Raw genomic sequence first — 140,463 nt, forward strand, 5'->3', positions numbered from 1 at the left:
AGGGGTGCAATGTACAGAGTTTGGAAGTGGGCAAGAGCATCCTGGCAGGCCTTTCCTCCCTCCTCATTCATCCATGAAGGGTCTTGCAGCAAAGAGCTGGTCCAGCCACTTTCAGTCAGGATAGGCAGCATTAATTCAGGCATGATTAGTGCCTAGTGCTGGCTCCCGCCCAGCGGCAGCCTACCTCTGCCGTCAAAGCAGTTACGTCATCACCTGTCGCCAGGCGCCTTTCCATCATCAGCTACGTAAATGTGCACCCCTTAAAAGTGCCCACCCTCTTGCCCCTTGCTCCCCTCTTGCCTCTCTTCTTCTCATCTCTTCCCTGTTCCCTCCATTTATCTGTCTGCCTGTCTGCTTCTCTCTTGTCCCCACTGTAACGTGGCCTTTCACCTCCCCATCCCCCATAAACCCCATAAACCTCTTGCTCTATTAAACGTGTGTTTGCTTAGTGGCATACCTTGGCAGGGCCCGCCAAAAGGTACCCACTTCACCTTTCTTTTCTTTTCTTTACTTTTTCTTTTTTTTTTTTTTTTTTTTTTTTTTTTTTTTTTTTTTTTTTTTTTTTTTTTTTTTGGTTCTTTTGGTTTTTTTGAGACAGGGTTTCTGCGTAGCTTTTGGTGCCTGTCCTGGAACTAGCTCTTGTTCCTCAAACTCACAGAGATCCTCCTGCCTCTGCCTCCTAAGTACTGGGATTAAAGCCACCACCTCCCGGCTTTCGCCTTTCTTTTTTTTTTTTTTTTTCGCCTTTCTTTTTTATCCTTACACCTAGGCCAATCATGTATCCATGAAGTCCTGGATTCCAAGGTGAGCTCCGCCAGCAACAACTCTAAGCAGGCTGTCTAAAGTTGTAGAACTTGAGGACAGGGCCCCAGGCCTGGTTTCAAGGACTGGGCTCGGAGAAGCCTTAGGTCTACACAGAGGAACTGGCAGAGATTGGCAGGCGAGGATTGGAAATAGTGTGTGTATGGGAGGATTGTGGTGGGAATGGAGAAAGCCGCAGTGAAGTAGACCAAGCATCTGCCCTGGGTTGACAAAGGGACAAAATTCCGGGGGGGGGGGGCAGAGAGGGGGACGACATGGATGTAGTCAAGCAGGAATTAGCCAAGCAAGGATTAAAAAGGGCGAATAATAAAGACCTAGGTACTGGAAACTGGGGAGTGGTGTGCTGGAGGCATGGAGGGACTGAGAATTGCCTGGGCAAAGCTCAGGGTAATGGAGGCACAAGCCGAAGTTCTGCCTCACCTGACTTAATCGAAACGCTTTTGGGGAGAATCAAAGCCAGGTCTCAGGTCTAGGGCACTTTACCGAGTGCTCTGTCCTGTGTCTCTGTCCTTTTCTTCCTCAGAGGTCCCCAAGACCGCTCCTAGTTTGCAGCTGGGTTCAGGGCTCTATGGATACATGATTGGCCTAGGTGTAAGGATAAAAAGAAAGGGCAAAGTGGGTACCTTTCGGGGCCTGGCCAAGCTATGCCACCAAGCAAACACACAACAGGCAGTAGAGAAAGAGGTTTATTGCAGGAGGGGGGAGAGCTAACGGCCCTGTTGGAGTGGGGCCAGAGAGGGGCAGACAGTCAGACAGATAATTCCACACATTTGGGAGCGTGGAAGTGCCAGTGTCGCCCAATCTCAGGCCTTTGGGACCTTTAGAACAGAAAGGAAATGGTGGCTGATTCCAAGGACCGCATGTGAGGAAGAGGCTGTTGGGAAAGTCGTCATAGTCTATCATTCCTCTTTCAGTTACTGCTACTCCATGAATCGCAAGCACCCCCAGCCTCCCAACTTGGTTGTACCCCGAAATAACACTGCAAACAGAGCCCTTTGCACAGTATCCCTTTTTAAAACTCCCTTAAAAACACATAGATAGCGTCCGCGCCTCAAGGACGCCCCCTGGACGCCGGGACAGAACCGGAGATGAGCGTGTCTTCTCCCAGGTGTTTAGCTGCAACAGCATCAGGTTTTTACAGCGTGGCGTGGTGCTGTCCGGGGTCACCATAGACACTGGAACGCCGTGGGGTGGGGGGTGGGGGGACTAATCCAGCTGCACAGATCAGGCTGTGTGGGAGGGCGCCGGCGCCAGCTCCGACTGCGCAGTCCCTTCACCCTGCCTTCTCTCAGGTCTCAATCTGGGCATGCCCCTGCCTTTGCTCACTGTTTCTCGGTGGGATGAATCGACACCAGCAGCACAGGCAGCCACAGATGGTGTCACGGAGCTCGGAGTTTGATTGGGCTCAGCAAAGTTCAGATCACCTTCCATTCTGCAAACTCGACCCTGAGTCCCAGCCCCACAGATTCTGGTAAGGACAGGCTGGGCAGCTGGAGACAATAACAAAGGCCCTTCGGGGAAGAACCACACAGTTAGGCCATTTTCTCCTAGGCCCAGGTTCTCTTAGAACTGCCTTCCAGTGTTCGTTAAGGAAATCTAAGCTTCCTGATCGATGAAATGGCGATGAAATTTGTCTAAGCTCTGTGCTTGTTTCCAGAGGTTCTCGGTTTTTCTTTTTTTAAGTCCTGCGGTGCGGGCACCCTTGATGACTTTAAAAAAAAAGAAAAAAAAAAATTTGTTCCCCTGTACCCTGGTAGACGGACTGGAAAGTGTGGGTGTGTTGACTGAGACCTGCCTTCTTTTCCCACACATTTAAGCTTTGGGTAGAGGAAAATCCCTCGGTCCACCTTAAAAGCAAACAGCGGTTATAGCTGACGCCCCTCCCCCTCAACAGCTGGAAATCCTGCCCTTGGCCACCTCCAGAAATCAGTTCTGGCTGTGTGGGTCCTGAAGAACTCCAGCCCTTGACTCCAACTTTTTCATTAAGTGTGAATTGTCCACACCATGAGCTGAGTTATGTTTCTGATAGAGGGACCCAAGAGGAAGGACCCTGTGCTCAGTCTAGCAAGAAGACATGCTTCAGTTGGTAACTACAATAGGAAACTCAACTGATTTGCTAGAGGAGTCAACCATTCATCCATGCACCTACTTTTAATATTTTTTATATTTATTTTATGTTCATGAGTGTTTCACTGGAATGTGTGTCTGGGCACCACATGTGTGCCTGGTGACCACAGAGGGGGTAATGGATCCCCTGGAACTGGAGTTATGAGATTGTGAGCCACCAGGTGGGTGCTGGGAATTGAACCTGGGTCCTGTGCAAAAGTGACAGGTGCTCTGAGCCACTGAACCATCCCTTTTTCTATCTCCCTCTCAATACTTTTTGAATTCTTACTGATATCTTTGTGATGCTAAGTCTAGATAACAAGGATAATAGTAAAACACACAAGGGACTGGCTCTTCCAGAGGTCCCAAGTTCAATTCCCAGCAACCACAGGGTGGCTCACAAACATCTGTGATTCTTTTTTTTTCTTTTTTTTTTTTTTTTGGTTTTTCGAGACAGGGTTTCTCTGCGGCTTTAGAGCCTGACCTGGAGCTAGCTCTTGTAGACCAGGCTGGTCTCGAACTCACAGAGATTCCCCCTGCCTCTGCCTCCCGAGTGCTGGGATTAAAGGAGTGAGCCACCACCTCCCGGCTGCTCACAAACATCTGTAATGAGATTTAGTGCCCTCTTGTGGCATGTATGCATGCCAGAACACTGTATACATAATAGATAAATAAATAAATAAATAAATAAATAAGCAAAAAACCAACCAAATAAATCTTTAAAAAATAATAATGGAACTTACAAAACCATCCAATGAATCTGCCTGCCTCTGCCTCCCAAGTGATGGGATTAAAGGCCCACCACCACCCTGTGACTGCCTGGAGTTCTAAGTCAGCAGATCAGGGAGACATCTGCACTTCCATGCCTCATCACACAACACACATAATTGTCAGGGCCAAAAGAAATGGCTAACTAGCTGGGCGGTGGTGGCGCACGCCTTTAATCCCAGCTTTCGGGAGGCAGAGGCAGGCGGATCTCTGGGAGTTTGAGGCAAGCCTGGTCTAGGAGAGCTAGTTCCAGGACAGGCACCAAAGCTACAGAGAAACCTTGTCTTGAAAACACCAAAAAAAAAAAAAAAAAGAAAAAATAAAAAAAGAAAAAAAAAAAGACTAACTGTGGTACCAATTAGCATACCAAAATGCAGGCTGGCCCCCAGGCTCTGTAGGCATAGACAATGACAATACCTGTAACAGAGTCCATGCTGACATCCTGGCTCCCCCTTGACTTTTCTCACCTCAACGCTTACCTTAAACTGTTGGACTCTAGTGTCCAAACACCGAGGAGGAGTTGCCCCCAGAGACCACCTCTCACACCACAGCCGATGCAAAAGCATGAGAATTTTTATTAATTCTGTCATGACAGGGTCCCTCAGCATTCGGGAAGCCGAGAGACCCCAGACTAGCTGGTACTGGCTACTTTTAAAGGAGAAGGCCATAGAAGCAAAGGGGGTTGTGATTGGCTTGTTTGAAAGGGCTATTACCAATAATTGGCTGGAGAGCTGTTGCCAGATCAGATGATGTAAGAGGTCATTTTGACCCCGTTTCTCAGGGGACTGAATCAAAACATACTTATATGGGTTCAGGAACTGAGTACGTGCATGTGTAGCTTTTAGGTCCTTGGTTCCCAGGGGAGGAGGGGAAGCATTATGGCACAGAGGCTGAGAGGATTCAGAATTGTCAGAAATGGCTTCAGAATTGTCTTAAAGTCTTACAAAACTTCTCCAGTTCATGGGTTCCCTTCCTCCAGCTTCTCATTCCTTCATAACCCTGCCATTCAGTGACTTATTCCTTTGGTCCTCCTCTCTCTTCTCCCCTCCCCCATCATGGCCCCAGTCCATTCTGCTGACCATGGTCAGTTCACTATTTCTTCTCCCTGCTCTGGATTCTTCCCGATGCCTCTGGCGGTCTCTCCCTGGTATCCACACTAACCACATTTCCCTCGAGCATACCTTGGAGCGGCCATATGTCCACACTTTATATAATGTTTAGTGTTGCATTTGTCAGTGTGGTCAAGGTATGGAAACACCCTAGAGGTTCATCTACAGACAGCAAGCAGCAGAAGAAAGCACAGCAAATACACCTAGCAGGATTTCCATTTAGTTGTAAGGAGAACGGAGTTACAATGTTTTCAGCAAAATGGACGGAACTGGGGATCGTTTTGTTAAGTGGAATGGACCACACTGACACAAATGTTGCTTGTTTTCTCTGTCTGAGGGATCTAGCTCTAAACTCATACACAGACATAGGCTGTGACAGTGGAAAGGGGCCTGTAAGAAGGAAAACAAAGAGTAAATGGGGGCAGGGAACAACATCAGAGAGAGTAACCGGAGGGCGGGGTGTCGGCTCAGGGCTCAGGTGCTCACTCTGGACTATAAACACAAAGCTGGAGTCTCTGAAAGCAGCCAAACGTGAAACGGTACAAAGAGCAGCTGGGTGTGTTGTCTCACACCTGCATGCCCAACATTTCGGAAGCTTCCAGAGCTTGAGGCCAGCCTTGGCTGCACACAGAGACCCAGTGGAAACCAAAACCCAAAACAGAACAGGCTATGAAATTACAGACCTGCAAAAGCTTCAAGGCTGGGGCTTTGACAGACATGCAGATTAGCCCCACCCCATACACTCAGACTGAAATCTGAAACCGGGGAAGGGGAAGCCACTTGTTTTAGCACACGATTTTCCCCCAGGTGATTCTGACAAGCCAGAGCTGGAGGAGCACTGGAAAGTCTATAAAATGGCAAAATCCATTCATGTTGTCAGCAATGAAAGTGGGGCTGGGTGCCCAGTACAACCTTCCCCAGCAGGCACAACTGGGTGAGTGGGGAAAGACACAGAAGAGGGCATGGCAGTTCACGAATGAAATTCTAGTATTTAGAGGCAGAGGCAGGAGGATGCCTGTGAATTGGAAGTCAGTTTGTGCTACAGAGTCAGTTCCAGGTCAGTTTAGGCTGAGATCCTGCTTTAAAAAAGAAAAACTACAACGCAAAAGTTATATATATACTATCCGGCTATGGAGACTTAATCCTAACCTGGGGAGGCAAGACAGGCGGATATCTGAGAGTTTGGGGGTCAGCCTGGTCTACAGAGTGAGTTCCAGGACAGCCAGGAAGTACAAATAGAAACCCTGTCTCAAAAAAACAAAACAAAACAAACGAACAAACAAACAAAAAACGAAACCGCAAAACAAAAAAAAGTGTGTGAACAGAAACGTATCCCTTGGAGAGGGAATGTGAGCAACGCTGAGCCAGGAAGGGTCCCAGTGTGATCAGCATCATTTGACCTAGGTGCTGCTTCGTTGCTTATTTTGGGAGAATTTACCAAAGTTACGTCTTTATTATTTAAATTTTTTTCAAGACAGGGTTTCTCTGTGTAGCCCTGGCTTTCTTGTAACTCTGTAGACCAAGCTGGCCTCAACTCACAGAGGATCCGCCTCCAGTGCTGGGATTAAAGGCGTGCGCCACCAACCGCCCGGCTGTTTTTTGTTTTTTTTTTGTTTGTTGTTTTGTTTGTTTGTTTTTCCGAGACAGGGTTTTCTCTGTAGCTTTTTTAGAGCCTGTCCTGGAAACTAGCTTTTGTAGACCAGGCTGGCCTCGAACTCACAGAGATCCGCCTGCCTCTGCCTCCCGATGTGCTGGTATTAAAGCTGCTGCAGCCAACCGCCACCCACGGCTCTTTTTGGTTTTTTGGAGACAGGGTTTCCACGTGTACCTTTGAGCCTGTCCTGGAACTAGCTCTTTAGACTAAGTTGGCCTTGAACTCACAGAGATCCACCTACCTCTGCCACCCGAGTGCGGGATTAAAGGCGTGCACCACCACCTGACTCCTAGTCTCCATGCTTTGTTTTATTTTTGAGTAATGATCTCGTGTATTCCAGGCTGACTTCAAATTCACCAATTAGCTGAGAATGAATTTCTGACTTTACCTCCCAAGTGCTGGGAGTTAGGGCATGACCACTACACGCGTTTTCTTTTAGATTTTCAGTTGGTTGGTTTTTGTCCTCCCGTAAGAATATACAGGAGAACCAGAGAACATACAAACTGGCAAAATCCACTTATGCTCGCACCATGGCTGGCACCACTTCCATTTCTCTTCGCCCTTCCCTTTTTTCTTTTCCTCTCTTCCTCTTTTTCCCTCCCCCTCCTTCCTCCTTCCCTCTCTCTCTCTAATTGCTGGGACAAAACCCAGAGCCTTGAGCATCCAGGAAGGCTTTCACTGAGCCGAACCCCAGTCCTGCTCTCATTGATGGGTAATACAGAGACTTCACGAAAACTGGGAAGCCCTGTGGCAGCAGCCGGTGGTGGCCCATACCTTGGTCTCAGCATTTGGGAGGCAGAGGCAGGCAAAGTTCTGTGATTTGAAGGCCAGCCTGGTCTATATAGTGAGTTCCTAGGCTAGCCATGGCTACATTTGAGATAAGAGAGAGAGAGCGGGAGAGAGAGTGATCAAAGCCAACCCTGTGAATGCCAGGGGATGCCAAGGGTTAGAATTAGTGCCCTTCAGCTATGCGTAGCTCCTTCAGCTGCCGAAGCTTTCAGTGATCGCCAACAGAACCTAGGGTTCCTTAGAGTAAAGCTTGGAACCATGGAACCTGTCCCAACAGAGACTCAGAGAATTCAGTGAGCTATCCAAAATCCCCATCAAGTAACAGCAGAGTCCAGCGCTCCCAAACTCCCAGGCATCTTGACCCAATTCTCTTGCTTGAAGAGCTAGCACCACAAGAGGACAGGGAGCTAGCCAGCCTTCCTCTTGACTTCCTTGACTCGGGGTCTTGGGAGGAGGGCCAAAGTCGGCTGTGGATGATGCTTTTCTTATCCTGGCTGGCAGCATTCCTTTCTGGGAACCAGGAACCTGATTCTGGGCAAAGACAATAAAATTCATCCAAAGGGCTCCTGCCTGCCCCAGCCGGATGGGCATCACGTGGCCCCTAGTTAGCAGACGCAGGAAAATTCCATCCCTTGCACACTTAGCCTCATACACCCATCTGCTCACTCACCCTGGCACACTTAGCCTCGGCTCACCCACCATCTGCACTCGTCACCGGGCACACACCTGGCACAACTTTCTCACCCACCGCTTCTTCATTCCACCTCTCCTAAAGTGTTCCCTTGCGGCCCCCATTGACAACCCTAGACTTACCAATGTCCCTGAGCCACTGAAGTTCCAGGCGTAGGGGGAGGATGAGGGAGGATGATGAGGATGAGAGCTTAGACTCTGTGAAGGCACTGACAGCCAAGCTTCAGCTGCAGAACCCGAAGACCCTCATATCTGGAGTGGACTGCCAGAGTCCAGAGACCGGGCCTGGTGCAGAGCCCAACCCAGACCTGAGCCAGAAAGACCTGGAGCCATCTGTGGCTTCGACTCCATGGATTCTGCACTTGAGTGGCTCAGAAGGGAACTGGTGAGTCCATTGGGCTAGACAGATTGGCACAGGGGTCCTGAGTCAAGTCCTCTTGGGGTGTTGGGAGGAGGTGAGAATGGACCACTCTCCAAAGCAATTCCTCACTGCTGTGCCCCATCGGACAGAGGAGCCAGGAATTCCAGTCATATTTTGTGGAGCCAACCCTGGATTAATAGAACCCAGAGCAAAGGTTCTCAACCTGTTGGGTCCGCGACCCCTATTTGTGGGGGGTCAAGTGGCCCTTTCACAATTTGCGTATCAGATATCCGCATATCAGATATTTATATTAATTCATAACAGCAGCAAAGTTACAGTTCTGAAGTAGCAACGAAAAATCATTTATGGTTGGGTCACCACAACTCTAAGGGTCTCAGCATTAGGGAAGGTTGAGAACAGCTGCCATAAAGAGACAGCCCAGGAGAAAAATCGACCCTGACTGGGCTGTCGTTTAGAATCTTAGGAGGCGAGAGTTAAATATCAGCTGTCATCCCAACATATGCAAACATACAAGGCTGTCCATGCAGCTCAGTGAGTCTCTTAGTTGATCTGTGATGACGTCGTACCAGACAGCTGTATTTGCATTCTTATGGTTCCGCGGCTTGCTTTGGGAACCACCAATCCGGAACAAGCTCTGAGTGCTGGGGGAAATACGAGGTAGGTGAGAAGGGGCTTCGGATCATGTTCTATGCTTAAAGTGTTCACAAAAAGGGAACGGTGGCGGGTGAGGCTGGAGGCTGGCCCAGCAACACTCATGCCCCCTTTCGGTCACAGCAGGGAGTATTCGTGCTCAGTGACCGGCAGCTGGCGGGGCAGCTGCTGAAGCTGCGGGCCCAGCTTGCCACCGACTGAAAGTGGACCAAGCCTGTCACCATGCACATGAGGCTGCTGGAGAGGCGGAGCTGGAGCTGGAGCTCGAGTCTGGGAATGGCCTGGCTCTGGCCCCACCACTGCGGCATCTCGGGACTCACGCGCATGAACATCACTGCCAGGCGCTTCACCCTCTGTTGAGAACCCTTGGGTGTCTATCTGGGAAGAAGGAAGGAAGAGGTGGCCCTGTGGCTCCGGCATCTGCTGGGGAAGAGGGCACACTTAGGTTTCTGAAATTTGAATTCAGAGAGCACAAAGCCCCAGGGCGAGGAAAAGAGAGGGAGCTCAGACCCTAGATGTCTTAATAAAAACCCACTGCATACCATCAAAGCTTCTGCAGTTCTTCACTGACTTTTTGGATTTTTGTTTGTTTTCTGTTTTTGTTTTTTTTTTTTTTTTTTGAGACAACAAAAATCCAAAAATAAATGGAAATGAGCTGCTAATTCTTCTTACCCCGCAGGCAGCTAGATATGTCTTGCTTTGGCCATCCTTGCTACCATTCCCCAGTCAGGGTAGCTGGTCCTGCATCAGGTCTGGGGGACACATCTGCCAGCTCTGTCACTCAAAAGCTTTTTTTTTTTTTCCTGTGTCTCTCAGTCTTTGTTTCTGTGTTACTCTCTTTGTCTGACTTTCCAACTCAGGCTTCCTCCCCCCCCACACACAACCCATTTCCTGTTCCCCCCCTTCCCTCTGCAGCGGAGGTGCATACAGCTTCAGCTTCCACCTCGCAAACCCCAACAATACTCTGTGGGCTCCCCTCCCCCACCTGCTCACTCAGCGTGTGGCTCAGGACGTGACACATTTACACTTTCCTTCCAGTGAGGTCAGGACCCATTCTTGGGACTGAGAGGGGCCCTTCCGGGCTCCTCATGTCACCAATGGCCTGGCCCCTCTGCCTGTGATGGGCAACCATCCTCAGTTTGACCTGCCTGGTGCTCACTGCAGTGCTCTTTTGCCTCCTGCTGAGATCAGAATGTCTGCTGCCTGCCCCAGCTGCCTGGGCAATAGCCTGCCCTTCTACCTGTGGCAAGCTGTGCCTCCCATTAGGGGTGTGGCCTTGCCTCTACTTGAATTATCATCTTCACCCATGTTGTCTGGCCTATGCCTGTTACTATATTCTTCAATTAATCTTCTATCTATCTATCTATCTATCTATCTGTCTGTCTGTCTGTCTGTCTGTCTGTCTGTCTGTCTATCTATCTATCTAGATATTGAGACAGGGTTTCTTTATGTAGCCCCGGTTATCCTGGAACTCACTGTGTAGACCAGTCTGGCCTGGAATTCACAGAGATCTGCCTGCCTGTGCCTCTCAAATGCTGGGATTAAGCTGTGTGCCTCCACACCCTAGCCTGTCACTATATTCTTAAGGGCCTGGGGTTTACCTGCATCCCTCCTGAAACAGGCTGTCGACACTTGACTGGAAGAGACCTGCCCCATGACTCTAACACACGGTTGTCCTGTGTCCCAAGACAACACGGATCGTGGTTGCTGTTTTTTACTGTACTATATGCAACCTTGTCACCAACTATTGAACAGAGCTGTTGCCCGGGCTTCAGGTCTGACCAGAGATGCCTTCTGCTGTCCGACTGAATTAGAGGCCACTAAGCTAAAGGCACTAGCTCTCATCTGGTGTGACTGTAGCACCTTTTCCCTTCCCTGGAAGGGAGCTTGTGGCTGCCGTCCTCTGTTCATGGGGACAAAGGCGCCTTTTGGATCTCTTACCCAGGTGTATCTTGGGTTGCAGGAGGGCAGGGGAGGGGGGGACTCCATCAAACATCCTTTCTTGCCAGGTATCATGACCTACTCCTTTGCACAGGGGAAGCAGACGCAGGCAGAGCTCTGTGAATTCAAGGCCACAATAGTTTGGTCTACATAATAAGTTCCAGGCCAATCAGGGTTACACAGTGAAACCCTGCATTTAAAAAAAAAACTCCTCTCCTTGGTTTATTATTATTATTATTATTATTACTGGCTTTTTGAGACAAGGACTTTTGTGATTCAGGCTGCCTGAAATTCCTTATGCAACCACATCCTGCCCCCCACCTCCAGGTGCTGGGATTATAGACCCTTGCCATCACACATGGGACCTCGGCTCAACTGTCCCCCATCTAGGAGCCACTCTCAGTATGAGTAGGGGCTAGCCTAGTGATGTCTGGGACCTCAAGAGGCTGAAGGGTCTAGGGCTATGGCGGCAGGAAGCTTGGGCTTGTGGTTGGGTTGCTGGGGCTGGGTTGGCTGTTGAGTCCTCAGAAGGAGGCAGGAAGTCAGGGTGGAACGTGGGCGCGAGGAGACAGGTGGTGGCTGCGAAGGCAAGAGGAGCTGAGACTGGGTCCAGGCAGCCAGGCCAGGCCAGGAGCATCATGTGAACGGGCCAGACGGCTCCCAGGCTGGGCAGGTAAGGGGCATTGGGAATAACAGGCAGGGGTTACCGTGGGAACTGGACAATAGAGGACTGCCTTTGTGTGGAGGGTCTGGCTCCATAGCTGGACTGCGGCCTTTCAGGGACACCTTGCTAGAGGCTGGCTAGGTGGGTGAATCTCGCCTCTGCTGCTCTGTTGGCCATCATTCCTCACCTCACTAGGAGTATACTCCTTGGAGATCCAGGGTGCGATGTCAAGTATTGAGGCGGCCACCTGCCATCAGCCTTCCAGTTCCTCATCCTCATAGGATGAGGTTTCTGAGGTCCAAAGGTGGCCATGCGTCTCCTTCACCCATATTCCCTCAAGCTGGACAGTGGTAGCGCAGGACCTAGTGAGAGAGGGATGGCTGGGGCTGGGCTCCTCCTACTCCTGTGATAGACAGAGGGATGAGATGGACCGTCTTGAGTGCAGGCCCTAGGAGTCAATCCTCTCATCCGTGGGGCAGACCCGAGTGGCAGAAACTCCCCCAAAGAGTCACCCATCGCATCCTGATGGACACACGAGAATTGACTTGAGCCTTCGTTACCGGCATCCCACAACATGGAGTCATCTCCAGGGAAACGGACAGATATGAGAGGATGGAAGTGTCTTCCCTGGGGAGGTTGGTGGTGAATGAGGATGATGGGAGAGGGACAGAGGAAGGGTTATTTATATCCCAGAGGGGGTACAGCGGGCTCATGGCAAGGACTTCTGAGCTTCCATCCGGAAAGTCACCGTTCCTGTCCTGCCAAGTGTCAGGACAGGATGTCCTGGCCTTCACCCTTGTCCCCTCCTGCCTCAGCCCAGCTGTATTTGTGTGCACATGTTGGCCTTGTGATTCTTGCTTCCGACTCTAAGGGGTAGAGGCCCAGAAACTTGCCCCCGACACCTTCTGTCTCCTCACATTCTAACTCTAAACTTTGGGGGACAGTTTCTACTTTGGCTGACTTTCCAGGTTTCCTGTGCCTTGCTGGAGATGTCCAGTAACACATTTTCTTTTTTTTCTTTTTTTTTTGTTTTTTTCGAGACAGGGTTTCTCTGTAGCTTTGGAGCCTGTCCTGGAACTAGCTCTTGTAGACCAGGCTGGTCTCGAACTCACAGAAATCCGCCTGCCTCTGCCTCCCGAGTGCTGGGATTAAAGGCGTGCGCCACCACCGCCCGGCCCAGTAACACATTTTCTATCTTGTCGGCATATGCCAGACTTCTCCAAGATCTCTCAGCTCCTACAGGGCGGGAAACACACGGGCTCATCCTGGATCTCCTCTGTTCTTGAACAGGCACCACACAACAGCAGTCCCCTGGGCCAGCCCTGTGCCGACTGACAGAGGAATCCCACAGAGTCCCCAGTCCTTGGAGCTCAGGATAGTGGCTCTTCTCAAAAGAGCTCAGAATACAAAGGCAGCGAAAGGGTTGAGACTTCAGATGGGGGGGCTGGGAGAGCTTCCTTCATGGGGATCCGGAAGCTTCCTGAACAAGGCAGTCCTGGGAAGAGCAGAGGCTCATTTTGGAGAGAGCTTAAGACACAAACCCGAGGTCCCTATCTGGTGGTGCTGCTTTCTGGGACCATGGAGGCAGAGACCTCAGAATAAATTCAAAGCTGCAAGAACCTAAGGGTGTGGTGCAGAGCTAAAAAAAACAAAACAAAACAAAACAAAACAAAAAAACCCAATCTTCTCCAGGTGGTGGTAGCGCATGCCTTTAATCCCAGCACTTGGGAGGCAAAGGCAGGTGGATCTCTGTGAGTTCGAGGCCAGCCTTGTCTACAAGAGCTAGTTCTAGGACAGGCTCCAAAGCTACAGAGAAATCTCGTCTTGAAAAACCAAAACAAACAAACAAACAAACCAAAAAACCAAAAAACAGTCTTCAGGGTCAGGGAGAGAGATCCAGGAACAATTCTGCGTCGGCCGGTCATTTGCTTGCTTGAGTGAGTGGTTTATCACTCCAAACTCCAGTTTATTTACAAAGTCACAGTAACAAAGCTGTGTCCAGAGTGCCTGGCGAAAGCAAAGGGAGAAGGATGACAATGGGCCCTAGTGATGCTGACACACAGTAGGTGCTTAAGGGAGGCTAGGCACTTCCTCTCCCTGCAGAGTGTTTGTTCACACCCAGAATTACACCTACTCAGGGCTTTGGCAAGACAGTAAACCGTCCAATCCCTCATGCTTGTGGTGCGGCTTTGCAAATGAGCTTGTTTCCTGTATAAAGTCCAGTGTGAAAACTCAGATTCTGGTCTGAGAGAAGGGATCCGTCGTAGGAGAGGGTTTCTCAGCCAGGCGCCATTTTGCTCTGTCTATAATCCTAGCACTCAGAATGTTGAAGCAGGAATGCTGAGAGGTTAAGCCCAGCATGGGCTACATAGCTAGACCTTGTCTTTAAAAAAAAAATGCATGCACCCTCACACACATGCCTTCCCTGTTCAGAGCTTCTCGTGCATCACACGAAAATATACGTGCGCAGGTTCAGTCAGAGGTAGGATCCTGCAAACCCCTACACACACCCACAGGCTGATGGCAAAGGTAGGCCCAAGATAGCATCCAGTGAAGTGGGAGCCTTCCCCTCCCCCATCTTTAAAAAACGCAGGATCTCAGGCATGCTAAGTGAACGAAGCTGCGCCCGGAGTCTAGAAACATGACTTTAAAAAAAGATATTTATTTTTATTTTATGTGCATTAGTGTTTGGCCTGTATGGGTATCTGTGTGAGTGTGTCACATCCCCTAGAACTGGAGTTACAGACAGTAGTGAGTGGCCATGCAGGCACTGGGTCCTCTAGTAAGAGCAGCCAGTGCTCTTCACCACTAACCCATCTCTCCAGCCCCTAAAAATGTGATCTTTCACAGCCGGCCTCACTGTGGGTCTGGAACATGGCGAGCTGCACTGTCTGTCAGTGCCTGCACTGAAGAAAACAAAAAACACCACCCTCCCCGTGCGCAAAAAAAAAAAAAAAAAAAAGTTGGTTAGAGCCAACTACATGGTCTCAGTGACCAACTGTCCCATGGGAGTTTCACGGTTGACACTGACTTGCTAAATCTCTGCAGGTCTCCCCCAGAGAAGAAGCCTGATTCAGTGTTTCCTAAAGTTCTTGGACACAAAACCATCTTTCCTTTTTTCCCCTGCCATCTATTTCAGGCCTGGGACGAAAGGGCAGGAGAACTATACAGTTGGTATGTTCTCAAAGGACTGCCACTCACAGGGTATGGTGGCACACACCTGTTACCCTAACAGTCAGGAGATGGAGACGGGGAGAAATGAGAGCAGCTTGGGCTTCATAGCCGACTGCTGTCTGAAGGAAGGAAAAAGGGGGCTTATGTTTTTCAAGGCGCTTTTGCGTTGGTGGTGATGTTGTTTTTAACTCTGCTGTTAGAAATTAGCACACGACCGGCTTTGTTTGTTTTTAAATTCAAAACAGCACAGAGGCATCTAAAGATACCAGAATGCCAGGCTCCTACGTCCCACTTCTGGGCTGTGTCCCTGGGAGCCATCTGGTGTGTGTCCTGATAGATTGTCCCCGAGGCCTCACTAAGAGGTGGAGGAGCTGAAGCCTGGGCCAGGCCAAGATTAGGCTTGTACTTTCCCCCCACCTTTGTTTGGAGGAGGCTTCAGGCAAATTGCTTTCTTCAGTTTCAGTCTCGGTTTTGCATCTGTAAAATGGGGCTGATAGTGACATGTGTCTCATAGGATTACCAGCAGAGTCACCTGAAGTCATTCAAATCATGCCAAAAAGAATGACTGCCACCCAGCCGAGCCTCTAGATACATGTAAATGCGGGTTAATGCACTGGTCACAGTCTGGGCTTGGCGTGATGCATCTTGGAGTCTCCCCCGTCCAAACATAGCTCTGATGTCAGGTTGGTGACTGGGTAATGGCGGTGATTTTCATGCGACTTCCTGGAAAGTGTTGTTGGGAGCTGTGGGCAATGCTGATCAGAGAGCAGACAGCAGGCTGCACAGCCTCGAGTCAAAATGAAATGACCTGCGGAGGGGCACCCTCTCTGTCCCAGAGGGCAGGCTGTGTGATGGGAAACTTCCTTGGTCTGCTCATCTCCGTTCCTTGGCAGGGCCCACTTAATTTTGGCCTGTAGATTTAGAAAGTTGCACTACGGAGGGGGGCTGGGAGACAGTTCAGTCGTTAAGGTGCTTGCTGCAGCACAGGCCTGAAAACCTAAGTAGATCCCCAGCACCGATGCATAAAAACCAGGGGCAGCAGGAGATGCCTGCAACCCCAGTGCCAAGGAGCCAGCGGCAGGGATCCCTGATGCTCTCTAGCCAGCCAGCCTACCTAAATGAAAAAGCTCCAGGTTCAGAGAGAGACCTGCCTCAAAAAAAGGTGGGAGGAGCTGGTTGGTGGTGGTGCACAACTTTAATCCCAGCACTCAGGGCAGAGGAAGGGGGATCTCTGTGAGTTCGAGACCAGCCTGGTTTACAGAGTGAGTTCCAGGACAGCCAGGGTTACCCAGAGAAACCCTATCTCAAAAAACAGCACAACAAAAAAAAGTGAGAGGAAAGCAACTGAGGAAGACACCTACCTACCATCAACCCCTCCACACTCAAGCACACGCACATACACAGAAACACACATACACAGAATTGCAAAATTGCAGTTAGGGCTGAGGGCATAGCTCAGTGGGAGGTTCTGGGTTCAATCACTAGTACCACAAAAAGGAGGAGAAAAAGAAAAGAAGAAAGGAGGGAGGGAGGAAGAAGGAAGGAAGGAAGGAAGGAAGGAAGGAAGGAAGGAAGGAAGGAAGGAAAGAAGGAAGGAAGGAAGGAGCCTAAGTTCCAAGTTCTCTTTCACAGGGCAGCATCTCCCACACTGCGGCCTTTAAGATGCTGGCTATGGAGTAATTTTGGAGGCTGATGGATGAGCATGTGCAATTGCTAATTTATATATTCTAATGTGCGCTGACGTGCATCTGCTATTTATGACTGGCGACGCCGATTTTCCATTTATGGTAGTAAAGCTTCTATTTCAGGTAAATGCATTAGAGAAGAAAAAGTGCAAGTGCCTGAAATCATGAGGAAGAATGAAATGTCTGGCCGTTCCAGCCTGGAGGCCGTAGAATGAAACACACGTACTAACCTCGAGCAGAAATTGTTCCCATCTATTTAGTGACTTACTGTGACTGGCTGGTGGCACAAGCCTATTATCCTGACTGCTTGAGAGATGGGGCAGGGGAATCAGAAGTTTAAGACCTGGCACCTGGCTACAGAGCAAGTTCAAGGCCAGCTGGGGCAATTTAGTGAGTCGTCAGTCCTGCTCTGTGCCCTATCTGCCCCGCCCCAACAAAAGCAGTCACTATGGATCAAGTACTGTATGAAGCATTTTACTCCACAGGGTCTTCCACGTGTCATATGTAATGTTCATAACTGTCCGAGATGCAGGACCCGTTTTTCTTCCTAGTTTGCAGATACAGGAATTAGGAGAGGGTCTGAGAGTTCAGAAATTTAAACTGGGTGTGGTAGCTCAAACCTATAATCCCAGGATTTGGGAGGCTGTCACGGGGGGGGGGGGGGGGTGGATTGTTGTTAGTTTGAGGTCAGTTTGGCCGACATAGCAGGGTCTTGTCTCAAAAAAGCCAAGTGCGTGCTCGGGGGCGTGAGGGATGAGATTGCTCCCGAGGTAAAGGCTCTCACTGGAAACTGACAATGGGGACTAGATCCCCAGGATCCGCGCGGTGGAGAGACTGCACCAGCTGACCTCCGCACATAAAATGTCTGCCCACACACATATACACACAATCAATAAATTACCGTAATAATTGGTTTTTTAAAAGCCATGTGTGTGGAGAGGAAGGTTTAGTCATCCTTCCAAAGACCTTTCGTCACTGAGTGACTGAGCCATCATGGAATCAAAACTGAGTCACCATGTCATGGACACAGCGAGCGGAGCCTCGATAACACTTAGACAGTCAGTGAGTTTCCCTCATTTCGAAACTCCCGTAATTCAAAGTGGACCCAGAGTTAACCAGCGCGGAGACCACTACTAAAGATCAGAATCCACTAACCACTGTGTAACCCTTACTGATAACAGTGATTACCAAGCAGAGTCAGCTCTGTGCTTAAGCCAGTCCCAGTTTTGAGAGAATAAATCCATCTTGTAGCTCAGGGGAAGAGCATGTATTCAGCGTGGGTAAGGTCCTGGGCACAGGACAGTAAGCACAGTTACTCGGCCGGCTAAGGCAAGAGCTCACCTGGGCACTGAGACCTGTTTCCAACAAACAAACCATTTGAAGTACTGGGAAAGCCAGGAGTGCTGGCACACACCTTCAACCGCAGTGCTCTGGAGGCAGGGCCAGGTAGGCTTCTGTGACTTTGAGGGTAGCGTGGCTTATTTAGTGTACTCTAAGCCAGGACAAATGGCTAGTCTAACTGGCTAGTCATCATTTATTTTGCCTGCCAAGACTAAGTTTTTAGTATCACGATAAGGTTAGTGTGGGTATATCTTCACAGAACGTGTGTGAGATTGGCAATGTTCAAATCTCAGCTGCTAAAGAAGAAAAGGCAAGAAACTGTTTGTTTGAGGCAGGGCTCCACTGTTTAGCTCTGCTTGACCTGGAACTCACTTTGTAGACCAGGCTGGCCTCAAACTCACAGAGATCCGCCTGTCTCTGCCTCTCTAGTGCTGGGATTCAAGGTGTGCGCCAACAACACCAGGCCTCAGGAAACTGTTTTAAATGAAGTCTGGCAGGTTTTGCCTTACAGCGGCCCAGCATGTTTCAGCAGCCCACCACAGAATGGCGGGTTTCTCTGTGTAGCCCTGGCTGTCCTGGAACTCACACCGTAAACCAGGCTGGCCTTGAATTCAGAGACCCGCCTGTCTCTGCCTCGAGTGCAGGGGTTAAAGGCTTGCACCCACAACCACCTGGCCAGCCTATATTCTATGTAAAGCAGTGGTCTGAAAATCCAAAGCAGTAGTTTATAAATTAATAGGTCTGTTGCTGGAGATGGAAAAGGTGTTGCCTCTGTTTTATTAGATAAAGAGATAAAAGAAGCACACTAGGCTCGGCTTTGTGAGGTGATGGCTATGAAGCTGGCAACTGTGACCAAGTGACAAGAATCAGAACTCATTTTGATGTGTTTGACTCCTAAACAGAGTTCTGAGAGCAGCAAATCTAGTCCAGGAACCCACACAGTGAAAGGAGAGAATTGACCCCTGACCTTTGTCCTCTGACCTCCATGTGCATGCCATAGCATGCACACGTTTGTGGGTGCATGCACATGCACACACACAACAAATTTTAATTTATTGCCTGGCAGTGGTGGCACACACCTTTAATCTCAGGACTTGGGAGACAGAGGCAGGTATATCTCTGAGTTTGAGGACAGTCTGGTCTACAAAGTGAGTTTCAGGTCAGCCAGGACTGTTACACAGAGAAATCCTGTCTTGAAAAAATTAATTTATTATTACTATTATTTGAGATGGGTTGTAGACCTGGCTGGCCTGGAACACAATATGTACACTGGCTTTAAACAGACAGAGATCAACCAACTTCTGGCTTCTAAGTGCTGGAATGAAAGGCCTGGGTTACCAAGCCCAGCAACAATAAAAACTAGATGGGCTGGAGAGATGGCTCAGAGGTTAAGAGCACTGACTGCTCTTCCAGAGGACCTGAGTTCAATTCCCTGCAGCCACATAGTGGCTCACAACCTTCTATAATAAGATCAGATGCCTTCTTCTGGTGTGCAGGCATACATGCAGATAGAACACTGTATATATAGAACACTGTATTCATAATAAATAAATAAATCTGGCTGGACAGTCGTGGTTGCACACCTTTAATCCCAGCACTCGGGAGGCAGAGGAAGGCAGATCTCTGTGAGTTCAAGGCCAGCCTGGTCTACAAAGTGAGTTCCAGGACAGTCAGAGCTGTTATACAGTGAAACATTATCTCTCAAAGCACAAAAATCAAATAAAATAAAATCAAAACCAAACCAAACAAAAACACCTAGAGAAATTAAGAGGATGGACTCACTTCTGACAGCATGATTTGTTATATGTTAAATCCCACATGAACAAGGCCACTGTGTCTGCTGGCTGCAAGGCATTGTGTTGAAGAAGTAAGGTGGGAACTAAGATCCAGCTATGACCCCACTCTCTAAGTTAGAAGCATTGGCTTGGCTCAGCCCTTTAGTAATGGGCGCCCAGTGCCTTGAGGACTGTACACTGCCTTGAACTGACCAAGAGCATCGCAGGTCCTAGCCAGAGATGCTAGAATCCATGCAACTCTCACCCCTGAGCACAGTGAAGAAGGGGAGGTTCCTCACTTGCACCAGAATCTGCCCTCTGTGATCCTAAGAGCCCTGAGGACTGCATTTTCTTTCTTCTTTCTTTCTCCATTTCAGACAATGAGAAGTTTACATTGTTTTAATGTTGGGATCCTCACTTTTTTAAAAAAATATTAGCCAGGCATTGTTGCTCCCTGTTTTTAATCCCATCGCTCGGGAGGCAGGATAGTCAGGACTACACAGAGAAACCCTGTCTCAAAAAAAAAACTGTTTAAAAAATTATATATACGAGTACCTGAATGTACATGTGTTTTAGAATTCACAGAGACCCTGCTGCCTCTGCCCCCAGTGCTGGAACTAATGTGAAGATGTGCTCACCACACCAAGCAATGGTCACGCTTCCTTTATGATGGCCATGACCACACTGCTTGGTATAAACAGACACACACGGGAGTAAGAGAATACTTCATTAAGGATGGAGGTTTTGTTTTGTTTTGTTTTGTTTTGTTTTGTTTGTTTTTTGTTTTTTTTCCTTTTTCTGAGACAGGGTTTCTCTGTAGCTTTGGAGCCTGTCCCCTACCACCACTAGTTTAGGACGGAGGGTTCTGCCTGTAATTTTTTCCCCCACAGGGTCTCTCTGTGCTGTTCTGGTTATTCTGTATCTTGCTAGGTAGTAAGGCTTTGTCTCATACTTACAGAGATCTGTCTGCTTTTGTTTCTTGAGTGCTGGTATTAAAGAGGTGGGTGACCATCCCCAGCTGTAATTGGTTTTGCTTTCGCCTTCCCCGCAAAAAGCAGTGTGTTGTTGAGGTCACTCAGCCCCTGTGGTTTCACGGATCCCCCATTCTTATTGGTTATTGGCTGGTGTGTATGTAGCTTTTAAAATTGTGTGTGTGGAGCCGGGCGGTGGTGGCACACACCTTTAATCCCAGCACTTGGGAGGCAGAGGCAGGCGGATCTCTGTGAGTTCAAGGCCAGCCTGGTCTACAAGAGCTAGTTCCAGGACAGGCTTCAAAGCCACAGAGAAACTTTGTCTCAAAAAACCAAAAAATAAAAGATAAAATTGTGTGTGTGCACATGGGTGCAGGTGTCCATCAAAGGTGACAGAAGAGGGCATCAAATACCTTAGAGGCAGACTCACAGGTGGTTGTGAGTCACCCACAGTGGAATTTGGGAACTGAATTTGGGTCCTCTGCAAAATCGATGTGAGCTCCTATGTGCTGAGCCATATCTCCAGCCCTGTGTATGTGAGCTCACATGTTGTATACACATGTGTATGTAGAAGCTTCTGCACACATGTCGGTGAGGATGCCAGAGGTTAGCTGTCATTTGTTTCTTTTATTTTGTTGAAATGGGATCTCACTTTGTAGCTCTAGCTGTCCTGGAACTCACTTTGTAGACCAGGCTGGCATCAAACTCATGAGATTCGCCTGCCTCTGCCTCCTGAGTGCTGGGGTTAAAGGCGTGCGCCATTGCTCAGTTTATTATTATTTATTATTATTACTACTATTGGTTTTTCAAGACAGGGTTTCTCTGTGTTGCCCTTGCTGTCCTGGAACTTGCTCTGTAGACCAGGCTGGCCTCAAACTTAGAGATCCACCTGCCTCTGCCTCCTGAGTGCTGGAACTAAAGGCATTCACTATCATGTCCAGCAGTATAGATCAATATTTTTTTCAATTTTTTGGTTTTTCAAGACAGGGTTTCGCTATAACTTTGGAGCTTGTCCCGGAATTAGCTCTTGTAGACCAGGCTGGCCTTGAACTCACAGAGATCTGCCTGCCTCTACCTCCTGAGTGCTGGGATTAAAGGCATGTGCCACCACCGCCTGGCTATAGATAAAAAATTTAAAAGAAGTTTTGTGTGTGTGTGTGTGTGTGTGTGTGTGTGAGTCTGGGTGAGTTTATACATACCCCAAGCTTACAGAGACCAGAAGAGGGCATCAGATTCCTTGGGACAGGAATTTCAGGTAGTTGTGAGCTGCCATAGGGGTGCTGAGAATTGAGCTGGGGTCCTCTGCAGATACAGTAAGTACTGTAAACTGTAGAGCCATCTCTCAAGCACTCCAATCTATAGTTTCAAATTTAATCAGAGACTTAAATGGGAATACATGGAAGAAACAATATAATTTGTCAAACTGATAATTTCTCTCAGACTTTTTTTCTGGTGATGCTGTTTGTTAAACCCCAAACCACATGAATGGTAAACAGGTGTTTTACTGCTGAACTGTACCCCTAACCTTCTTTTTTTCCCTTTTTTCCTTGAGACGGTCTCTTTTTATGTAACCCTTGCTTTCCTAAAACTTACACTGTAGACCAAGATGGCCTAGAACGCACAGTGATCTGCTTGCCTCTGCTCCCCAAGTGCTAGGTCTGTGCACTTTTTCAAGACAGGGTTTCGCTATAACTTTGGAGCTTGTCCTGGAATTAGCTCTTGTAGACCAGGCTGGCCTCAAACCATAGAGATCCACCTGTCTCTGCCTCCAGAGAGCCACCCGAGTGCTGGGATTAAAGGCGTATACCACCAACTCCCTAAGTTGTTTTATTTTATGTGTCTGTGTGTCTTTTATGTGTGTGTGTGTCACTTGTGTGCCTGTGCACACATGTGCACATCTTCTACCCATAGAGGGTAGAAGATGATAGGACATTAGATCCTTTGGAACTGAAGTTAAATGGTTGTGAGCCGGTCTGCCATGTGGGTGCTGGGATTTACTCTTAACCACTGAGTCATCTCTCTAGGCCCTGCATCCTCCTCCTCCTCCTCCTCTTCCTCCTCCTCCTCCTCCTCCTTCTTTTGTTTGTTTGTTTCTGTTTTTGTTTTTTGAGACAGGGTTTCTCTATAGCTTTGGCACCTATCCTGGAACTTGCTCTGTAGACCAGGCTGACCTCGAACTCACAGAGATCTGCCTGCCTCTGCCTCCCGAGTGCTGGGATTAATGGCATGAGCCACCACTGCCTGGCTCTTTTTTTTTCTCTTTAATGATTTATTTACTTTTATTTTATGTACATTGGCGTTCTGCCTGCATGTATATCTGTATGAGGGTGTCAGATTCCTTGCAACTGGAATTTGCAGACAATTGTCAGCTGCCAAGGGGGTGCTGGGAATTGAACCCAGGTCCTTTGGAAGTGCAGCTAGTGCTCTTAACCACTGAGCCATCTCTCCAGCCCCCTACATCAGTCCTCTCAACCCCAATCTTTTCTCTTGCTTTCTTCCCCCTTTGACACAGTTGTTACATCTCACTATGTAGACCAGGTTGATCTCAGCCTAGTAGAAGCCTGCTTGCATCTGCCACCCAGTGCTGAGCTGGGATCAAAGGCAGGCACCATCACATCTGGACTCTCTTGCCTTTCCCCAAAGCCTCCAAAAACACCAAGCCTGAGAGCCACCTTATGTTCCAAGTGCACAGTCCTTCTGACGCGATTGCTTTCCCAGGCCTGTGTGAATCACAAGCAGGGTGCTTACTCACTGCCCACGCTTTTCCTGGGAGTTCCTGCTGCCTTTCTGACCATGAGATAACTGAGCTGACAAGACACCGCTTGTAGCCATGATGAGTCGACTCTGTCAGAGCAAAGGTTTGTCTGCCACGTGAACTCCCAAGAGTGGGGTTGAAGGAAGAGTGGGCATGCTTGTGTACTCGCTTCTTGAGTCTCTGTCTCGTTTCTGAGGCAGGGTCTCTTGTACCCCAAGCTAACCTTAAACACCTGACCCTCCTGCCTCCACCCCAGTGCTGGAAACACAGGTGTGTCCCACTTCATTATTTAGTGCTGGTAACTGAGCTTCAGGGTGTAGGCAAAGCACTGCTCACTGAACTACATCCGCAAGCCGTTTGGAGTCTCTTGGTTTAGCTTGATGTTCCATGGGTGCTATGTTTCCTCTATAATGGGTACATGTTGTTTAAAGTCAAATACACAGGGAGATGACTGTGAGTCCCAGCACCTGTGGGAGCCTAGGAGTCGCTCAGCAGAGGAAACAAGAGCCTGACAGCCTGATTCCCCAGTCCCATCTTCCCACACTCCCAGGCAGGGGTGGATGAAGCTGAAGGGATGCTGTGGGGTGCCCTTCCCAGCTCCAGTAAACTAAGTTAACACTATGTATGACGAGCCTCTGTAGCAGATGAGGAAAAGCAAGTCTCCCAAGAATGCTTTCAATAAAGTCATGCAGACCAGTATTATCTTTTTGTTTTGTTTCTGAGATAGGATTTTATGGAACCCAGGCTGGTTCTCGAACTCTTTATTTAGTGAGGAACCACCTTGAACTTCTGATCGTCCTGCCTGTACCTTCCAAGTGCCAGGATCGTAGGCCTGCGTGACCGTGTCTAGAACACAGCTAATATTGGAACATAGGCCTTTCAGAATTTCGAGCCTTTCTTCTGAGTTCTGCTAACCAGAAACCCCCCCTCCCCACCTCCCCGTTCCCACATCCACTTGGACACAGCATAAATTAGCAAGTCTTGTTTTGCTCAACCGCAGCAGATGTGTGGCTTTAGGCAGGCCTCTCTGGGGCTTGCTTTGATCTTCAAAATCAGAAGTCAAAGCTATGTTTGACAGTGTGTGCCCAAATGCTCAAGATGCTCAGCAGAAGGGCCAATTGAAGCCAAGAGTTTGAGGCCAGCCTGGGCAGTACAGTGAGACCTTATCGGAAAACAAACACATACAAATAAACACATAAAATCAGAGGTTAAGTGTGATGGTTTGGAAGACCTCTGCAGGTAGGAGAATCTGTGCCTAGCCCCCACATTCCCGCTGATAGGTTCGGTAGGCTTTCAGGCAGGTGACGCACAGTTTCTGTTCCTGAGGCACTACTGTCCGTCAAGGGGGCAGGAGAGGAGCTGCAGAGGTGGCTCTGCCGTGGTTAAATGCTTGCTGCTCTTCCACTGGACGTAAAAGCTCTGAGCTCGAGTCAAGCGGCTCAACCTGCTGTCACTTCAGTTCTAGGGGATCCAAAGGCCTCTATGGGCACCCGCAGTTATGTGTGCATGTCCTCATGGAGGGACATCCAGATATAAATAAAAATAAGCCCTCTTTGAGAACGGGGATGAGAGAAGCATTAGTCTCTACACGCAGATCATAACAATGGCACTCATGATTATGGCTGATCACTGTAGCCTGAGTAAATGCTGTAGGAGCCCGAGGGGCAGGCACAGAGTGTGATGTGACATTGAGCGGAACTTTGAAGGTGGATAAGAGCGTCACAAACATAGAGTAGGCAACACCTTGCATCTGATCAAGGTGCTTGCTCCCACCTAACATTTGGAGTTCAATCCCCAAAATCCAACATTGTGGAAGGAGAGAACCTACTCCCTAAAACTGTCCTTTCACCTCCACACCCAAGCACAGGCTTACACACTACACCCACACAGAGGGAGATACACACATACACACAGGGAAAAAAAGAGAGAAAGAGAAAGCGAGAGAGAGTCATAAATACAAAGGTGTGGTCTAAGAAAATAATGGTGGGTGTTTGGAGAAAGCAAAGTAGCTCAGAGTACAAGTTATATGAGTATTGGGGTACCTGTGTGTGCGCCTGTGTATGTATGCATGCCTATAAATTTTTTTTTTGTGTGTGTGTGTGTGTGTGTAGCACAATATTAAAAAATTGAGCCGGGTGTTGGTGGCTCTTAGCACTCAGGAGGCAGAGACAGTGAATCTCTGTGAGTTCAAGGCCAGCCTGGTCTACAAAGGGAGTTCCACAACAGCCAGAGCTCTTACACAGAAAAACCCTGTCTCAAAAAAAAAAAAAGAAAGAGCCAGGCAGTGGTGGCGCACGCCTTTAATCCCAGCACTAGTGAGGCAGAGGCAGACTGATCTCTGTGAGTTCAAGGCCAGCCTGGTCTACAAGAGCTAGAGCTAGTTCCAGGACAGCTAGGGCTGTTATACAGAGAAACACTGTCTCAAAAAGCCAAAAAAAAAGCCAAAAAAAAGGAAAGAAAGAAAGAAAGAAAGAAAGAAAGAAAGGAAGAAAGAAAGGAAGAAAGAAAGAAAGAGCGAGCGCTGGAGAGAGGCTCAGAGGTTAAGAGCAATGTTGCTCTTCCATAGGACCCTGGTTTGATTCCAGCACCCACATGGCAGCTCACAACTGTAACTCAGGGATCTGATGCCTTCTTCTGGGTTCTGCAGGCACATGTTTCACAGACATACATGCAGGCAAAACAGCCACACACATGAAATAATTACACACACATAAAATAAATAATAATTAACAAAACAAAAAAGCTGGGCAGTGGTAACACACACCTTTAATCCCAGCGCTTGGGAGGCAGGGACAGGTAAAGCCCTGGGAGTTTGAGGCCAGCCTGGTCTACAGAGCTCCAGGACAGGCTCCAAAGCTACAGAGAAACCTTGTCTCGAAAAAACAAAATAAATAAATATAAAAGACTGAGAGATGGAGTAGGTCTTCCTGAACATCAAAGTGGCCAAAAGCATGATATTGTACACTTTTATTAATTCCCAGCACTCAGAGGTCAGAGGCAGGCAGGTCTCTGCAAGTCCCAGGCCAACGTTGTCTACACTGGCCTATACAGTGAGAGTTCCAGGCCTTTAGGCCAGCCAAGGCTACATAGAAAGATCTTATCTTTAAAAAAAAAAAAAAAAAAAAAAACCGGGCGGCGGTGGCGCACGCCTTTAATCCCAGCACTCGGGAGGCAGAGGCAGGCGGATCTCTGAGTTCGAGACCAGCCTGGTCTACAAGAGCTAGTTCCAGGACAGGCTCCAAAGCCACAGAGAAACCCTGTCTCGAAAAACCAAAAAAAAAAAAATATTTCTCCTGCCGGGCGGTGGTGGCGCACGCCTTTAATCCCAGCACTCGGGAGGCAGAGGCAGGCGGATCTCTGTGAGTTCGAGACCAGCCTGGTCTACAAGAGCTAGTTCCAGGACAGGCTCCAAAGCCGCAGAGAAACCCTGTCTTGAAAAACCAAAAAAAAAAAAAAAGAGCTAGTTCCAGGACAGGCTCTAGAAACTACATGGAAACCCTGTATCGAAAAACCAAAAAAAAAAAAAAAAAAAAAAAAAAAAAAAAAAAAAGAAGAAAGAAACATGTAAATCTCCTCCACGGTAAATCATCCTTTGAGAACCAATGCTTTCCTTGCAATTCTGAGGGGGAGGTGCACAGGGATTCCGGGGGCTGCAGAGGACCCCACTCTGGCTTGATTAAGAACAGCTCTACTATGAAGTTCTGCTTGATTTCATTTGACAAAAAGTTTCCACAGCTCAGACAGACAGGCAAGCAAAAGCAGTTATAAGCAACAGGGCCACTGAAGGCTTTCTGTTGGTGAGAAGCAAAAGAATGTTAAAAGAAACTCTCTGAAGAACCTGTACTGTGAGTGGGGGAGGGGAGTGGGACGGGCAGAGGTCAAAGGTCGACTCTCAGCTTAAGTATCTAGGCAGGGGCCATGTAATTAGAAGAGACCTGTACCCTTTTTGGTGGTGGAGGTGGAATCAAAATTTAGGTTTCCTCCAGGGCTTGGCAAAGTGTTTGTGATGTCTCCCAGGTAATCCCCCAGAGTAGGGGACTAGAGGGGGCTGAGGGGGCTGAGGGGGGCAGGAAGTGGGTAACTACACTAACAAAGGTGCCTGTGGCGGTTTGCCCATGCCATGTGGGAGGGTGGGGACTAGCCTTGGGCCTAGGCCTCCTGTGAACTTACTTGTTGCTTGAGGTTTCCGAGTGAACCAAGTCAGGAGCTAGCATCCCACGTTTCAGCTCTTCTGTGTGTAGCCAATGGAAGCCCCAGAGAAGACAATCTTAGGCGCTCCGTAAATTCCAGAGCGGTACTTTAGGATGTCTGATGCTGGGGAAACTGACTTAGGGGCGCTCCTTCAGGCCTCTCTATGTTCCTTCAGGGACCATGGGCTGTGGCTGCAGCTCAAACCCTGAAGATGACTGGATCGAGAACATCGACGTATGTGAAAACTGCCACTATCCCATAGTCCCGCTGGACAGCAAGACCACGGTAAGAGGAAGATGGAATGGTGAAGGGATTGGGAAGGGAGGCTGTGTGCCCAGGAGAAAAAAAAAATTGATGGATCACACAACTAAAGGCCCTGGAAATAACAGCACTCCCATGTTCCCTGGAGTACAGTAAGGAAGAAGTCTAGAAGGAACAGACTTTCCTAAGGTCAAGTGCACACACTTGGTGAATCCAGAGAGAAGGCCCGGTCAGCCTGGGAAAATGGAAAGGGAATCAGGGTCAGAGAAAAATGACCCCAGCCTCATTTCCTACCCCACAGCTGCCCATACGGAATGGCTCTGAGGTTCGCGACCCACTGGTCACCTATGAGGGCTCCATCCCACCAGCCTCCCCACTACAAGGTGACTCCATCTAGCAGGGTGTGAAGCATAAGGCCTGTGGCTGCTTGGCTGTTGGTGTCTGTATCCTCTCCACCTTCCCTCTACCTTGTCTGCATCCTGCTCTGTGCCGCTAGGGCTCCGTTGTTCCCGTCAGCCCCAGGCTGGTTCTTCTTGACTCTTCCTGTCCTTCACAGACAACCTGGTTATTGCCCTGCACAGCTATGAGCCCTCTCATGACGGAGACCTGGGCTTTGAGAAGGGTGAACAGCTCCGAATCCTGGAGCAGTGAGTATCCTCCTAGCCCATGTGTGTGTGTGTGTGTGTGTGTGTGTGTGTGTGTGTGTGTGTGTGTGTCTGTGCACACGCACAGTGAATAGCCTTCTAGCCCAACGTGTGTGTGTGTGTGTGTGTGTGTGTATGTGTGTATTAAGGTGGAAAGCACCTGAAAGGGAAGTGGTGGCCTGTCCTAATGGGACTCTGAGGGTTTCCAGTGGCTATGTAGGCTATGCTGATGGTCTCTGTGGTGCAGGAGCGGTGAGTGGTGGAAGGCTCAGTCCCTGACCACTGGCCAAGAGGGCTTCATCCCCTTCAACTTCGTGGCGAAAGCAAACAGCCTGGAGCCCGAACCGTGAGCAGGGGACCGCGTGGGGAGGAGGGACAACATATAAGAATCTCAGAGCAGGACGTGGTCCTGGGGGTGGGGAATGTTTGACCAGTGATGGAGGAAGAACGCCTTTAATCCCAGCATCCCGGAGGCAGCGGCAGGCAGATCTTTGAGTTCGAGGCCAGCCAGGGCTACACAGATTTAAAAAAAAAAAAAGGTTGACCAAAAGCCGATGCCCTATGTAGCTGGTTCTTCAAGAATCTGAGCCGGAAGGACGCGGAGCGGCAGCTTTTGGCGCCCGGGAACACGCACGGATCCTTCCTGATCCGGGAAAGTGAAAGCACCGCGGGTGAGAGGCAGGGCCTGGTGGGCGGGGCCTCGGCGTGTGGGCGGAGCTCCGGGTTGAGGGCTTGGTGCCTCCGAGTGAGCAGGGATGTGGGGCGGGGAGAGGATGGGGGGGTGAGAGCTGAGGAAGTGGTGCAGAGGCCACCTGATTTACTGAAGGTAATGCCTCTTCCCCTCCCCCCACCCCCACCCCCGCCTTTATCCTCTTAAATTTCTCCTCTCCTCCCTCCTTCCCCTCTCCAATCTTTCTTCAGGATCTTTTTCACTGTCGGTCAGAGACTTCGACCAGAACCAGGGAGAAGTGGTGAAACATTACAAGATCCGTAACCTAGACAACGGCGGCTTCTACATCTCCCCTAGGATCACTTTTCCTGGCCTACACGAGCTGGTCCGCCATTACACCAGTGAGCTCTGGCAGACCACTTTCACCTGTGCCCATCCTAGCGGCTTATCTCCCCCCTGTCCATCCTAGGGACCCTCCATCCATCGGTACCACCTGACCCTCGATCCTGTAGACTCCCCTCCCATGCCAGTCTGTTTCCCCTGCGGGGAACGCGGAGAGAGGTAGGGGCTGGAGGGAGCCCCCAAGGTCTTCAATAGTTACTGCCTCACGCTTCCCTTTGTCCTTGCAGATGCCTCTGACGGGCTGTGCACAAAGTTGAGCCGTCCCTGCCAGACCCAGAAGCCCCAGAAGCCGTGGTGGGAGGATGAATGGGAGGTTCCCAGGGAGACACTGAAGTTGGTTGAGCGGCTGGGAGCTGGCCAGTTCGGGGAAGTGTGGATGGGTGAGTGTGGAAAGAGAAATGTCTGCAAGATGGGAAACACTGGCTTGTCCAGGGCCATTGCCTTGTTCATCTGCAACCCACCTGCCCACCTCCAGGGTACTACAACGGGCACACGAAGGTGGCAGTGAAGAGCCTGAAGCAAGGGAGCATGTCCCCCGATGCCTTCCTGGCCGAAGCTAACCTCATGAAGCAGCTGCAGCACCAGCGACTGGTCCGGCTTTATGCCGTGGTCACCCAGGAACCCATCTACATAATCACTGAATACATGGAGAACGGTGGGTGGCCCTGCCCTGTCGAGTCACTTGAGGACCCTGTTGTCATCCCACTATCTTTTTTTTTCTTCGAGACAGGGTTTCTCTGTAGCTTTGGAGTCTGTCCTGGAGCTAGCTCATGTAGACCAGGCTGGCCTCGAACTCACAGAGATCCGCCTGCCTCTGCCTCCCGAGTATCCGCCTGCCTCTGCCTCCCGAGTGCTGGGATTAAAGGCAAGAGCCACCACCGCCTGGTTCGATCACACAATTAGTTCTTTTCGATCTGGAAGATAGTGTTAGGGACAGCAAGATGGGTCAGCAGGCGATGGTACTTGCTGACGAGACTTACAAACAGGAGTTCAAACCCTGGAATCCACATAGAGGTCAAGTGCTGACTCCTGACATCTGTCCTCTGATCTCCATGTGTGTGCTGCCCCCATGAGTACATACATGTAATTAAAAGATAGTGACACTAATGAAAGGACAATGGTCTAGGTCTATGAGGACGGAAGACATCAGTACCGGTCCTGCCTTGTTTTTATGTGATTCAGATTGTCGTGGGGTGGGGGGCAGAATCTGTATTAGAAAAGGAAACAAACAGCATTGGCTAATGAGTTCTGAAAAAGGGCAAATAGGTTTTGTCATTGGTAGTTTCTTTTCTCTCTCTCTCTTTTTTTTTTTTTTCTGAGACAGGATTTCTCTGTGTAGCCCTGGCTGACCTGGAAACTCTCTTTGTAGACAGGGCTGGCTCAAATTCAGAAATCCTCCGGCCTCTGCCTCTCGAGTGCAGGGGTTAAATGTATGCGCCACCACCAACTGGCAGTAGTTTATTTATTTATTTATTTATTTATTTATTACTTTGTGTGTGTGTATGTGTACATGCATTCGGGTGACTGGGGAGGCCAGAAGAGAGCATCATAGACCCTGGATCTATAGTTATATGTGGTCATTGAACATGGGTGCTGGGAACTGAACTGGGGTCTTCTGTAAAAGCAAGTACTCATAAGACCATGAGCCAGCTCTCCAGCCCCAGGATTGTCAGTCTTGTACAGGGTTTTGTTTTTATTAGTCTACTTTTTTGATTTTTGAGGCAGGGTCTTATTATGTAGTGTTGGCTGGGCAAGAACTCTCTACATTGCCCAGGCTGACTTTAAACTTGCAGAGATTCTCCTGCCTCTGCTTCCTGGGTGCTGGGATTAAAGATGTGCCCCCATCATACCCAGCTGAAGCCTCCTTTGACAGCGGACACTGAGAAAAGCAGAGTCTGTGACTTGGGGACGTTCCTGAATGCTCCAGGGAGGTAAATGGTAAAGCAATTTATGATGCCTGGTAGGAAGAGCAGTGCAGCTGGACTGGAAAAGAAAGGGAGAAAATTCTAGGAGAAAAAGATGAAGCAAAGAGACTGAAGAGTCTAGACATCTGTGTAAGGGATCTAAAAATGGTCTGTGAGGGCGTGAGAGATACGTGTCTACAGGAAGAAAACATAGCCGGGGAGCATGCAGGGCTTTGGCTGCTGTGGAACTGGGGCTCTACCCTAACTGAGGGCAGGAATCATTGGATCCTCCCCCACCCCCGCACCCCATCCTAGCCCTCTGGAACAGGCCTTCTCATGTGCCAAGCATCCCACCCCCACACTCGGGCACTTACTCTTTCTCAGTCCTTGTTCTTTCTCAACACTGTCGGTCACTACTTCCAGATCATAGGTGGAGTAGAAGGGCCTTGGAGCTGCCTCCCGGGCAATTTAGGTCGCCAATGCTTGCTTTTGCTCACAGGGAGCCTAGTAGATTTTCTCAAGACTCCCTCGGGCATCAAGTTGAACATCAACAAACTTTTGGACATGGCAGCCCAGGTAAGGAGAATGGCAAAGGGCTGAGTATGGCTACAGGGTCAGTGGGGTCAAGACTGATGACCTGTTCCTGGCCTGCAGATTGCAGAGGGCATGGCATTCATTGAAGAGCAGAATTACATCCATCGCGACCTGCGGGCTGCTAACATCCTGGTATCTGACACACTGAGCTGCAAGATTGCAGACTTTGGCCTGGCACGCCTCATTGAGGACAATGAGTACACAGCCAGGGAGGGTAGGTGCGGGATAAAGAGGAGGTTCAGAGCCAGCATAGAGAACGCATACTCAGGTGACCTGACTCTGCCTCCCTCTAGGGGCCAAATTTCCCATTAAATGGACAGCACCCGAAGCCATTAACTATGGGACCTTCACCATCAAGTCAGATGTGTGGTCTTTCGGGATCCTGCTGACAGAGATTGTCACCCATGGCCGAATCCCTTACCCAGGTGAGCATTAAAGGAAGGAGCTCAAAGGGCTACAAGGAAGGGTAGCAAATCCCATCTTTCCACTCACTTCTTCCCAGGCACAGACTCTGAAACTTCTAGTTGCTTCTCTTCCACACACTTGGACTTGTGACTCCAGCATCCTCTATTAGATGCTTCGTCTCCCAAGCCCTGGCTTCCATCTCTATGTCTGAGACCCCACCTCTCAAAATATGCAGCTCCTTGCTCAGTTCTGGCATAGGCCACCTATTGTGACAGAAGTGGATCTGGCTCAGGGTGTGAAACTTTCCTTTTCTTACCATGATTGATTTCCTTTTTTCCTTGTTTTGTTATTGTTGTTGTTTTCCTTTTTTTTTTTTTTTTTTTTTAACAGAGTTACTTAGTCATAGCTGTCCTGGAACTCACTCTGTAGACCAGGCTGACCTCAAACACTTAGAGATCTGCCTGCCTCTGTCTCCTGAGCACTGGGATCAAAGGCGTGTTCCACCCCTGCCTGGCTCAGCCCCTTCTTTCTCACATGAGATCAGAACAGTGCTTAGGCCCCACTACGGCACTGCTCCTCATCATTCTGCTGCACCAGCTTTCTTAGGGCCATAAACCACCTCCCAAATAATGACACGGTTCATTCCTCACTCGTTCTTTTAACTTAAACTAACCTGTTTCCCTTTATCTACCATTTGCTTCTTGGCTTTTTACCTTTCTTTCTGTATGCCTTACTTTCCTGCTTCCTCTAGTGTCTGACTGGCTGGATGCTGCCTGACTTTTGTCCCTGGTCGGTTCCCTCTCTTTCTCCCTCGTTCTCTTTTTCTTCTGCCGAGTTCGAGATTTCTCCTCCTTATTCTTTCTCTCTTCACCAGCGCTGCCTGTCCTTTGCTCTTTCCTGCCTAGCTATTGACCATTCAGCACTTTTTTTTTTTTTGAGACAGGGTTTCTCTGTAGCTTTGGTGCCTGTCCCGAAACTAGCTCTTGTAGACCAGACTGGCCTTGAACTCACAGAAATCCACATGCCTCTGCCTCTCTGGTGCTGGGATTAACAGCGTGTGCCACCACTTTACATAATTAATCAAATACATCACAAACAAATGTTACACCCCCTCACATAGTTAAAGGAATATTCCACACCACTCTGGGTAAGTGATGTCATCTCTCTGAGCCTCAGTTTCCCGATATGTGAAACAAGAGACTTTAAGAAGCAGTCCGACCCATCGAAGCTGCTCACTGGGCACTGGTCCTTTCCTAATGAAACTTCTTCACACCTTAAGAGAGAAGCCATGTAGACACGGCCTTCCTCCTGGGAAAGGCCTTTTCCCCACATTCAATCAAGATGGATAGAATTTTATTTTGAAAGTTTCTGTTTTAGTCATTGGGTTTTTGTTTTGTTTTGTTTTTTGAGACAATGTCTCTTGTAGCCCAGGCTGGCCATCTAACTATTTATGAATCTGAAGATGCCCCCTGAGCTCTGGATTTTCCTGCTTTTCCCTCACTGGGAGGGGCTGGGATTGCAGCACGTACCTATGTGTCTGGTTTTGGAGGGACTGGGGATCAAACCCAGGCCTTGTACATTCAAGGCAAGTTCACTGTCGCGGAGCTATACTTCGAGGCCTAGAAATTTGATAACCTCTGGATGAAAGGAAATGGCACAGAAAAGAGTCGGGAGTTAGGAAGCAGAGGACACTTTGGCAGAAACTTCCCATAGCCCCAGCACTGTGAGCTGAAACTGACCCCAGGAATGTAAAGCCCTTTGAAGCAGGTTAGGCTCTTAGGGGCCAAAAGATTTCCCAGCTCTGAGCTTGTCCTGTCTCAGGCCAGAGTTCATCTCCTGTCCTGATACAGAATCTCCTGTGCCTAGTCTCAAGGCTAGAGATGCCTCAGCACTGCCTGACTGTGGGTTCTCATCCTGTCCTGAGCCCCGACTGTCCCATTGCTGCCCCTAGAGAACAGTCCCAGGTAGACATTACACACACACACACACACAAAATCTCCAAACAACTATGCTTGTTTATTCACACTGATTCACGCAATCCTCACCATAACTCAGGGAAGAGGAGCGAGGATTTACTCTATATTCTCGATAAGGAAGCTGAGGTTCACAGAGGTGGCTCAGTCAAGGTCCTGCAGTTGCCGCATTTGTTACTGAGTGAGTAACTGGATCAGCACTGTAAACATAGGACTGACATTCAGCAGGGAACGCTAGTGTCTACCATCATGAAGGCCAGTATCATTTTGGATTGGTAGTTACGCATTCTGAACATCACCTGTATTAGCCAGCTTTCTGTTACTGAAAACAAAACAACAAAAACTCCTGAGATGGTCAACTTATAGAGAGGAAAGTTGGGGGTGCAGCAAGATGGCCCAGAGGGTAAAAACATGTGCTGAGGAAGCCTGGGGACCTGAGTTCAACCCTGGAATCCATGAAAAGGTGGAAGAAGAGAACCCACGCTTGAAAGCTGTTATCTGGGTGGTGATGGTGCACGCTTGTAGATCTCTGTTCACAGGGTGAGTTTCAGGACAGCCAGAGCTGTTACACAGAGAAACCGTCTCAAAAAGGCAAAAAAAAATGACAGTCACCCAAGGTTTCTCTGCAATGTTGGGGCATCCATCTTGGGCCCACGGGCCTAGAAATTCTGACAGACTTCTCTGTGGCACAACATCATGCGGTATAAACAAATACCCTGTGACAACTCTGTCTTGGAAAAAAAAGTTCTTTCATGACAAGAGAGCAAGGGAGGCTGGAGAGATGGCTCAGTGGTTAAGGGCACTGGCTGCTCTTCCAGAGGATCTGGGTTCGGTTCTCAGCAACCACATGGCAGCTTACAGCTGTCTATAACGTCAATTCCAAGGAATTCAGTACCCTCTTGTGACTTCCTGGGGCATTTCACATATGTGATACATAGACATATAAAACATTTATACATAAAAAATAAAAAGTTTAAGCTAAGCGTAGTGGCACACACCTTTAATCCCAGCACGTTGGAGGCAGAAGCAGGCAGATCTCTGAGTTTGAGGCCAGCCCGATCTAAATAGTGAGTTCCAGGACAGCCAGAGCTATATAGAGAAACCTTGTCTCAAAAACTGAAGGAAAAGAAAAGTTGCTCTCTTCACACAGAGGCTTTGGCCCATGTGTTGGCCCACACACATCACACACAAATTTAGTAATAATTAATAAAATATTTTTAACCTGGGTGGTAGTGGCACACACCTTTATCCAAGCACTAGGAGGCAGAGGCAGGCAGAGCTCTTTGAATTTGAAGCCAGTCTGGTCTGTAGATTGAGTTCCAGGAGAGCCAGGGCTACACAGTGAAACTTTGTCTTAATAAACAAAAACAACATTAAAAAGAATCAAGTTTGCTGGGCATGGTGGTACATTCTTTAATTCCAGAATCTGAGAGGCAGAAACAGGCAGATCTTTATTTGAGGCCAGGCTAGTCTACATAATGAGTTTCAGGCCAACCAGAGCTGCATAGTATGACTGTCTTAAAGAAAGAAGAGAACCAGGCAGAGGTGGTGCATGCCTTTAATCCCAGCACTCTGGAGGCAGAGGCAGGCAGATCTTTGTGAATTCAAGACCAGACTGGTCTACAGAGCTACTAGTTCCAGGACAGCTAAGGCTGTTATACAGAGAAACCCTGTCCCGAAAACAAACAAACAAACAACAAAAAGAAGAGAGAGGATAAAAAAGACTCATTTAGTTTTAGAGATTCTGTTTCATTGATTTTCTTTTCTTTTTGGGAGAGCATATCTGGCACATGGTACAATCAACTGCTTACCTCAAAGCAGGAAGCAAAGAGAGGAAGAGGAGGACTCTGGTCTCAGTATGTCCCTCAAGAGAACGTCCACAGTGACCTAACTTCCATCCCCATATCTCTCATGGTTTCTGTCTTTCTCTTTTTAGGCAGGATCTCACTATGTAGCCATAGCTAACCTGCTGTTTATTAGGTAGTTCAGGATAGCTTTGAATTCATGGGGATCCGGATCCACCTGCTTCTACCTCCTGAGTGCTGGGATTTCAAGGCATGTATAACCATGTATGACTAGATCCCACTTCTTTCTTTTTTTCTCCCTCTATGTAATATCTCTATCTGTCTTGGAACTTGCTCTGTAGACCAGGCTGGCCTTGAACTCACAGAGATCCAACTGCCTCTGCCTTCTGAGGGCTGGGGCTAAAGATGTGCGTCACCACACTCAGTTTAAACTCCACTTCTTTTTTTCAAATATATATATATATATATATACATATATGTATATATATACACAATGTATATAATATTCTGTCTGTGTATGCCTGCAGGCCAGAAGAGGGCACCAGACCTCATTACAGAAGGTTGTGAGCCACCATGTGGTTGCTGGGAATTGAACTCAGGACCTTTGGAAGAGCAAGCAGTGCTCTTAACCTCTGAGCCATCTCTCCAGCCCAAGACTCCACTTCTTAAAGATTCTGCTGTATCTCACTAGTGCATGCATTGGGGGCCAGGCTTTTAACACATGAGAAGACATTCAACGTCCAGACTATAGGCTTGGGTTGTATCTCAGTGATCGACTGCTTGACTAACATGCATAACATCCTGTATTTAATTCCAAGTACCACAAAGATAGATAGATAGATAGATAGATAGATAGATAGATAGATAGATAGGAAGATGATAGATTGATAGATAGATTGATTGAAAGGAAGATAGATGATAGATTGAAAAGAAGATAGATGATAGATAAAAAGATAGTTGATAGATAGATAGATAGATAGATAGATAGATAGATAGATAGATAGATAGATAGATAGATAGGACTATAGATAGGAAAGAAAGATCTCCAATTTAGAATCAGCCTTGATTTTAGGTTTCTAACGTTTAAAGGCTTGGTGTTCTTTCTCCCATCGACCTTCCAGGAATGACCAACCCTGAAGTGATTCAGAATCTGGAGCGAGGCTACCGAATGGTCCGACCTGACAACTGTCCAGAGGAGCTGTACCACCTCATGATGCTGTGCTGGAAGGAGCGTCCTGAGGACCGGCCCACGTTTGACTACCTTCGAAGTGTTCTGGATGATTTCTTCACAGCCACAGAGGGCCAGTACCAGCCCCAGCCTTGACAGGCCTTGCTGTCCCGAGACCCTCCCCATCCATCCCTTTGCCCTGGCTGGGGCAGATGGAGTTCTTGTGCCGTATCCATGTGTCCTGTGCACACACAGACTCTGACTCTGCACATAAAGCCTGTGCATATGCAACATATCTGCAGTTTTTGTCCCATACACATCTATAGTTGTGTGAGTTCTACACATGTGTCTTATACACATGGAACATGTAAGTCTAAGTCTTGGATGTCATCTAAGGTGTCTCTTTCTGGACCCTTCCATTTCCTGAAACCACAGAGGGGAGAAGGCCTGTGATTGATAGGTATCTCCCTGTCTACCACTTCTTTTCTGAGGGTATCCAGAAGTTCCCTGTGGGCTGCCATCCAATCTGATAGCTCTGTGTGTTCTGCCTTGGTGCTTAGCACACACCAGAAGCTCAATAAATGTCTGTTGATTAAGGGTGTACATTTCTCTACTGCACACTTCATTTTTTATGGTGGATGGTGGGAGTGGGGGTCAGATGATGGAAACTGGGGTTGCTGTTTGGATTGCCCACCCTAGGTTCCCCTGCTGTGAACTGCCAGGATATTGCACCTGTAATCACTCCACTGAACATAGGAAGAACCTTTATTACGTGAAATGTGTGAAACCTTGAGAAACTAGATCGAACTAAAAGCTCTGAATCTCCTCCAATCTCAGCAGTCAAGACTCCACCCATCTCTCGTCATTGTCCCCATTGCCACTAAACCATCATGTCTCAGTTCGTTTTTCCTGGATAGAACGAGTTCATGGGCCACTGTGGGGCACACGCCTTTATTTCCAGCACTCAGGAAGCAGAAGCAAGAGGACCTCTTGAGTTTGAGACCAGCCTGGTCTACAGATCGAGTTCCAGGACAGCCAGGCATACATAGAGAGAACCTGTCTCAAATATTAAAAACAAAAAAACAAAAGCAGAGAAAAAGTTTGTCGATTGCAAAGACAGCACAGCCCAGCTCTTAGGCCAGTTCGACTCCTGTAGATTTACTTTTCATGTGAGCATATGTGCATCACATGCATGTCTGGCACACTTGGAAGTTACAGATGGAGTTAGAGATGGTTGCAAACCACCATGAATATGCTGGGAATTGGGCTTTGATCTTTTGCAAAAGTAGCAAGTGCTCCTAACAACTGAGTCCTCTCAGTCCCATTTCATTTTTTAAAAATATATGTGAACAGGCTCCAAAGCTTCAGAGAAACCCTGTCTTGAAAAAAAAAAGAAAAAAACATATATATGTGAGACAAAAGGCTAGAAGTTCAGATCACAGATGCTGGCTCAGTAGAAGGCATCAGCTATAGCTTAGAACTTTCCCCAATTTGCTCCTAGCATGCAATAGCCCCAAGGTAGGGTTACAATAGTATTTTTTTTCCTAAATTAAGGCCTCATAACCTATCTAGTATTTCTACTACTGGCTAAGCTAAAAAACCCATCCCTTCTATTCAGGCATCCCTCTCCTTTAAAGTCTATAAGAGTAAGGAATTCCCTTTGTCCTGTCGATTGTCGGTGAATATCTGATCATAATTTCCCTGAGCCTGGAGTGTCCTGGATTCCTAAGGAATACTTCATCTAAAAAAAACCAAAGATGGAAACTGGGTCACCCTGAATTGGGGTGAGAGATGGGATAAGTGGATGTCTGTTGTGGGATGTTTGTTTACACTATGTAAAGATGTGTCACTGTGACTGGTTTAATAAAAAGCTGAATGGCCAATAGCTACGCAGGAAAGGTTAGATGGGACTTCCAAGCAGAGAGAGGAATGCAAAGGAGTTAGACTCTAGGCTGGGGGAGACGCCAGCAAGACAGGGAGGAAGTTGAGCGTACAGAGAAGATGAGAGGCAAAAAGCTACGTGGCAAAACACAGATTAATAGAAGCAAGTCAAGGTATAAGAGCTAGTTGGGAAGAGGCCTAAGCTAAAGGCCAAGTGTGGTGGTTTGAAAGGAAATGTTCCCCAAAGAGAGTGGCGTTATTAGGAGGTGTGGCCTTGTTGGAGTAGGTGTGGTTTTGTTAGAGGAAGTGTGACACTGTAGGTGTAGGCTTTGAGCTCTTTTTTTCAAGCTTCACTGAGTGTGACAGGCAGTCAACTTCCTGTTGCCTCTGAGTCAAGATGTAGGCTCTCAGCTCCAGCACCACATCTCCCTGATGTTGCCATGCTCCTCATCCCACTACTGATGGACTGAACTCCTGAAACTGTAAGCCACCACCTCAGTTAACTGCTTTTTTTTTTGTAAGAGTTGCCCTGGTCATGGTGTCTCTTCACAGCAATAAAAATCCAAACTAAGGGCGGGTTGTGGAGGTGCATGCCTTTAATCCCAGCATTTGGGAGGCAGAGGCAGGCGAATCTCTGTGAAGATGAGGCCAGCCTGGTCTACAAGAGCTAGTTCAAGGACAGGCTCCAAAGCTACAAAGAAACCTTGTCTCAAAAAAACAAAAAAACAAAATCGAAATTAAGACACCAAGCTTTCATATTTAATACTATTAATACTATTAGGGACCTGGAGATCCCAAAAAAAAAGGCCAACAAAAAAGGCCAACGACATTTAGCACCCAACATGGGGCACGTATATCAAAACAGGGACTGAGAAAGCAAAAAAAAAATTGTTCTAAACATGAAGTTCAATGTGACTTTCTGGCAGGCTCAGCGTTCACAGTAGAGGGTCTGTTGTACACTTACCTGGAAGAGGAGATACCATGATCACGAAGGTAGTTTCCCCAGGGCAAGGCTTATCCATTGTACCCCAGATGTGCTGACCCCTGCCATTTCCCCCAATATGGGAAACTCAACTGCATAAGTTGTGGTAGTGGGGGACTTCATTCATGCTCTCTCCTGGAAAAAAAAGACCCCCTGTCACACAGCTGAGCACTAGAATAACTGGCATACTACTAGGTAATAATGCCTGCCTCAGCACAAACCCAGCTGCATTCTGGAACTGGGGTAAGTAAATGTAGCTCCTGGCCAGCACCCACTGTAGGTACCCGCAGGTGTAAGGCTCAGCTCTCATGGACCTGAAGGGGGCAGAGCCAGCTGTCAGCACCAAGTGCTAAGTGGAGCCACAAAGCAAGCTGATAGCCTAGCCACCACCTAATCATTTAAGATTTGATTCATAATGCTGTGGAATAATGCTCTTGGAACCTGTAGAGATTTGTCACTCATGTTGGTTTAATAAAATACTGATTGGCTAGGAGCCAAGAGGGAAGTACAGGTGGGGTGACCAGAGTAGAATTCTGGGAAGAGGAAAGTCAAAGAGGCAATTACCAACAAGATGCAGAGGGAAACAAGATGAGAATGCCTCTCTGATAAAAGGTACCAAGCCATGTGGCTAAACATAAACAATAAATATGGGTTAATTTAAGTTGGTTGTAAGAGCTAAATAATAAGTCTGAGCTAATAGGCCAAACAGTTTATAAGACAATGTATGTTTCTTTGGGACTGAACAGATGCAGGACTGGGTGAGACAGAAATTTTCATTTATAAAATGCTGCAGATGCAGGGAATACAAAAAAAAGATCAGATCCAAGCCAAAACTCTGAATGGGTAGTTAGCTTAAAAATGTGTTTAGGTGGGGTTGAGAGATGGCACAGAGGTTAAGAGCATTGCCTGCCCTTCCAAAGGTCCTGAGTTCAATTCCCAGCAACCACTCCATCTGTAATGGAGTCTGGTGCCCTCTTCTGGCCTTCAGGCATATACACAGACAGAACATTGTATAATAAATAAATAAATAAATAAATAAATAAATAAAATGTGTTTAGGTGCTTAAAAATGAGTATAGACAATCATAAAAATGTATAGTTTAAAAGTAAAAAAGTTTTTTTAAACACTTGCTGATTTATTTGTTTGTTTGTTTGTTTGTTTGTTTGTTTATACAGTCTCCTACCTGTAGGCCAGAAAAGGGCACCTGACTGGTGGGAATGTAAGCTGGTACAACCCCTTTGGATGTCAGTGTGGCGATTTCTCAGAAAATTAGGAAGCCGGGCGGTGGTGGGGCACGCCTTTAATCCCAGCACTCGGGAGGCAGAGGCAGGCGGATCTCTGTGAGTTTGAGACCAGCCTGGTCTACAAGAGCTAGTTCTAGGACAGGCTCTGAAGGTGCAGAGAAACCAAAAAAAAAAAAAAGAAAATTAGGAAACAACCTTACTCAATACCCAGTAATATCACTTTTGGGTATATATCCAAAGGATGCTCAATTGTGCCACAAGGACATGTGCTCAACTATGTTCATAACAGCTTTGTTTGTCATAGCCAGAACCTGGAAACAACCTAAATGCCTCTCGACCAAAGAATGGATAAGGAAAATATGGTACATTTACATAATGGAGTACTACACAGCAGAAAAAAATAACGACAGCTTGAATTTTGCAGGAAAATGGTAAGGAGCTAGAAAACATTGTTTTGAGTGAGGTAACCCAGACACAGAAAGACAATTATCCCATGTACTCACTCATAGGTGGATTTTAAACATAAAGCAAAGAAAGCCAGCCTACAAACCACAATACCCGAGAACACTAAGAGAGACTTACATAGATCTAATCTACATGGGAAGTAGAAAGTAGAAAAAGACAAGATCTCCTGAGTAAATTGGGAGCTTGGGGACCTTGGGGGAAGGTTGAACGGGGAAAGGGAGCAGAGAAAAATGTAGGGCTCAATAAATATCAATAAAAAATAAATTAAAAAAAGGAAAAAAGAAATACAGGTTACTAGTTAATCATCTATAACAATCAAGTTTATAGTCATGTTAGGTATGTTTTCAAGGTTAAACAGAAATAATTTTTTTTTTTTTGGTTTTTCGAGACAGGGTTTCTCTGTGGCTTTGGAGCCTGTCCTGGAACTAGCTCTTGTAGACCAGGCTGGTCTCGAACTCACAGAGATCCGCCTGCCTCTGCCTCCCGAGTGCTGGGATTAAAGGCATGCACCACCACCGCCTGGCCAGAAATATATTTTAGATAGATCTTCAAACACTTTAGAGACCTACAAAACATGGCATTTAAGATATTCTAATATCTTAAATGGTGGTGACACACGCCTTTAATCCCAGAACTCTGGAGGCAGAAGCAGGTAGGTGGATCTCTACCTGTGAGTTTGAGGCCAGCCTTGTCTACAAGAGCTAGTTCCAGGACAGCTCCAAAGCTCCAAAGAAACCCTGTCTTAAAAAACAAACAAATAAAAAGATATCCTAATAACATAAGACTTTTCATGTCAGTAAGATATGTCTGCTCCTGGCAGTACCAATCTACTTCAAAGAAGATGATGGGTATTGAAGAACCTCTATATGGAGTCTGCTTTCACTTGTGACAAAGTTAGTCACTGGCCAAGAATCTGCCCTTCTTGGGCTGTGGTGGCACACACCTTTAACCCCAGCACTTGTGAGGCAGGAGGATCTCTGTTTTTTTTTTTTTTTTAATTTATTTATTTTACATACATTGGTATTTTGCCTGCATGTATCTCTGTGTGAGGGTGTCAGATCTTGGAGTTACAGACAGTTGTTAGCTGCCATGTGGGTGCCAGGAATTGTACTCAGGACCTCTGGAAGAGCAGTTGGTACTCTTAATCACTGAGCCATCTCTCCAGCCCCAAGCTAATTGTTCTTATTATATATAGTTCTACTGTGTTAGGGTTAAAACCTTTTCTTTTTATTTAGACAATAACTGACGATTGTTCTTATTGTGTATAGTTTTACTGTATTAGAATAAAAAACCTTTCCTTTTTATTTACACAAGAGGGGGAAATGTTGTGGAATATTTGTATCCTGTATGAAGATGTATCATGGTGATTGACTTAATAAAAAGCTGAATGAAAAATACCTAGCCAGGATAGGTTGCAGAACTTCCAGGCAGAGAGAGGGACTCAGAAGGGTTAGAGTCCAGGTGCCTGAGGTGCCAGGGAGGGGCAGAGGGAGCTAGTCAGATAGAACTGAAGAGGAGTAAAGAGTCATGTGGCAGAAAGTGGATTAACAGAGGCAGGTTAATTTAAGTTATAAGAACTAATTGGGAACAAGCCTAATCTAAAGGTTAAGCTTTCATAATTAATAATATTAACTCTCCCATGTTGAGAAGCTGGTGGTCCCAAAAAAAAGTCTGACAAAAAAGACCAACTAGATGTCTGATGTTTCTCCAAGCATTGTGATGCAGGAGGCCAAAAAAGAGTTCCTCAAACCCTTAAAATAGAAGCGTTAGCTTTTTGCTCTCTCTTTCCTCCCCCTCTCTTTTGGACATATGTTCTCTTTATTGTAACCCTAGCGGGCTCTTTAACTCACAGAGATCTGACTACTTCCTGATTACTTGATGAACCCACCATCCCTGGCATCATTTGGATTTTTTCCCATTTATCTATGTGTATATCGGTATGTCTGTATCAACATACATGTGTGGATATGCATGCCATGGGATACCTGTGGAGTGAGGGTCTGTTTTTTCTTTCTACCATGTGGGTCTTGGGCAGGAAATTTAGGTCTTCAGGCTTAGGAGCAAGTCCTTTACTTCCTGACCTTATCTCACTAGCCCCAGCCAGCATTAGCCCTCTAAGCCATCTTTACAGGACACCTCCTAAAAGGTGAGTGTGAGTGTGTTATAGGTCTCTCGTCCCTTTTATATAACAGTAATAGCTTTCTCTCTTTTTAATTGCTACTCATTTGAAGGGTCATATTTAAACAGGGTGTGGTGATTCGTGCCTATAATCCCAGGTTTCTGAGGCTGAGGTAGGAAGATCAACAGGAATTTGAAGCCATGCTGGGCCATGTAGTGAATTCTAGATCATCCTAGGATACAAAGTAAGATCCTGTGTCAAATCCAAAACTAAATAAAGGGCTATATTTGATTTCAGATATACATTTTTGTTTGTTTTGTATTTTGAGACAGGGTTTCTCTGTATAGCCCTGGTTGTTCTAGAACTTGCTCTGTAGACCAGGTTGGCCTTGAATTTACAGATTTACCTGGGTTAGAGATTCTCCTGAGTTCTGGGTTTAAAGGAGTGTGCCACCACTGCGGGCTTCAGATCTACTTTTAAGATTTATTTATTTATCATGTCTATGTATATGTGCCTACATAAATTTATTTACATCATTCCTATGCAGTCATAATTGGGAAACCAGGATTTCTGCATGAACTGTAATCTCTCTTAACTGCTAAGCTGCCTTGCCACCCCCTCAGAAATATTTGTTTTTTGTTTGGTTGCTTGTTCTTTTGAGACTGGGTCTCACTGTGTAGCCTGGGCTGGCCTTGAACCTCAGATAGGTTTTGATTACCCTTCAAGATGTTTCAGTGTATTGAATGAAGGGACACTAGCACATCAAGCGCGTGGCTCTCGCAAGCCTTGCCCTTCTCCCCATTCACTCTGCCTTGCTAAAAAAACCATTAGAGTTCATCCCTAAAGCTAGCCAACAAGGTCCACTCTCTTAATTGGTCACTTCCTCCTCCTGAGACTGACTATCAAGGCTCAGCTATCAAGGTATTGGAAGGTCAGCAATCAGAAGCCCCCTTGGCTACCCTAATTAACATCCCCTATTAAAATTAAACACCTCCTGGGATGGTGGTAGCCCATGCCTTTAATCCCAATATTCTGGAGGCAGAGACACGCCGATCACTGTGAGTTCGAGGCCAATCTGGTCTACACATGGAGTTCCAGGACAGGCTCCAAAGCTACAGAGAAACCCTGTCTCAGCAATAAATAAATTAAATTAAATTAAACACCCATCCTAACACTGGGGGTAGGTGGGGCGGATTCTCCTTGTACGTTTAAAACTGCCATTTTCTTTTTCTTTTTTTTTTTTTTCAAGACAAGATTCCCTATGTAACAGTCCTAGCTGTCCTGGAACTAGCTCTTGGAGACCAGGCTGGCCTCAAACTCACAGGGATTCACCTGCCTCTGCCTCCTGAGTGCTGGGATTAAAGGCGGGCACCACCACCACCCAGCAAAACTGCCATTTTCTTATGCGCCATGTTTTTCCTGTCTATCCAAAGGCACTCACTGTTCCCGGGACAAAGACCCTTTACCCTTTCCCTTGCCCTTCTTTTCCCTTCTTCTGTTTCCTTCCCTTCTGCCTTGTCCTCTATCTCCTGTCTTTGTCCCTTATCCTTAGATTTTATAGTAGATAAAATCCACACAAGCCAAGTGGGCTGACAAGCCCGTGCTCCCACGAGGTAGCCCGCCATAATTCACTGGGAAGCAGAGGCAGAAAGGTGAGAGAGCTCAAGGTTACACAGTGAACTATGGACTACAAGAGAGCCTACCTAAAAACACACCACACACACAGACTCACATAGACAGATACACACACATAGACATACACATAACATAGACACACACAGACACACACGCACGTGCAGACACGCTCATATAGACAGACACACAGACACACACGCATGAGATATACTAAGGGAAAATGGAAGGTGGTCATGTTTGGGGGAAGAGTTACACATTTTTCATGTTTTTTTTTTAAATTACATTTTATGTATTTATTAGTGTGCCACAGCTTTCAGGGGCTGCTTTTCTCCTACCAAATGGCCCCTGGGGATTAAATGTAGGTTGTCTGGTTTGAGATTGGCAAATCTTTTCCCACTAATCCATCATGCTGGCCCAAGAGTTACAATTTTAAATAAGTCTTCACTAAGGTTACTATTGAATTTTTTTTTTTTAACTTTTTTGGTGCTGAGGCCAGCCTGGTCTCCAGAGTGAGTTTCTTTTTAGACATGGTCTTGATTTGTGGCATAGGCTGTCCTGAAGTTATGACTTTCCTACATTTGTGTCCTGAGTGCTGAGATTACAGGCATGAACCATGAGGTTCAGTATTTTCACTATTAAAGATAAAGTGACTCAATCGAGTTATAAAACTGGGGAATTTTTTATATAAAACTCTGATCTTGAAGATTTGGGAGGTTTGATTTCCTCGGCCTTGCCTGTCCTCATGGAGCAAGTATTGGCCATCCTGTTTGTTGGGACAAGAATCCTCCCTCTGCAGAGTCCCCTCTCCCCACTGCTATCCAAAGCCAGTGTAAGCAGCTGTTCACAACCTGGTGCTTCTGTTCTCATGATAAAGAAGGAAATGGAGGAAGGAGAAAAGGAGTATATATTCCCCCAAGTTTCAAGATGTGGTTTCTTCCTGGAACTCTCTCTGTAGACCAAGCTGGTGTCAAACTAACAGAGATCCACTTGTCTGTCTCCCAAGCGTTGGGATTAAAGGGGTGCATCACCACTGGCCTACTAAGAAAGGAGAAAATTAAAGACACTCCAAGTTTCTTTCTTTCTTTCTTTCTTTCTTTCTTTCTTTCTTTCTTTCTTTCTTCCTTCCTTCCTTCCTTTCTTTCTTTCTTTTCTTGAGACAGGGTTTCTTGTGTTGCCTTGGCTGTCCTGGAACTTGCTCTGTAGACCGGGATGGCATTGAATTTATAAAAATCCACCTGCCTCTGCTTCCTGAGTACTGGGATTAAAGGCATGTGCCACCACACCTGACAAAAAACTCCAAGTTTTAAAATATGCAAACAAACAATATCTGAGTCATAGGAATATAAACCATCCATTTATATCACCCACCTGACCTCTGGGCATCTAAAGTTGTAACCCTTGTTCTCCATTTTACAAAATGCTTCAATATCCATGATTCCACAGTAGGTACTGTATGTGGCCATGGAGCTGGTAAATTCTGGGGTCTTATTTTTTCCATTTTGTAAAGATGGAAATGGAGTCCCAGAAAGGGTACGTAGACCCACCTGAAGCCAGTAGGGAGGCAGCAACACAGAAATGAAATATGGTGCAAGCCTCAAACCCAGCTATTTTTGTTGTTGTTGTTACTGTTTTTTTTTTTCTTTTCTTTTTCTTCCTTCCTTTTTTTTTTGCATTTTATTTATTCGGTTTCTCGAGACAGGGTTTCTCTGTAACTGTAAGTTTGGGGCCTGTCCTGGAACTAGCTCTTGTAGACCAGGCTGGCTTCGAACTCACAGAGATCTGCCTGTCTCTGCCTCCCAGGTGCTGGGATTAAAGGTGTGCGCCACCACCGCCCGACTTCGTTGCTGTTTTTTTCACGACCAGGTTTCTCTGTGTAGCCCTGGCTGTCCTGGAACTCGCTCTTTAGATGGGACTGGCCTGGAACTCTGAGATCCACCCGCCTGTGTCCCGAGGGCTAGGATTAAAGGTGTTCACCACCATGCCTGGCAAGCTTTTCTGTTTGCTTTGCTTTGCGACAGAATCTCCCTACATAGTCTCCAGAACTCATTATATTGACTAACCTGACCTGGAACTCTTAAGATATCTGACTGTCTTTTGAGTGCTGAGATGAAAGGCAGGAACCTCACACCAGGATCATCCAAGCTCTTGAGAGGCAAAAGCAGGAGGATCTCTTGAATTCAAGATTTCAAAACCAGGCTGGGTCGTGGCACAACTCTTTAATACATACTGAGACCCTGTCTCAAACAACATCAAGAAGGAAGATTTCAAGACAAAACTGAGTAAGGCCCTAACTTAAAAGAAATCAAACAAAACATAAAAATATATGTTTTATTGCCTTAGGAATACAAATAAGCAACTAACTCATCACAATATTGGCTGTATGGTAAGAAGTCAGGAAATAGTCAGGCTTCTTCTTCCTCCTTCTCTTCTCCCCCTGATACAGGGTCTCATTATATAGCTCTGGGTGTCCTGGAACTCACTTTGTAGACAGACCATTCATAGGGATCAACCCAATGTCGGGATTAAGGGCATGTGCTGCTATGCCCAGATGTTGTGTCTCTTTTTTAAAAAGCCCAGAAAAGAGCCTTCCGGTCTATCAGTAATGGCTCTGTGATGATTGATTGATTCAGGATCTGGTGTAGTAGTTCTGCAGGAAGGTGAGAGATGATTTCAACCTGCATAGAGATCCCCAGACATTTGTTATTGTCTAAAGACAATTTTGGTTGTCACAGTGTAGTTGTGTGGGGGGGTGGGGCGTTGCTACTGGCGACTAAGGAGGTCAAGCATGCCAATTAATATCTACAGTGCCTAGGACAGAACTTGAATTCTGTTTCCATATATCATGAGTAGCAAGGTTAAGAAAGTTTGTTTTCACTGACCAGTGGTGGCACACCTTTAATCCTAGCACTCAGAAGATAGGGGCAGGGGGAGCTCTTGGAGTTTGAGGTCAGTTTTGTCTACAAATGGAGTTCCAGGGCAGGTAGGGCTCTTACACAGAGAAACTCTGTCTTGAAAAATTCAGTCAATGAATCAGTTTTGCTGTTATCTGGGCATGGTGGTACCTGCTTTTAATCGCACCATTTTGGAGGCATATGCAGGCAGATCTCTGTGAATGTGAGGCCAGCCTGGCCTACAGAGTGAGTTCCAGGACAGCCAGGGAAACACAGAGAAACCCTGTTTTGAAAAACAAAACCAAACCTTGAAGTGCCCCAGAAATTTTGCTGTCCTAATTCATTAGCGGGACCATGCCATTACCTCCTGCCTAGTAGACTCCTCAGTCATCCTGGGTGACTGCATAGGGTGAGGTAGGCTTTGAGTTTACAGAACTAAGTTCTGGGAGGGGGAGATGGTTCAGTGGACAAAAGCACTTCCTATCATGCTTGAGGACCTGAGTTCAATCCCCTGGTCCTAAATTAGTGAAAGGAGAGAACCAACTCTCGACTCTTGCAAGTTGTTCTCTGACTTACCTCCCATACATCCTATTGCATAGAAGCACCCCCCTCCCAATAAATTAAAGACGAAACAGAACACCAAGTTCTGCCACTTTATCATAGGGCTGGGCATGTAAGCTTTAAAAAAAAAAAAGTATAATTGGAAATGGAATTTAATTTGTAGCATTGAGTAACTCACAAAGACTTAAGTTCTTCAGCCTCACCTGTAAACTGTGTGTGGGGGAGGATGTTATTTTTTGAGACAGGATTTCAGTATGAAGACCAGGCTGGCCTCAGTTGACAGAGATCCGAGGCCTGCCCCCACCTTCAGAGTGCCGGGGTTAAGGGTTTTTGCGCAACCACGCCCAAATAAAATGGAGTTTTTTCATTAAAAAAAAAAGTCCATCATCAGAGTTTAAGAATATGAAAAGCTCTTGCTCCACCCACTACAGTAGGCCTCTGAATATTTTCTTTCTGTTCCTTACCATTTATTTCTCTCTCCCGAGTTCTAATCCAGACCCAACCTAATCTTTTAGCTAAGTGACCTTGTGCAGGTCTTTTCCCCTGCGACTTCTCGGTAAATTAAGAAAGATGGCCTTTGATCGTTACACACTCTCCCAACTGTGAAGCGCGGCCACGGAGTTCACGGAGCCGACTCCCTCCCCCGGGACTTGTTGGTACGGCCCCGGGCAGACCCCACCCCTCCGCGGCCGATTTTGGTACAGGCCCAGGGGGCCCGCGGCGGCTTCTCCAGGCAGCCCTCGCCCCCCGCCGAGTTCCGGGCCCGGCCCCTCGAAAGCTGTTTGGCGGGAGTGGATCCCGGGCTGTGCGGCTATAGGTGAATCTGAGGCTGGGGGCGGGGCTACCGTGCTGGCCCCTCCCCCCTGGTCGGACGCCTTGAGGAGCCGCGGGCGGGCGGGCGGGCGTACCGACTGACGGGAGGGCCGGGCGGCAAGCAAGATGGCGCAGACTCAGGGCACCAAGAGGAAAGTCTGTTATTACTACGACGGTGAGCGGCGGGCGGGTCGTGGGGGCCGGCCGGTGGGGAGAGGCTGGGAGAGGAGGCTGAGAAGAGGTCGCAACGGAGGGAGGCGCCTGCGAGGAGGTCGAGGCTGAGTGGGAGGCTTGGGGGGGGGGGATCGAGGCTGAAGGTGGAGGTTGAGGAGAGGAAGTCGAGGCCGAGACCGAGACCGGGGGTCGCGGAAGGGGTAGCCTGGGGTAAATCGGTAGGGGAGGATCTCAGGGAATCCGATGGGAAGTTGGAGTGGGACTCCCGGAGGGAGGGCTGAGCCTGGCGCGGAGAGCACAATTTGATGGAGACGGTTTGCCAGGATACCTTTTTCTGCTGAGACTACAAAGGTCCCTCACTGTCCCCTTGTCTTTTTTTTTTTTTTTTTTTTGTGAGTTCTGCAGGACCGGCCACCCGCTTCCCCTCCCCCACCCTCCCTCCCAAGTCTATGAGTTGGCCCGGCCGTTGCTAGTTGGGAGATGGGGCTCCTCGGGGATGCGAGGGGGAAAGATGTAACTTGTTAAAACCGACTTTTCATTGATCTAGAGTGGAGCGGCTTGTTCTGCAGTTCTGGGTTGTGTTTCTGTTGGGGCTGGAGGGCTTCAGCGAGTCACATTTCCTGCCTGGAGTTCCCGTCTGAAGGGGGAGCTAGACTGTGTCACTAGTACCTCTCTGGGTTAGTGTGGGATCAGGGAATGGTCTGTGGTGGCGAAGGAGCAGACAGATGTGTGTCACTGCTTAGGACCTGAGAACTGAGTGGCTCACCAGGCCCAGGGAAGTCGAGGTGACGGCATGGTGAAGGGGACAACACCTTTATTTGAGACAGGGTCTCACTGTGTTGTTCAGATCGGCCTTGAACTAAGGTCGAGATTCTTCCTCATCTCTGAGTGCTCACTCCAAGCCCGCACTACTTTGTCTAGCTTTTGTTTTCAGGCTTTAGGAGTAACTTGTTTAGGGGATGTGTAGCCAGCCAGCCAGCCAGCCAGCCAGTCAGTCAGTCCACCGTTGACTCTTTAGGTCTGAAGTTCACAAGACAGTTACTTTTGGTAATTGTCAGCATAAAATAGTGCAGATAGTTGATTTAGGAAAAGATAGGATCACTCAGGTTGTAGAGGGTGAAGAAACTATGTTGAAATTGCTTTTTTCTTATTTTTTATTGTAATTTTTGTTTGAAACGGGGTCTCTATGTAACCCTGACTGTTCTGGAATTCACTTTGTAGACCAGGCTTGCCTCCCACTCAGAGATATTCACACTTTTCTGCCTCTGGACTGCTGGGATTAAAGGCATGTGCCACTACACCTAGACCTGGCCAGCTTGAAATCTAAAGAAGCCAACTAAGAAGGTTCAGTGGCCCTGATTGCTCATTTGTCAGACTGTCTTCCAACTGTTAGCCACATTCCTGTTTCAGGCTTACCCAGTACCGGAGCGGTGATGCCCTTAGCACAAGAACAATCTTGTTTATATATTTTTTTTGTTTTGTTTTTGGAGATAGGGTTTCTCTGGGTAGCACTGACTGCCCTGGAACTCACTTAGTAGACCAAGCTGGCTTCAAACACACAGGAGATCAGACAGCCTCGACCTCCAGATTAATCTGCTGGGATTAAAGGCTTGGCCCAACATGCCAGTCACCAGTTTTTTTTTTAAAGATTTACTTATTTTGTGCATTGGTATTTTGCCTGCGTGTACCTCTGTGTAAAGATGTCAGATCTCCTGGAACTGGAGTTACAGACAGCTGGGAACTGCCATATGAGTGCTGGGAATTGAACCTGGGTCCTTTGGAACAATAGCCAGTGTGCTTAACTGCTAAGCCATCTCTCTGGTCCCCCTGTTTTGTTTTGTTTTTGTTTTTGTTTTCTTGTAGATAATAAACTTTTGGAGAAAAATCTCTGTATCTCCAGTTCATAAAATGTCGGGTAACTCATAGTAGACTTAAATTTTTTTTCTTTTGAGATTGCTAGGATTACATAATTTTCTCCTCCCTTTCAATTTTCCACGGTAAATATTCGATAAATATTTGTTGGTTAAATGAAGAAAGGGCCTAGAGAGATAGCTTAGCAGTTGGTAGTGCGTAGAGTCACCATATGAGTGACTGACTGCAGCTACAGTGGATTCAGCGCCCTCTTCTGGTTTCCAGACACCTGCACTTGTGTCCATCCATACCCCCCACAGACACACAGCACACACACAATTAATATAAAGTAGAGTGACTGGATAAATAGCTCAGCAGTTTTAGAACACTTTGTACTGAGGATTTGTCAAGTCCCAGAACCCACATGGTGGCTCACAAGTATTTGCAATTCTAGTTCCATGGGATCCAGTTACCTCTTCAGGCTTCATTTGTTAGACATTAATGTGGTGCACAAACATACATGTAGGTAAAACATTCATACACACAAAATAAATGACATTTTTATTTCATTTATTTTCTTTAATGTACATTGGTGTTTTGCCTGCAGGTATATCTGTATAAGGACATGGGATTCCCTAGAACAGGAGTTATAGACAGCTGTGAGCTTCTGTGTACATGCTGGGAATTGAACCCTGGTCCTCAGGGAAAGTAGAACTCTTAACCACTGAGCCATCTCTTCAGGGCCCCCCCCCCCACTTATTTATTTTTATTTATTTATTTTTAAGACAGGGTTTCTCTGTGTAGCCTTAACTGTCCTAGAACTCTGTATACCAGGCTGGTCTTGAACTCAGGGAGTTCTGCCTCCTGCAGGCTGGGAGCAAAGGTGTGGGCTACCACTGAAAAAAGAATTTTTTTTAGTGGACAAAGAATGGCTAGAGAAGTTAGTATACTCTAAAGTGTTGAGTTGCAGGACCCGAAAGACAGAGTGGAGAAGCCAGCATGAATCGGTGTAAAAGCTAGACTGCAGTAGAGTCAGAATAAGTAGAGAGGTAGAAAGGCCACTTTAGCTTGGAATTCTTTCTTCCTCTTTGAGACAGGGCCTCTGCTGTGTAGCCTTGAGCTAACAGATCACCTGTCTTTCCCTTCAGAGTGCTGACATTAGGGCTGGGCACCGCCACACACATCTTTGACATAGTCTTGTTGTTTTGAAGCCTTGAAAGGCACAGTGGTCACACACGCCTTAAGTCCCAGCAGTGGGAGGCAGAGGCAGGTGGATCTCCAAGTTCAAGGGGAGCCTGGTCTACAGAGTGAGTTCCAGGACAGCCAGGGCCATGCACAGAGAGACCCCACTAGAAAAACAAAAACATTCCCTACAAACAGTCTATACATAAAATAAACCAAAGAAGTTGCAGACGCAGCAAAGAAGCTGCTTGCTGGTGATAGAGGTTACAGAGGAGACAGATCAGCTAGAAGCAAAAATCGATACAGGCGTACATCAGCTGGTCTGTGATTAAGGGACAGGTGACAAGGAAATTGTGTGGAAGTTGGAAGGGTAGAAGATAGGGAGAAAGTGTAAGAAGTCTTCAAGGTGAGGTAAGAATACTCTTGAGCCAGTCAGAAGAGCACAGCCCTGTAATCTCAGCATCTGGAAGCCAGAGGCAAAAAGACCTTGGCTTTTCCACTAGCCTATTGCAGTGCAGTGAATACAGGAGCATTCCTTTCATGAAAATGCTGTAGGACACTTGGAGAGTAGGAACTTGAGCAGTTGTGAAATGGGAGCCAGGAGAAAAGTAGACCTTGGAGAAGGGACTAGATGTGCAGGCTTACAGCTCTGTTAGCGCTGGGCTCAGCCTTGGCTCTGCCTGTCAGGTTTGTAGTAGTAGGCAAGTCACTCTGCCTTTTATAGGCCACTTTTTTTTTTCCTTTCATTTTTGGTTTTTATTTTTGAGAGGATTTCTCTGTATGGCCTGGCTATCCTGAAACTTACTGTGTAAACCAGGTTGGCATTAAACTCAGATCTGTTTATATAGGCCACTTTATGGATAGCTCTGGCGCCTGTACTAGAACTAACTCCTGTAGACCAGGCTGACCTCGAACTCAGAGATTGGCTGCCTCTGTCTCCCGAGTGCTGGGAATTGCACCACCATGGCCCAACATGATTCTCTTGATTTGATCCCCAGTAGTAAAAGAAAACAGTTAGTGTCTAAATAGAAGGAATTTGTTTGTTGTAGCTCTGGCTGGTCTGGAATTGACTGTGAGACCAAGGTGGCCTCCAACTCACAGAGAACAGCCTGCTTCTACCTTCCAAATGTTTGGATTAAAGGTGTGTGCCATTACACCCAGTCAAAATAATTACTTTTTATAAAGTAGCCTAACTTAAAACCATTAAGCTGGGAGTGGTGACTTGAATCTGTAATTTCAAATTTGGAAGGCTGAGTCAGACAGATTGCTGCAAATTCAAGCTCAACCTGATCTACATAATGACCCCCTGTCTGAAAACAACAACAAAATGACCACTTGAGTTTAGAACACTGTTTAAGGACTTTCTACAAATAAGGTGCACATAGTCATCCTTCCCCTCTGATCAGTCTGTGCTGTGATTACGTTTGTAAGCCTCCATTCTTGGTTTCACAGAACTTTTCAGAGTAAATGCATACTTGAAATAGGTGCCCAGAAACCTAAGGTGCCTTTTTGTGTTCTAGATTTGGAATCAGAGTTGAGTGATCTTAGGCAGACACTTAATTTTCCTGAGTTTCAGTTTAAGTCATTGGTTGTTTATTGAGCCTCAGGATGTAAATAGTATATTAGTCCTTGCCTTTGAGTCTTATGAATATAAATAAGTATGTAAAAGCAAAACAAAATGAGTTAAGTGCTATATGTAGATTTCTTTTAGAGAAAAAGATCGATCACGTGGATCCATGAAGTGTTTGGGGCTTTTGAAACAGGTTATGTGTTAAAAATAATTAAAAAGCAAGTGAAAGTGCTTGCCCCAAAAGCCTTAGTTTGATTTCTAGAACGTGTGTGAAAGTGGGGAAAAAAACTACTTAAGAGGTTGCCCCATCTCCATGTGCACTCTGTAGCACACATACATTTTGGTCACACACATGACGTTAGTAATAATACGTTTTATTTTATTCGAGACAGTCTCTTTACCTAGCCCTGGCTGTTCTGGAATTTCCTCTGTAGACCACTCAACAAAGATCAACCTGCCTCCACCTGCTGAGTAATGCTTCTGCTTTTTTTTTTTTTTTTTTTTTTGGTTTTTCGAGACAGGGTTTCTCTGCAGCTTTTTTAGAGCCTGTCCTGGAACTAGCTCTTGTAGCCCAGGCTGGCCTCGAACTCACAGAGATCCGCCTGCCTCTGCCTCCCGAGTGCTGGGATTAAAGGTGTGCGCCACCACCGCCTGGCTAATGCTTCTGCTTTTGAGGCAGTATCTCACCATGCATCCCAGGTTATCTCTCTAGCCTCCACCTCAGCTTCCTGGGTGCAAGGATTATGGATGTAGATAACCATACCTGGTTTATTTAAGTAAATACCGAGCTCAGCTTCCAACAGAAGCTTTCTAACAAAAATAGAAAACCAGGGTGATGGTGAGCAGCCGCAGATGAAAATGGAAAAACAGTGTCTTAGTTACCATGACCAAAAAGCAAGTTGGAGAAGATGGGGTTTACTTGGCTTATGCTTCCACATTGTAGTTCATCACTGAAGGAAGTCAGGACAGAAACTCAAGCAGGGCAGGAACCTGGAGACAGGAGCTAATGGAGAGGACATGGAGAGGTGCTCTTACTAGCTTGTTCCACATAGTTTGCTCAGCCTGCTTTTTTTTTTTTTTTTTTGGTATGCCTAGTGCAAGTTCCCCCCCACACACTTGGTTTTGACCTTGAACTCAGCCTGTTGGGATTAAAGGCACAGGGCCACTACCACTCTCAGGCTGCTTTCTTATTCAACCCAGGATCAGCAGTTCAGGGATGCTGCACAATGGGCTGGGCCGTCCAACATCAGTTGTTAATGAAGAAAATGTTTCCTGGGTCGTGGTGGTGGTGGAGATGACTGTGGCTCATGCCTTTAATTTAGGTGCTATGGGAGGCAGAGGCAGATAGATCTGTGAGTTAGAGGTTGGTCTGATATACAGAATGACTTCCAGGACAGCCAGGGCCGTTACACAGAGAAATCCTGTCTCAAGGGGGAAAAACAAAAACAAAACAAACAACAAAGAAAGAAAGATCTACAGGTTGGCCCCACAGCCTGCTCTTCTGGAGGCATCTTCCCAATTAAGATTCCCTCCTCTCAGATGACTATAGTTTGGCAGATGGCATGAGTCACAAGCCAAGGACCAGGTAGAAGCTGTTTCTGTAGATGAAACAAACAAGAATGTTTGAATCTATAGGCTGTGGTTTATAATTCCAAGTAATAGTGATTGGTTTATTGTGGGAAAGAATTCCTTAGAGGTATGGTGATGTGAGTCCCCTCCCTGCCTGTTCCTTCTTTCCTAGTAGATTTTATCCAGTTCCTATGTTTTAGAAGGAGAAACTAGGCTAGACTCACATGTAAGTGCTGGTTATGTGGGGACTACAGGAATTACTCTTATTCAAGGTGGGAAAGAATCATGGAAATTAGAAATGTATATTACTGTTCTGGGAGTTTGCTGGGTTTTCCTAGGAGAGTGTTTAACTATGTTATTAAAACATCTTCTCAGGGCTGGAGAGATGGCTCAGCAGTTAAGAGCACTGTCTGCTTGTTCAGAGGACCAGGGTTCAATTCCTAGCACCCACATTAGATGGTTCACAGGAGATTGTTTCCACAGACCCTGCACTGGCATGCATGCACATACACACACACACACACACACACACACACACACACACACATATTGCAAGTTATGGCGCACATCTTTAATCCCAGCATTTGTCTCGAGAGTGAGTTCCAGGACACCCAGTGCTACTCAGAGAAACTCCGTCTCAATAAAACTAACTAACTAAAATGAAACCACACTTCTCTGTTCAGGTGATGTTGGAAACTACTATTATGGACAAGGCCACCCGATGAAGCCTCACCGAATCCGCATGACTCACAATTTACTGCTCAACTATGGTCTCTACCGAAAAATGGAAATCTATGTGAGTTACTGGACTCTGCCCCTGCCTAACTCCGTGAGCTCTGGTCCCTGTGTGTAGTCTTTCTCTTCCTTTCTTCAGCTGCCCATTCACTCAGTGGCTGTTATTTGGCATGTAGATAAAGATTCCTTTTTTCCCCCTTTTGAGATCCTTCCTTCTGAGTGCTGGGTTTAAAGCTCTGGAATTACAACTTCACAGGCACACGTGCCATGGCTATCTTCATGCAGTGCTGAGGTCTTGAGTCCTCATGTGCTGGAAGACTGTCCTGGCCGAGCTGCACCCCTGGCCTCAGTGTGCTCGCGTGTCCTTTCCAGATACAGCTCTAACGAATTTTGTCTGAACTTCCAATTTTAAAAGAAAAACTGGAACTTTGGATTATATAATATCTTCCTAAGTTTAAAATGTTGGTTCAAGGTTCTTGTCTTTGTTTTTATTTTTTTGTTGGTAAAAACTCAACTTTACACATAGGCTATAATCTTCAGACTTATTTTGTTTTTTAACAGGTATGCAAAGAAAACACACCAATATACCTGTAAACTAAATTTGGCTCAGTTCTTTTTTAGTTTAACCTCTTCTGGAGGCAGTGAGGAACAAATGGAGAGCATTTTGTTTTCATTTTTATAGGCAGGGTTTTGTTGTGTGTGTAGTCCCAACTATCCCCAACCTTATGCAGTCTTATTGCCCTCAGCCTCACAAATACATTGGCTTCCAGCTTACCAAGTTGTGAAAAATGATTTAAGTTCAAGGCCAACCTTTTCTACACAGACTACACAGAGAGACCCTGTCTCTAAAATGAAATAAAATTTAAAAATCAAACAACAGAAATGGCAGGGCCAGTTAGTTACCTTTGTAGTTATCTCTATGGTCGGAATGAGGAAGGCAGGCTCAGGACCTGTTACTTTAGTCTTACAGTTGGCTGTTAGTGGCTATATCTTCACGGCTTGAGTAACCTAGCAATAACAAAATCTTCAGCATTTCAGAGACTGAATGTAGATGGATTTTCTTTCCCAGATGGCTTTATTGTGTTTTCAGAGCCAGGGGAGACACCTGAGAAAGCTAGGGGGGAAACTGGCAGAGGAAGATGGCCTTGAACTATGGTTTCCTCAGGCCTGCATCTCCCAGGTGCTGGGCCTTGGCGTGCTAGGACAGTGCCATGCCAACTGAGCTACATCCCACTCCCTCTCTCCTTTGTGTAAGAGGGAAAAACCTTTTCTAGAAACTTATTAGCAGAATTCCCTTGCTGTCTTTTGATCATTCATCATCTTCCAGCCATCCTCCCACTTTAATGGATTTTGCAATTTGACCTCTTGGGCAGTTTTTATCAATACCCAAACAAATTTGTATCTATTTCCAAGGATGAAGAGTGTTTTGTTTTGTGGGGTTTGTGTGTGTGTGTGTGTGTGTGTGTGTGTGTGTGTGTGTGTGTGTGTGTGTTTTGAGAGACAGGGTTTCTCTGTAGCTTTTGGGCCTGTCCTGGAACTAGCTCTTGTAGACCAGGCTGGCCTTGAACTCACAGAAGTTTACTTGCCTCTTCTGAGTGCTAGGATTAAAGGTATGTGCCACCGTGTCTGCCTGGAGATAACTTTCTGTATGATATTCTTTCTTATTTTTTCTGTGAGACTTTATTTTAATCAATTTATTTTATAGCTATGGGTGTTTTGCTGTATCAGTGAGTGCCTAGTACTGAGAGAAGTCAACAGGGCATCTGATTCCCTTGAAACTGGAGTTGTTGGAACTTATGAACCACCATATGGGTGCTGGGACTTGAACCCAGGTCCTCTGGAAGAGCAGCCAGTACTTTTAACCGATGAGCCCTCTTTCCAGCCCCAGCTCCCTTTTTTCCCTCCCTCAACTGTCTTACACATCCTAGACTGGCCTTGAACTGTGTATGTGGCCCTGGTCTTTGTAATCTTCCTCTGACTCCAGAGTGCTGTCTGTAGTAAAAGTGAGTGTTACCATGGTCAGTTGAGACCTTCTGAGGAGGAAGAATTGGTGGTGATGGTGAACACTGTAAGCTCAGCACTTGCGCTGAGGTAGACTTGTGGATTTGAGGTCAACTTGAACTGTATAGTCACACAGGAGGCTTGGGGTCTGGAGAGATGGCTCAGCAGTTAATTAAGAGCCCTGGCTATTCTTCCAGAAAACCTTCATTTAATTCCCAGCACCTATGTGACAGCTGGGACTGTCTGTAACTCCAACTCCAGATCTAATGCCCCTTCTGACCTCCATGGGTACTGCTCACATGTGGTGTATATACATGCAATCAAAACACTCATACACATACAATGAAATAAATAATACTGTGAGGAAATATGTTGGGGTAATCAGGAAATTTCTAACATTTCAAAGTTTTAGTGGGAAGGACTTGATCAGAATTCTTGGTGCAGTGGTTTATAAAAGATTTCCCGCCGGGCGGTGGTGGCGCACGCCTTTAATCCCAGCAGTCGGGAGGCAGAGGCAGGCGGATCTCTGTGAGTTTAAGACCAGCCTGGTCTACAAGAGCTAGTTCCAGGACAGGCTCCAAAGCTACAGCGAAACCCTGTCTCGAAAAACCAAAAAAAAAAAAAAAAAAAAAAAGATTTCCCAGTGCCAGGTTGTGGTGGCTCATGTCTTTAATCCCCAGCACCCGGGAAGCAGAAGCAGGTGAATCTCTGTGAGTTCGAGGCCAGCCTGGTCTACAGCGTTAGTTCCAGGACAGCCAGAGCTGTGACACAGAGAAACCCTGTCTTGGGGAAAAATAAAGAAAAAAGAAAAAAAAGATTTCCCAGATGGGTATGATAGCATACACCCTGATCCCAGCACTCACAGAGACAAAGGCAAAGACAGGCCTATTGCTGAATTCAAGGTCAGCCTGGTCTCCTGAGCAAGTTTCTGGATAGCCAGGACTACACAAATATATATATGTATTAGCTTACCTCTTTAATCTTGGCATCCAGGAGGCAGAGACGGGTAGATCTCATCTCAAGGCAGGCCATACTACATAATGAGACCCTGTCTCAAAAGATTCAAAATAACAAAATTCCCAGATATTTTAATCATCTTTAGTCAACCTTCCTTGAACTCCTGGAGCCTTTTGGATCATGACACATGTTGAATAATAAGTCATTGTTTATGAGGCACTTAGCTTTGCATATTATTTTTGTCCAGCACTGAGCTGTTGCTGTAATGGGACAGGCGTTGTGCAGAAATGCAGACTGTAGGTGCTGGGAGGAAATGCAAGTGGTTCAACTAGAAGAGTAAAGACTGACTTTGGTCAAGGCTGACCCGCCCTTCTTTCTGTACTCTCTAGCGTCCTCACAAAGCCAATGCTGAGGAGATGACCAAGTACCACAGTGATGACTACATTAAATTTTTACGTTCCATTCGCCCAGATAACATGTCTGAATACAGCAAGCAGATGCAGAGATGTAAGTATGTTACATCCCCACTCCACTCTAAAGCTCCCTGTTGGATTTCTCTTTACATGGGGAAATTCACCTTGGCCCCCATTTAGTTCATAGCTGGCTTGTCTTGTCCCCCAAAAGTACTGGTGTATTATTTTCTCATCTCATTTGGTTTTTCTTGTCTCCTGATTGTAAATAGTAGAGTTGGACTTTGTCCAGTTAGGGTTACAGTGCTCTCCCGGGTATGCTCTAACTAATGGGAAAGGCCCTGGCTTAGAAGCAGACAGCATGCACTGGTTCTGCTCTTAACTGATTGTGCAAGGCACTTCCCCTAAGATTTCTGTTTGGGATGAGCTGTGTGGCTTCTGATTCCTGTCCATTTGTATTTGCTCTAACTTTGTATTTAGAATTTAGAGGCCACAAAGGGCACACTAGAGATGAGGTGACTCTACCCCTGCCCCTTGGGACCTGGAACTGCAGAGTATATCCCATATCAAAAGCCATACCTTATTTGTAGGCATTGTGATTGCTTTTAGCCGTGGGAAAGTGTTGTTCAAACTTGGGACTACATTGCCACACCTGAATCCTCTTTTGTGATTGAAGTGTGTTTGCTTTCTGAATTGACAAAATCTTGCTGACTTCATGGCGATCATTTCTTTCCTGCAGATGACTTTAGAGGTTTCCATGAAACATTGACAATAGAACCAAGCTCAGTTGTCAACAAAACAAGCTTTCATTAGGGAAGCAGCGAGAAAATGAGTTTTCTTTATTTATTATGTATACAGTATTCTGTGTGTATGCCTGCCAGAAGAGGGCACCAAACCTCATTACAGATGTGAGCCACCATGTGGTTGCTGGGAATTGAACTCGGGACCTTTGGAAGAGCAGGCAACGTTCTTAACCGCTGAGCCATCTCTCCAGCCCGAGTTTTAATTTTTCATGTGTTTGCACATGTAGAGGTCAGAGGACAACTTGTCATCAGATTTGCTTGCAGGCACCTTTATGTTGATCTTTCTTCATGGTCCTGAAATTTCGTGTCTTGGTTCAAATGCTCAGTTGCCACTTAGTTGTAGGTGTGGCTGTGCTCCCTTAGAGTGGGTATGGGTGTGCTGAACGGAGTCTCAAACTTGCTGTGCAAATGCTCTACCACTGAGGTGCTCACCTCTCCCTTTGTGTCACTTTTTGCTTACTTCTAACCATACAGGTATTTTGTTGTAGGTGGTATGTGTGACAATGGCAGGTGTGAAGGTCAGAGGACAGACAACTTGGGGTATGGGTTCTCTCCTATCATGGGATCTCAGGGTTGGACTCAAGTCATGGGGTATGGCAAGCTGTTTTACTCACTGAGCCATCTTTCCTGCTCAACTATGTTACATGTCTTGACCAAGTTTTCGGGCCTCTCTGAGAATGACCTTCCCTATCTTATATTTGAGGCCAATGCATTCATAGTACCTACCTTCAAGGAACAGTAGCTTTTGGTATCATATGATATCTGTTATTCACAAATCTGTCAGGGCAGACAATACAAGGCCTTTAGCAATGTATAGCTTTTGTGCCAGTATTCTGGTTTCTTAAAAAATAGAAGGTTGTATGTTAAAATAGTAGGTCTATAATTTTCTCATTGAAAATTCCATGGGCATGGGACTGGACAGTGGTTAGAGCACTGGTTGCTCTTCAAGAGGACCTAGGTTTAATTCCTAGCACCTTCATGGTGACTTATAGCCATCTCTTCCAGATGATCTAACGCCCTCTTCTGACGTCTGGGCACTGTACACAGTACACATTTTTACATGCAGACAAAACACCTACTAACAAAATCAAAATTCATCATAAAAAATGAAAAGGTAAATAGGATGAAGGTCTCAGCCTCATGAATCCTTAGACTTGGTTCATGTTTTAGGAATCAAAGTAGTAAAACTTAAGATGTCACTCAGTGAAGTGCTTTCTGAAATGTCTACTGTAGCAGTAAGCAAAACCTACAGACTCTTTTTTTTTTAATTATTTATTTATTTAGTATACAGTATTCTGTCTGTGTGTATGCCTGCAGGCTAGAAGAGGGCACCAGACCTCATTACAGATGCTTGTGAGTCACCATGTGGTTGCTGGGAATTGAACTCAGGACCTCTGGAAGAGCAGGCAATGCTCTTAACCTCTGAGCCATCTCTCCAGCCCCTACAGACTCTTATTAATATTTAATAGTACCTAACCTAAGGAGTTAGGTCTGAGTTAAACCAACTGAGTTGATGTGTGCTCTTGGTGCACGTAAAAATTGTTTGAGACTTTGAGAGCCTTGATCAAATGTTCTGCTCTGCTCATATTTAGTAAATCAAAATGGGTCCCTAAATAAATGTAATTTCAGGATCAAATACTCAAGAATACAAAGCTGATGAGATGATGAGAATGGGGCTGGAGAGATGGCTCAGCGGTTAAGAGTGCTGACCTTGGTCCTAGACCTGGGTTCAATTCCCAGCACCACATGATGGCTCACAACCACTTGTAGTCAGATCTGACATAACGTTGTACATGGTCACAACTATCTGTAACTCCAAAATCTGACACCCTCATACAGACATGCATGTAGGTAAAGCACCAATGCAAATAAAATAAAAATAAATAAATTGGGGGGGGACATGAGAAAGATTCAGGAGGTAGAGCAGTCAGGTAACATTTTTTGTCTGTTCGGCAGACTGATCCATGTGGTAAAATGAGTTTATCAGAGTCAGATGGCAAGGTGGCTCCTGTCCCTACATTCTATGTCTGTGCTTCCATTAACCACTCTTAAAAAATAAAAGTCATTCATAGCCAGAAATGTCATCCCAGCGTTTGGGAGACTGAGGCTATCTTGGGATATAGAGTAAGACCTTGTATCAAAACAAAGAATGCTTTTTTGTACTGAACAGAAGCAGGTTTGTTTTCTATCATTCTCTAAACAATAGTTGCTGTAACAACTATTTTTGTAACATGCACATTGTGTTAGGTATAATAATTATTCTAGAGATGATTCAGAATACAGGAGTTCAGGCCATCCAAGGCTACACACAGTGAGACCCTGACTCAACAAAATCAAGAAGCCGTGGGGTTTAGCGACACATGCTGGTAATGCTGAAGTCAGGGCCCAGGTGAGAGGACGGCCTCCAGTTGAATCCTGGCAACGTAGTGAATGAGTGGGCTACAGTGTGAGACCTGCTTTAAAACAAAAAACAGTTAAAAAAAATAATGAACACCCGTGTTTCCTCACAGCCCAAGAAAGAAGACACGATGAGTACGGTTGAAGACCCCTGGCACAGCTCCTTGTTTCTGTACTTTGCCAGTTCTCCGGTCCTCTCCCCCATTCTGTGACCTTATTGCCAAGGTGTAACTTGTATCCCAGAGTTAGTCTTTAATCCTATGCAGGTTTCTACAGTGCTGCCATATGTTGTTTAAGATAGGTCTAATACTATTTAGACCTGGTTGGTACTTGCTGTGTGGTCTCAAACTCACAGAGACTTTCTTAAGCACTGATATTACAGGCATGACCCTCCCTCCTAGAATGATGCTTTTTAAAGACAGTAGCCTCATGTAGTCTGGGCTGGTCTTGAGCCATGTATCTAAATTGAATCTTCATCATTCTTCTACCTCCCAGGCAGAGTCAAGGAGATGCCATGTAGCTCCTGAAGGAGAAGAGCATGGGAACCTTACCAGTAGGCCACAGCCTCGTGGTGATACAAGAGTAATAGAAATGTGTTAATTTAAGATGTAAGAATAGCTAGGAATACACCTAAGCCATTGGCCAAAACAGCTTTATTCATCAACCAATAAAGCAACATATATGCAGGGCATCCCCTACGTTATGGGGATGTCAGATCCCACAAAGGGTATATAAACCAACCTTTGGAAACTCAGGTACCAAGACCTTTTCCTGCAGGGAAAAAGCCAGAGGGAGACTATTTGCCCTTGGATAAATAGCCTGACTCCAGGGACCAAAGTTCTTAGTGACATAGCCTCTTCCCAGTGTTTACCAAGAAGTAGGGAGAAGTTATCTACGGCTCACTCCTTAAGTAAGCCAAAGTTGGCACTTTGGGGGGAGGGGGGACTGGTTTTTCAAAACAGGGTTTCTCTGTAGTTTTGGAGGCAGTCCTGGAAGTAGCTTTTGTAGACCAGACTGGTCTGGAACTCACAGGGGTCCGCCTGCCTCTGCCTCCTGAGAGCTGGGATTAAAGCTGAGCACTACCAACTGCCCGGCTTGGGGCACTCTTCAAGTTATAGTAGGACTGGAGTTGGTAACTTTTTTTAAAAAATTGATTTCTGTGTGTGATGGAGGTGTGTATGAGCATGTTACAAGTTTATGGGTGGAGGTAAGAGTTGACTCCTTTTTGTGGGTCGCAGAGATTGAACTCAGGTCACCAGGCTTACACAGTAAGCACTTTTACCTTCTGAGCCAGCTCATTGGCACAGAGTTGATATTTCTGGAGGTTATTACAAGTAATACCTTTGTCTCAATATTACCATAATCCAGGCTGGCCCTTCCCAGCTTCTTGCTTTACATTGGGAACCCCTATTGACAAAAGACTGGAGAAGGGGATAAGGATAAAGGCCCACTCCTGCCCCTGACCTCAGTAGTTTCCTTTTTGTGAGGAGATGACCTGGGGCTCCTCCGACACTCCGCCCTCCAGGTGTGTTTCCTGTCTGCTGTTTCATTTGCATTCTTGTTTGCATGTATTTTCTACACCATGCCCTACTTTGTACTTTCACCTCATGGGCTTGAAATAGCTCCAGTTTTCACTTGGTGCAGTAGAAATCACTGGACTGTGGTAGTCATGACACCTAGATCCTGTTCTGGTTCTGACACTGGTTAGATAGCCTTCAGCAAATCACTAACTCCTTTGCACGTCCCTGTTACAGTATACGGTGGGTTCGAGTCTTGTTCAATTCTTGGAGTTTCAAGGATCAAATGAGGATGTATATGTGTGTGAAAGCATTTTGGAAAACATCAGGATACATTTTCTCATGCCTTTAGGACAGACAGCAAAGCACGAAGGCTTGAATTTTGCCTCCCGTATTTGTTAGCAGTTCACCTCTCTGAGCTCATTTCCCCATTTATAGGATTGGAACAAATTTCTACCTCAGAAGATTGTGTGAGGATAAATGCATCAGGTATTTAAAGCACTCAGCAACATATGGAATGCTTTTGGCACTCAGCAAATAATTATATAGGTCTCTCTCTGCTTACTTTCTGAGGCTATTTCTTTATTTGTAAGATGGGAATAAATTCTACCTCAGAAGATTATGTGAGGATAAGTGCATCAGGTATTTAAAGTGCTTAGAAGTGAGCGGCCTGTAAGTTCCTCTTCACCAGCATTTTCCAAGTTGCAAAATGCTTTTTTCCCTATAAGATTTCTAAGGCTGTGTGTGCCGTAGTTCTAGCTACTCAGAAGACTGAGGCAGCAGGATAACTTAGGCCAGGAGTTCAAGACCGGGTTGTGGACACAGTGAGATCATGTCTCTAAAATGGGGGGAGGTCTCTTAATTTTCCTACTGACTGATTGAAGTGAACATCGTTACTGCTTATTATAATCGATAGCCTAAATCTCCAAGAAGTTAAACCTAAGCTAGAACTCAAGCCTTCTGAATCTGTTTTTTGTTTTTTTTCTTTTTCCTATTGGTTCATAAATACCTAAATTAAAATAAAGAAATTATTGAAACTAACCTTTTGCTTATTTCTTTCAAGTCAACGTTGGTGAGGACTGTCCTGTATTCGATGGCTTGTTTGAGTTCTGTCAGCTGTCTACTGGTGGCTCTGTGGGTAAGGAAGTCCTGAGACACTGCTAGACTGTTACAGTGAGATCTGCCTTGTAGATGAAACCTTTGAGTGCTGACCTATGGCGACAAAGGTGGTGCTGGGGGTTTTTACTTTAGGTATTTGACACAGTGTTGATGGGTGTTCTAAACTCCCTTCTCCGGCCAGGAAAGGTTATATACAGGAATCCTCTGCAGACCTTAAGGGGTTGTGAAGACACTGTATATAAAAGCAATTTGTGAACCACAAAGTTCTGTAAACAAAAGATCAGTATCTATGTCTTATGAAAAAGTGAGGTTATTAACATCTGGTATCATATTCCTCACAGTTCATTTCTGCAGTAACTTCTGGCTTACTTTAGTGTTGCCCTCAACATGCAGTTGTATGTGGTTTAAGGATGGGGATGTGTTTTTGAGAAATGTGTTGTAAAACAGTTTTGTTGTGTAAATATTACAGTATAGATACATTTAGATGGTGTGGCCTCTTACATATCTAGGCTGTGTATTAAAATATAGTATAGGGTCTTAGGACCTTGATGAATAATAGAATAATGTGAGATTAAATCAGATATCAGAAAGAAATACATAGTGATGGCCCAGTATTTAAGAATACTTACTATTCTTGCACAGGGGTTTGGTTACCAGGCCCTATATAGTGGTTCACAACTGTAACTCCAGTTTCAGGGTGTCCAGTGCGCTCTACTCATTTCTGAGGGCAGCAGGCACTAACAGTGCACATAACCTCTATGTCGACATGCATATACATTCATGCAGGCAGAACACTCATAAAACAGTAAACACAATATACATGTGTACTGAAACGTTGTTTTAGTGTTTTGTTTTGTTTTTTTTTTTAAGACAAGGTCAGTATGTATCCCTGACATACTTGGAACTACTAAGTAGACCAGGCTGCCTTCACACTTGGGAGGCAGAGGCAGGTGGATCTCCGGTTCAAGGCCAACCTGGTCTACAGAGCTAGTTCCAAGACAGCTAGGGCTGCACAGAGAAACCCTTTGTTGAAAAACTAAAACAAAAAATTATTATTCCCTATTGAAATGAGAAGTGGATGACTAGTGAATTTTATAGTCTGCATTTTATTATAAACTACCTCTCTCTGGGTTCATGGGGAGAGGGGAATGGTGTAGTAACAGACTTGTGTTCTTTTTCTGTGCCCACCCAGCAAGTGCTGTAAAACTTAATAAGCAGCAGACGGACATCGCTGTGAACTGGGCTGGGGGTCTGCATCATGCAAAGAAGTCTGAAGCATCTGGTTTCTGTTACGTCAATGATATCGTCTTGGCCATCCTGGAACTGCTAAAGTATGCCTGCCTGGCCTTGTGTCTTGGAGGAGCACCTTAGGCCAGGTTCCCGCTTCCCTCTCCCCTGGGCTTGTCTCCCTAGTCTGCTTTTCTTATGGTGTGCTGGCTAGGACATGTTCCATGAGTCTCTCTAGCCACCCTCTCCTTGACGGGGTCTTGGTTTGATCTGAGCCCACGGCAAGATCTGGGGCAGGTGCTGCTCAGATCCCGCCTCCAGAGTGTCCTTGTGTGACTGGAGTTGACCCTGGCTGTAGAGTAGGAAGATCGGACATGGTCGGCTTGGTCAGGCCTCTGGAGACACCGGGCCGCTCTTCCACCTTCCTTCAGCCAGTTTCCACGTCTCTGGTGCTTAGAGATACCTGAGGGAGGCAGCTAGCCCGGTAAGCTGGGACCTGGCGCCCTTGGCGCGTCCCATCTTCAAAGAGCCCCAGACCTCTGACCACCTTTTGATCCTAGGTATCACCAGAGGGTGCTGTATATTGATATTGATATTCACCATGGCGATGGTGTGGAAGAGGCCTTCTATACCACAGACCGGGTCATGACCGTGTCCTTTCATAAATATGGAGAGTACTTCCCAGGAACTGGGGACCTACGGGTGAGAATTCCCTCAAGACCAACCGCCTCACCTTCAGCTCCAACGGTCCTGTCCTGTGCCATTCAGAATACCATACTATCATCTGAGGCACCTAGACAATCTCTTTCATTCTTGATTCTGGAAGAGGGATATTGGGACACAAGGAGTCTGGTTCATTGTTCCTCCCTCCTCACCATAGCTCAGTTGAATCACACTATTATGTCACTTAAGCTTGGATTTGGAGTGAGGGATTAGGGGTACTGGGAGTCATCTCAGGGTTCTCTATTTTTAGGTCCCCTTCCCCTTTAACCATATAACTGAAAGCAGTGGACTTTCCAGAACACTGCATGGAAGCCTGACTCTGACGTTAATGGACTTGTGCCCTTCCCAAGTCTGCTCCACCTGTTTCTGTTAGCATGAATACAGTGAGAGACTTGCTCTGCCAGTCGCCGTTAGGTGGGAAAATGGTGCCAATTAAATTGTTAGATACAGTGAACATTCAAATAAGAAGCTTTTTTGAAGCCAGTTGGAAGAAGTTTTCTTCTCTTACTGTTGCCATTCACAGCTTCCTAGAAAGAGTAAAAGTAGAGAGGAGCATACAGTCAAACTCTGGGCAGAGTTGTTGGTAGGCTTTACTCGTGTGACCCACCAGAAATCTTGTACTGTGGGATATGGCCTTGCCCATCTCATGGGCTCATCTTGTCTCTCATAGAACCACTGTCTCTTTCCTTAGCCTTTCAACCCCATCTTTGAATCCCCTTCTATTTGTTTTTCCATTTTATTTTAATGTTCCTTCTGATTAGGATATCGGGGCTGGCAAAGGCAAGTACTACGCTGTTAACTACCCCCTCCGAGATGGGATCGATGACGAGTCCTATGAAGCCATTTTCAAGCCAGTAAGTGTCCAAGTCACCTCTCAGGCTACTCTAGGAAGGTAGCAAAGCACCCACCATAGCCAAGACATTGTTCCTCAGTGAGTCCAGCCTTTGCTTAGAACCGTAACATGTAAGGCACAATCTTTGTGGGAGGTAAGCAATATGTACCCAACAGTTTGTGGTCAGTTGTTGTGTGCCAAAACTTTTCCTGGGGAGACATAACAGGTCTATTCATCCCAGATAGGAAACCTATGACAAACCAAATACAGACACCACCAAAGTCCAACTTGATGAATCAGTTAGGTTTGTTGGGGTTACTTATAGGAGTATTGGTAAGGGGTTGTTTACTGGAATAAAAATGACTCAGACACCAAAGATGAGCGAGCATGGATGACAGTTTACAAAAGCTGAGAAACTGAAGCACACTGCACAACCTCAGGCAGCTCAGCAGGGTGTCCTTTCTGGGTACTTGAGTTGGTCATAATCTTTTCCAGGCAGCTCAGCTGGTTTCTGTTTCTTCCAGGCAACTGGTCTGGTCTGAGAACCTCTTTGCAGCTTTTACTGCTGACTCTGACAGGGAGTGGTCCCAATTTCAGGGACTTCCTAAAGCAATTTGAGTCCTTTACCTTCCTTTCCTATTAAGGAGCTTCCCTGTAGGATGGAATAGAGACTGTTATACAACACTAATGATTTACTTTGGGGCAGGGTTGGGGTTTCAAGGCAGGGTTTCTCTGTGTGACAACCTTGGCTGTCCTGGAACTCCCTTTACAGACCATGCTGGCCTCAAACTCAGAGATCCACCTGCCTCTACCTCCCAAGTGCACCATCGCCACCCAGCTATTTATTTTTAAATTGAGGAGGTACCTATGTGAAGGAAGGAGGTGAAGACTAGAGGGATGGCACTGAACAAAAGGAATATCTGCAACATAGAGGTGGTTAGCATGAGTATGGAGTGAGAGGCAGAATGTGTTAATGTGTTGGGGAGGAATGGAAGGAGCTGGTAGGAAGTGGATGTTGGAGCTTTAAAAATCTTTGCATGTCAGGATCTGTATTTCAAAGGGACCTTGAATGACATGTTCAAGGCCAGCCTGGTCTACAGAGCAAGTTCTAGGGCAGGTTGCAGAGCTACACAGAGAACCCTGTCTCAAAAAACCAACCAACAAACAAAAATTAATAGACTTTACACTATTTAATGTTAGTCATGTGGTCACTTAGACACGTACGTGTTTTGTACTTAGTAGGAAAGATGACAGAAGCTTCAGTTTTGGCTTCTGAGTGAAATATGCTTAGGTTTGAGAATAAAATTTACAAAAATAAAATGGCTCTGTATAAGGCTTAAATCAGTAGGGCCACATGACGAGAGCAGATGTAGCTAGAGGTTGTGAAGCTTCCAGAGGGAATCAGCTTGGGAGCTTGGCAGTGAAGAAAGGTAGATTAGGGAGTTGACGGGGAGATCATTCAAGGCTCAGTCAGAGTTGTATCTTTACAGATGTGTTCAAATTGGAAAACTCTTGTCTGAGCCGGGCGGTGGTGGCGCACGCCTTTAATCCCAGCACTCGGGAGGCAGAGGCAGGCGGATCTCTGTGAGTTCGAGACCAGCCTGGTCTACAAGAGCTAGTTCCAGGACAGGCTCTAGAAACTACAGGGAAACCCTGTCTCGAAAAACCAAAAAAAGAAAAAAGAAAACTCTTGTGTGCCACACAGCAGCAGTGTGAGGAGAGTGAAAGGAAGGAGTGCTGTGCCGTCGGGGTCTGGTTGGTGTGATATCAAGGTTTGGTTTTGATATCAAGGTTTGGTTTTGATATCAAGGTGTATCTTTTTAGGTCATGTCCAAAGTAATGGAGATGTTCCAGCCTAGTGCAGTGGTCTTACAGTGTGGCTCAGATTCCCTATCTGGGGATCGGTTAGGCTGCTTCAATCTGACCATCAAAGGTGAGACCAGGTAGCACATGCGCAGGTGGGGCAGGGTCTACTGAGTTCCCATGTAAACCACCGTCCCTTTTCCTTCCAAAGGGCATGCCAAGTGTGTGGAGTTTGTCAAGAGTTTCAACTTGCCTATGCTGATGCTGGGAGGAGGTGGATATACCATCCGGAATGTTGCTCGGTGCTGGACTTATGAAACAGCTGTGGCCCTGGACACAGAAATCCCTAATGGTATTAGCTCCAGGACCAGGTTGGGCTGGGTGGAAGTGGACCTCGTGTTCCCCATTTACAACTTCTTTCCCATTTGGTCTTGTGATAGGCAGAGTGTAACCATCAGTTTTTCCTATCAGTTATTTCGATTATCAATTATTTAGATGTTTGGGATTTCCGCTGCATAAGCTAGTGAATAGAGGATTGCCAAGTATTCTACACTAGGACTTGACCTTTCCCATCCTAGAGACACACACTCCACTAGTGCTGATAAGAGAATGGTGTTCTAGCCAGGTACAGTGGGTCCTAAGGGTAATTCCAGCCCTTGGGAAGGAAACTCAGGCCAGCCTGGCCACAGAGAGGCCCTGTCTTCATAAAGACACAACAGAAAAAAAATTAAACTTTTGTAGGTGTCCAAGTCTCTCTGTCTTGGAGGCATTCTTTTCTAGGTGAGTAAATGGACCCAGAGGAAGCTCCATATGCTTCTTTCTGGGCCCTGTCTTGGCTGTGTCTTGACTCTGCTCTCCTATGCTCCCGCAGAACTACCATACAATGACTACTTTGAATACTTTGGACCGGACTTCAAACTTCACATCAGCCCTTCCAATATGACTAACCAGAACACTAACGAATACCTGGAGAAGATCAAGTGAGTGCATTGCCAAGCTGCCTCTTGACAGGCCAAGTCTGCTCTGTCTCTAACCACAGCCCATCCCGTTAACTGTAGGCAACGGCTCTTTGAGAACTTGAGAATGCTGCCCCATGCGCCTGGCGTCCAAATGCAGGCAATCCCTGAGGATGCCATCCCAGAGGAGAGTGGTGACGAGGATGAAGAAGACCCTGACAAGCGCATCTCCAGTAAGACTTAGATCCAGGGCTGTATACCCTGCTCAGTAGGCAGCTCTAATCTTCCTTTGCTTCTCATCTCTTCCAAACTCTATTATTAGCTTTGCCGGGTGTTGATTTCCTAAACCTTTAATCCCAGCACTCTTAAGAGGTAGAGGCAGGCGGATCTCAGTGAGTTCAAGGCCAGCCTGGCACACAGAGTAAGTTCTAGGACAGCCAGAGCTAAACAGTGAAACCCTGTCTTGGGGGGTGGGAGGAATTCTTAGCTTTGAGACTCCTTGCTCCCACCTGTCTTGGTATCTTCTGGTGTCTTTGGAGGGATGTTGAGGATGGAACCCAGCACCTTCTCATATGTACCAGGCACCACTCTGCCACTCAGTCCCTGTGGCATTTCTTGAAGGACACTCAAAACATTGGACATAGATCCTAAAATAGCCCCTTACTCTCATACCCATGTTTCTGTCCACTGTCTCCCCAGTCTGCTCCTCTGACAAACGGATTGCCTGTGAGGAAGAATTTTCCGATTCAGATGAGGAGGGAGAAGGTGGTCGCAAGAACTCTTCTAATTTCAAAAAAGCCAAAAGAGTCAAAACAGAGGATGAAAAAGAAAAAGATCCAGAAGAGAAAAAGGGTGAGTTTGCATTGGACCAGGACATGGGTCTATGTAGGGCACAGGAAAGGGTTGACCTGGGCCCCACCAACTTCTGTGGGGGTTCCTTGAGCCTTTCAGTGGCTCCTAGAATTAGCAAGACCCATAAAACAATGACTCTTGGTCTCTGCTGGCCGACTGAGCCTGCCTCTCACACAGCACCCAAGCCCTTTTCCCAGCACTTTGCCCTGTTTCCCAGGGGGCTGCCTCTGCCTGTGTTCTGGCTGAAACTGGCTGGGAAACTGGTCTAACCTGTTTGTTTTCAGCCAGACTCGCCAGAGGACCTGGGATGGGCTTTTCTCGTTTTTCTATAAACTGTGAACTGTAATGTTGAAGATGGGGTTTCAGGATAGATCTCACTGCCTGACCCTGGTCCTCGGAGGCTTTCAACCGGCCCTTTGCATTTATGTTCCAGAAGTCACAGAAGAGGAAAAAACCAAGGAGGAGAAGCCAGAAGCCAAAGGGTGAGGAAGGAGCTGCTGGCCATCTCCCTGGCACTGGAGCATCACCTCCCTTATGTCCTACCAAGGGAAGAGTAGGGAAGGCGCAGGGACAGCTGGTTCAGCATACAAAGGCCCTTTTCAGGGTCTCTGCATAACTAGGAAGCCCCAGCCCCCAGCAGTCACCTGGGGTAGCCAGGGTCCTGTGGAAGTCATTGTAGACATCCTTCTGCTTCCAGCCCTCGAGAGGTGGTTTTCTCATGGCGGTCTGTTTTCTCCACAGGGTCAAAGAAGAGGTCAAGTTAGCCTGAGCAAGATCTGCAACTCTGGCTTCTTCCCAATCTCTCAGATTTTATATTTTCTATTCCTCTGTGTATTTATATAAAATATATTAAATATAATATCTCCAAGGACTAGATAGGGACCAGAGCCCAGGGCATTGGTGCTGGGGGAACTCGTCCCAAAAACACCTTGTCCATCCTGCTCAGGTCTTAGCTTTCGACCACACAGGGTCTGAGTGGAAAGAAAACAACCAGAAGATAAGATCCTGAACTGCCAAGTGCCTGCTTTAGGAGCTCTGTTAAGATGCCCTTATTAAGCTTTCTAGAAGGGGTGACTGGGTCTTCTGGGACCCCTGATTTTCAGGCTTAGGTAAAATCAGCCACTTTTAGATCGGTTCTGTTTATACCCTTCCCACTGGACTCAGGCAAGCAGAAAAACGCCCACTGCCCTGTCTCCCCCAACACTGCAGGTGGAGGTGTTAGCCTAGCTTCCTTTTTGAGATATTTTCATTTTGTGACTCTTTGTAATAAAACAGCACATTTCTACACCCTCCTGAGCGAGCTTGTTTCCTGGCAGTGTCCCTGGTTCATAATTCCCACACCCAGAAAGCCCCTTGGACTCACCTGGCATCTTCTGGTTGCCCCAGTCTTCTACCCCATGCCCCAGAAGACCACTCATTAAATCACCACTAAAGGGACAACATTTATTCCTTTTCCAAATGTTACAGTAAATCCAGGTGGAAGAGAATGGTTTTAGCAGTTAGAAAAAAAAAAGTACAAATCTGGGGTTTGGCCATTAAAAGTTATTTACAACGATGGAAAGGGAAAAGACAACAAAAAGTTGTTTCACGTCACATAGCTTCCTCCTATCAAGTCAGGCGGTTGATTCACAAGCTGGAGGTTTGAACTTGAGTAAGACAGTTATAAAACCCAGACAGGGGCAATGTCCTCCCCAGCCCAGGTGCCACTAGGCACAGCACAAGAGACTAAAAACTCAACAGGGAAAAGGCTGGACACTCAGGGTTTGGGAGTATAAGCCCCCACTTCTGGCTCAGGGGCTTCGGAAGTAGAATAAACAAACAAAAAGTACTTGGAAAAGAATTGGGAGAAAAGCCAGCAATTGCCTTCTGCAGGGGTGGGGCCTGGGTAGGAGGTAGGGACAGGAGCATTTCACATCACTAACCTAACTTGGGAAACCGTAAGGGGCCATCTTCAACTGGCCTTAAGAGTAAGACCAGATGGCTGATGGGAGAATCCACAGGAGGGAGGGAACGTGGCTGGGAGGGGGCAACAAGCCCCTTCCTTTCTGGGCACAGGAAGGCAGCCAGGGCACCAGGTCCAGGCAGTGACCTCACAAGGACAGCACAGTTTTTGCAGCTTAGGAGATCACCCACCTGCCCCCACCCAGCTACTCATTCTGCTCAGCGCTCGCTGCTGCAGGGCCACTCTCGGGCCCCGAGGGAGTGGATGGCTCTGCAGCCTGGGGCCCTGCCTCCTCTTCCGTGTCTCCTCCCTTGGAGGCTGCACTAGCCTCTGCCCCCTTGGCCTGGGGCTCTTGGCTTTCAGGGGTGGCGGCGGCCTTCCCTTCTTGGGCAGTGCCCTCTTCGCTGCAGGCGCTGATCTCCCCCTGCTCCTGCTCTTCCTCTGTCGGTGAGGAGGCCGAAGAATCACCCCCACCCTCCTTCCGATTTCTCTTGAAGGACAAGCCACTCAATTTGAAAGGCTTCTTGAACGAGAATTTCTTCTTCTTCTTGGGGGTCTCCTTGGGGGCGACCTCCCCCTTGGCCTCAGCTTCCTGGCTAGGGGGCGCTGGCTCGATGGCGTCGCCAGTAGCCCCAGCTGCCTCATCTGTTCCGTTCACGGGTGGTGACTCCCCTTCACCCTTGGGGGTTAAGTCTCCATTGCTTTTCACATGGCCATTCTCCTGCGGGGCAGAGGAGACAGCAGTGAGGGCCGGGGCCCTTCTCTCCCTCCCACAGCCCGCTTCTGGCCCCCTGCAGGCGACGGAACCTACCACCGGGGTCTGCAGTAACCCAAGTCTGGCTTTGGCCTCACTTCCATCCAACATCGCCCTCGCCCCTCACAGGCGCGCTGGAACGATCACAGCCAGCAGGAGGCGCTGGGGTACGGGCCCCCACCCCCCTCCCCGGGGCGCGCTCTCTATTTTCCGCGCGGAACCTCACCGTGCCCCGATCCCGGGCTGGTGGGCAAGCCTTGCCCGGTGCTATTGGGCGGGAAGCAGTCCCGGGGCGCTGCCTCCCTGCACCTGGACGGCCTATTTTCCCAGGCTCCCGCTTTGTGTGAACAGCCCCCACCCACCCCAGAGTCTCCCCACATCTCTGCTCCCCGCCGTTTCAAAAGCCACCGCGGGCCGCCGAGGTCCGGGCTGTAGATGGGGCGCCCTGGGGGCCCAGCACCGGTCCCGCGGCCTCGAACGCCCCCTTGGCGCGGCCTAACAGCGCCTTTGTTTCACGCGCGGCCTTCGGGGCGGCCTGGGGGCAGCGCCCGCGGTCCGGGCACGAACAAAGAAGGCGGCGAGCCCGGCCGGCGCCCCCTCCCGCCCCTCCCCTCGTTCGCCCGCGGGGGCTGCGGCGCCGAGAACAAAGGGACCGGGCGGGGGAGGGGGCGCCGCGTGTCCCGGGCCGGACAAAGCGCGCGGCCCCGGCCCTGGGCCCCAGAGGGGGCGAGGCGCGCGGGTAGGGGACCGGGGCCCGCCGCGCGGAGTGCACCCACCTGTCCGTTGGCCTTCGCGGGGGAAGTGCCCGCTGCCTCCTCGGCGGTCACGTCGCCCCGGGGAGCCTTGGAGCTCTGGCTGCCCATGATGGGGGTCTGCTGGGGGCGCCCGGAGCCGCCCCGCGCTGGCGCCGCAGGGGATAGTTCGGCTGGGACGGCCGGGCGGGCGGAGGGGTGGGGCTGCGTCCGAGGGGGAGGGGTACGGGGGCAAAGCGCGCTGCACCCCCGCTCCGCAGCCAACCTGCTAGCTGCGCCCGCCGCCGCTGCGCTCCGCGCCAGAATGCCGCCCGCCGCCCGCCGAGCGGCCTATATGTATGCGCCCGGGGCTCGGGGCGGGGCCGGACATTTAAATGAGCACCCAATCGGGGGGCGGAGGCGGGGTCGGGCCCGGGCCCCTCTCGTGCAGTGGGCAAAGCCAGCCGTCTGGTTCTCCCATCACAAGGCATTACTAGGGACAGGTAGGGTTCGGTGTGGGAAGGAGAGCTTCCCGGTCCCATCGGGAGATGAACTGGGAGGGGACCGTCGAGGAAGAAGCACTCCGTCATCCCTTGCTCACACCGCCTCACTTTCAGTCTGAGTCCTGCTCCACAGGGGGAGAGGCCCCCATTCCATGGCTCTGCTCTGGCTCCTTGAACTCTTGGAAGGGCTCACATGTCCAGACTCGTCAGACGGCTGGTCCTGAGTTATGCTCTAGAAATTCGTCCAAACTCCCACAGTACCCCACACCCTCCCATCCTCTGAGTTCGACGCCCCCTCCGGCCAGAAGTCACATTCCTACCAGTCTACTGCAAACAACCTGGGGGTCTGACCTAACTTGGGGTCCCTCTGGCCGGAGTGGTAAGATCCTACAGTCTCTCTTCTCCGTCTGTTGGTGACCAATTTCTCCTTCCTGCAGCCTGGGTCCATTCATTACCAAGTCCATGGCAGGGGTTGCAGAGTGTGTGTGTGTGTGTGTGTGTGTGTGTGTGTGTCTGTCTGTCTGTCTGTCTGTCTGTCTGTCTGTCTGTCTCTGTGTGTATGTGTGTCTGTCTCCGTGTGTGTCTGTCTATCTTTATTCCACTTTGAAGCAAAAGACCCTGAGGCTCAGAGGTGGTTGACATATAACTGATTAGGCCTGGTTTCCCCTCATCTCACATGCGGGGCTTCCCCATACAGGTAACATAATGCCAGCGAGACCCCGCAGACTGCAAACACCAGCCAGTTCCCTAAAGTGAGGGAAGACATTTGGACTTCCTCCACATCTGTGACACAGCATTAGGGATAACCCCAAAAAACCCACCCTGTTTGGAGACCTTGGTCCTTTTCTGTTTCCTTCTTTGGTCCAGGTGGGCCCGTGAGAACCCCAGAGTTCTTGGTTGGGCCCAGATACATGTTCCCGTATGGACAGCTACTTCCTCTTGTCCCCCAGTGGGACAGGAATGGGGGCTGGAGGAAGCCAAGTGTTGCAAAAGCAGGCTGTGTCTTGAACTGCTCAGCATGTCCTTCCCTCCTAGGGGAGGCCTCCTGCCAAGCTAGAAGCTGTGAGGTATGGAGACACTCCAGTGCCCAACTCCCCACAGATGTGACCATAGAGGGGTGAGGTGGCATGGTATCTGCATTCTGTACTTACTCCTGTGCCCTTCAATCCCACCCTGACTCTGACGCTCCTGACTAGCCTCTCATTTTACTCTGGGTTCAGGATAGGAGAGTGGCATGCCTGGAGGCATACAGCGGCTACCAATAGCTAAGGGTGAAAAACCCCTGAATAATTTCCTATTGAGAACCACACTATCCGATGAGGGTGAGAGGCAAGAAAAATTATTTGGGGACAGGGAAGGGCACCATGTCCCCACTGCAGGGCACTCACAACACTAAGGGATGGACGTCCTGACATGCTCTCTGTCTCCACCACAATAGGAGACCCACAGTGCTGCCAGGCGCTGCCTGGACCGCCTAGCAGGATTCAGATAGTGTCCTGGAGGGGCTGGACTCAGAGGTCAGGAGTGGATCTCCAGGCTCCTGCTTTCCAGGCACTGCCTGGTGGAGAGAAAGGCAAGTCTCTGGGAAGATTCCAGAAAGAAGAGCATGAGAGCCCAGATCCCCTAAGAGCCTGGTTCACGGCAGAGGCTCTGCGTCTTCACCAAACATCCCAGGAGGCTGAGGAGGGGGTGTCAGGCCCTCAACAAATGGAGGTCCTGGCAGAACCTAACTTCTGGAAAAGGAAAGATGCTGGAACTTTGGAAGCTGCGTCCAGCAGCCCCCATGGCCTCCTGTCTACACTGTGGCTCCTTTCTCCCCAGCTGCTGCCAACTCAGACAATGCTCCCATTGTTCCAAGACTCCCAGAATCTGCGCGCAACTGTGTGTCTGTTCACTGTGTGTGACTTTGTATGGCTTTGTGATTGTGTGTGTGTAACTTCGTGAGACCCTAGGTGGGTGCATTTGTTGTTGGGTGAGTCTGCAGCTTTGTTTGGTTCTGTGTATACAAGCGTTAGAGAGCTTTGGTGACAGCTGGCAACTCTGAGACTTTCTGTGTGGATGCTTGGCCTTCCTTGAGACTGTGCTGGCGACTCTGAGATTTTCTGTGTGGATGCTTGGCCTTCCTTAAGACTGCTGGCAACTCTGAATGCGGCAGGTCTGTGCTGAGTGTGTGTGAGGCTGAGGAAGATCTGTAAGTACAGAGACTGAAAAGTGCCCCCCCCCTTTTTTTTCCAGATACAAGTTTTCTCTGTGTAACACTCCTGGCTGTCCTGGAACTTGCGAGAGATCTGCCTGCCTCTGCCTCCCGAAAGCTTGGATTAACGGTGTGCGCCACCACACTGGGCCAAGAGTGACTATTTTGTGAACCGTCCCAGGGGGCTTATGTGCCTCTGTGGGCCACTGAGACTACAGCAGACTGTCCAGGTCCAATTAAGCCTGGAGGTGTCCCTTGAGTAGAGAGAGCCTCAACTAAAGAACGGCCTACATCAGACTGGCCTGAGAGGGTCCCTGGATTACTTGTAGAAGGGCCCAGGCAGCTGTGAGCAGTATTATGCCTTAGTAGGTCCCGAGTTGTGTAAGAAAGCTAAGGGGGCTGGAGAGATGGCTCAGTGGTTGGGATGGGTGGGGACATGGAACTGTCATAACTAGAGACCTATGTATTGACATCTCCATCTGTCCCGGTTCTGGTAAAAGACCCTTGCTATGGGAAATGAACCCCCTGGCAGGAGCCCAGGACCTGCACAGAGGGCAGGCCTACCAAAGGGCAGAGGAAAGAATAAAGAATAGGGCTGAGTGGTGGAGACATAAACCTTTAATCTCAGCATTTGGGGGCTTGGAGAGATGGCTAAGTGGTTAAAAGCACTGGCTGCTCTTCCCAAGGACCAGGGTTCAATTCCCAGCAACCAATGGCAGCTCAAAATTGTTGTAACTTCAGTTCCAGGGGTTCTGACACCCACATACACACACACACACACACACACATATATATATATATATATATATATATATATATATATATATATATATATATATATATAAAGGCAAAAGACCAATTCACCTAAAGTAAATAAACAAACTTTAATCCCAGCACTCGGGAGGCAGAGGCAGTCGGACTCTCTGAGTTCAAGCCCAGCTTGGTGCACAGAGCGAGTTCCAGGACAGCCAGGGCTGCACAACGCAAACCTGTGCTGAAATAAACAAACAAATGAATAAAAGGAACTCTTTGACCTGGGTTCAATCCCCAGCACCCATATGGTGGCTCACAACTGTCTGTAACTCCAGTTCTAGGGAGTCAGATGCCTTCTTCTTCTTCTAGACATTGTAGGTACACACAGACAAGCAGGCAAAAACACCCAGACTCATTAAAAAAATTAAATTAAAAAGAAAATTTAAAAAGGCACCCTCGCTGGGCACAGTGGCTCACACCTTTAATCCCAGGACTCAGGAGGCAGAGTTCAAGGTCAGCCTGGTCTACAAAGCTAGTTTCAGGCAGCCAGTCAGGGCAGTTACAGGAAAACAAACAAACAAACAAACAAACAAACAAAAGGCACCCTCTAGCAGGCCTGAGTAGATGCCAATGAGCTTTCTAAAGGTAAAAATAGCAGACATGAGGCCTTGGGATAGGAGGAGACTTCTGAGGGGGCTTGGTTCTCCTAGAGGCTCTAGGGAGTCATACTTGGCACTGTCCGGTTTTCAACTCTAGGGTTCGAATCTCCTGAAGCATCTGTCTAACTAGAAAACTCAGATCTGGTCTGGACCAGTCTCTTGCTTGACTCCATTGCTCGTTTTCTCTCTCCTTTGGCCTCAATTTGTTACACAGTGAGAAGGTGAGCCCCTAATCCACACTCATGCACTCATGAAGACTTACCAGAATCTCCCCTGCTCACACTAGAGAGGGTTCGGTGTTGAGCCACAGGATCCCTGCTCACAGATGTTTTCTATCTAGTTAAAGAGACCTTCGGTGACTTAAGGGAGGAAAGAGAGAGATTCAGGGTTAGATGAGGCCTGTGGGCCTTGTGGAGGAGGAGCAGAGAGAGTGGAAGCAGCGAATTTTCTCTGTAGGTAGGGGTGGAAGGAAGGGCTAGCCTGGGACAAGTCTGGGAGACAGGATCCTAGGTTACAGAGAATGAGTGAGAGACAATGGGGGGAGGGTGATGCTGCCCCCTCCTTTCCTATTTTGGGTGAGAGCCAGTGAAACATCCATTGATTGAAGCTGGGCATGGGAAAGGAGTTCAGGGAGTTGTTGAATCATGCCTTGAGGGACTCAGGGGAGTCCAGGAAGGTGTCAGGAGGCCACCAGAACTTGACTTGCTTCTGTACATAGATTCACATATTTCCTGAGCCAAAGGCTAGTGACCGGAGAGAGACAACAGGCAAGTTTTTATGGCAGGACTAACCCCCCTCCTCGGGAACTCTGGGCCTCTGGTTTCTGCTGTGCATGAGGTCATCCAGGAAGTACCCAGGCTTTGGAGCACTGCTGGGCGGGGTAGGCAGCAGGGGAGGGCCTGGGAAGAAGCTAACTGACTGAAACAAGAACTTCCCGGGTGTAGAGTGAAGGAAATCCCTGAACACGGGAGAGATCTTCAGCAAACCAGGCAGGACTGACAGATGGTAGCGCTGGTGGCTTATGGCACTGACTGAGTACATTATCCCAGGACCCCGGAGGTACAGCCTTCAGAGTTCCCATTGACAGAGGAAGGAAGCTGAAGCCCAGTGTTGGAGCGTTGATAGGAATATAACTAGAACAAAGGCCAGCACCAGAAAAAAAAAAAAAAAAAAAAAAAAAAAGGCACCAGGGGCTAGGCTCAGCTGGAGGCAGCCAGAAAAAATACTTCAGGTAGACAGCAGTGGCGAGGGGCTCAGCGAAGAGGAGTCCATCGAGGAGACGGCCAAGACCCTCCAGACCCTCAAATCCTGGCTTCTGGACCCAGGGTTGCTCTTCATGAGCCTGGGCTCTCTGGGCTCAACTGTCAGCAGGAATCAGTTCTGTGACGGGCCTGTCAATTCTAGGCCTTGAGCCTTACTATGGATTCTGGGCCACCTCAGGGGAGGCCTGAAAATTCCGTTCCAGAATTTTAGGCTGTCCTGAACGTTTGTTTTTCCTTCCCTGTCTTTTCCTCCGAAGTGTATTCCTGAGGGCTTGGGGGGGGGGGGGGGGGGGAGAGGTGTTACTAGTGCCAGGGCAGGGTTGATGGCACAGATGTTGGTTGGATGGGCACATTCTCTGCCCAGTTGAGTTCTGTGGTGCTCGGTTGCCCTGATAGCAGAGGCTCATGCTCCTGGCTCAATTCCCCAAGCTTGATGAGGTCACCAGAAACTCAACCCAGTTATCTAGGCTGTGGCGAGCCTGCCCTTGCCCAGACTCCCTCCCTTTTCATGACTTTTAGTTTCTTTTCAACTCCTGGGCACCTCTAAGGAAAGACTCTCCGGACAATGAAATTTGGATTGCTTATAACTTTCCAGCCAAAATCCCCCACAAAGGGGAAGTCCCTCTACCTGGGAAACTGAAAGTCCCAGTCCATCTCCAAGCACACCCTTTCCTCCACATAACCTCCCTGACAGCCTTTCCCTCCCCTTCTCCCAGTCAGCCTCTCCCCCAGGGTAAACTAAACCACGCTACCTTCCAGTTCTGTAACCGGAGGCAAGGTCCCTCCCCTAAGTCCTGCTCTGCTATCTCTCTCAGATGAGGACTTTGGGAGCCATTCAGGCTGCCTTATCATGTGGTGGTGTGGTACGGAGGTGATGGCAGTGTGAAGAAGCGGTGGCTCTATCTTCACGTCACGTAGCTTTAGGATCTCTGAGCCTAAGCATCCACATTTATAAAAAGGGACTCGAACATCCCCTATGACTATTTATTGTGAGTTGAATGAGCTAGGGGCATTAAGGGAAGCCTAGAAACCCTGCACCTGAGGCCACAGCTCCTAGGGGCATTCAGGAAGGAGTTCTTCTGAGAGACCCACAAGCTTCAACTCCACAGCTATTCATTCCCTTAGAGTGCTGAACTTCCTGCCACCCCAAGGCGTTTGAACATGCCCCTTCCCTCCACAGAGAAAACCTCAGGCTCTGACTTTACCCTCTTCTCTTTTCTTACTGTGTATGTGTGTCTGTTTCTGTGTGCCAGTGTCTGTGTGAGTCTGTGTGTGCATGCGTGTGCCTATACATACGTGTGCCTGTGTGAGTCTGTGTATGTGCGGCCTGTGTGTCTGTGTGTCTGTATGAATCTGTGTGTGTCACTGTATGTTTGTGTCTGTATATCTATCTGTGTGTGTCTGTGTGTCTTGTGTGTCTGTGTGTGATGCATGCATGTGGAGTCCCCGGGATAGAACTCAGGTTGCCGAGCTTTTCTGCTTCATCTGCTAAACCATCTCTCTGTCTTCTACTTGTTTTTTTCTTTCCGAGACAGAGTTTCTCTGTGAAACAATCCTGGCTGTCCTGGAACTCGCTTTGTAGACGAGGCTGGCCTTGAACTCACAGAGGTCCACCTGGGCAGCACCACTCCCTGATCAAAGCATTGCCCAGGAACCTTCTAGCTTCACCAACATTCTAGGGGAAAGAATGACTCCATGATTCTGGGCTGTAGGGCTTCTGCTCAGCGCTCTTCACACGGGAAACGGGGTTAAGACGTGGCCCAGCTCAACTCAGCTTTGTCTTTTCTTTACCTCTGAGGGAGATTTGCTTTCTCCTGGGCCATACGATCTCAGTGCTCTCTCTGCCACTAGACTTGTTCCCCAGCTGCTCTCCGCAATCCCAGGGCCACCACCTCCAGTGCAGCTTGCTCGCTTGCTCAGCTTGTTCTTCCTCTCTTCTTTCTTTCCTTTCTTCCTTTCTTCCTTTCTTCCTTCCTTCCTTCCTTCCTTCCTTCCTTCCTTCCTTTCTCTTCCTTCATTTATTTTTAAAATAGGGTTTCTCTGTGTAGCCCTGGCTGTCCTGCTGTCCTGGAATTCACTTTGTAGATCAGGCTGGCCTTGATCTCACAGAGATCCACCTGCCTCTGCTGGGATTAAAAGTGTGCAACACCACCACCTGGCTAACTTCTGCTTTTTCAGTGTTAGGAATGGAACCCATTTACCTGAGCCAGCCCAAGCCCATCCTCAAGGTATGTTCACCAGCACTGAGATACACTTCAGCCCAGGGAGATACCCTAACCCAGTGAGCTACACCCCCAGTGAGCTACACCCCAGCCCAGCCAGATAGACCCCCACCTGAGCTATGCCAGTATCCACTGAACCCCAACCAGCTGCATTATACCACTAATCAATTTCTGTTAAATAATTAAGAGAAAGAATGAAAGGCTTAATAAAATGTGAAATCAAACATACACCATTTGATCTAAACCTGGTGATGCATGCCAATAATCCCAGCAGAGGCAGGAGGATCTCTGCAGGTTTGAGGCTAGCTGGCCTACATAGTAAGTTCCAGGACAGCCAGGACTACAGAGAGAGACCCTTTCTCGTAAAAAGAAAGAAAGAAAGAAAGAAAGAAAGAAAGAAAGAAAGGAAAAAGAAAAAGAAAAAACTAAAACAAACAAAAAACTAAAAACAAAAGCCAACCAATCAATCAACAACAAACAAACACGCTCTTCACTTGGCCGTCACCCTCAGTGTGGCCTCTGTGGCTTTGCACCTAGCAATCTGGCCCCTACCACACACTCTGGCTTCCAGTCCCCCCATATCACCTCTTTTTCAAGCCTTTGTACCATGATCCCTCTGCTTGATTGTTTTCTTCCTTTTTATATATTTTTGTTTTGTTTTGTTTTTTGTTTTTGAGAAAGGGTTTCTCTATGTAGCCGTGGCTATTCTGGAACTCGCTCTGTAGACCAGGCTGGCCTCGAACTCACAGAGACCCTCCCGCCTCTGCCTCCCGAGTACTGGGATCAAAGGCTGCACCACCACTGGCCTGCATCTGATTGTTTTCCATGCTGTGTCTTGTAAGGACTAGGGCTTGCTGTAGTCCTTGAAGCCTTCCGCAGATGTAGCCAACACCGGCTCTCCCTGCGCTGCCTGTTCTCACTGTTCTCAGGGCTGGAACTAAGGGCGTAACCTTGGAGCTGAACTTGAAGATTCCCCGAGAAGTCCATGGAGAGAGCAGGCTGGCAGTTAGTGGCTGGAGAACCTGAGCTGAACGGAGATGCTCTTTTCTCAAAGTTTCACCAGGGGACAAGGTCACATTTGCAGCCACCAGACACAGTGGGACCCCTTAGGGGCTAAGTATGGCTCCGGAAGGCAGTGCAGGATTTCGAAGCATGGCACCTGGAGAGAGTGACCCTGGGGCAGGGGTGTCCTCAAGACTGAGGGAAGAAGCAGTTTCCAGAAGGAGTGAATGATTTATTCACTTGCCAAATGTGACGAGAGGCCATGGGAAAGGACAGAGGAAGAAGGCTAAGGGTGGCCCTGAGGCTTGGGCTAGCGGGTAAGGGTTTACAGTGCGACCCAGGACAAGCCTGGAGCAGAGCTGGGGGCTGTGTGTGGAAGCAGGATCATCAGGGTCAGGATGACTTGAATACCTTTGGGATGTCACTAGGATCTGTGAGTTTGGAGTAAATATCTGTATTGCAGACAGAGGAATAATCCGTCCGTCCGTCTGTCTGTCTGTCTGTGTCTCCTCTCTCTTTCTCACTATATGGTGATGACTGAGATCTCTGTCCCTAGCCCAGGCCTGTTCTGGACCCGGCTGCCTTTAGAGGTCACTCTGGATGTCCCCACAGGGACCTATAGGCCCCAGTCAACAGAGATCGGAAAGGACAGGTAGAAGCAAGAAGTCCAGGGAAGAACCAGTTGGACTGGTCTAAAGAAAGGCAGTGGAAGCCAATGCTTAGGAGGCAGAGGCAGGAGGGTCTCAGTGAGTCCGAGGCCAACCTGGTCTACAGAGTGAGTTCCAGGATAGCCAGGGGCCATAAACTCTAGGCTAGAGAAAGCCAGTAGGGCCTGGGTGGTGACCAGTGGAGAAGACAGCCTGGGAATCTGTTGGTCTCAGGTGTGGGGTACTGCAATTGTCAATACTTTTTCTTTTCAATTTAATGATGGGGTCTCACTATGTAGTCTTGGGCAGCATGGAACTTGCCTATTTAGACCAGACTGGCCTCAGACACACAGAGATCTGTCTGTCTCTGCGTCCTGAGTGCTGGGATTAAAAACATGTGTCACTATGCCTGCCCCCCCACTACCTGTCTATCTGGATGGCAGCCCTAAGACTTCTATCATCTGACCGTGGATACTTTCGGCCACACCTTTATGGGGAGGTGTGGGTAGGACCACCACTGGCCTCAGTACCACATAGAACCTGTGCATGAGAAAGCGCAGACAGGTGTCTGAAGGCCGCGGACTGAACTGATGTGCATGGACCATGGCCCTCCCCTACTTTAAACCTGTTTATGGCTCTCGGTTTCCTCCAGCATGTCCAACTCCGTGTTCTTTACAACTTTGACCTTCAGCTGACCTTAGCTGGCAAGCAAATCTAGTGGCGTGGCATGTCTGGTGGCCCCTCACAGAGATGAACCTTTTAGCTCTCAACTGCTCAATCTGTCCTCCCTCACTTTGACCTCCTGCCTAGAATGCTGCTCTCTCTGCTCACCCCCTCCTCTCTGCAATGCCCCTGGAGCCTTCCTGACTCTTCAGAGAATCCACTATGCCCCAAAGAAGCTATCACCCTCCTCCTGAGACCCTTTGCCCAGCTGGCCTGTGTTTCTGGCGTGAGTTCAGTCTGTTCTGATAGGGTATACACACAGATGAGACAGGAGGGATGGGAGGGCCATGGGGGTAGCCCCCCCAAACACACAAAGTGGAGACAGCTCAAGGGAAACACAGCTGTTTAACTGGGGCATGTAGTGCAGAAACTCAAGAGTCTGTGGGAGGTGGGGAGGGAGGAAGGGAGGAAAGGAGGGAGGGAGGGAGGAAAGGAGGGAGGGAGGGAGGGAGGGGAAGGTGGATAATCATCATAGAGAGGGGACACCCAATGTGCGATGCTCCCAGGCCACCTTTGTTGATCTTTGGCTTGACACAGGTCGGCCTCAGGATCATTAGGCAAGCAGCCCGAAGTCTGTATCCCCAGATTCCTAGAAAATAAACACCTGCGACACTCCTCTGGCTCTGCAAGGTGCGGGGAGTCTCCTTGAACATTTCAGGTGACTGTACTCCAACAGCCCTGCCAGAGATGGGCTGCTGTCTTTGGATGAGTCATTCAGTATCTGCGGGCCTCAGGCTCCTCACCCGAGGACCGGACCGCTTAGGTGCTGATGGTTCCATCTACAGGTGGGAACAATGCTTAGAGTAGGAAGCAGTGAACAAGGGAAAGCAAAGCTCAGGGTTCCTGGCCAAGGTGTCTCAATTCAGTCATCCCTTCCCCTCTGAGCCTTGCCGAGTTCCCATGCATACAGCGAGGTCTTCGTATGCTATGGATGCTTGCATGATTAATCATCTCTGTCCTTCGAGATTCATCACCTCACAAGAGTTTTGGGCAATTGTCACTCCCCACACTTGTCAGGTTTTCCCTGAACTTTCTGTCTAGCCAGAACCTACTACAGCCCAGCCAGCCCATCTCCTCCCCTTTGCCCACGAGGCAGCATGACAGGAAAGGCTGGGGTCGCCTCAGCAGGGGCTGTGGTTGAAAAGGACAAAGGACATCCTCGAGGGCTGCAGGATGCTACACTGGAAAACAGCCAAGGTCCAGGGCTGCTTCCGGGAAAAGTCAGCACACTTCCAGGTAGAGCTGCTTCCAGGGAAATGCCAGGACTCTATCTGGCTAGGCCAGTTTTCTGCTGGAGTAAATCAGTTGTCCTGGGGACCCTCTGGGGCCTGTTTAAATCCAATCCAGGTCCCCTGAGATGACAGCGGACAGGGGCAGAGCCACAGGATATGGGTCACCAACCAGACACATGCTGTTGCCTCCATCTAGAACACTCCCTAAGGACTAGAAATAGCTGACCCCCTCAGCCTTCTAGCTGACAAAACTTCCTGGCCAAGCGATGCACTCATTCAGCATTACTGAGTCCCATATGTGTCAGGCAGTCTAGACCTGTGAGCAAGACAGTCCCTGCCCGTCTGGCGTGGAGCAGCACCTGGCCCCTCCCTGGTCTCAAACAGGACACATGTTGCTTATCTCTGATACCTTTTTATGGCCTGTTTCCTGGAGGAGTGTAAACTCTAGGGGAGTAGGGACCTCCACTCTCTCACCAATGTGATGCCCAAGAACTCAATGGAGAAAAAAAAAAAAAAACTAGCAAGCTGCCAAAACAGGACTTATAAATAAATGGACATAGAGACCAGAGGAAGTTCAGACACACAGACTTCAGAGGGGCACAGAAATATCAAACACAGACTGGGTGGTCACACACGCCTTTAATCTCAGCACCTGGGAGGCAGAGGCAGGGGGATCTCTGTGAGTTCGAGGCCAGCCTGGTCTACAAGAGCTAGTTCCAGGACGGCTAGGGCTGTTACACAAAGAAACCCCGTCTCAAAAAACTAAAAAAGAGAAAGAAGAAGAAGAAGAAGAAGAAGAAGAAGAAGAAGAAGAAGAAGAAGAAGAAGAAGAGAAGAAGAAGAAGAAGAAGAAGAAATAAGAAAGAAGAAGAGAAGACCTAATAAGAAGAGAAGAATAAAAAAAGAAGACTACTCCTAAGCACGCCGTCTCCATCATCCGCCTCCCCTCTCCTCCTCCTAATCACCAAGACTCCACTCCTCCTCACTCCTCCTCATACCTCCTTACCCCCTCCCCTCCTCCTCCTCCTCTCCCCCCTCCTCCTCCTCCTCCCCTCCGCCTCCCCTCCTCACTCCGCCCACTCCTAGCCGACATAATAAGAAGACAAAAAAAGAAGCAGCAGCAGCAGCAGCAGCAGCAGCAGCAGCAGCAGCACACACAGACACACACAGGAGGAGGATGCCTCCACAGTGTCCTTCAAGTTAACGCTGAGATTTTTTTTTCTTTGCCCATTTATCTTGCCTACCAGGCCCTGGGATGAAATCACTCTCACTCTGAGGCCTACCCAGATAATCGCTGAGGATATCTTGGTCCTTAAATTCCTTGTGTTGGACACACGGCAGGCATTGTTTGGCAGTCTTACTTTTAGAGACAGGGTATCTCTACGTAGCCCTGGCATTCACACTGTAGACCAGGCCGACCTCTAACACACAGGGATTTTCCTGCCTCTGTCTCAAGGTGTGCTGGGATTAAAAACATATGACATCACGCCGGGCTTTTTTTGTTTTTTTAAAAAATGTGTATATGTGTATCTGTGTGTGTATATCACTGGGGTGAAGATGCCCCCAGAAGTCAGAACAGAATGTAGGATCCCTTAGAGCTAGAGTTACAAGAGGCTGTAAGCCGCAAACATGCGCACTGGGAACTAAACTCAGATCCTCCGGAGAGCAGCAAAGGTATGGCTCCAGCCTGCTACCTGTTTGGAGCCCCTTCTTTGGTGAATAGGCATTTCAATGTAGCCATATTTGCCAGCTTTTAAAATAAAATGTTCGTGGCGTGCAAGTTGGCTCAAAAGGTAAGGGCATTTGCTGATAAGCCTGACGACTTAAATTCAACCCCTAAAATCCACTTGGCGAAAGGAGAGAACTGATTCTGCAGGTTGTCCTTTGACTTCCACACACAGAATGTGGCTCACACCTCTCAAAGGAAAAAAAAGATGACTTGTGCCTCCAGAGAGCTGGGATTAAAGTAAAGGCGAGGGCACAACTGGAGCTACTTTTTAAATCACGGTGGAGGCCTACAGAGGCTGGAACTTCTTTCCTGCCTCTCCCTTCCCCACCCCCGCCCCGCCCAAGTCCCGTCCCTCACCCCGCCCCGCCGGATGCGGGGAAACCCAACGTCTTCCTTGGAACTGGTAGTTAACGCTCCAGAGCTTCTTCCTGGAGGGGTTTGGAACTGGGCAGACACGGTGGGGACCAGGCTGCCTGCCCACCTCCTCTAGGCCCCACCCCCTCATCTGGCCCCACCCCTTCCCCCAGGGCTCGTCTCCAGCTCACGCCTCGCCCTTTCCCAAGGGCTCGAATCCTCCAGGGCCGCCCCCCTCCCAGCCCAGGCCCCACGACTTCCTCGGCGGCTCCGCCCCGGTCCGGCCCCGCCCCCTTCCCCCAGAGCCCCGCCCCTCTCAGGCCACCGCTGATTTCCCGAGAGTCCCTACTGGCTCCCTGGTGGGCTCCTCCGCTTGGGTGCAGTAATCAGTGGCTGGTGCATCGACGGCGGGTGGCCCGGGCAGGCAGCCTCTTGCGCTCGGGCCAGCGACCCAGCAGGCGGTGGTGCTGCGGGCTCAGTCAGTAGTTGCCCAGGCTGAGACGGGGCCCCAGAAATACACTTCTGGTCCAGGCAGTGCGGGATTGGTCACTTCGGGGTTCTCTTCTCTCACCGGTCGAGATCACTGTAGTCAACCTAGAGAGACTGGGATTCTCAGGGGGATTGGATCTGGGCACCTCACTCCAACCCCCAGACTGTTGCCAAGACAGGGTGGTTTAGCCAGCAACACCCTCCCACAGTCCTCGTTGGGACAAGAGAATTCACCACGCAGTGGGCAGGCTCAGAGAATAGCATGTCTTGTCCTCTTGACCCAGTGTTGGATCATTTAACAGCCGCCTAGGTGTGGAGGGGGAGGCCTGACAGCCCACAGTTCCCCTGGGCTGCCGCTTTGGGCATCAATTGGCAGAGGGAGCTGGGTCTGAGTTGGTCTTTGGTGGGATCTAGTCCCCATCAGCCTCTTCAGCTTCCAAGATAACGACCCCCAGCCCCTTAGGCCTAGGGGCTAAAGGAAGGACAGGTTGGAGTGCTGGAAAGAGAGAATCCCTTCACTCCCCCAGAGGCCTCCAGCCTGATCCCACACCCCTGTTGCGTTGCTAACAGGGACCCACATCGCTAAGGCCTTCTCTGCCTGCGTAGTTTCACATACGAGGCTGTAGAAGAGGAAGACTCCATGATGCCTTCCTTCACCTCAGCTCTATCTAAATCATGACAAATTCGCCATCTGTGCAAATTCGCTCTTTTGGCTGAATAAGAAACTAAGGTTTGGAGAACAGTAAAAAACAAACGGGTGAGGGGTCTGTGTGCCCTTGTCCTGTTCGAAGCCTGGTGTTCAGGGCTGTGAGCCCAGACTGGGCCCTGCTCCCTGACCTGGAGATCCTGAGGAATGTCCTGGCCTAGCTCCCTTCCCCACACTGCCAGTTGGGCTATTAGTGACTCACACAGGCTTCAGGAGAGAGTGGGCAGCTGTTTGGAGCCCCCAGGGTCCAGCACAGGCCCTGACTTGCCCCCTCCCCAATCATGCAGCCATATTTAGGGATCTTTTCTCTCTCTTTGGACAGTCTCCCTCTACCAGCCCCTCCCTCCAGGATGGCTCCATCCCATCAGTCAGCAGGATCTGGGCTTGCCTATCTCTGCGAGAAAAGCAAGCCTTCCTGTTCTACTCCCTTCTCCAGCTCCCTTACAGGCCAGCATTCTTGAAGAAGAGGACTTGGCTGTGTCGCCTCTGCTGCAATCTGGTTTCCTCCCTCATTCACCATTCCGTGGGAACAGCTCCTCAAGGTCATCCTCTGACCTCCTTGTTGCTAAATCCAAGGGATGCACGGAGCCTATCTGACTTGACTCCTCATCGGTGGCCTACTTGACACTCGGGCAGTCAGAACCTCCCTTCCATTTGAGATACTTTGGGGCCCTTGTTTTTTTGGGACACTGTGCGCTCCTGTTCTTGCTATCTTAGCAGCTTTTGCAGTGTGGCAGGTTCACGGTCTTTGACTTACCCCCTCTTCCTGGCATGGGCAAGTCCAGTCTAGGTTCTCATGCTTCCAGTGGGTGTCAGAGACCCTATTGTCTTTCGAGCTGACTTCTGCCCCACCCCTACCTGCCTCCTGGAGGCTTCCAGGGCAGTGTGACCATGACAGGCATGCTCCTGTCTCATGGCAGTCAAGTCCTCCTGTAGAAATACTTGCTTGAATCAGAAGTCTAGGTTCGCTTCTCTTCCTCCTCTTTTACATCCTATATGTGGTGTTTTGCCTGCATGTATGTCTGTGCTCTGCTCATTTGCCTGGTGCCTATGGAGGCCAGAAGAGGGTGTTGGGTCCCCTGTAACTGGGGCTGCTCCTTGGGTGTTGGTCATTAAACCTGGGTCCTCTGGAAGAGCAACCAGTGCTCTTAACCACTGAGCCACCTCTCCAGCCCAGCATCTTAAATGAAATGTATAAAGCACAGGTGTCTGGTTTTTATTTATTTACTTATTTATCTGTTTATTTACAAAGACAGGCTCTGGGGATTAACAGTGTGTACATCACTCTTATTGTTTTTAAAAAGTATTTATTATCTGTGTATATGTGTACACATGCACACATCCTAGGGTAGAGGCCAGAGATTGACATTGGGTGTCCTGTTGTGTGGACTCTTCCTTATTCCCCTGAGACAAGAGCCCCTCACTGCCTAGAAGACTCAGTGATCCTCATGTTCCCTCACACCAGGGCTGGGGTTAAAGGCAGGTTAAAAAAAATCACAGCCAGGAAGTGGTGATGCCCTTTAATTCCAACACTCGGGAGGCAGAGGCAGGCAGATCTCCGTGAGTTCAAGGCCAGCCAGCCTGGTCTACAGAGAAGTTCCAGGACAGCCAGGCCTACACACGAGAAATCCTGTCTCAGGTGAAAAAAAAAAAGGCAGGAAGATAGCTTTGCGAGGAGCTCCCTGGTATCTGATGTGGCTGGACAAGTGACATAAAGCAGCTGATGAGATTTAAGGAAGGCTGATTTCTGCGTCTGTAGACCGGGACAATCAAGCAAGGAGGAGGCTCAGAGTGGTTAGGGCCAACACGTGAGGAGTCTGGATGGCTGGTAACAGGATCTCACTCAGAATGGTGCCCTGGTTTGCCTGGGTTGGAGGAAACCGGCAGAAACAGCGTGCCTCTGAGGCTCAGTTCCCAGTGGCGTGTGAGGAAGGGGCCGTGGGTGTGGAACACCCACCATTGCTCCATGCCGCCCCGTCTGTCCGACCCGCTGCAGGGCTGGCCCCTGTCTTCCCGCGGTCCTCCCATTCATCTTTCTCCCTGTAGGAGCGGATGGAGGCTCAGGAAGTCAAAGATTGCTGACAAGGCTCAGTCCGGGGCATCGGGGAGGAGGAGAGAGAGGAAGCTGGGTCAGAGCCCGGATGTGATGGGCTTCAGGGACCGTGACATCTGTGGTTTCCTCAGAGCCTGGAAATTCCACTGGCACTGACTTCGTCAAGAGCACACATCCTGGGGTCTGGTCCGTGATCATCCTGTCCCCCCGCCCCCCCAGCGCTTGGTTGAGACTGTATCTGCAAGGCCACCACGCCCTGACAGATCCCAAGATGAGAAACTGTCACTGCATGCATGCTTCCCATGGCCTGGTCCCAGTGTGTGACCTGCACCTCCTGCAGCCCTTGAAGGAAGGCTGGCTTTTCCCTGCTGTACCTCTGAAGCTTGAAGGGGTTAAGGAATCTGCTCAGCGTTCCACGGCTAGGATGAGGCAGAGCGAGGATTTGAACCGAGGGTTGACATACATCAGAGCCTTGCTTTTTACCTCCAGTGCTATATTAAGCCTGTCCACCCTTCAGCTGATTGGCTCAGCGAGGGGAGGAGGCTTTGTGGGGGATTTGCTAGCGGTTGGGGCGGCTGCCCCCCTCTCATATCAAGAGATGGGAAATAGTGCTGACGTCAATTGTTGCCATGGTGATGCAGCAACCCTTTCCCTGCCGTCTCCATGGAAACCTGGGGGGTCCATCTGTACTTGGATTCGCCCCCTTCCTTCTAAAAGGGGGTCCCTTAGGGAGGGGCCGGCTAATAAGGTATCTGTGCGAGAAGTCAGAGAAGGCAACGATTCAAATGTCTTTTTCTGGGTCCCTTGTCTTTGCTCAGGCCCAGGCTGAGGCTTGGGAGCAGGGGGTCCTGTACCGTAGTCTCTGTGCAGCCCTACCCTTGAGAACGAGGCATGTAGCATTACCTTTCTAACTAAGGATTTTTCTAGAAGCTGTCCCTTCCCTAGGCTCCAGATCCAATCCTCTGAAGAATGGTGACAGTATCCATGGCTGCCTGGCTCTCTGCTGCCCCTTGAAATCAAAGGTCAGAGTGCCAGCAATTTCAGCCTTTTTCAAGGGCTGAGTCTGGCCTCCTACCTGGTATGGTATAGATATGACCTTACCAAAACCTCCTCGTAGAGGGGACATAACACTCCCCCCTTCCAGATATGAATGTGGAAGCTCAGAGAGGTTTAGATATTGGCCCAAGGTCGTGTAGCAGTGAGTGGCAGAGACAGGACTTGAATTCAGGATTGGAGTTGAAGCCAGAGGTTTTTCTAGATAGAAGGAGGATGGAGAAGAACGGAAGACAGAGAGAAACAGGAGAATGGAGCCCAGCTTAGTCTGTTGTCTGCAGAACAAAGCGCAAACTCCTCAGCTTGGGCCTCAAGGCTTCCTTGATGTACCTTTTCTTCTGTTGAGCGGTCCCTCGACCTGGACTGCAGTAGACCTGGACTCTCAGCGTGAACACAGTCTGGGCTTGAAGAGGTGAAAACTTCATTCCAGAAATCGCTTTCCACCTTCCTGCCTTAAAACCTCTTTGCCCACAGTGTTTCACCTGGAACGTCCCTTTCTCCAGCTCACGGAGCTAGTTGGCGCAGCCACTATCTGTCTGGCAAGGTCTGAAGTCAGGCTCCCTCACAAACCAACCATATAGGAGGTATAGGAAATGCTTATATTACAGCGTTTTAGGAATTTTGTTTGCTTTTAGCATTTTTATTTATTTAGTATTTTTATAGTCTTTTTAAATAAAATGAAGGTTGTGAAGAAGGTGGGGCAGGGAAGGAAGTACCAGAGATGAGAAGAAAAAGGGAGAGTGGAAGGATTTGGCATTTCAGGTCTGGATGTGTCCACAAAGCCTAGCATTTAAGGACCACCTGGGCGAGCTCGTGAGGTAATCAACACAGGGTACTTTAGCTGGGTGTGGTGATACTATAATCTCAGTCCTGAGAAGGTGGTAGGAGGTTGTCGAGTGCCCGGCTAGCCTGTGCTGCATAGGAAACCTGCCTTAAAAATTAAAAAGGGGTGGAAAGATGACTCAGCAGCTAAGAGCTCTGGCTGGCGTCCCAGAAGTCCTGGGTTTGATCCTTGGCATCCACACAGTGGCTCCCAACTGCCTCTAACTGCAGTTCCAGGGGATCTGACGCCCTCTTCTGGTCTCTGGGGATAGTGCAAGCCCATGGTGAGCAGACTGGCATGCTGGCACAACATACACACATATAAACTAAAAATAAATCAGCCTTTAAAGAAAAAAAAAAAGACAAAACAGGCAGAGCTCTGTGAGTTTGAGGCCAGCCTGGGCTACAGAGTGAGTTCCAGGATACCGAGGGCTGTTACACAGTGAAACCTTGTCTTGAAAAAGAGAGAGAGAGAAAGAGAGAGAGAGAGAGAGAGAGAGAGAGAGAGAGAGAGAGAGAGAGAAGACTGAAGTTGGTGGAATGCTTACTTAACAGGTGCAAACCATGGGCTGGATCCCCAGTGCCAAACAAAACTGGTGATGGCATAAGCCTGTGGCTAGCCTTGGCTACCTAGTGAGCTCGAGGTTAGATTGGGCTATATTAGATGCTGCGGGTTTTTTTTTTTGCTTTTGTTTTCATTTTATTTATTTGTTTTTTTGAGACAGGGTTTCTCTGTAGCTTTGGAGCCTGTCCTGGGACTCCTTTTGTAGACCAGGCTGGCCTCGAACTCAGAGATCCACCTGCCTCTGCCTCCCAGGTGCTGGGATTAAAGGCGTGCGCCACCACCACCAGGATTTTGTTTTCATTTTTTTAAAATAACAAACAAACCAACCAAAAAGTAAATTGCCCTTTTCAGATGACCATGGGGTCTGAAGTAGTCTATCGAGAGGGTTGGACCTCCACGTCATGTGGGCCAGGGGAAGGGTATGTTAGTTTACTCCAGATCTCAAAGGGTTGCTGATCGAACTAGACCTTTGGGTTACATCTTTTTATATTTAAAGAGAGAAAAAAATGCCCCAACCAATTATAAGGCCTGCTGTAGTAGCACACACCTGTGGTTTACTTGGGAGGTTGAGTTAGGGATCCAAGTTCAAGCCCAGCCTGGACAACAAAGTAAGATTGTGAAAAACAAACCAACCAACCTAAAACCCAAATAACTACCATCACCATTATTCTATAGAATAACAGCAGCAAAACCAGAACACGTTCCACTTAAATGGGCTCCCGTCTTGGGTACCTTCCTGTCATGGTTACTGTTACAGAAGAGGGAGGTTTCAAGGTATTTAATCTGAAGACAAGGACTAGTTGTATGCCCCAGCATAACCCATTATCCAGGAAACCTGGGGCAAGTCCTTTAGTTCCTCATCTGTAAAACAAGTAATTAAAAAAATTGGGGGTGGGGTGGGGCGGGGCTGGAGAGATGGCTCAGTGGTTAAGAGCACCGACTGCTCTTCCAGAGGACTCGGGTTCAATTCCCAGCACCTACATGGCAGCTCACAACTGTCTGTAATTCCAGTTTCAGAAGACCTGACACCCATGTCAAAATACCAATACACGTAAAAAATTAAAAATAAAAAGTAAAAAAAGAAATTGGAGGGCCAGGAATGGTGGTGGCGCACACTTTTAATCCCAGCACTCGGGAGGCAGAGGCAGGCAGATCTCTGTGAGTTCGAGGCCAACCTGGTCTACAAGAGCTAGTTCCAGGACAGGCTCCAAAGCCACAGAGAAACCCTGTCTCGAAAAACCGAAAAAAAAAAAAAAAAGTTCATCAGCCTCATCAACAAAGTGAGTTCTAGGCCATGACAGAAAAGAAAAAACAGAAACAAAAACTTGGAAGGTGGGGTGGGGTGGGTGGGTGGTGATTAGAGAGGTGGCTTAGTGGTTAGAGCAGCTGTTGCTCTGCAAAGGACCCAGTTTCCAGCAACTGCACAGTCAGTGGCTCAAAAACATCCTTAACCTTCTTAGCTCCAGGGATTCAGCAGGCACACATGTGATCCACACACATGCAAACAGGCAAAACATTCTTACACATAAAGCAAAATAAACATCTAAAAGAGTTAAGACACATTTCCCCAATAATTTTCTCTTCAGTCAGCAGTCCCACTAGTCTTAACTGTAACCAAAGGCTCAAGCAGGTGGGGTCATCCCTTGACCCCTACTGCAGGCTCAAGCACAGCAGGGAGCTGAATCCAACTCTAGCTTGGAAGAATTACATAGGCTCATTGCGGTCAGCCTTTGATTTTCTTCCACATTGTCTGCTCATTCCCCCCCTCCCTTGCTCAGTCTTAAGCAGGTGTGAGCAGCCAGTGTCCCGCAGAGAATGAAGATTTCTTTGGGAAACCCAGGACAGGGAAGGGGCGGGGGGGGGGGGGGGGGGGAGGGACACAACTGGAGAATTCTGCCAGTGAAGGGTAAAGAAAGGGTAGTTACAAGAATTCCTCGCAAGAGGGTGACAAGCCGCCGGGCGATGGTGGCGCATGCCTTTAATCCCAGCACTCGGGAGGCAGAGGCAGGCGGATCTCTGTGAGTTCGAGACCAGCCTGGTCTACAAGAGCTAGTTCCAGGACAGGCTCCAAAGCCACAGAGAAACCCTGTCTCGAAAAACCAAAAAAAAAAAAAAAAAAAAAAAAAAAAAAAAAAAAAAAAAAGAGGGTGACAACCTAGAACAGTGGTCCTCAACCTTCTTGATGCAGTTCATACAGTTCCTTCCTAATACAGTTCCTCATGTTGTGATGACCCCCAACCATAGTTATTTTCGTTGCTACCTCTTAACTGCAATTTTGCTACTGTTATGAATTGTAATGTAAATATATGTGTTTTCCTACAGTCTTAAGCGATCCCTTGTGAAAGGGTCATTCGACCCCTGACTGGTCGCCACCCACAGGGTGAGAACCACTACCCTAGAGGGAGGCCGGTTTGGAAGTGGAGGTGGGTCGAGGGTTGGTCCAAGGGAGGAGTACCCCCATGGGATGGCTAGTGGGGCAGTACTGGCTAGGTCAGAGCAGCTCGATCCGACGGATACACATACACGGCCAGCCCGGAGTGGAAAGAACAGTTTATGCTGTGCTTTATTAAAATGTGCATCATTCTTTTATTTTAAAATGTGCATCATTGTCTCGTGCTCGGCGCGTGCGACCTCAGCGTGGTGGCCCGCGTCTGGCCTCGTCCTGCCCGGCTCCTGCGGAGCTGCCGTGCACAGGCGCACTCAGGTGGCACGGGCCCGGGGGCTCCCGCCCATGGCCAGGTAGACGTCGATGGGCACGTGCAGCAGCGTCAGACAGTGGCAGCCCGGGCAGCGTCGGAGCGGCCTGGCGAAAGCGGCAGGCGACAGGGGGCGCATAGTGTTGGGGCGCGCCTGGGGTCCTCTAGGGTAGGGCCCTGGGGATGGCGATGGGGCGGGGCCGAGGGACAGAGGGCATCAGCCTCACCTGACAGGGTTATGATCCGTAGCTACTGGCTCCGGGCTGTCCTGGGACTCGGGGGCGGAGGCAAGGCCAGGGGAGTCTCCGGCCTCAATGGGGAATCTTCGACCCTGTGGGGTCTCCTGGGCACTCATGTCCAGGGCCCGGGGCACTCTGCGCGGGGAGTGACGGTCAGGCAGCTCCGGAGCCTTGGACGCTCCCTGCCCGTGCTGCTCGTGGGTCGTGGCTTACCTGCCGGAGGCCGAGGCCGGTCCCAGGCTGGAAGCAACTGCCCGAGCCCTGGCAGCGGGAGGACGCTCCGGTCCAGGCGGAGCCTGGCAGGTGTCTGCTGCGCGCAGGGGCCCCAGTGCCGAAGGGGAGGGCTGCATTGTGACCCTGGGCTCTGCGTGCTGACCTCACACAGCCTATTCCTCGCTGGAATTCTAGGCCACCCTTGACCATTTGGGCATTTAGTGAGGGCCCAGGGCCTGAAGCCAAAGGGCTCTGGCGACCACAGTTTGGTGACCGGTTTGCACTATCTTCCAACAGCTCGATGGAAACTTCGGGGATGAGGGAGACTCGCCTGGAAGCAGAGCCTGGCTTCCCTGGCCTACACAGCCACCGGGGTCCCTTCTCCGGCACTGTTACTACTCGGTGCCAGACTCAACTCATGAATGACTTAACTCAGGCTGGGTTTGCTGGTGGTGGTGAGGGCAAGTAGGGACACTGCCCGTGTTGTCTGAGGGTCACACAGCATTTACATCACAATTGGGCAGGAGTTTAAAAATGTCTGGTCCTCTCCCTCCCCACCACCTGTGGCTGTGTCCAGACGGAGAATGTTCTAGCCCTGGAGGCGGCTGTGGATGAAGTCCTTGGGGGGAAAAGAAGCAGCAAAGGGCGATGGTGGAGTAGCGCTGCCTCGCGGAGGCAGCATGAGCTGAGAGGGTGACCAAAGGAGGCGCTACACAGCATGGAGGACTTTCTTCTCTCCAATGGGTACCAGCTGGGCAAGACCATTGGGGAAGGGACCTACTCAAAAGTCAAAGAAGCATTTTCCAAAAAACATCAAAGAAAAGTGGCAATTAAAATTATAGACAAGATGGGAGGGCCAGAAGGTGAGCCGGGGCCCTTTGGAGGGTGGGCTAGTAGACGTGGGTAGGTGCTTTGCTCAGTTAGAAATAGTTCTTCCCTTTTGGTAACCGACAAAACAGGCCAGATTACTGCCCTCAGGTCTGTAATAGGCGGATGTGACGATCCAGGATCGCTGCACTGTCCATATTCACAAAATACATGGCAAAGGGGCCTCAGTTTTTCCTATCCCAGGAGGTATTGGCTAGATGACAGGAACTGGTAAGGAGAGGTGGAAAAGGGACAGGAAAAGAGGGCTCCTGGAAAGAACCCTGGGATTCAGTAGCTTTGTTTGAAGTTCCCAAGTATCCCCTTATCTGTGGTCTCACAGGCTGCAGGGAGCAGGTTCCAAGTATGAGCTAACTATGAATAAAAGGGGACATTTGCTGCGAGAACATCTGAGACTATTCAGGGAGTCAAGGCGGGACACAGACACGGTGGGTGTCCAGAAGCCAGAAACGGGAGTCAGGAGGGAGGAATTAGGCCCTTCTTTTTTGATAGTCCATTTTGCCTCCCCACTTTCCCCCTCAGAGTTTATCCAGAGATTCCTGCCCCGGGAGCTCCAGATTGTCCGTACCCTGGACCACAAAAACATCATCCGGGTGTATGAGATGCTGGAGTCAGCAGATGGAAAAATCTACCTGGTGATGGAACTGGCTGAGGGAGGGGATGTCTTTGACTGTGTGCTGAACGGAGGGCCGCTTCCCGAGAGCCGGGCCAAGGCCCTCTTCCGCCAGATGGTTGAGGCGATTCGCTACTGCCATGGCTGTGGCGTGGCCCACCGGGACCTTAAGTGTGAGAACGCCTTGTTGCAGGGCTTCAACCTGAAGCTGACCGACTTTGGCTTTGCCAAGGTCCTACCCAAGTCACGCAGGGAGCTGAGCCAGACCTTCTGTGGCAGCACAGCCTATGCCGCTCCCGAAGTGCTGCAGGGCATACCCCACGATAGCAAGAAAGGTGATGTCTGGAGCATGGGTGTGGTCCTGTATGTAATGCTCTGTGCAAGCCTACCTTTTGATGACACAGATATTCCCAAGATGCTGTGGCAGCAACAGAAGGGGGTATCCTTCCCCACTCATCTGGGCATCTCAACTGAATGCCAGGACCTGCTCAAGCGGCTCCTGGAACCAGATATGATACTCCGGCCTTCAATCGAAGAAGTTAGTTGGCACCCATGGCTAGCAAGCACTTGATAAAAGCAATGGCAAGTCCTCCCCAATAAAGTAGGGGGAGAAAGCAAACCCAAACACCTGCTTCTAAAATGGTGATCTATATTTGACACTTAAACTTAGCCTACTTCTACCTCCTAAAGAGGTCCCACAAATCCCTTACCGAGACATCTTTCCCTCTAAAGATTTAGAACTAAGGGCCTTTTATTAATGGTTCTCAAAATGATGTTTATAGGTGTTTAGTTAAGGTTCACTAAGTTAGACCCTAAAGCCATCCTGGGCAGGGAGAAGAGAGAAGGAACATGCCCCACTGGAGCTGCTCAGGCACTACAACCTGTTTTCCAAATAAAAGCAAAGGTCCTTGAGATGAAGAAATGGCCTCCTGCCTCTGTGGGTTGGGCTCATCCCTTTCTTAACCCAGAGGCCTCAGGACCCAGGCTGTACCCCACCTATAGTCCCAGCTCCGGGCAGGAAGTCACACCTGCAGCTGTGGGGACAGAAACATCCCCAGACACTTCTGGCTTCTGTTCAATCACTTTAATGCTGTTATGACAAATCTGTAAAAGGTTCAGGACAAACTTTGCTTTTTGTTCCTTTTTAATTACAAAACTAACAGCTGTTAGATTTTTTTTTTTCTTTTCCCAGCTACAAAATACTCTGGGGAGATGCATCATAATTTAAAATATATAATATTGCACAAACAACCAAAAGGTTAATTAAACTAAAAATTACAAAGAGAAAAATCCCATCCCATCAAAAAGAAAAAAAAAAAGATTTAGTATTCTCTTCATCCTACCCTCTTCTCTGAAGGTTTGAAGTGAGGTGCCCACTACTCACGGTGCCCCTGTCAAGATCCCTTTAAGTCACTAGGGAATGCACCAGCACACAGAATCACAGAATCACCAGAATTCTATCTGAAGCACCGGGTCTCTGTGCAGCCCTCACCGAGCCCCAGGCTGAAAGTCTTCAGGAAGGAGGTCCTTCCTCAGCAGAGGGCTGAGAAGAAGCAGGCCTGCAGATGGCTGTGAGTATGCTTCTGCTCACCACTTCACAGAGCTCACAGCTGGCTTGTGTCCTAAGCTATGGGAATCAAGGTAGGTGGCTGCTCGCAGCAGGTATCCAACCAGGCAACACCCAGAAGGGCCTGAAAGTGGCTCCCTCCCTTCTTGGGGAGGGGAAGAAATGCAAGAGCAGACTCTTGCAGTGGCACAGCTGGGCTAAGGACTTGGGTGCATCTGACAGGAAAAAGCCCTGGGAAGATGTAGGGATATCCCGGTGTGGGCTAAAGGAGATTCAAGGTTTGGTCTTAGATTCTAAACCCATAGGACCTTTGCAGGAGTGGAAAACACTTGGGAGGGAGATTCCAGAGAGAGGCAAATTTCCCAGAGATGATTGCCTCTTACTCACTGGGACAGGAACCAAAATGCTATTCACTGTCCCCATGTAGCCAAGGTCAGGTGGCTAGCCTCCCTTGTTAGCTCACTGGCTTATGGCCTTCTCAGAGACCTGTGTTTCAGCTCTGTGTGCAGAAGACAGCTACCCCAGGAGGTTTCCCAGCAGGAGTCCCTAGAACAGTAGAGAAATGCAGGCTCTCCGGTGGGGTTCGGGTACTCCCTTTAAGTCATCTTAAAGTTGGCACAAGTCAGGCTTCTGGATTTGTATTTGGAAAGGTTCTTCCAAGGTGTGAGCAGAGGGCCAGCAGGGAGCCATCAGAATCTGCACCAAGTTCTGGATGGTAGAGGCCATTTTGGGAGGGGACATTCTCAGTGTCTTCCAAGGCTGGCTGAGATTAGCGAGCAAGGGAGGTGGGATATGTCTTGGGTGGGGAGCTGCTTGCTCTGGCTCCCCTCAGTCCCAGTCCTCCCACTCCACATCTTCTAGCTGCAAAGGTGAGGAGATAAGGAGAGCACAAACAGTTACTCCTCTGAGGCAAGCCCAGAGCCCACCTCCCCTGCTGAGCAAGGCTACCACTGGAAAGGGCCCATTCCCACAAGTAATCCCTAGCTTTAGGGATCACACCTGGGAACAGAGAGGCAGCTGCCTGAAGGAAGGGCTTACTGCTTTCATTGCTTTCGATTCTACTTCTACCAACTAAACCCAGCTCTGCCTCTGCAAGGGATGGCCTGCCTGAGGAGTTAGGCAGTCCCCTAAAGGAGAACCTGCTTCCAGCTGAGCAGACAAAGGCCATGCTTTCTAAAAGCCAAGAACTGAGAGTGCACTGGGACCATGACCAGGGTCGCAGGGTGCTGCAGATGCCAATATAGCTAAAACTTTTATCTCTCTTGTCAACTTTAAAGAAGTCACGCAAGCTTTAGGCAGTCTCGACTTGGATCCATCACAGGTCAATGGACTCTTTTCTCCCCCTCCTGTTGGATGCATGTTCTCTTTGCACAAGGTCTTCTCCAGGGGCTCTGAACCCTAATTTCATCCTCTTGCCTTGTTGCTCTTGGCCTGCTTCCAGCTGACTCCTGCTGCAGAGGGACTGAGTGGCCTGCTCAGGTATACTGCCTAGTAGGTTTTGTTGTATGTTTGCTTATTCTTTCAGAGAACCTCCTGAATGCTTTGGCGAGTGCTTGACCAGAGTCACATTCCCAGCCAAGCATATCAGGTTCTAGAGAGCTAAAAGACAGAAGAGGACATGAGGTAATAGTAACGGAATTACTGTAACAGTGAGGACATAGTTGCAAAAGGTCATCAATTCCCCAGCTTTTTAATATGAAAAATCCTTGTCATTGAGCCTGGTGGTTCACGCCTGCAATCCCAGAACTCAGGAGGCTAAGGCAAGAGGATGGGTGCAAATTCACAGCCAACCTGGGATACAGTGAGTTATCGATAACCCCCACCATGGGGGAAAAGGAAAGAGAGGGAGAAGAGGGACGAGAGAAAGGAGAGAGAAGAGGAAAACACACAAAGACCCAGACCCTATGTGTGTCTTTCTCTAAACTGCCCACTTCTGTTTTATTTTGAGACAGATCTCTTGTCTAATTGTTCTAGAACTCGCTATGTAGACCATGCTGTCCTTGAATTCAAGCTCACAGATCTGTCTGCCTGTCTCCTCAGCGGTGGGATTAAAGGTGTATGCCATCATTTTCGGCTGAAACTGGACCAACTCTTGATTTGGGGAGGCAGCAAAGAATGAAAACAATCAAAGGTCCATCTAAACTTAATAGCAGGAATGGGTTTTGTGGTGTTTGTCACTAATTCTACTAGATGCCATCATATGACAGGCACAGCACTTAAAGAGTGTTACTTGGTTTACCTTGCTAAGAATTCTAAGCCAGCTACTTTTCATCTTGTACTTTAGATGAGGACGGAAGTTAAATGACTTGGTCTCAATCAAAGGCCTTCTGTCTCCAAGGCCAGGAACCTGCTAAAGTCCCATAAGTCACAAGACCAGGGGCAGGCTTTAACATCTATATTTCTCGGAGCTGGAGAGATGGCTCAGCGGTTAAGAGCATTGCCTGCTCTTCCAAAGGTCCTGAGTTCAATTCCTGGCAACCACATGGTGGCTCACAACCATCTGTAAATGAGGTCTGCGGCCCTCTTCTGGCCTGCAGGCATACACACAGACAGAATATTGTATACATAATAAATAAATATTAAAAAAAATAAAAAAAAAAAAATCTATATTTCTCTATTTTAATCCAGACCCAGGTCAGCCTGAATTTGCTGCATACTCCAGGCAGCAATCTCCATGTCTTCCTGGGCACTGGGTTTATACTGGGAGTGTGTCACCATGCCCTGCTCAGCATCTGTTCTGTTCTTGTTCCTGGGGTGACTGTGATACAGACCTTAGGTCAAGAACTCATTCATGCATCCAGCCTAGGACTGAGCAGCAGCATCCCTTCCTGCAGCCATTAGTTCACTTGGGTGTAGGGAGTCATACCAGGGAGCAAGGACTGCTGGGAAAGGACTTCCACCCTAATGTCATTGCACGAGCTTGCTCTGGCTGACCAGACCGACTTACCTCACCGGAGGCGTCCACTTTGGAAAGTGCCATCTGCACTTCTTCTTCAGTCATGTCCAAGTCGAAGTCCTTTTCCCAATCCTCACTGATGTCCGTGCTGGAGCCTGGAATCATAAGCCATAAAGCAGTGTGGTTACTTAGGCACGCTCACTTGTGTGTGTCTGTGCTGGCAATCTTTGTTTTGTTTCTCAAGGCAGTTTTCTCTGTGTAACAGCTCTGGCTGTCCTGAAACTTGTTCTATAGACCAGGCTCTATAGACCTGCCTCTGCCTCCTGAGTGCTGGGATTACAGGGATTTGCCACCACGATCCAGTCTGGTGGCAATCTTCAAAGGGGATGGCACGATACAACATCTTTATAATCACTTTCATTGAGTTCAATGATCTTACTTGTAGAAATCTAAGGAGAAATCCTGGTAGTAGAAGAAAATTTAGTTTGTAAGGGATATAACTCAGTAGTAAGATAACACAACACTACCAAGGTCTAGTTAGATCCCTAGAAACACACACGCTCTTACACTTAGAGCTGGTGATATAGCTCAGAGTTTCCCTATATGCACAAGACCATAGGCTCTGTCCCCAGGACTGCATAAGAGGCAGGAGAATCAGGAGTTCAAGCTAGGCAAACTCTACCACCTTATTTTTTTTTCTCATTTTTTTATTAAAAATTTCCATCTCCTCCCCTCCTCCTCCCCCTCTACCACCTTATTTTAAATCACAACCCTTCCCCTTCACTCCTCTCTTTTCCCCACTGCGTTTATTTTCTAACATACTCAGGTAACTATGCTTATTGTCCAATAATAAAGGATGCAAACATTTTCTAACATATACTCAGGCTAACTATGCTTATTATCCAATGATAAAGGATCTAAATATGAGCTCCAAGAGGGCAGGAATATTTGTGTTTTTTCCTTCTACAATTCCTGTTGTCTAGAACATCAAGTTGATACCTAATACTCACAGACCTTTTATCTAAGTCAGCAGCTGGACAACTATTACCCATATCAAATTCAATCCACTGTTTCTATGGAACACAGGGCCTTCAGAATGGCTCAGCGGATGCTTGTTGTCAAGTCTAACAACTTGAGTTCAATCCCCAAAACCTGCATGATGGGAAGGAGAGAACCAACTCACAAGTTTTCACTGCAAGCTTGTTTATGCACAGGTACACACACACACACACACACACACACACACACACACACACACACTGGAGAGATGACTCTGTGGTTAAAAGCACTTGTTATTCTATTCTCAGCACTCACATGGCAGCTCACAACCTTCCATAACTCTAGTTCCAAGGGATCCAACACCCTCTTCTGACCTGAGGGCACCAGACATGCATGTGGAACACTGACATACATGCAAGCAAACACTCATACATAGAAAATCTCTTAAGTGGCACAATCCTTTTTTTGGTGTTTTGAGAAGAGACCCTGTCTCAAAAATAAATTAAAAAATTTAAAAGTCTTTAAAAAAATTTCTTTGGGGGCAGGGTGGTGGTGATGCAATCCTTTAATCCCAGCAACTGGGAGGCAGAGGCAAAGAATCTCTGAGTTCCAAGCCTGCCTGGTCAACAGAACTAGTTACATGATAGCCAGGGCTGTTACACAGAGAAATCCTGTCTCAAAAAACAAAAACAAAAAAAATTTGGAACAGATCCCTGTCCCTTGTTTACATGTTGTCTGGATGCTTTTATGTGGTAAAGGCAGAGCTCAAGAGTTCCAGCAGGGGACCTATGGCCCACAGAGCTAACAGTATTTAAGACCTGGCCCTGCTCATGCTCAGACAGTTTACCACTTGCTGCTTCGTGCAAATCTGATACAGCGCAATCTGCTTTAAACACACTCGGACAATATTTCTTCTAGGTAATATTCAAACCATATGTGTCAAAATTATCAGTAAGAAGTGACCTACAAAAATAGCTGTCCTGCTGCATCCTGCACGGAGGCCTTTGTGGTCTCCTCGTCCCCATCATGCAGTGTAATCAAGGTCTGTGGAGCTTGGCAGACCTGGACTGATCATTATACCTACTGTGTAGTACTGAGCAAGTTATTCCGAGCTGCAAATCACTCCCATTATGCTGAGGAAAGGTCTAGAAAGTAGCTCAGTTGGTGAAGCACTTAGCATGGACAAAGCCCTAGGTCCAGTCCCCAGCACCGACGACAAACAGCAGCAGGAGCACTGGCACACCCTGTTATCTCAGCACTTGGGAGATACAGGAGGATCAGCAGTTCTTGTTCATCCTCAACTACTTAGTGAGTTCAAAGCTAGCCTAGGACAGACACTTGAGATCCAGTCTTAAAAACAAACAGCAAAAATGTAACAAGGGCAAATCACCCTCTTTGCGAGACCACTGGAGAAGCTTACTAGAGAACACAGATCTCTCCCGCCCTGCATTTTGACTCAGCAGGCAGGTGTAGCCCAGGATTCTGTGTTAGATATCCTAGTTGATTCTACAAAGAAATGAGCTTGCTGTTTAAGAAACAACGGCATTTGAATTAGGGGTATGAGTGTCAAGTGCCAATTACACGCTGAATGTAGTAGATAATTAACAATGGAGAAGTAGGGTCATAATTCTTTCAAAGGTTTTATCTCAGAGTTAAGTAATTTTACATGTGGTCCCACTGCAAGTCAGAGCAGACCTACAGCCAAGTCAAGTTCTGATCCTGTATCCAAAGACTCCATGTGCTGTGCCCTCGGGACACGCATGGGTTTATCAGTTAGTGTGGCTTCCTGTGGGTCAAAAGACAGATTCCTGGCCAATTCCTTGCATGGCTGTGGCCATGACAGCCTCCCTGATCTCTCGAACCTAAAACTCCCTTCAGGCTTAAATGCTAGGGTAGAGCCTTCTAGAAATAGAAACGCATCAACTGACACTTGGGGGTTCCACTTCTACCTTCTAGGACAGGTACCAACAATCCTGACTGACACATGGCAGAACAAAGACTTTAAATGGTACAGACGCAAATCACTCTCCTGTCTGGTCACACAGGGGCATGTAACAAGATCTGCTTAAGGAAATTAAGACTTCATGATGGGCTGGGTGGTGGTGGCGCACACCTTTAATCACAGCACTAGAGAGGCAGAGGCAGGCCTGTGAGTTTGAGGCCAGCCTGGTCTAAAGAGGGAGTTCCAGGAGGGGCTCCAAAACTACGAGAAATCTGTCCTGAAAAAACAACCAACCAAACAAACACCACGAAAACCTCACGCCAAAACCTTCACGACTGAGTCTGTTCTGTTTTGGTGTGCTTTTTCAGGTAATTACTAACCTGAAGGCACTATCACCCACAGTATAATTTTTTTGTGTAATAGCTTTTCTACTTCCTCAGATAAATGGAGATTAAAAACAGGTTCCACAGGTAAGGGTGAAGCAGGGCCTTTAACCCAGGGCTGTAGGCCACACACTCATCCCAACTTCCCTTTCCCTGCTCTGCAGAGAATCGGGAGAGGCAAGTGCCACTTGAAGCAGCTCTGCTGCACACAGATCCAGCCTCGTGTCGGCCTAGGATGTGGTGTAGGTGGTAAGAGGGAAGAGGAGTCAGTACCCAACTGTCCACTGTTTGTTTGCCCCTCCATTTTGGTTGTACTGGTCATCAAATACAACCCCCATGCCTAGAGCTCAGGTTTTGGAGACAGGCTTGCTATGTCTAAGAATAAGAACCACTATGAATAAGAATAAAGTACACACCAGGCGGCAGTGGCGCACACCTTTAATCCCAGGACTTGGGAGGTAGAGGCAGGCGGATCTCTTTCAAGGTCTGCCTGGTCGACAGAGTGAGTCCCAAGACAGCCAGGACTGTTTCACAGAGAAGCCCTGTCTGGAAGAAAACAACGCAAGAACAAAGTACACGGGCTGGAGAGATGGCTCAGAGGTTAAGAGCACTGGCTGCTCTTCCAGAGGTCCTGAGTTCAATTCCCAGCAACCACATGGTGGCTCACAACCATCTATGATGAAATCTGGTGCCCTCTTCTGGTGTGCAGGCATACATGTAGGCAGAATGTTGTATACATAATAAAAAAAAAAAAAAAAAAAAGAACAAAGTACACTCATGTACGTGTGCGGACACACACTTGTGAGGTAGAGGCATGAGGATCAAGAGTTCAAGCAAGGCTCAGGCTGCAGAGATGGCTCAGCAATTAGGAATGTATACTGCTCTAGTTGAGGACTCGGTCAGTTTCCCAGTCAGCTTAGACTTCAGTGCTAGGGGACCTGAGTCTTTTCTGGCCTCTACAGCTACCTGCATTCATGGACAGACAGAGAGACACACATATACACACAAATTAAAAATAAAGCAAAAACAAAAAAACAAAACAAAAATAAACCAAAACACAGGGGCCCAGTAGTTAAGAGCACTTGCTGCTCTTGTAGAGGATCTGGTTCAGATCCCAGCATCCACATAATAGCTCATAGCTATCTATAGATTCAGTTTCAGGGGATTCAAGGCACTATTCTGGCCTCTGCAGGCACCAGGCGCAGGTGTGGTGCATAGACATACTTACAAACACTCGTACACATAAAATATAAATAAATCTTTAAAAAAGACCCCCTTTCTATTGTTCTTTCTTTTTTTTTCTCTCCTTTTTTGGAGACAGGGTTTCTCTGATTAGCCCTGGCTGTCCATACCAGAACTCACTCTGTAGACCAGGGTTGCCTCACACTCAGTGATCTGCTTGTCTATGCCTCCCAAATGTTGGGATTAAAGGTGTGCACCACCACTGCACCACTGCCTGACTTAAAGCTTTTCTTAAAACAAAAGGAGTGGGGTTATAGCTCAGTCGATTCAATGCTTGCCCAGTGTGCATGGGGCTCTTGGTTGGCCCCAGCACTGTGCAAACTGGTCATGGTGTCACACATCTATAATTCCAGCATTTGGGAAGCAGGTAGAAGCCGAAGGACCAGATGGTCAAGGTTCAAGGTTATCCTCAGCTATCTGACAAGTTTGAGGCTAAGCTGGATGAGACCATGTCTCAAAAATATTATCTAGAGGGCTGGAGAGATGGCTTAGCAGTTAAGAACACTTCCAGAGGTTCTGAGTTCAATTCTCACAACCATCTGTAATGAGATCTGATGCCCTCTTCTGGCATAAAGTTATACATGCAGATAGAACACTCATATACATAAAATAAATCTTTTTTTAAAAAGTGTCTAGCAGCCGGGCGGTGGTGGCGCACGCCTTTAATCCCAGCACTTGGGAGGCAGAGGCAGGCGGATCTCTGTGAGTTCGAGGCCAGCCTGGTCTACAAGTGCTAGGTCCAGGTCAGGCTCTAAAAAAGCTGCAGAGAAACCCTGTCTTGAAAAACCAAAAAAAAAAAAAAAAACACCAATGCACAAAAAAGTGTCTAGCATTTGTGAAGTCCTGGGTTCAATTTCTAGTACTACCACACACAGAGACTTTCCCCTCCTTGTTCTATTTCCACACCCTGGCTTCTCCTCACACGTGATTTAGGGGATCACATCCCCAGCCAAGCGAGTGAAAGTGTGCACAGCGGATGGTGAAGAGCATCAGTATCACAACTGTGCAGCTTCAATCATTATTTTCCTAATCACCTGCTTTGCGGCCAAATTCTGAACGAAACTGTAGTGTTTTTTTTAATGTATCTATTATGTATATAGTATTCTGCCTGTGTGCCTACCTGCAGGCCAGAAGAGGGCACCAGATCTCACAACAGATGGTTGTGAGCCACCATGTGGTTGCTGGGAATTGAACTCAGGACCTCTGAAGAGCAGGCAGTGCTCTTAAGCCCTGGAACTGTAGTTCTTAGAGTGGATATGCATATGCGCATATGTAGGCCAGAGGGGAACTTTGAGTATCAGGAATCATAACTTTACTTTTTTCAAAGAGTTATTTTATTACATTTTTCTTTCAAGACAGGGTCTCTCTGTGTAGCCTTGGCTATCCTGGAACTCAGAGACATCTGCCTGCCTCTGCCTCCTGAGTTAAAGGCATGTGTTACTATGCCTGGCCCTATAGATTTATTTTTAATCATGTGTATTTGTGTGTGTCTGTGTGGAGGTTTATGCTTGTGCGCACAGTTACAGACCAGAGAACAACAGACCTCTGGAGCTGGATTTACAGGCGGCTTAATCCTCCTGAGATGTGGGTGCTAGGAAGTGAACCCAGGTTCTCTGCAAGAGCAGTGTTCTTTTTTCTTCCCTCCCCCCCCAAAAAAGTTTCTCTGTAGCTTCCCTGTCTTGAAAAACAAATAAACAAACAAAAAAGGGAGGGGGAAGCTGGGCAGTAGTGATACAGGTCTTTAATCCTAGCACTTGGGAGGCAGAGGCAGGAGAATCTCTGTGAGTTCAAGATCAGCCTGGTCTACAAAGTGAGTTCCAGGATGTTACACAGAGAAACTCTGTCTTGAAAAAAAAAGAACCAAACAAATAAAAATAAAGGGAATATGATGATGTAGGTGGGTCTTCTGTTTTGTGTTGATTTCATTGGTTAATAAAGAAACTGCCTTGGCCATTTGATAGGCCAGTCCTTAAGTGGGTGGAGTAGACAGAACAGAATGCTGGGAGGAAGAGGGAAGTGAGGCAATTGCCATGCCTCTCCTCTCTGGGTCAGTCACCATGGAGCCAGCCGCCAGGTCAGACATGCTGAATCTTTCCCTGTAAGCCACCACCTTGTAGTGCTACACAGATTATTAGAAATGGGTTAAGCAAGATGTGAGAGTTAGCCAGTAAGAGGCTAGAGCTAATGGGCCAGGCAGTGTTTATTTTTTATTTTTTTTTTAATATTTATTTATTTATTTATTATGTATACAATATTGTGTCTGTGTGTATGCCTGAAGGCCAGAAGAGGGCACCAGACCTCATTACAGATGGTTGTGAGCCACCATGTGGTTGCTGGGAATTGAACTCAGGACCTTTGGAAGAGCAGGCAATGCTCTTAACTGCTGAGCCATCTCTCCAGCCCCCGCCAGGCAGTGTTTAAATGAATACAATTTGTGTGTTGTTATTTCGGGCGTAAAGCTAGCCGTGTGGGATCCAGGCGGGATGAAAAGCAGGCTTGCTCGCCTCTTCACTACAGATGTGGGTGCTGGGAACTGAACTTGGACCCTCTGGAAGGACAGCAGGTGCTCTTAACTGCTGAGCCACCTTTGCAGCTTTGTAAACTTTTACCAGTAGAGAGGTAGGGGACTGCACAGATCATCAAGGGCTTTGTTTGTTTTGTTTTTCAAGACAGGGTTTCTCTGTAGCTTTGGTGGCTGTCCTGGAACTAGCTCTTTTAGACCAGGCTCACAGAGATCCGCCTGCCTCTGCTTCCTGAGAGTTGGGATGGGATTAAAGGTGTGTGCCACCACCGCCTGGCTTTCGTCAAGGGCTTTGTGAGACTCTAGTGATAGGCAGACAGAGCACTAAGCATGGCCTGGGACAGAAAATACTCCAAGAATATTGCCTATCATCAGCACTATGCTGGTTAGGGTTTTGTTTTTGTGGTTTTGGTCAACTTAATACAGCTAGGGTTAGGGTCATCTAGGAAGAGGGTACCTTAATGGAGAAACTGCCTCGCTCAGTCTGGCCATTCTGTGGGCATTTTTTTGACTGACAATTGGTGTGGGAGGGCTCAGTTCGCTGTGGGTGGCAATTGCCTGGGAAGGTAGTCTTGGGTATGTAAGAAAGCAGACTGAACAAGTCAGTAAGCAGTACTTCTCCATGGCCTCTGCATCAGCTTCTGCTGCCAGGTTTCTTCCTCGAGCCCCTGCCCCGAAGCAAGCATTACTTCCCTCAGTGATGGCTGGTACCTGGACATAGAAGATGAAATAAACCCTCCCACACCAAGTTGCTTTTGGTCATGGTGTTTATCACAGCAATAGAAAGGACTCTATGATGACACCACCATTTCCCCAAAGCAGGGCTCTACCAAAGTTGCTTCTGATTGAGGGCGGTCTGAAACAATTTCCATTTGTGGAAGAGAAAGTAGATGCTTAGAGAAGAGCAGTAACTTTTCTAAGTTATGTGGCTCATGAGTGCAGCTGGGGTTTGTCCCCAGACCCTCTGCTCTGCACCTGAGTCCAGCCTAAGATGATAAGTTCTCAACTGTTATTTAAGAACCTGCTCAGGCTGGGCTTGGTAGGACACACTTTTAATCCTAGAACTTGGGAAGAAGAGGTAGATGGATCTCTGTAAATTCCAGGACAGCTTAGTCTACATAGTAAGTTCCAGGCCAGTTAGGAGTATGCAATGAGACTCAGTTTCCAAACAAAACAGAACAAAAGAGAACCAACTTTCCCACTATTGTGTCTCCCTTACCCAGGAGAAGTATGGGAGGGGGCTTTAGTCATGTCCCCTCAAGCTGGACTGCGACTCCTCAGCACCTGCCCCAACTCTCCAGCTCTGTCTCCTTGATGACTCACTGCTGATGTTCACAGAGACCTCCTTTCTCTGAATGCCTCCAGTATCAAACCTGCCCCATACAGCTCATGTTCCATCACAAAGACTGTCCCTTCTGCCCTGCCCCCCTCCATGTCTCATAAAGAGCAGGCAGATGCAATGGATGAATGGATGACCTCACTGAACAAAGTTTAACAGGAGCACTGTGTTAGAGTCTGGAAATATGGAAGTTTCTGTCAGGGAGCAGGGGGAAGCTCTGGTGAGCCTATGTCCCATCTCCTGAAGCTGTCATCGTGCTGTAGGCTAGACCTCACCAGTGGGGCAAGCTTCACGGCAGCATGTCTGTCAAGGGGTCACAATCTGCAGCAGGATCTTGGGAGACTCAGAAAGCTGACAGCTGTACCTCTGCCTTTAATTCCTGGAGTTGAAAAGTTTGCTCTTTCACATAAATGCAGTCTCCAGCCTAAGACTCCATTACATAGACTCAACTAAAGCCCTGCTGTTGAAGGTGGCTCACCCAAGTTTCCCTGAAGTTAAGGCTCAAGGTTTGTCTCCATGGCTCATGACAAAGCTTGGAGAAGCTAACTTTCCCAGGGCTCCACACTTTTCCAGAAAACACACACACACACACACACGGGTTCCCAGCAGGGGCAGAGCTGAATTGTTTAAGAGTAGAAATGGGCCAAGAGTTTGGGAATGGCATGATCAAAGACTCAAGGCAGACAGAGACCTGGGCTGAAGCTAGGAGCTCCACTTCTCAGTCATTAAAATTTGAAAAAGTTACTTAACATTTCTAGACATTATTTTTTTCTCACCTGTAAAATGAAGATATTAGTACAGACCCAAGGAAAAGGAAATGCTCAAAACCACTAGGCATTTATCACAGGGCCTCACATAAACTTGGTTTTGTTGATTTTAAGAACCCTACCATGCATGGCTGGGCGGTGATGCCAAACGCTAAAGCTTCAATCCCAGCACTTGGGAGGCAGAGGCAGGCGGATCTCTGTGAGTTCGAGGCCAGACTGACCTACGGAGTGAGTTCTAGGACAGGCTCCAAAGTTACACTGAGAAACCCTATCTTGAAAAATCAATCAATCAATCAATCAAACAAACAGAACCCTACCGTGTTGCACATGGTGACGATTCATTCCTGTAATTCTATCACTTGGGAAGCTTAGGTTCCAAGAGTTAAAGGCCAGCCTAGGCTACATAGTTCAAGGCCAGTCTGAACTATAAAGTGAGGTCCTGTCTCAAAAAGTCAAAGGCAGGGGCTCAGAAATTAAGAGCACTAGCTACTTAAAGAGGATCTGGGTTTATTCTCAGCACCTACATGGCAGCTCACAACTGCCTGTAACTTCAGTCTCAGGGACTGGGACTTCTCCTGAACTCTGTGTGGTGGGTTAGATGTAATTGGCCTCCATAATCTCATAGGGAGTGACACTATTAGGAGGTGTGGCTTTGTTGAAGTAGGTATAGCCTACTTGTTGAGAAGTATGTCACTGTTGAGGTGGGCTTTGAGGTTTCCTATGGTGAGGATACTGCCCTGTGTCTCAGTTGACTTGCTGTCAAGATGTAGCCAGCACTGCATCTGCCTGCATGCTGCCATGCTCCCACCATGATGATAATGGACTGAACTCTGAAACTGTAAGCAAGCCACCCCAATTAAATGCTCTCTTTATAAGAGTTATAGTGGTCATAGTGTCTCTTCATGGTAATAAAAACCCTAACTAAGACACACTCATGGTAATTAAGAGCTCTGACTGCACTACCAGAAGACCCAGGTTCAATTTCCAGCACCCACATGGCAGCTCACAGCTGTCTGTAACTCCAGTTCCAGAGGACCTAACACCCTCACTGAGACAGACGTACATGAAGGAAAAACGCGTATATAAAATTAAAAAAAAAAAAGACACACTGCATGTAGATAGTACACACAGATAAACAGATAAAACATAAAAATAAAACTAAAGTCAAAAACCAAGCCAAGCAAAAAGACCCAAACAACTTCCAAATGTATCCTTCAAAGACCATCTAAATGTTAGCTAATAAAGTATGACAAGATATATATCCCTCTATATAGCTACCCCCCCATTATCACAAATGAAGTGTATCTGCTCCTAGGATCATGGCAACGGACACAGATATGTTGACATGCATGGTGGCAGCTCCTGCTTGCCCCGCTCAGAGCCCCTTGTACTCAGGCCTCCAGACCTACCTTTCTTGCCATTGTTGGAGGGCGTCGACTTCCCACTATCTGAGTTCAGCTCGAATACACGTAAGTCTGTGGGTACCTCCTCTCTCAGGGTCTCTACTCTGGCGGGAGGCCTGGGCTCTGGGCCACTAGCTCGGCTTGCAGGGGTTGGAGGCTTGGAGGGAACTGGGGGTGGAGGTCCAGTTTCACCCTCGTCCTCAGCTAGACTCTGTTCTTCCAAAGATGCCTCGAGTAGCTTTTGGGACAGGTCTTTGGGCAGCACTGGCGCCTCTGGTGCAGCAGCAGGGTTGGCAATCTGAGTCACAAGGGAGATGCTCTCACTGCTCTCTGATGGAGTCACCTCTGCAGGGGGCTCCACTGCAGTATCTTCACAAGGGCTCTGGGGACCAGGTCCAGCTTCAGGGGTTGGGGAGGTTTTGGTCTCTTTTGGAATCTTTGCCTCTTTTGGAGACGGTGCAATGTCTTCAAGATCCTCTATGGAGAGAAAGGTAGCGAAAGGGGGAGTATGGCCCAGTCAGCCCCACGATAACCCTGGACATGCGCATCCTGCCATGTTTACTACAGCGAAGACTAGCCCATGTCCCTCGGTGCTACCTCAGCACAGGCTCTTCAGCAGACAGTCCATGCTAGTCAGTCTCATCTCTACAGAAGCCAAGCTGGACTGCTGACAACACAGCCCGAGACAAGGCCTGGAAGTGGGTCTGCTGTAGGTCCCAGTCAGACTGTTCCATCCTATGCAAGCCAGTACTTCTTTTCAACTTGCTACCTCATTGCTGAGAAGGGACACTGGCTTCTGTTAAAGGTTACCCATACACTAAGCTCTTAGTGGAGGCTGGATATACAGTGTAAGTATTTCATACATCCTGACCTATAGTCTTGTCTTTTTTATTTTGAGATAGTCTTACTATGTAGCCCTAGCTGACCTAGAACTCATGATGTAGACCAGGCTGGCCTTGAACTCATAGTCATCTGCCTTCCCCCGTCTCTCGAGTACCAGGCAGTTGAGCCCCAATCCTGTAGTCTTATGTAGAAGGGACGCGGGGACACGGGGAGACAGAATCTAGATTTTCAGTGTGCTTCTCAATAATTATGCAACAGCAGGTTCATGTGTGACACGGCAATCTGTTCCAACTGGCACATGTGATTTCTGTACCCAAACTCTAGGTCCCACAAGCCCTGCGGCAGCTCCTTGTAAGAGCTGACTGCTCGGCACACACACTGCACTCATTCCCTGCTTTTCCAGGGATGCCATGTCCTCTCAGGCCTTCTAGAATACCACAGCCAAGCCTGTCCCTGGGCCATCTCATTTCAAGGCCTCTCACCTTCTTCCTCTTCCCAGCCAGGCTCCTCAGAGATGTTCTGGTCCGCCCGCTGCTTCAGGGCGTCCCTCCGGGCCTGCTCCTGAGGGTGGGAGAATAAAGATCAGGAGGTAACAGCACCCTTCTCTCAGGCCCTGTCAGAACCATAGAACCCTTGGCACCCCCAGAAAGGACTACAGTCTTCAACTCTTTCTTGCCTTGACTTCCCCCAGGGCTGAGTCATGGGGTCTTCCCAAGTTAGGCCAGCATACCTGTTCAAGTTGGTGGACTTTATAGAAATACCGATGCCAGAATTCTGAATGGGAAACAGCTGCTGGAACCTGAAGGGAGGAAATGAAGATGAGAATTGGGGAATGATGTATAAAGTCCTTACCAGCCAGTTCCCAATCACTCTAGAGCACAGACACACAAAAGTGGCCTTACAGTAATTGACAAAGCCCCTCTACCCCACTTTAATCCAACCAAACCCACCTTCTGGGCCCAGTTTGGCCAGGAAAGGAGACCAGAACTGCCATAAGACTTTGCTGGTCTTTCCACTTCTCACCGCCTGGCAAATCAGCCTCTTCCTGGCAGCTTCCTGGCTCAGCCCATGGCCCATCTGGCTCTACAGGGTCTCCCACTACACACATCCCTCCCACTTCCCAACACCTCAGGCTCAGAGCCAGCTGAGGTCCTGCTGGTTGGGCCCTCACCATCTTGGTGTAGAGGGCCCGGATGGAGGGGCTGCCTACAAGGAGTTCAGAGACCTCCCCCTTCTTCTCCTCCAAGCAGAAATGGGAAAGCCAGGCGTCAAACAATTCCGGGGGCCCTGCAGAGGGACAAACGCTGATGGTCAGTTTCCTGTGTCTAGGGAAAGAACACTGGGACCAGAGAAAACACTTAAGCCTGGACTTGAACAGTAAAGGAAGCTTAAGGGTTTTCTTTTTCTTTTTTAAATTATATTTATTTATTTATTATGTATACAACATTCTGTCTGTGTGTATGCCTGCAGGCCAGAAGAGGGCACCAAACCCCATTATAGATGGTTGTGAGCCACCATGTGGTTGCTGGGAATTGAACTCAGGACCTTTGGAAGAGCAGGCAATGCTCTTAACCTCTGAGCCATCTCTCCAGCCCTTAAGGGTTATTTTCAAAGCCATTTTATCCAAGGGGAAGAGTCAGCAAGGGTCGGGTGGGTTCTTCCAAGATCTCCAAAAAGGAACAAGGTCTCCCATCTCTGCTGCCACTTCGTCCTCTGCATGGGCTGTTGAAACAGCATTTTTCAATGTGGACCCATACTGTCAGAGACAATGGCTGTGTTTCTCCCTTATGCCATGTGACAGAAGCCTCTGCAGTCCTCCCCTTCTTTTGTTCCTTTCCTCCTCCTCTGAACAGTCTAAGTCGGCCCAAGCTCCTTTTTCTCATTTTGCCATTTTTTGAAAAAGATTTATTTATTATGCATGCATACAGTGCTATGCCTGTATGTCTGATTGCAGGCCAGAAGAGGGTGCCAGATCTCATTACAGATGGTTGTGAGCCACCATACAGTTGCTGGGAATTTAACTCAAAACCTCTGCAAGAGCAACCAGTGCTCTTAACTGCTGAGCCATCTCTCCAGCCTCCCCACCCCCACCCGCCCACTTTGCCTTTTCTCATGTGTCTCCCCTAAATCATTCTGGCCTCTTCTGACAATTCCTATTTCTTTGCAACCCTGAGCTCATCCGGGGCTCCCGATCTAACTGCCATCACTACATGTACTCACGTTGTCCCCACTCGGCTACTGCTGGAAACCCAGAAGACACCCCAGCTCCTTCCTGACCTACGCGCTCTGATTCTACTTCTTTAGGCTCTCCTGATGCATACTTTCCTTTCCATTCAGTCTGCCTCTCCCCAGGCTCTGGCCTTACCTCTGACATGGGGATCCCTAGGCACCCCTATGTCACGCTCCCATCTTTGTCTCTTCCTTGACAACACAGCCTCATGGGCTACTTTACAAAATACAAAAGATGATCATTTGGGCCTCAAAACTCTTCAGTAGTCCTCTACAATGTTAGCTTGTAAAGCGAGGGTCCACAGAAAATCTTCAAAAATCAAAGAATTTCAACACTGTAAACACACACATATATTATATGTATGCACATATATATGTATGGTTTTAGGCTTTTGTTGTTGTTGTTATTTTTTGAGTCAGTGTATCACTACACGGCCCTGGCTGGCCTGGAACTTGCTATGTAGATCACGATGCCCTCAAACTCACAGAGATATGCCCGCCTCTGCCACCCAAATCATGGGATTAACAAATGCATGCACCAATATGCCTGGCCTTGCACATAAATTTTTATAGAGAAAGGGCATATCATTGTGATCAGGTTTTTGTTTTGGTTTCTTTTTAAAACTTTTCTGGTATTGGAGATTGAACCTAGGGCCTTGTGTATGCTAGGCAAACATATCTCAAATCCTTTTTATTTTTACTTTGGTATAGGTTTGCTAAATTGTCCAAGTTGGCTCTGAACTCATCATTACAGATCAGCCTAGGCTCAATCTTTCAATGCTCCTGCTTCAGCTTCCAAATAGCTGGCATTTTAGGAGTACCTAAATAGTTAGCTATTGTACCTAACTGTCAAGATTTTTTTTATAGGCCTCTGTGACTAAAGGAAAGTCTAGAACCACTATCACGAGTCTTTCATGACCAAACACTAGCTGCTTATTCTGATACACAAAGCCCTCTCCCAACCAGCTTGCTGGCTGCCTTCACTTCCTCATGAACTTTAATTTAGTGTCACCAAAAGGGCTCCCTATTCTTTCTGGATTTTTAAACATACTCTTACACTTGCCTGAATAAGCTTCCACTACTAAATATTACTCCCAGGCTCCACAGGCTAAGCTAGCTAGGTGCATTCCTCTGGACACCCAATGCTCGCCATTCTGCAGACGGAGTTAATCCACCCTTTACTACCTCTGATTGATTTCTTGACTCCCATTTCTCTCTCTTTGCAGCCTGGTTCTGAAGGAATGGCCAGCTCAAAGGCTTAACTCACTTCTGATCTCTAGTTCCTAGCATGGGGCATAGTGGACAGGAACCCAAAGGTGCAGTAATCCCTTCCGGCAGACAACTGAACAGAGAGGACAGGGGACTCTAAGAGCAAAGTCTCTCCAAGAGACAGAGTTAGAGTTGAAATACCTGAGATTCAGGGAAGAAAGGGATCGATAACCTGCAGAGAGTATAAGGTAATCTCGGTCCTACTCTGTTCCCAGGATGCAGAGCTACTTGACCTGCGGCGTCTAGACTAGAGACCCTACAGTCCACATCTCCCTCTTCCTGCCCCATAGGCTCACCCCACTGCTACCCCTCACCATCGGGTTCATTGCAGTACGTTGCCGGGTCTGACTGCAGACTGTAGAGGCGAGCCTGTAAGCAAGAGAGAAGAGAGAAAAAAAATTCTGGGGAGGTGGATGCAGAGAAAATCCCCTCTGTGAATAGTATTAAATCAGCTACAACCCAGCTTCCCCCTTGTTGGTTGCCAAACCCACAGGTTATTAATGATATAGTGGTACTGAGCTAGCCCCCAAAAGTAAGACCCTCAGAAAAATAGTCTCTTACCCAATATTCCAACCCTGAGAACTGAGAAACTATGGTAAACAGATTATAAAATTGTAGTATAACTTCTGGAATATATGAAATTTTAAAAAATGTCAAATGTAATTATGTTAATAAAATCCAAACTTAAGGGCAAATTGTGAGATAATTTAAGTGTCCCCAAATTAAAATCTAATAAGGCTGGGCGGTGGAGGTGCCCACCTTTAATCCCAGCACTCAGGAGGCAGAGGCAGGCGGATCTCTGTGAGTTTGAGGTCAGCCTGGTCTACAGAGCAAGTTCTAGGACAGGCAGAACTACACAGAGAAACCTTGTTTTGAAAAACCTAAAATCAAAAACAAACAAATAAAAAAAAACAACAATAACCAGGCATGGTGATGTATACTTTTAATACCAGTAAAGACAGAGGCAGGTGGATTTCTTGAGTTCGAGGCTAGTCTGCTCTATAGACTGAGACCCAGGACAGCCAGGACTACACAGAGAAACCCTGTCTTGATAAACCAAATAATGATGATGATGACAACAATTCCATTAATAATATCTTGCACTGGGATGTGATTCTGTGCTGGAACTCTTGCTTAGCATGTTTAAAGCCAACACAGCAGGGAACAAAGTTAGACCCAGGAAAAGAGAAAAGAAAACGACGCGCTGTAAAGCGCTGCTCCACCGGGGCCACAGGAAGCCCAACTCAGCTTATAACAGAAAGGCCCTTCTTCCTCAGACCAGACAGAGCATGGGCTGTCTGCATGGGAACTTCAGCTGTGCGTTTTAGTGATGAATCCCTGTGGTAACTTAGACTCTTATCATTGAAAATCTCAAAATTCTGGCACATGTTAGTAAACAGTCCCAGCAATCCAAGTTTGGAATGGCAATCCAATGTGATAAGATGCAACAAAAGCCTGCGTGCCATGCTATGACCCTGTGAATTCGAGAAAGACGGCCCAGTAAACAGGAGACAGAAGCACTAACACATGGCTTTAGTTGTTACTCATGGGTTCTGACTGCTAGATTTATTTCCAGTGGAAATTAGTCTAAAAGAATGAAATATGAAACAAATTATGCCCCAAAGATGTTCTTTTTAGGGTCTTTACTAATGCTGAAAGCTGAAAAGAACCCACATGTGCAACACCAGAAAGTGACTGAATAATGCTATCTATATTCATTTGCAAGAATTTTTTAAATTTATTTTTATTTTATGTGCATTGGTATTTTGTCATGGGTGTCCAGTCCCCTAGAACTAGAGTTACAGACAGTTGTGAGCTGCCACGTGGGTGCTGGGAACTGAACCCAGTCCTCTAGGAGAGCAGGCAGTGCTCTTAACCTCTGAGTCATCTTTCTAGTGCTCATTTGCAAGAATTTAAAGACACTGAAATGTGGTTAGGAAAACCCGAAAAGACAAAATAAAACAAACAAAAAAACCTACCAACCAACCAAAAAAAAAAAAAAAAAAAAACCCAATTATCTTTTTATATTTATTTATCTACCTATTTATTTAGTCATTTATTTATTTTTGGGGACAAGATTTCTGTGTAACAGCCCTTACTGGAAGTCACTCTGTAGACCAGGCTGGCCTCATACTCACTTAGATCCACCTGTCTCTGCCTCCAAGGGCTGAGATTAATGGCATACACCACCACCTGGCCAAATTTGTCTATATTTTTAAAGACTTATCTAATTATTATGTATACAATGTTCTGCCTGCATGTTTGCCTCCAGGCCAGAAGAGGGTACCAGATCTCATTACAGATGGTTGTGAGCCACCATGAGATTGTTGGGAATTGAACTCAGGGCCTCTGGAAGAACAGCCAGTGCTCTTAACCACTGAGCCATCTCTCCAGTCCCCTTGTCTACATTTTTAGACTGAACATATGTTCCTTTTGTGATAAAAGATTGATAGATAGCGCTTTGAATCTTTAGCAAAGGCTGTAAGTGAATACCTTGGTGCCGTCGTATGGCTCAGCTGTGCCAGAGGGTGTGCCCATCAGGGTGATGACATCGCAGTCAATGGTTTTGTCTGGTGAGGGGGCAAAGGTGTCTGAGATAACCCCTAAGAAGTCAGATAACCCCTTCTTCATTTTTTCTGTTGCCCCTGAGGAGCCTTCCGTCTGCAGAGAAAACCAAAGAAAGGAAAACAGTGTCCTAGGAGCGGAATGCAATCTGGAGTCTAGAAGGTGACGCATCAGGAGAGGAGCACTAGGTGTGAGGATATGAGACATGCTTAAAATCCGTCTCCCCATCTCAGACTGGAGGAGGAGGTAGGTAGAGCCCTCTAGTCCCAGCTGGGGATGTTGAACAGGGCCAAGGTAGGCCTGAAGAAAGCTCAACTGGTTGTTACATCAAAACATCAAAGCCAACTTGGCTGATCAAAGGCTGGCAGGAGGGGTAGGGAGATGGTTCAGTTAGAAGCTTACTATGCAAGCCGGATGACCTGAGTTCAGTCCCACACATGCAGGCAGCAGGTCACATGTGGTGACAGAGTTAAGGAGGCAAAGACTGGGAGATCCCTAGTATGTGCTGACCAGAGGGTATCGTCTAACTTAGCTGAGAAGTTTCAGGCCCAGTGAGAGACACTGTCTCAACAAACAAGGTGGCGGGGTTCACAACGCCTGAGGTTGTCCTTTGGCTTCCAGATGCACGTGACCCAAACAAGCACATGAACCACATGTATTTCTTTTTCTCCCCCCTCCCTTTTTTCTTTTCTTTTTTCTTTTTTTGTTTTTTGAGACAGGTTTCTTAGTCCTGACTGCCCCAGAACTTGCTTTGTAGATCAGGTTGGACTCACTGAGATCTGCCTGCCTCTGCCTCCTGAGTGCTAGGATTAAGGAGCATGCACTGCCACTGCCCAGCCTGAACCACACATATTTTCAAGCCCACATGCACATGTGAGCATGCATTTACACACACACACACACACACAGAGAGAGAGAGAGAGAAAGAGAGAGAGAGAGAGAGAGAGAGAGAGAGAGTCAAAGAAGAGCCACATCATTTTAGCAGGAAAGAGTGAAGAGGGTCTGTGATGAGTGGTGGGAGATAGGTTTACTTTTGCTCCCAGTTTGAAGGAATTATTTGTCAAGCAAATAAGTTAATAGTTTTTCCACGTCTGTATTATTTTAACAAATGTATTATTTTAACAAATGTATTATTTTAACAAACGTAGAAAATGCAGATAAACAAATGAGTGTGTAAAGAAGTAAAGAAAAGCCCAGCCTAGACGTACCCAAAATCCCTGCCATGAAGGTAACTGTAGTTAATTTAACTATTGTTAAACTATTTTGGGGTTGGGGATTTAGCTCAGTGGTAGAGCGCTTGCCTAGTAAGCGCAAGGCTCTGGGTTCGGTCCTCTGCTTCAGAAAAACAAACAAAAAAAAAAGACAAAATAAACTATTTTAACTATTGTTAAACTGGATACTGTAGAATGAGGCCTGCAATGATTTAAGTACACAAGTTCCATTCCCAGCATCCATATGGTGGCTCGCAATCATCTGTAACTGCAGTTCCAGGGGATGAGACTCTATCTGCCCTCCACAGGCACTGCATGCATGTGGTACACAGATATGCATGCAGGCAAAATACCCACACATATAAATAGATAATTAAAAATCAGTTAAGATCCAAGTATGTTGGTTCATGCATTTGGGGATAAAGATGGGAGAATCAGAAGTCTGATGCCATCCTCTGATACATAACTGAGTTTGAGCTAGTCTAGGCTATCTGACAAACAAAAAACAAAAAAAGAAGAAAAAAGGAAGACAGACAGACCGACCAAGGAAATAAAAACAAATATGTTAAAAAATATAGTATTCAGGGCTGACAAGAAGGTTCAGTGAATAAATGCATATGTTGCCAAGGCTGATGCCTGAAATCAGGAGAGAATCAACTCCCACAGTAGTCTTCTAACCCGGCATATGCGTGCACACAAACACATAAACACACACACAAATAATTTTAAAAATTATATTTAGTTGGCCCTAAGTTTTTTGTTTGGTTTTAATGAGGGAAAAGCTGTGGGTTCCCACCAGGATCCCAGAGCAGGCACATTGTGAAGGGTGGTCATCACAGTGGATAGTACTCACGGCCAGCTTCTCCTTGACCACACTGGCTGTGGCTGCTATGGTGCAGGCTGTGTCATGTTGTACCACCTGGGTAAATTCTGTCAGGTCCCGCTTCATGAACTCCAAAGCTTCAGTGGACTATGAAAGACAGAGAAGGATAAAGCTGGCAGGTGTAATCACTCCACACGTCTTCTTCAGCATGTGAAATGTCAAGTGACAGAAGAGCCAGGGTTTGGGAATAATGCTTACTTGTCCAATTCCCCGACCTGGATTAGCAGGCGGCAGAGAGGGAGACACCTGCCCGTTAGCATAGGGACGGAGTTTCAGCCCTGGCACTCATAACTATGTCCCAGGAGCGAGCCTCATTGAGTCACTGTTGCTCTGCTCTCCCAGCAAATGACCTCAAAGCAGAGTGGCAAGTGGAAGAACACACACCTATTCTCCAAACCGACTGAAAGCTTGCTTTGATATAAGTCCTATCTGCTTGAAATTTCCAATATAATAAAACGTATATGACTTATTATTTTTTTTAATTAAAAGTATTTTGAGAGGGCTGGAGAGATGGCTCAGTGGTTAAGAGCACTAGCTGCTCTTCCAGAGGTCCTGAGTTCAATTCCCAGCAACCACATGGTGGCTCACAACCATCTGTAATGAGATCTGGCACTCTCTTCAGGCATGTGGGCATACATGGAGGCAGAATGTTGTATACATAATAAATAAAATCTTTTAAAAAAATATTTTGAGACAGTGTCTGACTTTATCCCTGGCTGACCTGGAACTCTCTATATAGACCAGGCTGACTTGATAGAAATTCACCTGCCTCTGTCTTCCAAGTGCTGGGATTATGGGCACCACCACACGCAGGCAATAAGGATGGATGTGATTTTTTTTTCAGTTCCAAGGAAGGATGGATCTCCCTTAGTCTTGGTCCTGCTGCTCCAGGTCTGTCTGTCCATTAAGTTTCTTTGGACTGAACGGTATCTGCTCCTGTCCAGCCAACCTGTTTGAGCTGGCTTGAGCCAGCTGGTCCTCAGCTGCCTTCTATGTCCGTGTTGCTGATATCACGTTCACCAACTTCAAGATGACCTCCTGAGCCACCTGTGCTCACCCCACTTTGCAAGTCCCCTCATTTTACATAGATCAATCACCAGAAATTTTGCTGTTTTGAGAAGGTTTCACTATGTTGGCTGATCCTTCTACCTCTACCTCCCTCCCTCCCAAGACTGCACATCATGCCCAGATTACAGATCTGCACCTTCATGCCCAGCCAAAGCATGTTTTGTTCTTGTTTGTTTTTCTTCCTGTGATGGGGTCACCCTGACAGGACTGTGAGAGGGTGGGGAGCCACTGAAGGACTGAAGCAGGAAGGACACGATGAGGCCATCCTGGAACCAGCTCTGCACACCAGGCTGACCTCAAACTCATTCACAGAGATGTGCCTGCCGCTGGCTCCCGAGTGCTGGGATTAAAGCTCTGCACGTTTTCATTTTTAATGTTACATTAGTGACTGGCGTAGTTTTGGGCATTTAGAGTTAAGGAGGCCATAGGATATCTGGGTAGTTGTCCTGTAAGAGCTATCCTTAAGTACCAAAGGCTCTTGGAAAAAAGAGGAGACTAACTCCCACGGGGAGCTGACCCACAGGAAGTGTGTGCAGACTACCATAGCTGTGAGCTAAGGACAAAGAGCCTCAGAGCCCCATCCTTAAACGGCAGGCAGAGAAACATGAGCTCAACAGAGTTAAGTTTCAAAATGGGGCGGGGAGGGGCACATATTAGTGTCAAGTGCTGTAGAAAGTTCCAGAAAGATAAGCTGGCAAGTGAGAAACGTGTGTGACTACTGATAAGTGTGTGTGGTGGCTTCAGGGGTGGGGAGGGGGTGAATCGCTGGTCTCCCATTTTCTAAAGTCTGTGAAGACAAGGGGAGGAGAAAAGGAAGAGAATGAAAGGTTTATTGGGGAGCACCTAGACCCTGTTAGAGCAGGGCGGATGCAACTGTGCCTTCTCTAGAGCGCCTAGACCCTGTTAAGAGTGGGGAGAGACACAACTGTGCCTTCTCTAACACTGTGTCTGAGTGTGCACTTGGATGAACAATACAGATGGACAGGAGGCAGATGATCGGGCCCTCTCAAAGTTGTAGGCCTGCTGGGCAATGTATATTAAGGGAGCAGAGAAGTGACTGATCCAAAGGGAGCCAGGATGGGAAGCAACAGCAAGGAAAGCAGCAAAAAAAGCAAGAAAAAGGTAGAAGGAAAAAAATGGTGATGCTAAGTTTTACTTATAGTACTTAATAAAAACAACGAATGCTTGCAGGGTTCCTAAGTGCTACATATGGTCCTTAGTGCTCTCCATATCATTTAATCCTCATGACAACCATTAGACCGGTATTATTATTTCACTTTACCGTGTAGAAAGGTTAAAAGACTGGCCAAAGCCAAATATGGTGGTCCGCGCCTTTAATTCCAGTGCTCCAGTGGCAGGTGGATCTCTGAGTTTGAGGCCAGTCTGGTCTACATATGCATTTCAGAGCGGCCACAGGCTACATAAACAATCAGACCTCCTCAAAACAAACAAACAAACAAATGAAAAGATGAGTTGCCCAAGTTCCCTAAACGTAAGTAACTAAATTCAGTCTTCTCTTTCTGAGAGGAGCCTCGAAACACACAGGAAGACACCCTGTACCTCCTGCTGAATGCCACACTTTCCTTGCCAGAGCACGCTACTTTGAGATCTCATAGTAAACTTTAATGAAAAGTCCTCCCTCTTCAACAAAACAAACAGCTCAGGAAATGTTCAGTTGTGCTGGGTGGTAGCTTGAGCCACTATCCAGCAGTGCCCAGGTCAGGAAAGAAAAACAAGCAAACAAATCGCTCCTAAAGTACTGGGCTGCTCTGGAATCAGAAGCCTCCTGGAGTCTGCCCTAAAGCAGGACTCAGTTCATTTGCTTGGAGTAAATAGTAATTAGCTTTTCCACAACTTAGTCGGGCCGGTTTTAAATAAAGTAACATGGGACAAAACAGGAGTAGCCAGTGGCATGGCCTATCCAGGGACAAGCATTACTCCCTTCACAGGGATTACTTAGCCAGTCATTTCCCTAGGTTCCCACTCTCTGGCCATCAGTCCCCTTTCCTCTTTGCAAACCTCTCACTCAGACAGGGCTCACCAGACACCAGTGTCTCTGCGATCCTCATCTCTACCTGGTTCCTGCCCTTCACCTTCTGTTACACCTTCCTGGGCATGCTCACGACTCCCCAGTCTGGACAAGATGTCAGGCACCTTCTTCCTTTCACCTTATTTACAAAAGCAACTAAGCGGCTATTTTGTTCGGCTGCCCGCCCCCCACCGGACTGAGCTTTGTGAGGCCCCAACTTCGGCTAAGGTCTGTACCCTCCCGGGCTGTCTTGAGAGTAGCGATTGTCATATACTCTAATATTTAAATTGCTGTAAGGGTAAGGTGTTGCTAGTGGTGGCGTCTCATCCTTTTCTTCCAACTGGCCTCCCAGAAGCGTGAAAAACCCAGGCAGGGCTAGCTGGATCCGGTTGCAAGGAGACAGAGGAGGGTGCCGGCCCGGCTTACCTTTTCTTTGACTGCCTGGTAACTCTGCTGCAGCCAGCTCCGCCACCACCCCACGTCCTCCCTGTGGAAGACAGACACATCTGGAGGCCCCGCAGTGTGGTGAGGCCTGCGGGCCGCTTCCCTAACCCCTCGCACCACGCCTCCGCTCTACCCTTTCAGCTCGGTCCGCACCCGCGCGGGCAGCCTGTCCCCTACAGGGATCCTGGCCCACCACCCCAACCCTGGGAGAATCTAGGCCCCCGACGCCAAAGGGAGGAACGACAGGCTCACCCTTCCGCCATCTTGCCTGCATGACATCACCACTATTTACCGACCTTTGACTTCCGACACGGCACCGCCCCCTCAGGCTCCACCCCCAAGCGCGCGCCCCAATCCTCGTCCAAAGCACAGCCCTCCGCCCAATCCCCGCCCCCTTCTTCAATGTGCCTCGCCTCTGTCTAATCCGAGTCTCAAATTTGATCTTTAGCTCCGCCTCTGAACTCTCGATCCAATCCTATTCAAGTTTGCCCTCGGGTCCCACCCACCAACCTCTAGCTCCCCTGTAGCCCCTGACTACAGTGGCCTCTCTGGGCCAAATTCCTCAGGCTTTCCGGACCGCGTATTGGAAGTAGGGAGAAAAGAGGAGGTCCGGGCTGGAACGTCGAACGCTGGGCTAGGACCGCTCCCCTTTGTGAAACCCGCTGTGTAGCAGCTGCTCAATGTTCTGTTGCGGGCTAGTTCAGCGAGCTCGAGCTGCGGGGCTCCGAGCCAGAGTTTGGAGGGTTGGGAAAACGCTGAGGCTACTTCAGGTTATCCTCCTGATGACCCCCAGTATCATCTGGAGAGGCAGATACTCATTCAATTGTCACAACTTTCGGTGACCTAACTTAAGACGTGAGCTGAATGTGTTCTGGAAAGAATCTTAAGATCGACTGATCGAGGGGAATTGAAGTCTACTGAATTGTGGAAGGGGGATTCCGTAGATCCTATGGCCCTACCCACTACCTCAATCTATGGAAATCCTACCCTCATCCCAAAATGAACTTGCCGCCCCTCCTGGAAGGATGCCCCTTAGCTAAAGTCACCTCTGCCACTTGTCTGCCTAAGGATCAAGCTATATTAATTCTCCTTAGTGCCGCCCATCTAACGAGAGAGAGAGAGAGAGGGAGGAGGAGAGATTGTTATTTCTATTTAAAAAAAAGCAAATACTTTTTTTTTTTTTTCGGGACAGGGCTTCTCTGCTTGCACGTGCCAGGACTGGCTCGGAACTTGTGTAGTCTAGCCGACTTCCAAGCCTATTCTGCCCCAGCTTCCTCGGTGCTGGGATTAAAGGTGTGCATCATTGTGTCCGGTTTAACAACCGACCACCACACTATTTTCCTGCTTCTCCTTAGTGGAAAGACTCCTGACTTAATTATTCATTGTCTCCCATTTCTTTTATTGTATTTTGAATTTTTCTCAGTCACGTTTTTGGTTTGTTTGTTTGTTTCCTCTCACAATCCACTGACAGAAGTTTGTCAAAGACTCCAAAAACGATGGAGTCTGTTGTTTTCTATTTTTCTGTCCTCTTACTCGAACCATTAATATCTTACATGACTCAGTTCTCCATTTCCTCCTTTCCCAGAGCCTGACTCCCAGTGGCTTTCAGGACATGGAGCCCTCCTGACCTCCTGACCCTCTGGACATCTCTTCCACATAGATTTTTCTTTCTTGCTTCTTGAAAGTCCAAGAGCCCAGCCCTTGGGTCTCTTTTTCCAACGTATAATCATTGCTCCGGTGACCTCAAGTCTCAAGATTTTAAGGCCACCTGCAACTATGAGATTCTTTCGGCATCCAATTATCTTCTCAAAACACCAGGTTCTTTACATCTACTAGATGTGTAATGAGTATATTAAATGTCACATGTCCCAACACAAACTTCTGGTGTGTCCACCTAAACCTCATCTATAAATGGCAACCTCATTTCTCTAGTTGCTCTAGCCATTTATCTTCTATTCCTCCCTTGCAATACAGTTGGCTCCTCCTTTAAGACAAAAGCAGAACCCAGTCACTTCCTCTGCTGCCATGGAGACTCAAAACTGCCTTCCTTTGTCACCGTGCCAAGTACCACTTAGCTGGGAGAGCCTGGACCCGCACTGGGCTTCCCTTGATCCAGTGCGTCTGTTCTGTCCATGGAACCCTTAGTCTCTGAGAGTGTAGGCTGTCACTGCTGCTTTTGTGGTAACGTAAGCATTTCCTCAAAACATCACTGTATGATCTCGCAATTTCTCTTCTGGGCATATACTCCAGAGAACTGAAAGCAGAAACTTCAAACACCATTTGTAATAACCAAAACATGAAAGAAACCGAAGGGTTTGTTGGTGGGTGAATGGATAAACAAAATACAAATATGTTTGTAAAAGAATATTACCCACCCTTAAAGAGATTCCAACACATGCTATAACACGGGTGCACCTTGACGATGTTATGCTAAGCAGAATAAAGCAGGCACAAAAGGATAACTGTTGCATGACTTTCATTTAAGGGAAGCACTTGAACTAGTCACATTCAGAGAAAGAAAGATGGTTGAGTAGAAGGGCTGGGAGAGAAGAGAAAACAAATTTTTGTTTAATGGGTACAGGGCTGCAGTTCGGGAAGATGAAAATGTTAGGTGGGTAGGGGTGGTTGCACGGCGATGTGAACACACCACGCTGCGGGATTAATTCAGCTCACAGATCAAACAAAATGGTTAAGGGGGTTTGTGTGTGTGTGGTATTGTGTTTGTGGTTTTTGTTGTTGTGTTTTTATTTCTGTTTCTCTGACTAGAGGATTTAAGCCGAGTATTGTGAGCGCTAGGCAAGCTTCCCATCAGCGAGTCCCGTCCACAGCCCTGAAGTGGTCCCTTGTGTTACCTTACATAAATATAAGTCAGTCAGATCTCCACCTCCCTCCTCCCACAGTCTTCCAGTGTCTTCCAAAAGGCATTTACTGTACACAGGAAGAGACTGTGAGCACCTGCATTCTCCTCCTGCACCCCCCATCTGACCTTGCATTACTGCCCTTGTTGGACAAACTGCTCCATATACATTGGCCAGTTTGAATCCCCTGAAATTTTCTGGTGCTTTCCTGACCCAGAGCCCTTGAATTTGTTCTTTCTGCTTAGAATGTTCTTACCCTCAGCTTCCTACCCACTCTGACCACTTTATGGGAAACAGAAGCTTGTGTCTGAGTACGGCCCTTGGAGTTCAAACAAAAATGACAATACTACCCAAACTAAAAAATATTCATGCTCACATTCCCAACACTACCATCTTTCTTCCTTGCTTTATTCTTTTCCCCAAATCAACCACCCTAGAGAATAGTGTCTATATTTTTTAAAAGACATTACCTGCCTCTTCTGTCTAGAAATGTGGTTTCCATGTAGACAGAGCTTTCTGTCTGTCTTGGCTGCCTGTCCGTTCTCCAGCGCCTAGAACAGTGCCTGGTGTGGGATCCACACTCAACGGTTGTGGAGTGGATGAAAGAATGTGTGTTGGGAAAGCGTGGGCAAAGACAAGGCTGACGTGGAACACTCCGCAGCTGCTGTCTTGAGGAGGAGAGAGAGACGGAGGTGACCGAGCAAGGGCTGTTAGCACCCAGGGCCTGAGACTTCTGGACACGAGGAGAGTTGGCAGAGGGGTTTTTTAGTCTTCTGGAGCTGGGGTATCAAACCAGGGGCCTCAAATGTGCCAGACAAGTGCTCTCCCCCTGACCGCACATCCTTCTTACCTGTGTGACATCACCAAAAGCTTTGTTTGATGTTTACTTTTGTTTCTGAATTTTGTCTTTTAAGTCGGGGCTGTGGGGGGCTGGAGAGATGGCTCCGAAGTTCTCTCAGCAGATCCAATTCCTAGTGTCGGGGACCAGCCTTGACAAAAATGCCCCTTGCCAGGGTAGAGGCATGGGGATTTAGGAAATATTAGTAAAGAATAGGAAGATGCGAATGAAAATAATAAAACAGAGAAACATATAATAGTATCGGGAGGGAATTCCAGTGAGTACTCAGATTCGCCCGCATTTAATTTCCTACTGCTTAAAATACCCCTGGCCCCAAAAGATAGGAGTAAGACAAAAAAACTACATTAACTTGATACAAGGAAATGAACACACCAATTGAAGGCTGCGGGTTACAGCCACAGTTAAACATTCTGTTGCTAGAACAAGTCATACTCACACCCTAGACCAAAACATTCTGTAGGCAAACCACTCCCTGGGTGGAATCCAAAGTTATCTCCTTAAGGGAACTGGAACTTAGTTGGGTCCTTAGAGTTTTGTTTGAGGTAGGAATACATCTACTTCCCTATTCCTGGAGTACAAGGTCTAATTAGTCACACTTGTTGACAAGAACCTTGAGAGAGCAGAACTCCCTGACCTAAATCTAGGTGGGACCTTTGTTTGAGGTAGAAGCAGGATAACCTTGAAGGAGCCACAGGTAAGTTCCAATTCTCTAACCTTTGGTCGATGTGGAAATAGGCTCACATTTTCGGTCCTCCACATCCTAGCAACCACATGATGGCTCACAACCTTGTATAACTTCAGTTCTAAGAGTTCCAAGGGTTCCTTCTGGCTTCTGCAGGCACAAAGTGTAATGGTCTGTCCTGTCCCTTTAAGAGACAAGCCCCGCCCACTTCCTCCCCAATCCAGGCAGGCAGATCTTCCTTCTGCTTCTAAAGAGCCTGAGTTCTCTTTCTTTCTGTCCCTCTCCCAAAGAGGTTACTGCTGCCGTGGCTCTTCTTCTTCACCCCCCTTCCTTCCTTGTCCCCCTTCTCCCTCCCTCTCCCTTTCCCTTCCATAATCTACTAAATAAATATTTGACCTCACTCTGCATGGCATGCCTATCCGTGTCTGTCCGTCTGTCTCTCCTCATGGGACTGGCTGCCCCACCAAGGTCAGCCACTCAGGGAACAGCACCATTTTTACTTAAATCATAACACAAAGCACTCCCATAAGCTCCTAATGCACGTTTGCAGGCAAAATACCCATACACAGAAAGTGAAAATGAATCTTTTTTTTTTTTTTTTAAAGATAGGGTCTTTCTGTACAGCTGGCTCCAAACTTGCTGTGTAGCCTAGGCTGTCCTGAAATGCGTCACCCTGCCTTCAAAACAAAACCAGCATTGAGTCACTTTTTACCACCCCTGCAACTCCTGTGTAGACCCAAGGTTAATTGTAAGAGCCACACAAATTCTGGGATGATAGATATGCACCATTGGATAAGAAGATTGTTTGTGCATAGTGGCATACACCATTAATTTCATTTTTTAATGTTTATTATTTATTTATTTATTATGTATACAATATTCTGTGTGTATGTCTGCAGGCCAGAAGAGGGCACCAAACCCCATTGCAGATGGTTGTGAGCCACCATGTGGTTGCTGGGAGTTGAACTCAGGACCTCTGGAAGAACAGGCAATGCTCTTAACCTCTGAGCCATCTCTCCAGCCCCAATGTTTATTTATTATGTATACAATATTCTGTCTGTGTGTATGCCTGCAGGCCAGAAGAGGGCACCAGACCTCATTACAGATGGTTGTGAGCCATCATGTGGTTGCTGGGAATTGAACTCAGGACCTTTGGAAGAGCAGGCAATGCTCTTAACCGCTGAGCCATCTCTCTAGCCCCTACACCATTAATTTCAGCACTCAGAAGGCAGAGGCAGATGGATCTGAGTTAAAGATCAGTCTGAACTACACAGCAAGTTCTAGGCCAGCCAGGGCTACATAGTGAGACCCGCCCCCCCCCAAAAAAGTTGTGTCTTTTTTGTTTGTTTGGTTTTGGTTTTGGTTATGTAATGATGATGGTAAATCAGGGTCATTTATTAAACCAATCTTTTATAAATTAAGAAGCTGATATTCAGAGACCTAGAATCTCTTCCTATGAACGTATCTGGGAAGGCTACATTTCTGATGGGAACCTGAAGTTGTCTTTTAAGATCCTAGGACTGGAGAGATGGCTCGGTGGTTAAGAGCACTTGTTGCTCTTGTAAAGGACCTGGATTCAATTCTCAGCACCCATATGATGGCTCACAACCATCTAAAAGCTCACTGTGGTTTTTGTTTTTGTGTGTTTTTTTTTTAACCAGAAGACTGCTCAGACATAGGTTTAAGCTAACAAAGTCTTTAGTAGCCTGCCAGTGGCTGCACTGGGTGTTTGGGATTCCAATGAAGCCCCGAGCCTTTCTCAGGGTGAGCTCTTAAGCACAAATACCATGTCTTGTGTTGATACACTTCAGTTAACAAGAATAGTTAGCTGGAAACAGAACTACAGAAGCCAAAAAGCAAGGGTCTTGCATTTAGAGACTTTCCCAGAGCTATGGACTTTGATGGATTAGGCCTTTGTTTCAGTTTTGGCAGGTGGCGCTGTCTACATGCTGAGTTTTACAGCCTGAACGGTACTCCTACCTTGGAATCAGTTGTGCTAAGGTTTCAGGGGCCTACTATGGTCTGGAACCCTTTACACCCAGTTCCAGGGAATCCAACAAACACACGAGTAGTGCACATATATGCATATAGGCAAAATACTCATTCACAAGAAAAAAATAAAATCTAAAATACATTTTTTTTTTTCGAGACAGGGTTTCTCTGTAGCTTTGGAGCCTGTCCTGGAACTAGCTCTTGTAGACCAGGCTGGTCTCGAACTCACAGAGATCCGCCTGCCTCTGCCTCCCGAGTGCTGGAATTAAAGGCGTGCGCCACTGCCGCCCGGCTTTCTAAAATACATTTAAAAAAATCAAATGTCTGCTCTTCTCACGTGTTATGCCTTTACTTTGTCCTGCCCACCCACCCACCCAGATAATAGGCTATGAACAGGCAAGGATGACTTCCTGCCCTTCAGTGGAGTCGGCTTTAGGTCCTGGCTTCACCCTCAAGCCTAGCACAGTGCTTGCTCACAAAGCCTTCAAGGTTCTTAGAGAAACTCAAAGAGCTCTAATCTAATCTTCCTCATCTGTCCCAGCCTTGATCCCGGACCCCTCCCCCTCCACTGGCATCACTTCCAGCGTCGAGTAGATTTGGACTCAAATCTCAGGTCAGCCACCTCCAGCTGTGTGGCCTTTCCAGACTTTGGTGTCTCCGTCCTTACGATGTAAACTGCGGTTGTTGTGAGGATTACACGTGCGAACTATCCTCGTCTTACCCTCTTACAGCTGTCCTCGGAGCCTAACACCACTGCCTAACAGAGCCTCGGAGCCTAACAGCACTGCTCGGGAATCAGCTGTGATGGTTCTTGTCCTAGGATCCTGGCCCTGTTCCTAAGAAGTCCATACACACATACACCACTAGATGGCGGTGTGGGTTCATTCATATGCTGCCTCTCCAAGGATCCTAGCAGGGAGTGTTCCTGGGAAGACTTCCAGATCCCTGGAGAGACTTGGTATCTCAAAGAAAGGCAGCCAGGCCTTGGATCATCCTGGGAGGTGATTCAAACCTTCTGGGCCTTCTACAGGTTTCAGTGGCACAAGCCCACACTGGTTCCATTGTGGAGACACCAGCGTAGAGTTGGCAGGAGGGATTAAATATACTTTGTAATCTGGCACCAAGTGAATATACCTAGCTGGTACAGGTAAAATAGAGAAAGCTAACTGAGTGGTTCTTGTTCAAACTTCTAGGACTGACTGTTAGAAGTTCAGAATTTGACTGGACAGTGGTGGCACACGCCTAGCACTCGGGAGGCAGAGGCAGGAGGATCTCTGTGAGTTCGAGGCCAGCCTGGTCTGCAAGAGCTAGTTCCAGGACAGGCACTAAAGCTACAGAAAAATCTTGTCTTGAAAAAAAAACAAAAACAAAAACAAAACAAAACAAAACAAGACATGATAGTGCATGTTGGAGTGAACAAATATTTCCATATTGAATGCCTGGTTACCAGGTCTTCCTTTGAGTATGGTGGCAAAGTGAACATTGTTGCCATCAATGACCCCTTTCATTGACTTCAACTTCTTTGGAACAGTCTCCAGCTGCCACCCAAACTCCAGAAGCACCTGGGCTCCAAAATGCGACAGGACTTATCTGCCATAAATTGGCTGGTTCTGCCAAAAGGTACTTTTTCTGAACAATCCAATCCCCTCTGTGTTTTTTTCAGATCTCTCTCTCTCTCTCCTCTCTCTCTCTCTCTCTCTCTCTCTCTCTCTCTCTCTCTCTCTCTCTCTCTCTTTCTCTCTCTCTCTTTCTCTTTCTCTCTCTGTCACACACACACACACACACACACACACACACACACACACACACACACACACACACACACAGAGGGTTTCAGACTCTCCCCGAACCTCTTCTAAGGCTGTAGCCAATCTAGACAGCTGCCTTGAAATCCAGTCAGTCTTTCACTGTTCTATGCAGCAGCAATACGCCTCCCATCTTCATCAACATTATTGGCAGATTTGATAAGACAATTGGGAATTCTTAAAGGAAGGAATTAGCTAAAAGAGAGTTTTTTCCACATTGAAAAAAATGGTTGAAGGTGTTTTAGAGCCTGGTCCACAATTACAATGGAGTACCTGGTTCAGAGAAGAGGCTAAGACTATGAAACAGTGGAGTAAAGCCAGAGGTATGGAAATCTCCCAAGATCAAACTAGTGGAGAAGGAGACTATGCTACTATAGAAAGGCAGGCTGTATAAGATGACCACACCCCAGTTCCATGCCACGCCGCAGCTTTGAATGATTGAGACAAAATTGGAGAAATAGGAAAGAAAATTGAGTCATTTACTAAAGTTATGAGGGACTAAAGGAGGCCTTTACAGATTTCTCACAAAGTTTGACTTCAGTAGTAAATAGAATGATACCAAATTCAGAAACTAGACAAATATAATTGAATCTCTGGCTTTTGAAAATGCCAATTCTCTATGTAAAAGGATAATTAGGTTATTTAAAGGCAAGGTCAGCACCTTTAGAGGAATGGGTTTGAGATACAATTAATATTGAATCTCATGACCATGATGATGCATGGATAGAAAAGGTGATTTCCAGAGATTTGAGAAAAAAATCAAAATGTTAAATGTTATGATTGTGGCAAACAAGGTCACCTTAAAAGAAACTGTAGACAGGGCATTTCTAGAAACAATGTTTTTTTTCTAAAAATAATCCATTCAGGATGCCCCTCCCTTCTGGATTATGTGGAAGGTGTAGCAAAGGCAGGCATTGGACTAATGGATGTAAATCAATGAGGAACAGTCATGGTGATCCCATTGCCAACTGGAAACTCCGTGAGGGGCCTCTCACAGGTCCCTTTGCCAAATCCGGCTCAGTTGTTTCCTGCCATCTTAGAGGAAACTCCTTCCCAGAGCAATTAAAGAACCTGATGCCTATTGTAAGAAACCATACTGCTCTGGATAAAAGAACAGCTATAGAAGCAAGAACAAAAATTCTGGAGAAACCATAGAATGAGTATCTTGGCAAACTTCTATAAATGAACAAAGACAAAAATTTTAAATGCAAATAAATGACATTGTTATTGAAGGTCTTGTAGACACAGGTACTAATGTAACAATAATTTTATCCGAATATTGTCATCCAAATTGGTCTCTTCAAAATGTAATTCAATTTTTAGGGATCAGAATTTTATCTCAGGTAAAGCAGAGCATGGGATGGTTCAAATGTATAGGGCCAGAAGGAAAGAGAAGAATATTAAAACCATATGTGGCTAACATAGCAATGAATTTTGGGATGTATTTTGCTGCAGCAATGGAATACTCAGATTAACATTCCCCCAATCTTAGAAACAAACCATAAATTAACATATGTTTCTTGGAAAAAATATTAGAAGGTTATATAAAGAACAGTCACTGACCATTCAGGTTGTACAAGAACAGGGAAAAACAGCTGCTGATCTTCCAAAGGCACCATCAGCCTTACCTTTAAAATGGTTGAAGACAATGCCAGGCCATGGTGGCATACGCCTTTAATCCCAGCACTTGGGAGGCAGAGGCAGGAGGATCTCTGTGAGTTTGAGGTCAGTCTGGTCTACAAGAGCTAGTTCCAGGACAGGCCCCAAAGCTACAGAGAAACCGTCTCAACGCCCCCCCCCCAAAAAAAATGGTTGACAGACATTCCTGTATGGCCCAAACAATGGCCTTTAACACTAGAGAAACTGCAGGCGTTAGAACAGCTGGTACAGGAGCAACTAGATTCTCAGCATATTGAAGAATCAACCAGTCCTTGGAATTCTCCTGTATTTGTTGTTAAAATGAAATCTGGAAAATGAAGAATGGTAACAGATCTAAGAGCTGTTAATAAGGTGATTCAACCAATGGGTTCTTTACAGTTTGGAATTCCTTTGCCTTCTCTATTGCCAAAAGGATAGCCATATCCCTTCCTGTCTCCATCTCCCTAGTGCTGGGATTAAAGATGTGAGATCCCATGGGCTGAGATTGCCTTTGTGCGAACTCTGTTTCTCTTAGACAGATTCAATCTTGTATACACTAGAGTGGCCTTGAACCAGCAGAGTTCCCTCTGCCTCTGCCTCGTGAGTGCTGGTATTAAAGGTGTGTGCCACCACTGACCGGCCTCTACGGCTAGCTCATAGTGGCTTAGCTCTGCACTCTGATCTTCAGGCAAACTTTCTTCATTAAAATATAATCAAAATTTTACTGCATTGAGCTATCAGCCTTTAGGATAGACAACATATGGTGTTATAGGGCAAGACAGTAGGCTTGAGGATGTCTTTATTAAGACGGAACTGTAGTAGCCAGGCGGTGGTGATGCACGCCTTTAATCCCAGTATTCAGGAGGCAGAAACAGGGAGATCTCTGAGATTTCCAGGACAGCCAGGGCTACACAGAGAAATCCTCCCTCAAAAATGAGAAAATAATAATAATAAAGCATTGTGTGATACATTCTAAGCTTTATCTGTTACGGTATGGTTGGAGTGTTGGTTCTGTGACTAAGAACACTGAGGCTCTTGCAGAGAGGATCTGGGTTTGATTCCTAGCTCCTTCATGGTTCCTCAAGATAGTTTGTAGCTCCAGTTCCAGGGGATCAAAGCCCTCGCTGGCCTCCACAGTCACCAGTCGTGCACATGGATTCCAGAAGAAATCAGGAAAAGTTAAAAAAATAGATGTATTTACATTTTGGTCAAACCTGTGAGAGAAAGAATCTAATTTCTTCCTGACCATGGCTTCTGCCGCCTCATAGCTTAAAACAAAACAAAGCAGTGTATGTGTTCACCTGTGTGTGTTCACTTGTGCGTGTATGTTCACCTGTATATGTGTGTTTACCTGTATGTGTGTGTTCACCTGTGTGTGTTCACCTATGTATGTGTTTACCTGTCTCTGTGTGTGTTTATCTCTCTGTGTGTGTGCGAGCGTGTATGTATGTGTGTTCACATATGTGTGTGTGTTCACATATGTGTGAGTGTGTGTATGTGTGTGTGTGTGTGTTGGGGAAGTTTAGAGGGTGTCTCATGCCTTTAATCCCAGTACTTGGGAGGCAGAGGCAGGTGGATCTCTGTGAGTTTGAGGCCAGCTTGGTCTACATGCTTGTGCATAAAGCACTTTACTTTTGTATAATCATTTATCCAATTTATTTACCCCACTTTTTAAAATTTTATTTTATCTTTTTAATTTAACATTTTTAAAAAAAATTGTGTCTATGTGTGCCTCTGTGTGGGTCTGTGTACATGCATGTAGGTGCCCCTGAGGCCAGAAGGGGCATCGGATTACATGGAGTTGAAGTTACAGGTGGTCCTGAGCAGGCTGACGGGGCTGGAGTCTGAACTCAGACGCTATGCAAGAGTAGTGCATGCTTTTAACTACCTCACCACCTGTCCACCTCTCCAGCCTTATTAGGGCTTTGCCTTTTTGTTTTTCTTTTCTTTATTTTCTTTTTTTCCCCCCAGCGCTGATTCTTAGCCTCTTGGGCATGTTGGTACTTGTAGTTTTGTCCACTATCTCTTTCCTGAAAAGAGAGCGCTGAGACCACAACTCCCATCACCCCATCAATGCAGGAGCTTTCAGAGCGCATCCTCCAGAGGTGGGTGCTGGGACCATTGACGAACCTGCAGGCTGAAGGGCCCGCCTTCGTCAGCCTAAGGTCTCCCACCATTGGCCATCTCCACCGCATCTCACCGGAGGGTGCAGGTGAATGAAAGGGGGGCGTGTCGGCACGCACAGCCCGTTTTCGGCAGCTGGAACCCGGTGCCAGGTGAGAATCCAGCATCCGGTCGGCTTTCGTTGGTTTTGGGGGAAAGTTGGTTGGGGGGGACCTCGGAGGGCTGACTCGGGAGACCGGGTGTGGGTAGCAAGCACGGTTGTCTTTCTCAGCCAGCTTTGGACCGCCCGGCCCTGCAACTCCCTGGACCCCGGCTGAACGGAGGGGCAGACCCTCTCTCTTTGCGTGGGGCGAACGGACACGAGACACATGCCCCGCTGTCCCTGGCTGTGGGTGGCTCGCCCTGAGTGGTCCAAAAGGGACTTCTACCTTCCGCTCATTCTGATCCTGAACGATACCCGAGCACCAGGGCTTGGCCAGGCTGGGCCAGCGTCCGCCTCGGCGATGGTCACTTTGCCGGCATAAAGACATGGAAGAGGCAAGGCCTCTGTTTCCACACCCACACACCAGGGACTGTGCCCAGTACCTGGTTCCAGTGGCCTCCTTCGGTCCTCTGACTCTGGGTGGATTGTTCCCTCTGTCTTGAGAGCAGTTTAGCTGGAGAACCGGAGATGCAATTGGTCAGAAATCCTACGCCTGCAAATGGGAACTCTTCGGTTGTCTCCCTCCTTTCCATGGGTCAGAGGAGGGAGTGGCTTCCCGGTTTCGCTGGACTTGGTAGAGGGTTTGGGGAGATCGGTGAATAGTTGTTAAGAATCTCCTCTCTGGAATCAGTTGACTGTGGATTCTAAATCCTGAACGTATAATCTGTATCTTTGAACCTCAGTTTCCCTCCCTCACCCCGAAATATGAAGATACACCGCACAAGTGTTAGTGTGAGGCTAATGTGCTTCTCAAGGAGTTTGCTTAGCGTTTTGTCTCCTCCCTCCCTCCCTCCCTCCTTCCCTTTCTCTTTCTTTCTTCTTTCTTTCTTTCTTTCTTTCTTTCTTTCTTTCTTTCTTTCTTCTCTCTCTCTCTTTTCTCTCTTTCTCTGTTTTCTTTTTTGGTTTTTCGAGACGGTTTCTCTGTGTAACAGTCCTAGATGTTCTGGAACTCACTCTGTAGACCAGGCTGGCCTCGAACTCACAGAGATCCGTTTGCTCCTGCCTCTGCAATTAAATAGCACTTCTTAATGAATGACGCACAGAAAATTCTAGTAATTGAGGAGCTATTTTTATTCTTAGGTTGGTGGGACTGGAGGAG

The 140,463-nt window shown here is 47.6% G+C and overlaps 7 protein-coding genes and 1 non-coding gene across 8 annotated transcripts; 5 read left to right on the plus strand and 3 right to left on the minus strand.

The window, feature by feature from the left end:
* The first annotated feature begins 7,831 nt into the window (after window positions 1–7,831).
* Window positions 7,832–9,520, plus strand: Fam167b (family with sequence similarity 167 member B). Its single transcript, XM_038334383.2, is given in 7 exon segments — window positions 7,832–8,106; window positions 8,108–8,171; window positions 8,173–8,214; window positions 8,216–8,323; window positions 9,098–9,160; window positions 9,163–9,282; window positions 9,284–9,520. Coding segments are annotated over 7 exon segments (720 nt in total). The 3' UTR covers window positions 9,332–9,520.
* Window positions 9,521–11,456: 1,936 nt separating this feature from the next.
* On the plus strand, window positions 11,457–37,897 carry Lck (LCK proto-oncogene, Src family tyrosine kinase). The gene is made up of 13 exons (XM_038333186.1): window positions 11,457–11,585; window positions 27,644–27,753; window positions 28,031–28,112; window positions 28,286–28,376; window positions 28,621–28,719; window positions 28,941–29,044; window positions 29,295–29,444; window positions 29,673–29,825; window positions 29,921–30,100; window positions 31,849–31,925; window positions 32,004–32,157; window positions 32,237–32,368; window positions 37,248–37,897. The coding sequence occupies exons 2-13, from the start codon at window positions 27,649–27,651 to the stop codon at window positions 37,448–37,450; spliced, it is 1,530 nt and encodes a 509-aa protein (XP_038189114.1). The 5' UTR covers window positions 11,457–11,585; window positions 27,644–27,648; the 3' UTR covers window positions 37,451–37,897.
* A 2,234-nt stretch (window positions 37,898–40,131) lies between these two features.
* On the plus strand, window positions 40,132–40,295 carry LOC119818103. The gene has a single exon (XR_005286015.1). It is a non-coding gene; the product is annotated as a U1 spliceosomal RNA (small nuclear RNA).
* Window positions 40,296–49,942: 9,647 nt separating this feature from the next.
* On the plus strand, window positions 49,943–73,432 carry Hdac1 (histone deacetylase 1). The gene is made up of 14 exons (XM_038333924.2): window positions 49,943–50,060; window positions 56,915–57,027; window positions 60,314–60,431; window positions 66,115–66,189; window positions 67,363–67,501; window positions 67,958–68,099; window positions 68,882–68,974; window positions 70,777–70,885; window positions 70,967–71,107; window positions 71,627–71,735; window positions 71,814–71,944; window positions 72,411–72,563; window positions 72,997–73,045; window positions 73,305–73,432. Exons 1-14 carry the CDS (start codon window positions 50,012–50,014, stop codon window positions 73,330–73,332), a joined length of 1,449 nt encoding a protein of 482 aa, XP_038189852.1. The 5' UTR covers window positions 49,943–50,011; the 3' UTR covers window positions 73,333–73,432.
* A 553-nt stretch (window positions 73,433–73,985) lies between these two features.
* Window positions 73,986–76,297, minus strand: Marcksl1 (MARCKS like 1). Its single transcript, XM_038334195.1, has 2 exons — window positions 76,036–76,297; window positions 73,986–75,226 (listed from the first exon to the last, which is right to left on the minus strand). Exons 1-2 carry the CDS (start codon window positions 76,120–76,122, stop codon window positions 74,711–74,713), a joined length of 603 nt encoding a protein of 200 aa, XP_038190123.1. The 5' UTR covers window positions 76,123–76,297; the 3' UTR covers window positions 73,986–74,710.
* Window positions 76,298–97,658: 21,361 nt separating this feature from the next.
* On the minus strand, window positions 97,659–100,548 carry Fam229a (family with sequence similarity 229 member A). Its single transcript, XM_038332953.1, has 3 exons — window positions 98,107–100,548; window positions 97,882–98,028; window positions 97,659–97,761 (listed from the first exon to the last, which is right to left on the minus strand). Exons 1-3 carry the CDS (start codon window positions 98,241–98,243, stop codon window positions 97,659–97,661), a joined length of 387 nt encoding a protein of 128 aa, XP_038188881.1. The 5' UTR covers window positions 98,244–100,548.
* Window positions 98,825–100,175, plus strand: Tssk3 (testis specific serine kinase 3). Its single transcript, XM_038332954.1, has 2 exons — window positions 98,825–98,969; window positions 99,514–100,175. Exons 1-2 carry the CDS (start codon window positions 98,825–98,827, stop codon window positions 100,173–100,175), a joined length of 807 nt encoding a protein of 268 aa, XP_038188882.1.
* Window positions 100,549–100,673: 125 nt separating the features above from the next.
* On the minus strand, window positions 100,674–127,511 carry Bsdc1 (BSD domain containing 1). Its single transcript, XM_038332952.1, has 11 exons — window positions 127,457–127,511; window positions 127,187–127,247; window positions 123,634–123,750; window positions 121,498–121,665; window positions 119,319–119,373; window positions 116,678–116,793; window positions 116,237–116,305; window positions 115,989–116,067; window positions 114,670–115,140; window positions 104,119–104,222; window positions 100,674–102,032 (listed from the first exon to the last, which is right to left on the minus strand). Exons 1-11 carry the CDS (start codon window positions 127,465–127,467, stop codon window positions 102,000–102,002), a joined length of 1,284 nt encoding a protein of 427 aa, XP_038188880.1. The 5' UTR covers window positions 127,468–127,511; the 3' UTR covers window positions 100,674–101,999.
* Between the last annotated feature and the right edge of the window lie 12,952 nt (window positions 127,512–140,463).

Source organism: Arvicola amphibius, chromosome 6 (assembly GCF_903992535.2).
Source record: "Arvicola amphibius chromosome 6, mArvAmp1.2, whole genome shotgun sequence".
NCBI lineage: Eukaryota > Metazoa > Chordata > Mammalia > Rodentia > Cricetidae > Arvicola > Arvicola amphibius.

Coding starts and splice junctions, on each gene's coding strand:
- Lck (XM_038333186.1), top strand. CDS start 27,649: ATGGGCTGTGGCTGCAGCTCAAACCCTGAAGATGACTGGATCGAGAAC. Junction 28,377..28,620: donor CAGCTCCGAATCCTGGAGCA/GTGAGTATCCTC, acceptor TCTGTGGTGCAG/GAGCGGTGAGTGGTGGAAGG. Junction 29,826..29,920: donor GTTCGGGGAAGTGTGGATGG/GTGAGTGTGGAA, acceptor GCCCACCTCCAG/GGTACTACAACGGGCACACG.
- Tssk3 (XM_038332954.1), top strand. CDS start 98,825: ATGGAGGACTTTCTTCTCTCCAATGGGTACCAGCTGGGCAAGACCATT. Junction 98,970..99,513: donor CAAGATGGGAGGGCCAGAAG/GTGAGCCGGGGC, acceptor TTTCCCCCTCAG/AGTTTATCCAGAGATTCCTG.
- Bsdc1 (XM_038332952.1), bottom strand. Junction 116,306..116,677: donor GGGCCCTCTACACCAAGATG/GTGAGGGCCCAA, acceptor TCCTCCCTTCAG/GTTCCAGCAGCTGTTTCCCA. Junction 115,141..115,988: donor TGGCTGGGAAGAGGAAGAAG/GTGAGAGGCCTT, acceptor TTCTCTCCATAG/AGGATCTTGAAGACATTGCA.
- Marcksl1 (XM_038334195.1), bottom strand. CDS start 76,122: ATGGGCAGCCAGAGCTCCAAGGCTCCCCGGGGCGACGTGACCGCCGAG. Junction 75,227..76,035: donor CCGCGAAGGCCAACGGACAG/GTGGGTGCACTC, acceptor TCTGCCCCGCAG/GAGAATGGCCATGTGAAAAG.
- Fam229a (XM_038332953.1), bottom strand. CDS start 98,243: ATGCAGCCCTCCCCTTCGGCACTGGGGCCCCTGCGCGCAGCAGACACC. Junction 98,029..98,106: donor CCGGCCTCGGCCTCCGGCAG/GTAAGCCACGAC, acceptor CTCCCCGCGCAG/AGTGCCCCGGGCCCTGGACA. Junction 97,762..97,881: donor ACGGATCATAACCCTGTCAG/GTGAGGCTGATG, acceptor CGCTTTCGCCAG/GCCGCTCCGACGCTGCCCGG.
- Hdac1 (XM_038333924.2), top strand. CDS start 50,012: ATGGCGCAGACTCAGGGCACCAAGAGGAAAGTCTGTTATTACTACGAC. Junction 68,975..70,776: donor ATGAAGCCATTTTCAAGCCA/GTAAGTGTCCAA, acceptor GTATCTTTTTAG/GTCATGTCCAAAGTAATGGA. Junction 72,564..72,996: donor AGATCCAGAAGAGAAAAAGG/GTGAGTTTGCAT, acceptor TTTATGTTCCAG/AAGTCACAGAAGAGGAAAAA.